This window comes from Coptis chinensis, chromosome 9, assembly GCF_015680905.1.
Source record: "Coptis chinensis isolate HL-2020 chromosome 9, ASM1568090v1, whole genome shotgun sequence".
NCBI lineage: Eukaryota > Viridiplantae > Streptophyta > Magnoliopsida > Ranunculales > Ranunculaceae > Coptis > Coptis chinensis.
In genome coordinates this window covers 65348276-65492454 of record NC_141464.1, presented here as the reverse complement: position 1 = coordinate 65492454, position 144179 = coordinate 65348276, and the positions used below count along the sequence as shown (strand labels likewise).

Genomic DNA, 144179 nt, shown 5'->3' with positions numbered 1-144179 from the left:
GCACACTTTATTCTTTGCAAAAAGACAATGGATGTTGTTAATATTGCCAACTTGTTCTTTCGAGAGATTGTCCGCTTACATGGTGTTCCTTAGTCTATTACTTATGATCGTGACTCCAAGATCCTTAGCCATTTTTGGCAGACATTGTGGAAACATCTTAATTATTCTTTAAAGTTTAGTAGTACTGCTCATCCATAGGCTGATGGCAAAACTGAAGTAGTCAACCGTACTCTTGGTAATCATATCTGTTGCATTACGGGTGATAAACCCAAACAATGGGATTTTGCCCTTTCCCAAGCTAAGTTTGCGTATAATTCTTCAAAGAGTCGGTCTACAGGCAAGTCTCCTTTTGAGATTGTGTACTCTCGTTTGCCTAACCATATACTTTGGGGCTTGTAGCTTTGCCTTATTTGCCAGATTCATATGCTGATACAAATGGGTTGATTGATAATGTACAAAAATTGTATGAAGATGTGAAAAAGAATATCGAGTCTTCTAATGCTAAGTACAAAGCAGATACAAACAAACATAGGCGTCTGAAGACTTTTGAAGAAGGTGATATGGTTATGGTTTTTCTTTGTAGAGAGCATTTTCCAGTTGGTACTTACAACAAGCTCAAGAGGAAGAAAATTGGTCCCCTACGGATTCTCAAGAAGATAAGTGACAATATGCTTATGTTGTCGACCTACCTGAAGACTTGCATATTTCTTCTACATTTAATGTCCAAGATATCTTTCCTTATCATGGAGATGAGTATGCTTCTTTACCTGAAGTGAACTCAAGGTTGAGTTCTTTTCAAGAACGGGGGAGTGATGTAGGACAGTAAACTAGTATTAGTTTCTATTTTCTTTTTAGTTCTAGAATTAGTCTTATATGTCTAAATAGAATAATTAGTTTATTTTTACTTTTTGTTTGTCTGTACTTGGGGGGGGGGGGGGGACCCTAATTTCCCCATCTTAGTGTGTGTGGTGGGGGGGGGATCCTAATTGGCTCATCTAGTGGGGGAGGGGTAATACTAGTTAACCCTATTTCTATTTCACTTAACATTGTAAACTCTATAAATACAGAACAAGTCCTGTAAACATTCAATAACAATATAATATATCGAGTTTCCTGCCCGTTATATGAACTCCAAAAAAACTCCACCATGAAAAATAATGAATTAGAAACTAATTTTTAGTGAAGATGTTCTCTTCACAATATAGATCGTTCTTAGAAAAAATCAGCACATTTGAAGATGTCTAGACGTATCAAAATTTGCTTACAATGTTATAAAATTATCTAACGTTCCATATTTTTCAAATTTCAAAACAACTTTTGACAATGTTAAATATTTTCGTTTGTCGTTTGGGTTGATTTTTTGTAGGGGGATTCTCTATTATGAGAAGACTATCTTCACCAAAAATTAGCCCTCAATTCATCTTATAAATCCACTTTTGGTGGTGTTTATATAACAACGGCTCGATCAAGTTTTAAGAGGGTAAGGGCCATAGAAGGGTTGCAATAGGTGACTCTGGTGGTAGTTGTGTGTGTGTGTATGTGTGGAAGGTGCCCCTCTTTACTCCGGTCACTATTTCAATGAGTCTTTCTTGACCCTACCGAGAGAAGTATCACTGATAAGAAATTTCCAGTCTTAAATTTGTTCTGACTTTTCTTCCTAACTTGCACATAATGGTGTTGGGGATTATATCAATACCAATCGATTCCCCCTCTACACAGATAACTTGTATTTGAACACAATTCAACTCTATACAAATTATAAATATCAACTACAACATATACTAACATGCCCAACTCGCTAAACAACTATTAACAACAGATAATAATGTAAAGCAGTAAAAGCAAACCACAACACAAAGATTTACCGTGGTTCGGCCAATGGTGCCTACTTCCACAAGAGCTAGTTCTTTATAAAGTGGGAAGGAAGATTACAATCTCTCCTTCAGCCTCTCTCACCTTTACTAGATCACTCCTCTCTCTTTCTGGGGGTTGTCTCTCCAGAAGGTTATCTCAATCTTGATTGCTTTCAAGATTGGGTTTCTCTCTTTGTTCTTTGGTTCTTCTTTGGTTAGGTTTTTCCAAAACCTTGATTTTGTTTTTATATCAAAAACACAAATTTCGCGGTTACTGTAGCGAAGCCCACGAAAAATAGATCTGAGTGCAGGTCGCGCGTCGGGCAAGACCAAGTAGGGCGCAGGGTGCACTCACTCTACTGGAAGTCCATCAAAGGCTCCGAGCGAAGTCGTCGACTCGAAAGAAGTTAAAACCTCGAGCAGTGCGCTCAATCTTTCCCATGCAAGCTGAAATTTTTTCCTCCTCATGTGATGGATAAAGCCAACAATCTCCCCCTCCCGAACAGTGAGGGGGGGCTTCCTCCATGCAATTTCCAAATCAACAGGAGGAGTGTGCTGTCATTCCGGCAATAGCACAACAAACATCAAACTTACCTTTCAGTAAGACTTTGGTCATCATATCCGACCCGTCAGTATGGATCTTCTCAATACACAAATGTTTGTCTTCGAGTACTTCTCTAATCCAATGATAATGCACGTGTATGTGCTTGGATCTAGAATGGAAACTCGGATTCTTGCTCAAATGGATGGCGCCCGACCGTCACATAACTACAAATTGTTTTCGCTTTTAGCCCTAGTTCATCGAAGAACCTCTTCATCCATAGCAACTCTTTGCAACACTCGGTGGCTGCAATATACACAAAAAACCGAGGTGGAGAGGGCAACACACTTTTGCAACTTTGATTGCCAAGAAACTGCTCCCCTACAAAAGTAACCGTGATAACCGGAGGTGGACTTCATCGAAGTCAACATCACCGCCATGTTCGCATCAGTGTAGCCTTCAAGTAAGGGCTTACTTCCACCAAAGCACAAACACAATTTGGAAGTGCCCTTGAGATATCTCAATATCCACTTAACACCTTCCCAATGCTCTTTCCCCGGATTTGACAGAAATCGGCTTACAACACCAACGGCGAAAGTAATATCCGGTCTTGTACACACCATTGCATACATTAAGCTGCCCATTGCGGATGCATAAGGAATCTTTTCCATCTGACTCTGCTCATGCTCACCCTTTGGACACATCTCTTTGGTCATGCGGAACTGGCCACCAAGCGGACAACTGACTGGCTTTGCTTGATCCATGTTGAATCTCTTCAACACCTTCTCAATGTAGCTTTCTTGAGAAAGCCACAACTTTCCACTCTTTCTATCACGAGTGATCCGCATCCCAAGTATCTGCTTTGCTTTACCCAAATCCTTCATTTCAAAGGACTTACTCAAGTCTTTCTTCAGCTTGGATATCTTGTTGATGTTTGGGCCAACTATCAACATATCATCCACATACAACAATAGCACTATGAAATCCCCATCTGGAAATCTCTGAACAAACACACAATGATCTAAGCGGACTTTTGTATCCTTGCTTTCGCCATAAAGGAGTCAAACTTTATGTACCATCGTCTCGGTGTTTTGCTTCCAACCCATACAAGCTCTTTATCAACTTGCATACTAGGTGCTCCTTGCCTTTGACCTCAAACCCCTTTTGCTGGTCCATGTAGACATCTTCTTCAAGGTCTCCATAAAGAAAAGTTGTCTTAACATCTAGCTGCTCAACCTCTAGGTTCATACTTGCGGTCATACCCAATACCACCCGGATAGAAGTCATCTTCACTATAGGAGAGAAAATCTCATCAAAGTCAATCCCTTTTCTTTGACCAAATCCCTTCACAACAAGGCGAGCTTTGTGCTTTGGGTGAGGATTGTTCTCCTCATGCTTGACTTTGTATATCCACTTATTCTTGAGAATTTTTTCATCCTTGCGGTTTCTCAACTAACTCATAAGTGTGATTCTTATGCAAAAAATCCATCTCGTCATGCATGTCCTTCAACCACTTTTCTTTGTCTGTACCTTCAAGTGCCTCTTGATAGTACATAGGTTCTCCACCATCCGAGCAAGTAGCACGTGACGTATGTGGTGGATACCCGTTCGAGCTAGTCTCCCTCACTGCCGGACCTCCTTGCCCCATCTGGCCGGTGCCTCGTGAGGATGCACTTCGCTTGCTCGGTGGTGGTTCATGCATCTCATCTGCATCTTCTATACCAATAGGTTCTATCCCATCATGAGCAATAGGATTCTCATCATGAGCTTCAAACTTATGGTTCTCTGCATTCCCAATGCCTTCTGCACATTCCACAGTAGAAACTTCTGGTTCTGAATCAACAAGATCATTGGTGAAAGCCTGTAGCTTCTCACCCTCCTTAAAGTCTGCTATAGTTTGGTCTTCTAAGAACACAACATGTCGACTTCAGATTACTTTTTTGTTAATCGGATCATAGATTTTGTAACCAAACTTTTCATCTTCATAACCCAGAAAAATGCACTGCTTGGCTTTGTCATCAAGCTTGGATCTCTCATCGCCGGAATATGCCACAAATGCCCCGCACCCAAATACCCTAGAGTATCCATAATCAACATCTCGCCGACCATACTCTCTGCGGATAATCACTATTCGTGAGGCTTTGCCGGCGATAGGTTGATCACATGCACGTACTGTATTACATTGCTTCTACCCAATAGGTTCTAGGTAGCTTAGAGTGAGACAAGATGCATCTCATCCTCTCTACAATGGTACGGTTCATTCTCTCGCTATTCCATTTCGTTGCGGTGTCTTAGGAACGGGTCGCTCATGATTTAATCCCATGACTCGGCAATACTATTCAAATGGCCCTATGTACTCACCCCCATTATCCGAAAGCGAATACATTTCAACAACTTCCGTCTCTCTTTCCACCATGCTTTGTGGAATTTTCAAACATGCCAAGTACTTCATCCTTGGTTTTGGACTATAGGCCCATATCTTTCTTGATGCATCATCAATGAATGTCAAGAAGCACTGAAGCTCCCTCGTGGGACTTTACTCTCATAGGACCACATAAGTGCGGTGCACTAGTTCAAGGGCGATTGTCTTTTCGTGAGATGGGAATCTTTGGAAAGACACCTGTGTTGCTTTCCTACCAAACAATGAGTACATGTATTTAAATGTGTACCTTTAATGTCCTGCCGCGACCTTTTGCTTAGCAAGAACTTCCATCCCTTTTATGCCCATATGACACGATCTCTTGTGCCATACCGGAGGGGAAGCTTCTTCTTCACTCAAGATTCACCGCTTTTACAAACTAGCCCTGTGTTTTGTAAAGAGAGCAAGTTTTCTTTCCCCTTTCTTTCGCTACAATGGAACCTCTGCTCAGTTTCCATACCCCATTACCAAACGAGTTTACAAAGCCATCGTCATCTAATTTTCCAGCCGAAATTAGGCTTAACCATATGTCAGGGACATGTCTTACATCCTTGAGTGTCAAAGTGTAGCCGACATTGGTTTCTACATGAATATCTCCAATGCCTATAATCTTCGAGACGCCACTATTACCCATCCTTACTTCACCATATTCACCACAGCTGTAGGTAGTGAAGAATCCCCTGTGCGGTGTGACGTGATAGGATGCTCCTGTATCTATCACCTACTCTGTATCCTGACATGAGGTACTAAGATAGCACACACCACAATCTGACACAATTTCCACTAGGTCGTCGACTAGTGCGGTAGTATCTCTGCCTGTGTTTCCGTTCCTCGCACCATGTCTTCATGTACGGTTATTCTTCTCATCCCTCTTGAGTGTTCTCGCGACTCATATCCGAAATGGCCTTTGGTGGCACAATAGTAACATTGCCTCTGCTTGGGAGTTCTTACTTCACCCCTAGATTTACTACGTCATCACCTCTAGAACGAGATGGTTTTTGTTTCTACCTCTCCCGTTTCTCGGAAAAAGATCTCGAGTGAGGGAGCCGCTTTGCACTCCCTTCTAGTCTCCTCATTCAACAAAGACATGGTAGCCATCTCCATGGTAACAATTCCATCCTTGGCTGCTCCGTGTAGAGAAACTGCTAATGTCTCCCAACTTTCGGGTAGAGAGCCTAATAGAAACAAAGTCTCAACTTCGTCTCCCAAATTGATATTCATCAAATGCATCTGATTGATGATATTTTGTACTTCATTAAGATGCTCAGACATTGAAGAACCTTCTTGGTACTTCGTGTCTACAAACTTCTTAACGACCGACACTTTGTTTCCACCAGACTTCCTCTCATAAAGGTCTTCGAGTTTCTTCCATAGACTAAAGGCTGTAGTCTCTTGAGACACATGGTGAAAGACACTGTCGTCAATCCACTGTCGAATGTATCAAATCGCTTTTCAATTGCTTTTTCCACTCAAACCTCATCGGGCCTTTTTTACGGTTTTACTCCCTCATTCTCAATGGGAAGTGTCAAGTCCTTGCAAGATAGCAAGTCTTCCATCTTGCTTTCCGGATGGTGTAGTTCTTCCTATTTAGACTCATCATGCGAAAGTGTTCACTTAATGGTCCATCTCTACAAGTTATTTAACCTCAAATCTTCTCTCCGGTGAATTTACAAACACCTCGACCAAGATTAGGATAACACCCTAGGCTATTCTAACCAAGGCTCTGATACCACTTATTGGGGATTATATCAATACCAATCGATTCCCCTTCTACACAGATAACTTGTATTTGAACACAATTCAACTCCAGACAAATTATAAATATCAACTACAACCTATACTAACATGCCCAACTCGCTAAACAACTATTAACAACAGATAATAATGTAAAGCAGTAAAAGCAAACCATAACACAAAGATTTACCGTGGTTCGGCCAATGGTGCCTACTTCCACAAGAGCTAATTCTTTATAAAGTGGGAAGGAAGATTACAATCTCTCATTTCAGTCTCTCACCTTACTAGATCACTCCTCTCTCTTTACAGGATTGTCTCCGTAAAGGTTATCTCTCAATCTTGATTGCTTTTCAAGATTGGGTTTCTCTCTTTGTTCTTTGGTTCTTCTTCGGTTTAGGTTTTTCCAAAACCTTTGATTTTGTTTTTATATCAAAAACACAAATTTAGCGATTCTTGTAAGCGAAGCCTGAGAAAAAATAGACTCGAGCGCCAGATCGCTTTTCGGGCAAGACCAAAGTAAGTAGCGAGGGGCGCTTCACTCTTGGAAGTCCATCAAAGGCCCGAAAGCGGGTAAGCCCTCCGAAAGTTAAAGCCAAATCTGAGCGCAGGTGCGCTCAAGCTTTCCCATGCAAGCTGAAATTCTTTCCTCCTCATGTGAGGGATAAAGCCAACAAATGGCTCCTACAAGTTATATCTATAACACTTAGCAAACCATTATCACTGGCCGGTATTTCTTTGCAAACCAGAAATCTCAATGGGTGTCTTTGGTTTGTTATTCTTGGCCTTTTCTTCTACACTGCTACTACTCTTCAATCTCAGCACTGCCCAATACCGTGTTGCTAAGTTATGTTTAGGAGGAAATTACACAACTAACAGCACATATGAAGCTAATCTCAGCATCCTACTTACTTCTATGTCCAATAATAGCACTAATCCAAATAATGCAAGATTTTTTACCAGCACTGTGGGAAGTAATTCAGATGGAATTTATGGGCTTTTCCAATGCAGAGGTGATTGTACCTCTGAATCCTGCAAGAAGTGTGCGAAAACCGCAACTGAAGAGGTCACAAGTCGATGCCCGTTCAAAAAAGAAACAGTTCTTTATTACGATGAGTGTTTGCTGCACTACTCCGACAAGCCTTTTGTATCTAATCTGCATCTTGATCCGACGGTTCATATGGTTAATGATGCATGTATTACCGCCAACGTGAATCAGTTCACTCGGACACTGAGCGCGTTGATGGAAGGCATAGTGGCACGAGCTGTTTTTAATTCATCCAATTTGTTTGCGGTTGGTGAAACTTATTTCACAAGCTCTGTGAATATATACGGACTTGTTCAGTGCACTCAAGATTTAAGTCCGTATGATTGCCGTAGATGCCTATATAGTTCTATTTTTCAGCTTTCATGTTGTGATACGAGACAAGGTGGAAGAGTTGTTAATCCAAGTTGTATCATAAGGTTTGAGATTTACAATTTCTTTGGACCGGAAGCAATCATTTCTGCTCCAGCTCCTCCTCAAATAACAGCACCACCAAACACGAACACAACCAACCGTAAGCGATCAAACTTATATTAAGCGAATTTTCATGCAACGAAATTTAATTTGCTAACTTGATTTTCTGAGATAGGGCTTTGGTGAAAGCCTGCTGGGCAGCTAGCTTTATTGATGCAAGGTTTAATAAAATAATATTCATTTGGTCATAGCAAACGGGTTTAATATAAGCTTGCTTATCTTGTGAAGTGTTAAGTTGTGCACTCTAAAGTCTAATTCCTTTTGATTGAAATTGATGTTTATCTTATGTTATCTGAGCTGAAAATTTTAGAGTTTTACCAATAGGTGCAGTGTCTTGCTTTGTGTATGTAAAGAGGACTGCACATAAGTTTGTGAGTTAGTAAAATGCTCTGTCTTACCAAGTTGTGTAGGACCTCATTCAGTTAGTCCAATAAATAATTTGAATAGAAGAAAACCGCATGGAGAGGGAGACTGAAAGAGATTAAGCAATTAAGGTGATTATATATATTGATTTATGAATTTTTTTCCCCTTCTATGTCAACAGCTCGGCAAACGAATTCATCCAAAAGAGTTGTGATTATAGTAGTTTCTACAGTAACTACAGTGATACTAATAGCCACTGTCGCCATTTCTTACAGCTTACGCAGGAGGAAAATTGATGGAGGTCAGAATCTTTACACAATTACACACATCTTCTGTTCTATAAAGTATGTTGGTGCATTAACAGATCGAACACACAATTTCCCCTTCATATGTAATGTTTTAGAGCTTAGGTGTGCGGCACTAGGGGTGAATCTAGAGTCTAAGTTGAGCCTAAATGCGCATTTGACTGCATACTTTTAATAATATATATCCAAAAAGACAACATGGATAAGCCTCTGTATAAATAAACAAAGAGCTTCTCTTCCAATTATCAAGAGCTTTATATATACTATAAACCAATATCACTTCTCTTCCAATTATCCTCAACAAAAAACATTGATATAGATTGGTATTTTGCTGCATTTATAAAGACGTCACTCAAATGAGGAATGGTGTGGATGAAATCAGCAATGTGGAATCCCTGCAATTCAATTTTGGCACAATAAGAGAAGCGACGGACAACTTCTCTGATGCTAACAAACTTGGACAAGGCGGCTTTGGCTCTGTCTACAAGGTTTTGATTATATACTTTTTTGCTAATTATTAGAATTGAATTGGATATACAACTTTTTCTATTGGATTATCTACTTGTTTAAGGTCTGTCTCTTTACTTGGGAAATTGTGACAGTTAAAGTTTACACAGGGTAGGCTTTTGGATGGGAGAGAGATAGCTGTGAAGAGACTCTCAAGAAACTCTGACCAAGGTGTAACAGAATTTAAAAATGAGGCTCTATTAGTTGTCAAACTCCAACATCGGAATCTTGTAAAGCTTTTAGGTTTCTGCCTGGAAGAGGATGAAAAACTTCTCATATACGAATTTGTGCCAAATGCAAGCCTCGACCATTTTATTTTTGGTTTGGCTCGAAACTTCCTCATAAACTATTTCAGCTTATCTTCTTTAGGTGCTAAACACAGTGATGATGTAGTTCAAGAAATAGTGCTTTACTCTACCTTAGTTTACAAGTAATTTGCTTTACAGATCCAATCAAATGTACATATCTGGATTGGGAAAGACGCTACCAAATCATTGGAGGGATTGCTCGAGGTCTTCTTTATCTTCACGAGGATTCACGTCATAGGATTGTTCATCGTGATCTCAAAGCTGGGAATATTTTGTTAGATGCAAAAATGATTCCTAAAATTGCAGATTTTGGCATGGCAAGGCTTTTTGTTATGGACCAAACTGAAGACAGTACCAACAGAATTGTCGGAACATAGTATGTGTGAGAACTTGCTTTCTCTGCTTCTTACCAATACTAATAATTGAAAAGAGGGTGAATATATTCTCTACAGCGGAATTCATCAATCTGATTAATATCTCAAACAGTGGATATATGGCTCCGGAGTATGCAATGCATGGGCAGTTCTCAGTGAAGTCAGATGTCTTCAGTTTTGGTGTATTGATTCTAGAGATTATAAGTGGCCAAAAGAACAACTGTTTCTTTCAATCAGAACATGCTGAGAACCTTCTAAGTTATGTAAGTACGACTATGTACTTCATTTCTGTCTATATGAAATCTTCATTTTTATTTCCTGGTTTAGTCCTTACAATGGTGCGTACTCTATTCTAGGGATCTTCAATTCCTTGGAAGCATTTGCTTTCGTAGATTCATGTATTATAAATGAATTGTTGCAGGCATGGAAACACAGGGAGGGAGGCACAGCTCTAAAGTTAATAGAACCAGCACTGAAGGAACAATATTCAAGAACTGACGCGATGAGATGCATACACATTGGGTTGCTGTGTGTTCAAGAAGATATTGCGTTGCGTCCCACAATGGCAGCAGTTGTTTCCATGCTTAATAGCAACTCTGTCACCCTCCCATTACCTTCAACGCCCGCCTTTTTTGTTAACAGTCGCGAGCCGTTGAGTACAGGGGATAATGCAGGACATACAGATCAACCACTCCAACCTTTCTTGCCTGACCAGTCAATTAATGAAGTATCAGTTACCGAAATATACCCTCGATAGTCAATAACGCTTGAAAGATTAAGGGTATTGCTGTGTCTCAATAATGTGTTACGGATTGTAGGATGTAGGATATTTGCATCAAAGTAAGACATGACGAAATGTTGAGATAAACATAAACAAGAAAGGACATCTTAAGTACTCATTTTTGTGTACTTCAGTCAGGATATTCTGTTGACTGCATATTTGCAATTGGCTGCAGTTTTCTTACTCTCGTCGATGATATGTGGATGCGACCACCGACCACAGTAGATGATTAATTTTGAACATAAAAATACTAGCAGGAACGAAATCCTGTTTCAGTTGTCAACATATTGATATGCAGACCTTGGGAATGGTCATAAAATTGCACAGCAAAATTCTGTTGCGCTCATAAGCTGACCTCGCGACTAAATGTGCAGATGACATTTGCGTATTTGTGCCACTTTCTAACAAGGATATGGAATTATGGATATTATTGTTCTTTTGTTTCGGTTTTACAATTTTTTACATTAACTTTCCAAGCCAGCTTTCCTAATGGCATCTCTAAACGTATCATAATCTAGATGTCCCCAAACATAAGTGCACATTGCACATGGACAACATATGTGAAGTTTTCATGCTCAAGATAGCCTGCAGGCCGGTCGACTCTTGCTGAATTTTTGTTTCCTTTATAATCTGTTTCACAACATTCATTTTTTCAACAAATAATAATTCAAGAAATTCAATGTCCTTGCATATTTTGTAAGAATTGGAAGTCTTAGCTTTGCAATACAACCCAAGTAATGTGTCTTGGATACAACCTGCTAGTGATGTTGTGAAAATCAACACAGACGGCTGCTCTCTTGGCAATCTGGGTAATGACGGCACAAGAATTATGCGCAGGAATAGTGCAAATGAAATCATATGAGTTCTTGCACAAAAACTTGTGGTTGTGAGTAACTATGAAGCTGAGTGCTTAGTCATTATTCTGGCAGCAGAGGTGGCAGCAAAACAGGGACGGAGAAGATGCAAATCTTATACAGCGTAAATGCGTGATAGCATTATTCTTATTAACAGAACATAGTGTGTGACATATTGACATTCCACTCTCTTCTTATTAATGAAAATGACGCACGAACCTCTGCAGGGATTAAGAGAAGTGAGACACTGGAATAGAATAAGAGAATAGTTTAAGGTTAACTGTGAGACCAAAAGATTCACCCACATCCTTCTTTTCTGCATCACTAGGCAATTCCCAATCAAACCAATATAGGAGGCTAGCAAGAATAGATTTAACAGATGTAAGGGCAAATGATATTCCTGGACTAATCTCTCTCCTCCCCTCTCCCCGTTTTAGCAGGAATATTATAGCCTTCTAGGTCGACACTTGCTGTAGTCTCCCTGGGACAGGATAAAATAACAGGAGGATGCAACCTTCGAGCCTCTTTGATGACACAATTTAAGTAGCTCATTTGATTGATAACATTTTCATCCACTTTTGACTTTGTTCAACCAACACGGTGTACCTCTTCTTGTAAGTTTTTCATCATATTAGGATGATTGATAAGTTCTGCCATCGCCGATTCCACAGCAGTTTATTTTGTATTAGTACCAGCAACAAACATGTCCTGCAAAAAGTAATAACAGTGTTTATCCGCAGAGCCTTGGTATAAGTTCTCAATATAATGATGCCTATATGCTCATACTTGACAATTAGTACCAAACAAAAATGTCATGACTAACAAGCTAGAAAAGAAAAAAACCAAAAGTTTCACCAAACTCAAGGGGTTCTTAATAGACAATCGAGTTAATAGTAAAGCCACCAGTCATGTTAATTCTTTAACATCACTAAGTTAATACTAGGCATGCTCAATCTGTTTTTTGATATTTCAGTTCATGTGTTTATAGGGAAACAATCAGAGCTGCTGATTACTTGGCAAGCTTAGCTAGTATATAGAAACTAAATCCTTTATTGGTGCTTACCAAATCAATTCAAAATCCTAATAATATCTTACTGTGTAAATCCTGAGCATGATACTTCTAGGATACTCTACGTAGCTCTTCAAATCATTTGGTCTTTTGGTTTTGTGGGTCTGTAGAGTACAGAGCTGAAATATGGGTCTTAGGCGAATTCCCAGCCAGAACATCCCGTCTTAGCACCCTTATCATGAGATATGTTCTGTTCGTAAAATGAGCATGTCTGCCATCATTCTTGGTGCCGGCATTGTTTCAATATTCCGTTTAACCTTAGTATCTGTTATCTTACTTCTTCCACAAGTTAGCAATGCAGGCAATAATGGTAGCTTAGCATCAGCCCTCTGGTAGCCTCAGGTGCACCTCCACAAATTGCAACTTCAACGGGACTGTTTTTACCCTTCTTGCGAGTGTTGAGTTTTATTGGAGGACAGCTGAAGCTGCTGTGCCAGGGTAGTTTCTAACACCACCAGGCAAGTCTGGGAACTTGCAGATAATCTTTCCAGTCTTAGGGTCGAATAGGATTGAACGATAGTTAGCCATAATGAAGAGGTTTCCACCTTTGGAAAGGTGTACAGAGGGTAGAGATTGTTCTCTGACCCTGGAATACGGTCATTGGTCTCTACTAGAAGTGGTAGCTCATAAGCCTTGTGGTTATATTCTCCCTCAGCTGGAATAAATTCATAATGTGGGATGTTGCAACCCCCCACCACAATGAAACTACCATCAGGTAGAATTTGCTGTGTAGCTAGAATACTGGTACGGACAAAAGAAAAACGAGGACATATTATCCATACAAAAATAAGGACATACTAACAAAAACACATAATCATCTCCTCCACATTATATTATTATAAACATTTGGATTCAGTTCAGTAAATCTTGATTTCTCCTACAGTACTATATACTATTAAATTATCGTGCTAGGAAGAGATGATATAAATCAGTTACCTTACACATCTTCAATTTTATAATGATGGAATCTAGTAATGTTTATAAGCCGAAGAGACACCGGAAAGACCATATTTAAATCACAAAACAAAAAAAGTGCAGGGGTAACTCATCATTCTAAAAACTTACCATCCTATGTCAGTAAGTGTTCTTGGATATTTCTTCCAGTCACACGTCTCCACCAGCTTGCACAAGTGTACCATCGACATTGAGCCCATGTGTCGGTTTCAACCTGTAACAAAGCCTGTTAGCGACCCATTATAATTGGAAATCAAGAGAATCACAGCTAAAGACGTTATATGTGAATGTGAGTTTGCACTGACATGCATTATACTGTGCGCAGAATAATGCACCACCAGTTTGTGATAAAGATATAAAAGGAGGCCAAAAGGATCATACAAACAGACCTTAAGGGGTCTACCAGCAGCAGTCTCTATATTGTACTTTCCAGAATGAGCCCAGCATTTTACGGTGTCCTTCAGCTTATGGAAATTGGGATGGGCCAAGAACAGTCGAATCGAACATTACGATTTGTTAGTTATTAGGAAGAACAATAAAGTGCATGTCCGAAATGCCAGCATTTTTGCTTACAAGTTCCCATGCACCCTTATAGTTAGACTCAAAATCATTTGTTCCCTTAGTTTGAGCCAAATTATCTTAGTACGTCTGTTGATTGAATCCAGTTCTTCTGATGGATCACTTTGTTCTGACTGATCATATTCTGTTAACTTACTATCTTAGTTATTCCAACATTTCCATTCACCTCACTTAAGTTCCAATAGTTTTTGAATTCTCATTTGCAACATAAAGGTTTATAAAAATATCAAAAGAAGCAACCCTTATAAGCAGGTTGATAAGATGCAAGTCAGCAACATTCAAAGAGGCATAAGGAAATCCAGTTCTTCCCACATTCAGTAATAAACGGTAACGAATTTGTAGTGTAGCATAGAAGCAATTAAATCAATTTGCAAAAGCAAACAGGGAAAACAAAGAAACATTACATCGATCATATCACTAACAAAAATAAATATGAAACTGACAAAATGGAAAACTTGCTAGATGAAAACATACAAGGAAGAATAACATCACTCAATTTCTCGAGGCATTTTCAATTTCAAACGATAATACTTTTTTGACTGTGAATCTCCACAAGCCGCTTCGCTTCCTCAACCTTCGACTCTTTCAGCAACCCATCAACCACAACCTGCAGTATGCACGCGGAAACATGGCAATTAGAGCCAATACTCTCTTCACAAAGCTTAAGAGCAAGACCAAAATCCCCTTTCTCACAAACACAGGGAATGAATGCCTCAAAAGTGAACCAATCCAGGACAATATCACTCTTCAACATATTATCATATACACTTTTAGCTTCATCCAGATTCCCATTATTGCAATACCATTTTATCAAAACATTATATGTAATAAGATTAGGTTTCTTTCCGTTATTTCCAAGCTGTTCAACTAATTCAACTGCCTCCGATATTTTCCCCACATTAACAAAACCCTGCAACTTAGCATTATGACTATATCTGGAACAATACCGCTCTCTTCCATCCTAGCCCAAATCCTCTCACCCTCCTCAAACTTACCATCCCTATAAAACCCATTCAGCAGTGTATTAAAAGTAGTCAAACTCCGCTCCACCCCATTCTTCTCCATCTCCTCCAACATCAAAAGAGCATTTTCCCAATTCCCTAATTCAATTAAAGCTTGAATAACTATATTATAAGAACGAAAATCCAGCTCTATCAACAACTTCAAACTTCAAAGGCAGTTCTCTAAACAACTTTTCAGTTAACTCAAACTTCTTATATACAACTCGGTGCTTAATAGTATACCAGTTTATAATATGGGAGTGTATAAGTGGGCCTATAGTATCCTAAAAGAAGCTGAAGGAATCTTAAGAAATTTTTTGTGGACGGGGAATCCAGCCACCAAAAAGCTTGTTATTGTCTCTTGGGAAAAGGTTTGTAAACCGCGTGAGGAAGGGGGCCTAGGAATCAGAAGATTGAAGGAACTGAATTTAGCTTTATTGATGAAATTGGCCTAGCACATTTTGTTTAAGAATGATGAGTATGCTAACTTCATGAGAAAGAAATTCTGCACTAGAGATGGGGATCTTATTAACAACTAAGCCAAGTCCACGATCTGGTCTAAATGGGCTTTCCCGGAAGTTACTAGTAGAGCTCAATGGCTTCTAGGCACTGGAGACAAAGTAGATTTTTGGAGAGATGTTTGGATAGGTAGCCAATCACTGCAGCAAAGACTTTACTTGCAAGCTAGGCACCTAAAGGGATGTAGAGCAAAAGTGAGTCATCTCATTTATATTGGTACTTGGTCGATATCCCCACTGTTTCAACACGTACTGCAGCTGGCTGGATTTAATGTGGATGAACTTCCAGCGCTTATGGGGAAGACCATAGTGCATGGAAGCCATATGATGCATGAGCATGGAAGAAGATTAGGATGGTTTCTTATTTGGATTCCAATTAGATTTAGTAGTTGTTTTATTATATAAAGGCATCTAGGCCTTCATTGTTAGATGACTATTATTGAATATTATTCTTTCTTCATGTTTGAAGGTTTACCCTAAATTTAGGTGTTTCTTTCATTAAATTTAATTGATATTTATCGATTGTTGAAGCTTCTGCCAATAAGATACATCAAGTTCGGTATCAGAGCCATTAAAATCTTGGCAAATTTTTTTCATGGAGATTCGAAGAAGAGATCGTCCTAGTTCATTGCACGCTAGAGTTGATCGACTAGAAGAATAGCTTGAAGAAGTCATGACCGAGATAAATAAGATGCTTTGGCTCAAGCATCGAAAACAGGTTGTTGTCAAAGACAGTGGTAAAGAGAAAGATTGTTTGCGGTGTTACGATCTACACTCCTATGAATCAAAGACCGATTCCAACCTATGGGTTGATGGTTTTCACCATCCCCAAAAACACCATCACCACCCTGTTCTTGGAGATTATCGACGACAAAATCAAGAAATCCACACCCACCATCGTGATCAGCACAAGTACGTGCCACAACAAGTATGTACTCTCTACTGTCCTGCAACTGTTCATAGAGAACACCATGTGCGCTGTCCTACCAGACCAGTAGGAGTTCCATACCATCATACAGCAGCACATGAAGATGTCATGAGCAGCAACACCAAAGATGTCCGTCAAGGACTTGTTCATCCAATTCAAGTAACCAATGCCCCACTATCCCAATGTGTTACTACTTTTGGAAACGATCATCAATATGAGATTGCAAGAGAACTTAAAAAACCAGAAAAAGGGAGTGAAGAAAAGGAGGAAAAGAAGTTAGTTTTAGACGTTAACGATGTAGCATCTATTGCTTCCTCAACTGGTCTCTGTTATACTTATTCTTCTCTTCCACAATCCAGTTGTTACAGCACACCACTTCTCACTCCCATAGCTTTAGAATTGGATAACACCCATGATCTAAAATTGCCAATTTCAGATCAAGATGCTTCTGTAGGAGAGGAGAAAACCTTAGTCAATGATCACCTAGTTCCAGTAATCCAGCGTGAAACCATCGCAGAAAAAGATACGTGGAGTACACAAATAGAGTTACAAGTGTTGCGCAAATTGTTAAGGAAGAAATAGAACATAACCAAAATCAAAAGCAACAAACACAGAATTTCGATAGAGATGGAACCTTAACAGGTTATGTGAATCTATACACCAATCTTCATGACTGTAATTTGTGTGACTTTGTGGGAAGGATTACTAATGTAGATTGAAGTGGCGGAAGCAACAATTAATCAAAATCTACACTTTATAGAACCCTAAAAGTCTCGCCTTTTATTGAATCTCACTTAATAATTCATAAACACAAAACACAACTAACTCAAAACCTAAATACAGGCCCTTATTTATACTAATCCTAAAAACAATAGACCAATAGTAACATGCCACGTGGACAACAACTAAAATAGAAGAACTAAACTAGTGGGCTCACGACCCATGGGCTTGACCACCGAACCTTGAAAGAAACGAATTTATGTTCTACATCATTCTCTCCAGTTTGAAAAGAACTCGTCTCGAGTTTGTATACGCAATTGGCGAATGAAATTCACTGTAGCTGATGCCCATCACTCTCCCGCTGTCAAACGAATTCGACCTCGAATTTTGCCCAGATAATTACTCACAAGAAGAAGAATGCACCATAATGTTTGCAAGTTTGCAAAATCACCATATGCAAAGCGATGCAAGAAGAAAGATGTAAAACCACCAATATGATTTCTCTGCTCTATGGGAATACTACCACATCCCAAAACAGAAAATACGCAAACCTCCAATTGCAACTTTAGATGCACAAAACTAAAGAGCTTTGTATATTAAATATCAAAACCCTCCCAAACCGGATCAACATACTCAACAAAATTAGACTCATTTTCATACTTATCAAAGATTGGTGGAGCGCCAAATAGGAGAGCTTCAACACCTGCCGGTAGCCGAGCGGCGCCATCATTGAGGGGTACACCCTCACGTTCCCCATTGAGGGGAGGATCCCTATTGGTTTTATCTTTTCTATCAACTCTGTTCTCTTTATCGTTTTCTGGATCTGTAGCCGTCAGAAGAAGGATTGAACCGTCAACCTGAGACGCATCACCAATACTAGCCACCGAACCATTATTATGTGGTGGTGGAGGTGGTTGTTGCACCTCTCTTTGGACTGGAAACTTTGCTTCGATCAGGTTCTGGAACATTGGTGTCATGTTTTCCATACTTTCTTCTAAACGAGACATACGAGTATCCATAGATGGAGGACAATTTCAAGTTACTTTGTGATTCACCATAATAACAATAAAAATTTGATTTTTTTTTTTTTCAAAGGAATAAATCTCAGTGAACAGTACCGTAACAGTGTTCGATGAATAGTGCTTCGTAAACAGTACCTCGATGAACAGTACCCACAGTTTATGCACAATCTCCCAAAAATCAACCGCTCCGATACCAAATAATGTAAATTGAAATAGCGGAAGTAACACCTAATCAAAATCTACACTTTATAGAACCCTAAAAGTCTCGCCTTTTATTGAATCTCACTCAATAATTCATAAACACAAAATACAACTAACTCAAAACCTAAATACAAGCCCTTATTTATTCTAATCCTAAAAACAATAGACCAATAGTAACACGCCACGTGGACAACAACTAAAATAGAATAACTAAACTAGTGGGCTCACGACCCATGGGCTTGACCACCGAACTTTGAAAGAAACGAACTCATGTTGCACATCAATTACAGCAAAAAAGGACAACTTCAAAGGTATAGATTTTATTTTGTTTCACTCTATTAGATATGGAAAAGCTCTCGACCTTTCCCAGATCCGGACCATGTTGCCTTACGATCCCAGCATCATCAATATTGAGTCTGTTAGTGATGTTTGCGTTCTGGGTGGAATTGATTTTATTCACAAACGTTTAACACATGGCAGTGGAAGTTTAGTGGTCATTAATGAGGTTGAATCTATGGTTAGAAGTGTTACTGTAGCAGGTATCCAATTCAGTTCTCATGGTAATGCTGCTTATCATCGTCTGCTACTTGACTCATCCCCCTTGTTCACCTCCTTTCGATTGATTAACAGTAGCATGCCTGCAAGGAACAAAGTGCTTAGTAACTTGCTCAAGGTCTACAAGTCGGAGTCGCTAAAGCAAGAGGTTGCTTATGCCCATCCATTCTCCTTTGTGGCCACTACAGCATGGAATTATTGGCTTTATTGCAGCGACATAGTAAACTGTACTCCCACTAAATCACACATGCGACATGTTGTGAGGGATCGAGAACAAAGCATCTATGTTGATCCTTATTTTCTGGATCATGAGGACTTTCCTTCAACGTCGATCAAATTCTTTCTTAAACCGCGGTTTTCTGCTGGATGGAATTTCCAAAATGGGGCACCAGTAGCTATCTGGTCCTTGGTTCTTTTCGTGAGTCATTACAAAGCCAAAATTCGCAGACGAATTTTCTTGAATCGAAGGAGGGTGATGGTGAAGTACGTGACTTATGCTAAAATTTGGAGCATGTTCATGGAATCAAACTCGAGGATGAGTTTCTTTCAAGACGAGGAGTATGATGCATGAGCATGGAAGAAGATTACTTAATTAGTCTTTTATTAATTAGCAATAGCTATTTAGTAGTTTCTATTTTCGTTGGTTTCCTAATTCAATTAGGAATATGATTTAGGATGGTTTTCTATTTGGATTCCAATAAGATTTAGTAGTTGTTTTTTTATATAAAGGCATCTAGGCCTTAATTGTTAGATGGTTATTATTGAATATTATTCTTTCTTCATGTTTGAAGCTTTAAACCCTAGATTTAGGTGTTTCTTTCATTAAATTTAATTGATATTTATCGATTGTTGAAGCTTCCGCCAACAAGATACATCACCATATCTCAAAGGGGAATTTTCAGTTAAATTTGCTTTTGAGGTCATCAAGAGAAAAGGTAAGGTGATGTGGTGGAGCAAGATAGCATGGAATAAGAGTGTACATCCTAAAGTTTTTGGTACAACCTGGAAACTTCTCAAAGGTTGTGCCGCTACTGATGAGAATTTACAAAAGAGGCATTCCACTTGTGTCAAAGTGCTACAATGGGTATAGAACAGCTGAATCGCTCTCCCATGTGATGTGGGACTGTACAGATGCAAAGTCATTGTGGGAATGGACAGCTAGGCAGTTTGGTCTTCATAGCAACTTCAACAACATGTCAGAAGCAATTTCAGCAAGGAGAGGTAAAAGTCCACTTATCAAGCGATTATGGGGGGCTGCACTCATGGCTGGTATGGTGGTGTTATGGAAACGGTGAAACACTCTGATATTTTAAGGTAAGACTATTACTTTAAATTAATGCAAAAATCAATTGAGGAGCCATATTCAGAACTTCTTTGTTCTATCTACCGGTCACATGGATAGAGGTGGTACCGACACTCAAGTCTTGAGGAGATGGGGCTTACCAGATAAGTTGCGCTGAGCTCCACAGATTAAGGACTGCAAGTGGTATCCCCCAGAAAATGATGTTATTAAGCTTAACGTTGATGGGGCTTCATTAGGCAATCCATGACATTCTGGCTATGGGGTGGTGCTTATATTGTAGATATGAATTTGGTGGTGTGGTGTACAGAAACATTGGACTTCAGACAAACTATATTGCAGAGTGTTTGGCTATTTTAGAAGGTGTGGAATATGGTTTGCAGAGAGGTTGGAAGCATCTGTGGGTAGAATCTGACTCGGCAGCTGCTATACATGCCTTCAGTGGGTTGCAGATTCCATGGTGGATGCAACAAAGGTGGGAAATATGCAAGAAAAATCTAAGCTACTGTAATTAGTTAACTCCAACTTAGAAGGAATCTAACTTCACAGCAGACCAGGTGGCTAAACATTCAGTGAGTTTACAAAGTAATGAGCGCATAGTCTTTCTTGACAAACCCCCATGGATCACCGAATGGGAGGTCCCTGAGCAAGTATATTATAGATTTGAGAAGCTGATTATGAGTCTGCTGGTGGTAGTGTCCTATAAACACTACATGTACTTTCTTCCCTCCCCTTCTCCCCCATTCTTTTTTCATTAATACAAAATTTGCTTAAATTACTGATAAAAAAAAAAAAAAAAAAAATCTTAGATACAACACTAGCATTTAATAACGCATTATACGTTCACATTTCAACTCAGGCAATTCATAAAACAGTTTAAAAGCATGATGAAACATACCCGCTTTCGGCTTTCCCATATAAAGAAATGAGTCCCATAGCAAAACCTTCTTTAGTAATATCATCAACCTTATTCTTCTGATGTTCTAAAACTTCGACGAACAATAGTTTTTCATATACTATGGTAAGGTTTGGAGGGGTTGATGGTTTTTGATAGGTGTTGAAATTGTTGAGGTGTTGTTGGTAAAGGGACGGCAGAGACGATATTTTGAGGTTTGTCCTAAAAACAGTGAAGTTTGAACAGGATTTAGGAGGGTTGCTGATTTTTGCGATATGTTGATCAATAACATTTTGGTTAAGGTTGTGCCACTGCCACATATGCTGTTTTATTATTTAGACACACAAATCCATTAATGAAGCATAAAAAAAAAAATTATTTATTTCACGGTGGTTATGATTTGGTAATATCAAGGAATCGCTGATTAATTTATTTTTTTTCCGTGCCCCTGTAATAGGAATGAGAATGCAATGACTCTTTTTGATATAGAACGAACATAATGTTTGACAATTGACATTTTTTTGGAGGAAGTAGACTACTTAGTCTGAGTCCAATGGCTCTCTATCCCTTTAAAAGTAGTGTTAAAAAGTCGATATAAAGTAAATTTTAAAGTCAATAAAGTTGGTAAAAATAGCCTAAAAATAAATTTAAAATCGATAATAAAGTAAAATTTAAAGTCAACATATTTTCTTTCTATCTCTATTTTACTCTCTATATATAGAGTAAAATATGTTGACTTTAAATTTTTACTTTATTGATTTTAAATTTCTATTTTAAATTTTACTTTATTGACTTTTTAATTTCTACTTTTGACTTTAACACTACTTTTAAAGGGATAGAGAGCCATTGGACTCAGCCTTAAAATTAGGATGGAATACTCAAAATAACTTTGCCGCGGAAATTCCTTTTTACTTCCTTGTGCAAGAATTGAATATGATTCCAACACGTGCGACTCTTTCTCCTTGTTCACCATACCCAGCCCTCTCTCAGTAATTCTAATAAACCTACTTCCCTCTCCTTGAATTCCACATGATCTTTTATAATGTTCCAAACAATTAAATATTTCGACTCCGGTCACTATTTCACCAAGTCCTTCTCGACCCTACCAAGAGAAATATCACCGATAAGAAATTTTGAGGTCTTTGACTTTGTTGGAATTTTCTTCCTACCAACTACAAACACCAAAATATCATTCTAATGGGGATACTAGAAGGTCCTAAATATGGTTGGACCCAGTCAAATTTGTGGCCTTCCATAATTATGTTCCAGGAGACGGACGGTAGAGTTTTTGTCGTCTGTATGTTAAATTTCGATGGATGACACACTTTCTGTTATCTATGTTTTTACTTTCAACTTAAGTTACGAAAATAATAGACGGATGACACACTTTCTGCCGTCCGTATCAATTTGGCAATTCAACTTTGAAATCTCCATTGGAACTATTTTTCGGTTTTCACATGCCAAATTTGATTTGCCTAGCTAAACCTGCTAAAAAAGCTTAGGTGGCACCTTTTAGCAGCTCTATTTAGTAGTTCTCCATTGGACTGGCTCTAAGAACATTCTCAATGCAAGTCACTATGAGGGGAAGTATGGACTTGTCACCCTTATGAAGCCAAAAACTCTTGCCCAACGTAAGGGTGACAATGAGGGTAGTTTTGTAACTCAGTGACAATGAGAGTATCACTTACTACGAAGATAGCTGCTGAGTTATGAACTTTGGACAAAACTTTTTATTCCGTCTTGCGTCTATTTTCGATTTTTTTTTCCCGGATGGGATGAAACTCCAGCAAGTTTTTTTTTTTTTTTTTTTTGGATGGGATGTTTCATTTCGTCCGACATTATTTTTTTCGATATTTTTTCATTTTTTATATTCGATCCGTCTGAAGTTTTTAAGTCACATTTACATTGGACAACCCCTCGTGGAAATATTGGAAATGCTCTAAGGGTGTGTTTGTTTAGTGGCAAACTTCTAGTGGAAAAATATTAGATTTGTCAGTATTTTCCCACTAGAGTTTTGCCAGGCTAATTTGTAGTGGGAAAATTTTAGTTTGCCAGTGTTTGTTTGCAAAAAATTTTAGTGGGAAAATATGGGATTTGCCAGTTTTGCCAGTGTTTGTTTACATGGTTTTTTTTCCCATGGCAAATAATTTTTCAACTTTTTGGAAATATATATTTTTTTGTTTTCAAACTCAATAGTCTAAAAAAAAGCTAAAACTAAAATACAAAATAAAGATAATTAAAAACAATACAACTCAACATTAATAGTAATAGTGTCTTTGAAACAACCATAAAATAAAGTCAAAATGCAATACTCCTTAACGACCATTGTTATCCAAACACATATAAAATGTCATTGTGCCTTGGATAAATTTTATTTCTATACTTTCCCATACTTGGATCACGTGCTATGGCTTGATCCCAAACCTCGTTGCTAGCTATGATCTTCTGTTCTTCATAACTCCATTCAAACCCCTGTTGCATTGTTACACTAGCAATACCGCGTGCTATCCATCGTAAGGTCTTCACTCGCTGAGTTACATGACTAATAGTCAAGTCGATACCAAATGTAAATGTGTTTTGGAGTATTTCTCTTGCACGCTCTTTTGATATTGGAAGAAATCCGTTCTCATTTTTATGACCTAGAAGTAGCTCGTTATGGAATATACCGATAAGAACATTGTCCATCTCAGTTGTCCATCGCATTGCCATATATAATTAATAAGCATACAAATTTAGTTAATATACTTAAAACAATGACAAGTTAAGAAAGTGCATTAGGATAATGAGTAAAACAAACTTGGTCCAAATGTCGTTACAACCACATAAACATAAATTTAATTAAAAGACTCCACAGACATATCATATTAGTACAACTACAAGACAAATAGTAATTTGATCATTACAGCAATTAAAATAACTAAAAACACCATGACCAAGTAGCGGATGTAGACCCAATCGTCGCGTTGCTCTGCTACATGACCTCTCATATTTTCTATGTGAGGTGCATATGGAATTTCTATGTGAGGTGCATGCGGAACATGAGAAGCTAGCAGTTGGGGAGGTTGTGAATTTGTCAAATTGGTCTCTTCGATGGGTGCATATGGAACTTCTATGTGAGGTGTACGTGGAACGTGAGAAGCTAGCACTTGGGGAGGTCATGGAATAATGGATTCAAGACCTCTTTGCTGAAGGTGAGTGATCAATCTATGTCAAACTTCTTTCACGGATTTACATCCATAGTAATCTGCGTTACTATGACCATTCACTTGGGCTTTACAGTCATCCCAATTTTGTGTACACTGTGATTCTTTTCGCCGAGTACTTTAACACACAGGTTTTCCCATTCCCGTCATCATATTAGAAAATGGCTATAGAACATACAATTATTTTTATGACATACAAAATGGCCATAAAACATACAATTAATTTTACAACATACAAAATGGCCATAGAAAACAATTATATATATATATATATATATATATATATATATATATATATATATATATATATATATATATATTTTTTTGTTTTGTTTATTATTGTGAAACATGGTCTTAGATGACGTTGTATGTAAATATACCTATTTTGCTTCATCCCCTGTTTACGTATAGATGCAACTTAGAATTTTTGTGATTTAGACTTTAGTATACCTTTTCGGTTCCAAGATAAGCGGGGCCATTTTATGGTGGTGTGGAACTCAATCAAAAAAATTGATTTAACTATTGAACTTCTACAAGAAGACTACTATTGCTTCATAGAGATCCTTAAACCATGAGATCTCACTTCTTTTTTACTTGATAGGAACTTTTTCTCATTTTTCCTTTTATCTACTCGAGAGGTTTTTTATGTCCGCTTCTGCTTAGATCTATTTGTCTTACTTGTACATAGCTAGTCACTAAATTGAGCTAATCATGTGGTTGTACCTGTAAAATTTTGTATTAAGACGTAAGAGTCGTCAAATAATAACGGATGTTGAATTAGATCACCCTAACTCTAAACCCACCAACTCTGACAACAACACAGAAGCTAACACCACCACTTGCACACACCACACACACACCGCACACACACACGCAGCAGCACCACCGCAAACACACACACACACACTGCAACACACACACGCACACAGCAGCACCACCTGCAACACACCATGCACACACTGCAACACACACGCACACAGCAGCACCACCTGCAACACACCACACTTGCACACCCGCACACACACACACACAAAGAGGCACACGGAGGCAACACACAACACACCTCACACACACACGTAACCTCCTCCACCATACCTCCACTAGCACACACAAACAAGTTCATAATGTGACCACCACTCTGCCAAATTCACGTGAAATAAAGTAGTTGTTGAAAACAATAACTAGAAACAAAGTCCAAAAATGTAAAGCCGCATAATAAGAGAAAGTGCCAAAACAGATGTCATATATAATCATACCACTAACAGTAAGGAGAATTAAATCCAATAATCCAACACTTGTACCTCAATACAAAATATCCAGCTAAACTCACACTTGGCCTTACAAATCAAATAGATGCATGTAGGACATAAATAAAAACTTATTAAAGTTGCAACTTGCCAACATAAAACCTTAGAAACATCTTCTGCTCAAAGACCTGCTTGGTATAGCTTCCTAAACAACCAAGCAACCTTGATATCCTCTTCAAGGCCCAAAAAAACCTCCATTAGTGGCAAATCAACTGCCAGCAAGTCAAGTGACCTTAGGTAAAGTTCCGGATTCATATCCGGAAGAGAATGCAAAGCATCCTTCAACAATTCTATTGGCTTTGGGGCAACTACTACTGGTACAGGTTCTGGTGGTTTCAAGGCCTTGGCTAATTCAACTACCGCATCAGTGAACACCTTAAACGAAGGGGGTTCGGGTATATCCTCAAAGAACCGAGACTTCCTAGATTTCTTGGCAGTAGGTGTAGTGGTATTCTGAGCACTCTTAGTTTGAGAAGTAGTAGCACCATTAGCTTCGCTCTCAGCAACTTCGGGTGCATCACCCCCACCTCCTTGGGTTTCCTTAATATTATCTAAACAAGTTATAGAAACAAAAAGTTAATTTCATAACAAGTTAGATGCACAAAAATCAACTCTATTTACTTCAAAATTAGCTAACCTCCCGAATCTGTTTCTATATCATCGAACCCAGTATTACCCCCTTCTCCAGTTGCATGGTCATTCCCAAAAAGAATACAACATTCATCGTAGAAGGGAAACATCTTCTGCTTAAGACTACTTGCCCCAGGATGAGCCTATATCCCACAATATATCAATCAATATGACACCCCATAAAGAAAATATATATAGACTATTTTATTACCTGTATATAACTCTCCCATGCATTATCATCCGCATCAATTCTCTTGGTCTCTTTGTTGAAAGCTAAACCAAACCCACTAGCATCGACTGCATGTTTGGCAACTACCCAAGCAGCCTTCATTGTTTTCAACCTTGATCTTACACTGTCAGATACAAGATTCATGCCAAGTTGTGAATTGATTTCATCAGCAGTACGCTTCAAGCTTTCTTTCCTCCACCCATTATCAGCCCTCCTGCCCCCATTAGCTAACTCCTCTAACAATACCTCTACCAAAATGGTTTCCATGTTGGGAAACCATCTAATTTGGGATGATCTCTTCCGTTTTCTATTGTCAACATCATTCAAAGGAGTACTCACACCACCTACCATACCTAGTTTGAAGCAATGAACCAACGATGAAAATAGCAAACAAACATATCAAATAGCAAACAAACATAACCAATAAACAATATTACATATCAATAAAAGTACAAAGCCGTAGAAGAAGGCCGAGACAATAAAATATTATAAGTAGTTAAACCATTATCCAACAAAACAAGAACACCATAATAAAGCCATAATGTATATTACAAAAACACCCTACTAAAATCATTATGTTTATTACACAATCTTATAATGCAATTACTCCACATCGTTATCTTCCCACATTGCAATTGACAACTCATCCCTAAAATTAGTCCACCCAGTGGCTGGTTGCATATCAATATTCATATTTGGAGCATTAAGAGTGTTGTCATCCTCTTCCTCCTCATCACTGAGCTCTTCATCACTCAAAGTACTACTAGGATCTTTTTTCTACAAAAAATTGTGCAATGCACAACATGCAAGGATTACCTTTGTGTGTGTCGTGGGGTCGTGGAAAGCTGGATGCCTTAGATAAGCAAATCGCTTCTTCAAGATACCGATTGTCCTTTCAACAACAGTTCGCAAGGACTAATGGCGAAAGTTATATTGTTCTTTATGATTTTCAGGTTGAACTTCACCTATCTCTCTAAGATGATACCGCGACACCACGGTAAGGAGTGAGAAACCCGGCACTAAAGTTTAACCCAAGCATCCGCAAGATAGTACTTATCATTTGGAATAGTAAGTTTATGCCCTGGACGAGACACTGCACTCCTCAATAACCTTCCATCGTGGCAGGATCCCTCCCACCCTGCAAGCACGTATGTGAATCTCATGTCAAATGTGCAAGCTACCAACACATTTTGGGTGACTTGACCTTTCCTATTACGATACCTAGCCTGTTGCGCCAATGACAAATTAATTTGAAAGTGTGTACCATCAACCGCACCCACCGCATCCTAACATAAAAAAAACTTGATTAAGATTGACTAAACTACCAAACCTTGTAATCAAAATGATCATAACAAATTTTCCAAAAGTTGACTCACCTTAAAATAGCAATGCCAATGATGCGTGTTGGAACACTCACGAGGAGAGTTCTCAGCGGTAGCATTTGTTACTAACTCTCTGAATAGACGAAGGATTGCAGCCAACACAACATGGAAATAGCGGTGCACTGTTTCTCCCGAACGGAAGAATTGAAATGTTTCATTCTAATTGCGCATATCATGCCCAACTGTGTTGAGAAATAGGGCCACTTGCTCTTCCACCGTAACATGTCTTCTATCGGCTAGGCCATGACCACGTAAACGATTGCACAATCGACAAAACACTGACCGTCTCATCCTCAACTGCTCATGGCAGAATCGGTCAGTGGTTGTATACATCCTACGCAAAACAATTCTCCGTACTTGATCACAATTCGTACGAGGAGCTATAGTAAGAGTTGGTGGAGCCCTACGCCTAGGCCTATACCTCCCCATATACCTTCTCCTATACCACCATGTCATCATCATATGGGCACCCATAATTATAATTAGAAATGCCACTAACCTACGCTCACGTTCGGTCATCATTCTACAATACCTCAAAAAAAAAAAAAAATTAATAAGGTATACAAATTATTAATTGTGTGTCCAATATCCACATATACAAAATCATATATCAACGTTCTTAAAATTATATAGATTTCACAATATGATCTATGAAAATATTTGACATGATTATTAACAATTAAAGACATATTAATTTCAGTACACTTAGCACCTCCACTAACACACACAAACAAGTTCAAAATAATTTCAAAAGAGACAGAAGTAACGAGTTCATAACAAACACAGTCCCAAAACACAAGAGACAGAGTTCATAAGTTCATAACACAGTACCATCAACTGCACCCAAGATAGTAATATCTAAAATAAATTAGCACTCCCAAATACAAACAAGTTTTATTTTCAAAACATGACCACCCCAAGATAGACCAAAGCCTCACAACCCTGCTTGGTCAAGTGTCCCATCTTTCTTCATTATTTTTAACTTTGATCGGACATTGTCAGATACAAGAGTCATATTTAGTCGTCGATTTATTTCATTAGCAATTCGCTTCAAGCTCGCTGTCGTCCACCCATTAATGGCAATATAAGAATTCCTTCTCCCACTAGAAGCCTCCTCCAACAACACCTCAATCAAAATCGCTTCCATATTGGCATTCCATGTAACTCGGGAATTACCACTCACTGGATTAACACCACCACTTGCCATACCTAGTTTTAAACAAATAATAAAAAAAATAATCGACTTCCAAAGAAAATAATCGACTTTCAATGTTTCATAATTACTACAATTTATTATTGGGGAGTTTCCAAAAGAGAGCTAGATGCAAATCAAAGTCCATGTCTATCTGATAATTGAACATTTTTCAAATCAAACAGTGCCCATAACCAAAACAGATGTAAATACAAATACCCAAGTTCATAATTTTATTGAGCCTTAAAATTGAATAAAAACCAACAAAAGATGAATTTAATAACACATTAACACACGTCTTTTTTTCAAAAATGTGGGTCAATGTTCACCCTCATAAACATGTGCTAGTCATGAGAAATGGTTTAAACAACAAAAACATGAAAGAAAAGGAAAGTTTGAATCATTGTTCATCCAATTTTTTTCTAAAATCCAAACATTCACTCATTTTTTCTTCTTTCATTCATTAAATAAGAAATGAAAAATAGGTTACAGCTCATTAAATGTTCACTCATTTTCTTAAATTTCTAACGAGGTTGATTCTAAGCAAATATTACTTTTCATTTCGATAGCTTGATTCCATGAGGGCTTGAACATCTAGCAAAAAAAATATTTCCATTATTGTTGTAGCCAAACCGGTAACAATGTTGTCGATTGAGACATGGTTTTATGTCATGTTTAATGAAAATATAGTTTTATTAGACCTTTTAAGAAGTTGATATGAACCGTCCAAATCAAAATGAGTTGGCTCTAAGTTGAATTAAAAATGTGAAGTTGTTTGTGGTCATAGACACACCAACATTTGAACACCGTTATACAAGATGATGTCTAACAGAGAATTGTAAAAGTTTGGGTGTAGTGAGGCATTGAGGCTTTACAGAACACGACACTAAAAAGCAACATAATTAAAACGTGAATTGGGTGTAGTGAGGCATTGAGGCTTTACAGAACACGACACTAAAAAGCAACAGAATTAAAACGTGAATTAAAAAGCAACAGAATTATAAAAAGCAAGATTTATAAATATAGTTCTAAAGATTTGTACCTGACACACAATTTCTTCAATTTCTTCAACCTTCTTCAATTTCTGTGTTTGTAACTAGCAAACAAAAAAAAACGTGAGAGGACAGAAAATAAAGAGAGAGGCAGGAGATATAGAGAGATGAAGAGAGAAGTGAGAGAGGAGAGCAGATGAAGAGAGAGAGATGAGAGGAGAGCAGATGAAGAGAGAGGAGATGAGAGCGAGAGATTACCTGTTGAGATCTAGGGCTTGAGAGAACGAGTTCGGCTGTGAAAGAGAGAGAGAAAAGAGGTGGCAAATTATTATTGCCCTAGTGGGAAAATAATGGGTGGCAAAAGAGTTTAGGGGGGGAGCTGGATTCTATTTTCCCACTTCTAGTGGGAAAATATCATTTGCCGGCAAATACCAAACAGTGTTTGCCACTACCCTTAAATGCAGCCAAACACTGGCAAATGGTGCATCTAGTGGGAAAATTTTATTTGCCACCCCCATTTACCACTAAACAAACACAGCCTAAAGGTGTGTTTGTTAACTGACAAACTTATAATGGGAAAATATAAGATTTGCCAGTGTTTTCCAACTATAGATTTGCCAGACAAATCTTTAGTGGAAATTTTTTAGTTTGCCAGTGTTTGTTTGCAAAAATTTATAGTGGAAAAATATAAGATTTGTCAGTTTTGCCAGTGTTTGTTTACATGGTTTTTCTCCAATGAGAAATGATATTTCAACTTTTTGGAGATATTTTTTTTGGTTTTCAAACTCAATGAAGTATAACAAAAAATAAAATTAAATGCAAATTAAAGACAATACAACTCAACTTTTTAATAGTATCCACAAGATGTCTTCTCAAATAACCATAAAATAAAGTGAAAGTGCAATGAACCATAACACCTATTATTATCCAAACACATATAAAATGTCATTGTGCCTTGGAAAAATTCTATTTTTGTACTTTCTCATACTCGGATTCTGTGATATTGCTTGATCCCAAACATCGTTTCTAGCTATGATCTTATATTCTTCAGAACTCCATTCAAACCACTTGCATAGTGTAACACCCCAGAAATCTCTGTTCATTAACCGGCCGGTCTAACTAACAGAAATATTCAGAGTCTCAATAATACAATCCAAAAACGTTCCAAAAGAGAAATAAATCAATAAGCAAATCAACATTTAAAACCTCTGAGTTGAAAACTTGTCTTAAAGAAATTTATTACATCCATGCTCTCATTAACAAATAATGAAATCTATTAAGTCTTGAATAACACCGGACACCAAAATAAATCTTTCAAACTAAACTAAAGAACTCGAGACCCCGATCTTGCCGAAACTCTAAGAACGCGCTCCATGGGCTAAACCTTGCTCACCTGTCAAATTGGTAAACAGGGGCGTAAATCAACACGCCTAGCAAGTAATCTCTAACAAGAACTATCATCCAAATCTAGTCAAGGAATACTACGATTTAACTGTAAGCTCACGATATTAACGTGTCACCTCATTGGTATGTGATTAAATCTTATTCATGACATTTTATTAATTATACTTTGTAGGAAAATAACATTTACGCCCCTGACTGTACATATGGTATGGTAATTGTAGTCATTCCATCAATTCCAAACCCCATATTCCCCTGGTCAAGTAATACGACGGACTTTTCCTTAATTGCCATTTTATGCAACTATATATATATACTTACGCATAAAGATATAACGTCACGCACACCTTGTGTCAATATTCGTTCAAATCTTATGACGATTAAAAGAAAAGAATTCAGTTTATACAAACATGCTCTCTGACATCTCAAATATCTTATACAGAGCAATACTCAAGCATGATATAAGGCAAATATTTAATAAAGAATGATAATTTCCTATGCAAACAAGGCATTCAGTAACATTAGATCATTCAATTAATGGCATATGAATACTAGCAACTTCCATACTCACGACAACAATTTCGACTTAACGCATTGGACGCTATGAATTTATAATCGCAAAAATACCAATGTAAGCATAATAAATTAGAAATCAAGCACATGATATGCATTATGATATCTAATAGCATTCTAGGACTAGAGAAAGAGATAGATGCAAGCTAGAGAAACTTGCCTGATCGTCGACGGTCGGAAACTCGTCAGACACTAGAAGCTAAAGCTTGCGTCCCTACTCTTGAGCAACCTCCTGTTCTTTTATTGTTTTGTTTTATCTCTACCCTAAACTCTAGGATTAACATTATCTTATCTCTTGAAGATTAACTTTTATCTTATCTCTTGAAGAGTTTTACAAAGTTGGAGACTAGCAGTTCACTGACTTTGTATTTCCTTTTGGCTCTAAACTATCACTTGGGCTTGGGCCTTAAAAGAATAGTAAAGACATACAATATTACACAAAAGAAAACAGGTTGTTACATTCTTCCCCTCTAAGAAGAAATTTCGCCCCGAAATTTAACATACCTTGTTTAGAAAAGATGAGAATATTTTTCTCGAACATCCGTCTTGAGCTCCCAAGAAGCTTCCCTCTCGTCATGATGATTCCATTGTACTTTGACCATAGGTATGGTTATACTGCGAAGAACATGTTCCTTTCTATCCAAAATACGCACAGGTTTTTCTTCATAAGTAGCATCTTGCTGTAAATCAAGGCCCTCAACGTCGATCACACTAGCTGGTTCCTCATCTCTTAGGTGTTTCCTTAGCATTGACACATGGAAAACGTTGTGTACCTGCCAAGCTACTTGGTAACTCCAATCTGTAGGCAACAGCTCCAATCTTGTCAAGTACTTTGAAAGGTCCGACATATCTAGTTGCCAACTTGCCTTTCTTTCCGAATTGTCTCACTCCTTTCATAGGAGACACTTTTAGTAACACAAGGTCGTCTTTCTGGAACTCTAAGGGTCTTCGTCTCTTATCGTAGCTTTTTTACGCCTACTTTGTGCAGTCCGTATCCTGTCCCTAATAACTGCTACCTTTTCAGTGGTGTCACACACTACATCTGGTCCAAGCAAAGCACTATATCCAACTTCAGCCAAACAAACTGGTGACCTACACGGTCTACCATATAATGCCTCATATGGTGCCATTCCTATACTGGTCTGGTAACTATTATTATAAGCAAACTCAATTAGTGGTAAGTGTTCCTCCTAGCCCCTTTTAAAATCAAGAAGGCAAGCCCTTAGCATATCCTCTAATATTTGGTTAACTATTTCTGTCTGTCCATCGGTTTGGGGGTGAAACGCGGTGCTGAAATCAAGTTGAGTACCCATAGCCTTCTGAAAACTACCCCAAAATCTAGATGTGAATAGACTGTCTCTATCCGACACTATAGAAACTGGAATTCCATGTAACCTCACTATTTCTTTAATGTATAACTTAGATAAGTCATCCACACTATGTGTCTTCTTCATAGCTAGGAAGTGTGCAGACTTAGTCAATCGATCTACAATGACCCATACAGAATCATTTCCACGAGGTGATCTCGGTAAGCCTTCTATGAAATCCATAGTGATGTGTTCCCACTTCCATTCAGCCACTGGTAATGGTTGTAAACTCCCAGCAGGTTTCTGATGTTCCGCCTTGACTTGTTGGCAAGTCAAACACTTTGATACATAGTCTGCGATGTCGTACTTCATTCTTTTCTACCATAAGTGTCATTTCAAATCCTTATACGTCTTTGTACTCCCTGGATGAACAGTGTACCGGGTGCGATGCGCTTCATCAAAGATGGATTTCTTCAATGCAATCACATTAGGCACTACTATTCGACCCCTAAGTCGCAAAACACCATCTAGGCTAACAGTCCAATCTGTCACGACGTCTTTAGTCATTTCAGCCTTTCTGGTCATAACAAAGTCATCCGTTTCTTGTGCTTAAAAAATCCTGCTTATAAGATTAGGCCGAACAGTCATATGACTAATGAATACCCCTTGTCCCCCACTATCTTGATGTATGTCAAATTCAGACATGATTTCCAGCATTCTATACTCCGAAATAGCCAATAATGCCATCAACCCCCTCGGTTTTCTACTCAAGGCATCTGCAACCACATTAGCTTTCCCCGAGTGGTACTGAAGAGAAAAGTCATAATCCTTTATCAACTCCATCCACCGTCTCTGTCTCATATTTAGGTCTCTCTGAGAAAATAAATACTTTAAGCTTTTGTGATCCGAATAGAGTTCAAACCTCTCACCATATAAGTAATGCCTCCATATTTTTAATGCAAATACAACTGCCGCCAACTCTAAATCATGAGTGGGGTAGTTCAGTTCATGCACTCTCAACTGTCGTGAAGCATAAGCAACTACTCTTTCCCGTTGCATTAGTACACAACCCAATCCAAGCAACGATGCATCAGTAAATATTACGAACATAACTCCACTCTCTGGCAATATCAAAACTGGTGCAGAAGTTAGCTTAGCTTTCAATTCTCGAAAAGCTTGCTCACACTTCTCATCCCATATATAAGGTACACCTTTTCTAGTTAAATTGGTTAACGGAGATGCTATATGCGAGAAACCTATAATAAATTGGCGATAATAACCTGCTAGACCCAAAAAGCTATGAATCTCTGTAACTGAAGTAGGTTGCTTCCAATTGAGCACCGACTCGACCTTAGAGGGATCAACAAAAATGCCCTCACTCGTTATCACATGCCCTAAGAAATTAACTTTTCTTAGCCAAAAGTCACACTTTTCAAACTTAGCATATAACTGATGCTCTTGCAAGGTCTGCAGTATGATCCTCAAATGTTCAGCATGCTCTTCTCGACTACTCGAGTATATCAATATGTCATCAATAAATCTCTGTTCATTAGCCGGCCGGTCTAACTAACAGAAATATCCAGAGTCTCAATAATACAATCCAAAAACGTTCCAAAAGAGAAATAAATCAATAAACAAATCAACACTTAAAACCTCTTAGTTGAAAACTTGTCTCAAAGAAATTTATTACATCCATGCTCTCATTAACAAATAATAAAATCTATTAAGTCTTGAATAACACCGGACACCAAAATAAATCTTTCAAACTAAACTAAAGAACTCGAGACCCAGATCTTGCCGAAACTCTAAGAACGCGCTCCATGGGCTAAACCTTGCTCACCTGTAAAATTGGTAAATAAGGGCGTAAATCAACGCGCCCAGCAAGTAATCTCTAACAAGAACTATCTGTAAGCTCACGATACTAACGTGTCACTTCATTGGTATGTGATTAAATCTTATTCATGACATTTTATTAATTATACTTTGTAGGAAAATAACATCTACGCCCCTGACTGTACATATGGTATGGTAATTGTAGTCATTCCATCAATTCCAAACCCCATATTCCCCTGGTCAAGTAATACGACGGACTTTTCCTTCATTGCCATTTTATGCAACTATATATATATACTTACGCATAAAGATATAACGTCAGGCACACCTTGTGTCAATATTCGTTCAAATCTTGTGACGATTAAAAGAAAAGAATTCAATTTATACAAACATGCTCTCTGACATCTTAAATATCTTATACAGAGCAATACTCAAACATGATATAAGGCAAATATTTAATAAAGAATGATAATTTCCTATGCAAACAAGGCATTCAGTAACATTAGATCATTCAATTAATGGCATATGAATACTAGCAACTTCCATACTCACGACAACAATTTCAACTTAACGCATTGGACGCTATAAATTTATAATCGCAAAAATACCAAAGTAAGCATAATAAATTAGAAATCAAGCACATGATATTCATTATGATATCTAATAGCATTCTAGGACTAGAGAAAGAGATAGATGCAAGCTAGAGAAACTTGCCTTATCGTCGATGGTCGGAAACTCGTCAGACACTAGAAGTTAAAGCTTGGGTCCCTACTCTTGAGCAACCTCCTGTTCTTTTATTGTTTTGTTTTATCTCTACCCTAAACTCTAGGATTAACATTATCTTATCTCTTGAAGATTAACTTTATCTTATCTCTTGAAGAGTTTTACAAAGTTTGGAGACTAGCAGTTCACCGACTTTGTATTTCCTTTTGGCTCTAAACTATCACTTGGGCTTGGGCCCTAAAAGAATAGTAAAGACATACAATATTACACAAAAGAAAACAGGTTGTTACATATAGCAATAGCGCGTGCTATCCATCGTAAGGTCTTCATTCGTTGAGTTACATGACTAATAGTCAAGTCGATACCAAATGTAAATATGTTTTGGAGTGACCTAGAAGAAGGTGGGATTACTCCACATTTTTGTTGTTTATTTATACGGTTATACCATATTTTCAAAAGTGTCAACTACAACTGCAAAAGGGACTTTGTCACCTTTATAAGGTTCATTTAATAAAGCCTACTTCCCTCTCCATGAATTTCACACGATCTAATCCTGTCTTTACTCCGGTCACTACTCACTACTTTTCAAAGTCTTTCTTGACTCTACCAACAGTACCAAGAGAAGTATCATCGGAAATTTCAAGGTCTTGACTTTGTTGTGATTTTTATTCCTAGAACAGAATATTTTACAGATTTCGATAGAGTACCTCCACTACAAGAAAACATCAATTTTCTACTTTACATTGTTTGATCATTAACATTTTCCTGTCACTATTTCACTAAGTCTTTCTTGACGCTACCAAGAGAAATATCACTGATAAGAAATTTCGAGGTCTTAACTTTGTTGTGACTTTTCTTCCTAACTATCAACATTATGGCTCATACAAAATACAAGTATATCTATAACCCCCACAAACCATTATCACTGGTACATCTTTGCAACACCAGAAATCTCAATGGATTTCTTTGGTTTGTTATTCCTTGCCTTTTCTTCTACACTGGTACTACACTTGAATCTCAGTACTGCCCAAAATTATCTTACTGAGTTCTGTTTAGGAGGAAATTACACAACAAACAGCACATTTCAAAATGATCTCAGCATCCTACTTTCATCTATATCCAATAATAGCACTCTTACAAATAATACAAAATATTTTAACAACACCGTGAGAAGTAATTCAGATGGAGTTTATGGGATTTTCCAATGCAGACTTGATTATGCCTGGGTAGACTGCAAGAAGTGTGCGAAAAATGCAACTGAACTGGTCACAACTCGGTGCCCGATGAAGAAAGAATCAATTATTTTTTACGACGAGTGTTGGCTGCATTACTCCGACAAGCCTTTAACTATGCAGGATCAACCCACTAACTATTATTATAACGTAAATAATATAAGCCTCTCGGTTCAGTTCAGGCTGGCACGTGACGTGTTGATGGGAGAACTAGTGCCTCGAGCTGTTTCTAATTCAAATTTGTTTGCGGTTGGTGTATATGAGAATATATACGGACTTATATTAAGCGAATTTTCATGCAACGGAATTTAATTTGGTAACTTGATTTTCTGAGATGGGGATTTGGTGCAAGCCTGCAATGCAGCTAGCTTTATTGATGCAAGGTTGGATAAAAAAAAAATCATTTAGTCATAGCAAACGGGTTGCTCAGTCTTATGGATAAACTTGCTTATCATGTGAAGTGATCCCTCGTGATGCTTAAGTTGTTGCACTTGTCACCAAAAAGTTAAAAAAACAATTGTTTTCAGAGTGCACTCTAGAAGTGAAGAATTGTTTTCAGAGTGCACTCTTTGCTCTAAAATTTAATTCCTTTTGATTGAAAGTGATGTTTATCTTATGTTATCTGAGCTGAAAATTTTAGAGTTTTAATCTATAAAGTGTCTCGCTTTGTGTATGTAAAGAGGACTGCACTTAAGTTTGAGTTAGTAAAATGCTCTGTCTTACCAAGTTGTGTAGGACCTCCTTCAGTTAGTCCAGTAAATAATTTGAATAGAAGAAAACCGCATGCATGGAGAGGGAGACTGCAAGAGATTAAGCAATTAAGGTAATTATATATATTGATGTATGAATTTTTTTCCCTTCTATATCAACAGCTCGGCAAACGAATTCATCCAAAAGAGTTGTGATTATAGTAGTTTCTACAGTAACTGCAGTGATACTAACAGCCACCGTCGCCATTTCTTACGGCTTACGCAGGAGGAAAATTGATGGAGGTCAGAATCTTTACACAATTACACACATCTTCTGTTCTATAAAGTATGTTGGTGCATTAACAGATTACAGATCCAATACACAATTTCCCCTTCATATGTAATGTTTTAGAGCTGCGCAGTTAAAGGCGCATTAACTAGATAGACACTGGGCCTAGGCAACAGTATGTGGGCACTCTTAGGCGCGCGGCACTAGGGATGAATCTAGAGTCTAGGTTGAGCCTAAATGCGCATTTGACTGCATACTTTTAATAATATATATCCAAAGAGACAATATGGATAAGCCTCTGTATAAATAAATAAAGTTTCTTATCAAGAGCTTTATATATACTATAAACCAATATCACTTCTCTTCCAATTATTCTCAACAAAAAACATTGGAGCGATCATTTGATATAGATTGGTATTTTGCTGCATTTATAAAGACGTCACTCAAATGAGTAAAGATGTGGATGAAATCAGCAATGTAGAATCCCTGCAATTCAACTTTGGCACAATAAGAGCAGCGATAGACAACTTCTCTGATGCTAACAAACTTGGACAAGGCGGCTTTGGCTGTCTTCAAGGTTTTGATTATATACTTTTTTGCTAATTATTAGAATTGAATTGGATATACAACTTTTTTTATTGGATTATCTACTTGTTTAAGGTCTGTCTCTTTACTTGGGAAATTGTGACAGTTAAAGTTTCCACAGGGTAGGCTTTTGGATGGGAGAGAGAGAGCTGTGAAGAGACTCTGTCCAAGGTGTAACAGAATTTAAGAATGAGGCTCTATTAGTTGTCAAACTCCAACATCGGAATCTTGTAAAGCTTTTAGGTTTCTGCTTGGAAGAGGATGAAAAACTTCTCATATACGAATTTGTGCCAAATGCAAGCCTCGACCATTTTATTTTTGGTTTGGCTCGAAACTTCCTCATAAACTATTTCAGCTTATCTTCTTTAGGTGCTAAACACAGTGATGATGTAGTTCAAGAAGTAGTGCTTTACTCTACCTTAGTTTACAAGTAATTTGCTTTACAGATCCAATCAAACGTACATATCTGGATTGGGAAAGATGCTACCAGATCATTGGAGGGATTGCTCGAGGTCTTCTTTATCTTCACGAGGATTCACGTCATAGGATTGTTCATCGTGATCTCAAAGCTGGGAATATTTTGTTAGATGCAAAAATGATTCCTAAAATTGCAGATTTTGGCATGGCAAGGCTTTTTGTTATGGACCAAACTGAAGACAGTACCAACAGAATTGTCGGAACATAGTATGTGTGAGAATTTGCTTTTAATAGTACTTTCATCGAATATTATCAGCTTCTTACCAATAATAACAGTTGAAAAGAGGGTGAATATATTCTCTACAGCGGAACTCATCAATCTGATTAATATCTCAAGCAGTGGATATATGGCTCCGGAGTATGCAATGCATGGGCAGTTCTCAGTGAAGTCAGATGTCTTCAGTTTTGGTGTATTGATTCTAGAGATTACAAGTGGCCAAAAGAACAACTGTTTCTTTCAATCAGAACATGCTGATCGAGAACCTTCTAAGTTATGTAAGTACGACTATGTACTTCATTTGTCTATATGAAATCTTCGTTTTTATTTCCTGGTTTAGTCCTTACAATGGTGCGTACTGTATTCTAGGGATCTTCAATTCCTTGAAAGCATTTGCTTTCCTAGATTCATGTATTATAAATGAATTGTTGCAGGCATGGAAACACAGGGAGGGAGGCACAGCTCTAAAGTTAATAGAACCAGCACTGAAGGAACAATATTCAAGAACTGACGTGATGAGATGCATACATATTGGGTTGCTGTGTGTTCAAGAAGATATTGCGTTGCGTCCCACAATGGCAACAGTTGTTTCCATGCTTAATAGCTACTTTGTCACCCTCCCATTACCTTCAACGCCCGCCTTTTTTGTTAACAGTCACGAGCCGTTGAGTACAGGGGATAATGTAGGACATACAGATCAACAATACCAACCATTCTTGCCTGACCAGTCAATTAATGAAGTATCAGTTACCGAAATATACCCTCGATAATGCTTGAAAGATGAACGGTACGGTATTGTCGTTGTAGATGTTGTATTTACTGGACAAGGACCTGATGATCTGTAGTGTGGAACGGAGGGTACTTACACAACCCCCTTTATTTTATTTTCGTTCTTTGGACAGCTGTCGTGTGGAAAAAGAACGGTTAAAAAGTAAAGTTTGAAAGCACGTGTCTGACAGCTGTTTGTTTTGAATTTAGGTTTCGAAAAATGTGTGGAAACTGTTGGGCTGGATTCGTGGGCCCAAAATTATGGCGATTTGTGGGCGAGTAATGATTTAGGTATTTGGGAACATGAAACGTTTTTGTAGTCTCTCGAGGTTTTGGCAGCTGAAGGGTTTTGACTTGTTAAGCTGTTTTTCTTTCTCATTTCTCCATCTAGGAAAAGAAGAAAAAAAGAAAAAAAAACAAAGAGAAAGAAAAGAGAAAGAAAGAAAAAAAAAACTTTTCTCATCTTCGGTATCAGGTGCGTCTTTTGATCTTGCAAACTTTGATCTTTTGTTTATTCTAGAACTTGTAATGTCTGCTACCAGTGATAGCTTGAATGGTGAGGTTGAAATTGATGAATGGAGAGAGAGAACAGTAAGTGATGAAGAGGTTGATGATAGGGTTTGTAGTGGTGCTGAGGCTTCGTCGTCTTCATCGTTGGAGACGAGGGCTGAGGATGCGAGGAGGCCTAGGTCGGAAGATTGTTATGCTTCTCTGAGGGAGGAGTTTGGTTGGGTGAAGGCCGACCTGGCCATGTACGACCTAAGGGGGGAGAGGAATTTGTTTAATAATGACTACGTTCCTTGGGGTGGAGGAGTAGTTGTTTGCTATGGACAGTTGAAGGCTGGGATGAGGTTGCTTCTATCCCGTCTTACTGTGGAGGTGCTTAATTATTTGGGAAAAGCCCCTTCTCAGTTCGTAGGAAACAGTTGGAGGTCTTCCATGTGTTGGATCTATTGAATGATAGGGGTTATAACATCTGTTTAACAGATGTGTTGGAGCACTTTGTTGTGAGGAGGTCGGGTTCTATGAATTTCAGTTTTCAGGTCGGTAAGGGGAAATCTCATGTTATCGTGGGGGTGAGTAAGGAGGAATAGAGTCGTAGGCCGTTCTTGGTTGTGGGTAGATATTGTCCTCCTCGTTTGGAGTTGGCAAATCGTGTTGTTTAGTTTGCTGGTAGGTCGTTGGTTTTAGGTCATAATGTGTGTATGGTATACTGTGATTTGGACATTCTGACTTATCTATTTTGTTTTTGTAGAGGTTTCCATTCGTGGTCGTACCAAGACCGGTGCTATTGAAAGGTTCGCTTGTTTGAGCTGGGAGGAGAAATGAGTTTTGCTGCGGGAGGTTGCTCATTACTTTAAGAGGCGTGGAGGAGAGAAAATTAACCGTAAGAAGTTGGAGCAAAAGAAGAGGGCTCGCAAGGCTATGGTTGTTCTCTCGGATTCTACCATGGAGAGGGAGAGTCAAAGAAAACACCTATTTCTGGAGTGAAAAGGGCTGGAGGGACTGGTGATAGCCATTCTGGGGTAGCTAGGATGGGTGGCAGGGCTGTTGAAAGCCGTTCTACATCCAGACGCTCTGAGGTGGGTGATGTGGATCATTTGGCATCCCAACGTTCTGAGCTGGGGGATGGAGGACGCTCTACATCCAACCGCTTCTCCGCTGGTGATGCGGATCGTTCTGCATCCAACCGCTTCTCCTCTGGTGATGCAGATCATTCTGTATCCACCTGTTCTGAATCAGGTGCTAGAAGTGCTGGTGGTCTTGCTATTGATAATGCTGGTGGAAGTGCTGGTGGAGATGTTGATGCTCCCACTTCATTCCGGAGGCTTATTCTGAAGAGGCGCTCCGAAGTGGTTGAGTCGGAGGGGGCTAAGAGGTCTCAAACTGAGTCTGAGGAACGACCTAGTACTATGGAAGGTCGTACTTCTTCAGGTTGGGTACCTTTGAAGAAAATGAACCTGATTGATTTGGCTGCTGATGCTGGGGTGGCTGAAGCCCGTGGTAAGAAGAAGGTTGGTGATGGTGAGCCTGCTGCTTAACAGTGCAAGGGGTCAGGTAGTGTGGCCCCAAGTGACAAGAGTGGAGATGACGTTCTGAGCAGGCTCATCATGTATGAGGAGCCTGTTAGTGGGTTGAGGAAGTTTGTGAAGAATGGGGATTGTAGCTTCAAGTCCACATTGGTTGCTGGAGGGTTGCTGGAGAGTATTGTTCTTGATGGAGATAGGCGTAAGCTGAATGGTAAGAGTATGGAGGTGAACCTGAAGGAGATGGATCGGTCACTGTGCTTTGTGAGTGTTCTTCCATTCTGAGTTTGTTTTCTTTGGGCTTTGTCAATATTGATCTGATCTAATCTTAATTTGTTATCTGTCAGGTTCTGGCCATGTACAGAAAGTTGAAGGAGATGGCATGTATCTCCGATCTATACAAGAAGGAGTTGGATGCCAACAAGGAGGCTTATGGCAAGCTGGTGGCCGAGCAACAGGTGGAGAGGGCTGAGGTCGCAGGGTTGAGGACTTAGGTGCAAGAGCTGGGTGGGAAAGTGGCTCTGTTGCAACCCTTTCTTGACTCTGCAAAGCTGAAGGTTCAATAGTGGGTTTCCTAGTGCAAGAAGGCACGGGCCGTTGCTGAACGAGCTGAGACTGAATATAACAACCTGGTTAATTTGGTGGAGGGTGGTGATACTTACGTTCTGGTAGATGATTTTATGGAGCTAGATCATAAGTATGAGCTCCTCAAGATGTCAGTTGAACGTGGGGCTGCAACAGTGTCTGCTGAAGATACTAGTGCAGATGCTAGTAGACAATCTGACCTGCCATCCGACCTAGGTACTACTCCAGCTACCTCTCCTTGTGATGTTGTCGAAGATTTGTTGATTGTTGGTGATGATCCGGCTAGTAGTTCTGGTGCTGTACAGGGCAGCGAGCTGGATCCTTTGAACGTTGAGCAAGTTTCTCATGTTGTTTGAGCTTCTCTGGTTTGATTTTTATTGGTTGTTCCTTTGAACAATGTTACCACTGCTCTGGTTTTGATTATGATACAATATACTTTTGCTGATAGAGATATTTGAGGTCGTTTTCTCAGGATAACTTGGGGGCTTCAAGTACTTAACCAAATTTGTTATTTAAGTAGAAATATATAAATTACTTACTTGTTGAGATTGTGATCGAGGTTTGCATGCATGTGATTGCTTTTGTTGTCTTTGTTTGTTGTTTGACGATCTGTGTTGTATAGTGGTAGCATTGATGAACTACTTAACTTGGGTAGGTCGTCTGATTGTAACAGGTCATAGAGCTTTTGTGTACGACCTGGTAGATTTGCGTAGTTGACACCTAGGCCTTGCCATGTTTAGGTGTGTGTAAATTGTTCCTTTTGGGGGAACCTACTATAATTAGCCTTTGAATGGCCATTATAGTTGAGTCTAACTTAAACCATTTTGAGGTCGTAAGTTGACTTGGGGTCTTTTTCTGGGTCCCTTGGATTGTATTTGTATGATAATTGCGTAGAATTTACAGTTGAATCATGCTTAACCCTGGCCATGCGTTGGTGTTAAGTTGATTTAGGGTCCTTTTGGGGGACCCTGGTTTGTAGTTGTTTGATAATTAGCCTTTGAGCGGCAATTACAGTTGAATCATACTTAACCTTGGAATTAAGTTGATTTAGGGTCCTTTTGGGGGACCTTGGTTTGATTTGATTGATATTTAACCACTGCGTGGTTATTGTATTTGAGTCGTTCTTGGCTCCTTCTTTGATGTACGACCTAACATTGTGATGTCCTAGGTCGGTTTACGTAGTGCAAGGTGCATAGTACTCATGTAATGCAAAAAATGACATCTGTGCTCGTAATGTTGAGGAAACTTTATTCATATCGACCTATATATCTGGAGAAAAACTTATTGATAAAATCGTTTTAGGAGAGATGTATTCCAAGGTCAGGGAAGAATGTCATCGAGATGAGTTTTGATCCAGTATGCTTCGTTTCCAACAACTCTGTCAACTATGTATGGTCCCTCCCAAGTTGGGTCGAGTTTGGCTGGTGCTAAAGTCTTTTTGAGGACTAGGTTGCCAGCTTGGAAGGATCTTGGGATGACCTTCTTGTTGTATGATCGTTGGATTGCCTGGTGGTACCGAGCTAGGGATATTGTCGCTGTTTCTCTTCTAGGAGATCGACTTCTTTGGCCAAGATGTTGTCATTATTGTCTCTTGATTTGACGATGTCTGAGCGTGTGGTTGTGATTGTGAGCTCTGATGGTATTATTGCTTCTGTTATGAAGCAAAGTGTGAAAGGAGATTCGTTGGTACTAACTCTAGCTGTTGTTCTGTATGCCCATAGAATGTTCTCGAGCTGCTCTGGCCACTGGCTTTTCTTGCTCTCCAATTTCTTTTGGAGATTTTCTTTGATTGCTTTGTTTGTGGCTTCTGGCTGGCCATTGCTTTGTGCATATCTAGGTGTAGAAAATGCTTGAGTGATGTGCCATTTTGTAGAAAAAGCCTTAACTTGTGTACCCGACAAATTGGGTTCCATTGTCCATGACAAGGGTGTTGGGTAGACCAAATCTTGTGATGATATTGGTCTATATGAAGTTGATGATGTTGACTTCCTTGACTTGGACTAGTGGGATTGCTTCAGCCCACTTGGTAAAGTAATCTGTGGTTGCTAAGACGTATTTGAGACATGTTTTCTTTTGTGGGATGAAATGTCCCATGATGTCTAGCCCCATATGTGGAAAGGCCATGGGCTTGCAATATTGATCAATTCCCTTGCTGGACTTAGGTGGTTGTGGCCAAATGTTTGACATTGGATGCATTTAAGAACGTACCTTTTTGCCTCAATATGCATGCGGGGCCTGACCAATAATACCCTTGGGCTATTGCTTTATGTACCAGAGATCTTGCTCCTGCATAGTTGCCGCATTCACCTTTGTGGATTTCGTCGAAAATGAGCTGGCCTTCACGTGGAGTTATGCACCTTAGGTGGGGCCCTCTTGTGGATTTGCGGAATAAACGTCCGTTGATTACTGTGTATCTTGGGGATCTGAATTGTATTGCACAAGCATTCTTTGCCTCAGTCGGCAGCTCACCCTGTGAAATGTATTTCAGGAATGGGCCTATCCAAGATTGAGTGATTTCTTCGGATGAGGGCTGAAAGTCGGTGAGGCTGTTTATGATTCTATCGGTGAAACGATTCCAAGCCTCTGAAAATGATTCATGAGGATTCTGTCGAAAGAAATGAATCTTGGAAAGCATTTCATCGGTCTTTAGTGGTGGGTAAAAATGTTCCATAAATAGTTGAACAAGTTTGGCCCACGAGTCCACATAATTAAGGCCGGAAGATTTAACCAAGACGCCTTTATCGACTAAAGTGAAAAGAAACACCCTCAGTTTAATTTGTTCAGCACCAACCGTAGGATGGTGGAATGTAGTAAGGACTTGGTCAATCATACACATGTGCTGATAAGACTTTTCATGGTCTAACCCATGAAAAACGGGTAACAAATTAAATATATTTGGGGGGATTCAGAAATCCCTCATGGATCCGATAGAGCGATGCAAGATTTTGGGCTATCGTTCAAGGCTTTGTAAAAGTCATAGAAGAGACTCTCTTTCTTGACCATTATTTCAAGGTGTGGTGTGTGGTATATTAGCTAGAGGTGTAGTGAGTGGTATACTAGAAAGGCGTGTTTGTTGACGTTCCGTTGATTGATTATATTAGGCATTTTTCTTTGGCGACCTTAATCTCATGCAAGGCTAAGACCAATCTTAACTAAACACGACAACACTCCAAACAATCGATATGCTAGTATGAACCTCTAACGGAGATGCGAGGTGTGGAAGAAAGAAGTACTTGAATGCCTCCTTGCTTAAGCTTATGAATAGCGTCTTGTATCTGGCGTGCTTTCGGTGTGTATAACGAAGTTAGAAACATTGAATAACTTGAAGTAATGGAAGTTTGAACTAACTTTGGAAATCGGCGGTTGAGTGAGTAGGCGAGTTGCTTTCGAGAATCAGCCTAGGTAGAGGCGGGTAGCTTTAGGTCCAACTTCGAGCTCCAGCGACCCAGTGGTGGCTTTGAGTTTGCCTTGGCAAGGTGCGGTCGCTTCGGGGAAAACTCAAGTTCCAGGCGCTGGGGGCTTCGAGTTTTGCCTTAGTAGTAGGCTGGTCGCTTAATTAAAACTCAAGTTCAAAGCTTTAGGCACAAAGTGGGTTCGAAGTTTTGCCTTTAGTAGATGCTGGTCGGTGCTTAATTAAAACTCAAGTTCAGGTGCTTAGCTGGGGCGGCGTTGAGTTTTGCCTTAGTAGAGGCGTGGGTGGACTCAGGTGTATTCTGCTTGAGAAAAATTCAGTTCTGAAACAAACAACCATAGTTAGAATCAAACAAGGGTGGGTGGGTTATGGGGACTAACAATTCTAAAGAAAACAATACTAACGGGAACTAAGATGGCAGCGGCGCTATTTGATAAAACGTAAAAATAAATAGTTTTACCTACGAATAAGTAACGAGATGAAACTTAAACGCAAGTAAAACTAAAACTAGACTTGAGTGTGTTATTTATCAACGATTTCTACTCTCGATTCTATCGAAATAAAGTTGGAGTAAAAGATTCGTTCCACTCCTAGTTATTTAGTATTCAATGTTTTCTACGACTATCGGTCTATCCAAAGTTAATGAGAGTTTTACGAAATTTTATACTACGATGCAAATTAAACTAACAAGATATGATAATTCAACTATGAAATGCTAAATTGATACTATGATAAGGAATTAGGGGGGATTGATTCCGCCTTAACTCGACTTAATTTACTAATGAAGAATCGTCGTAATCCGAATTGAACTGCTTTCGCATAACAATTGGTTCTTTCTAATCCTTAGTTCTTCATGGTAATCTCTACCAACTAACATCTAGTATGTGAAACAGTCAAACCCATTCTCATGGTGAACTAATCGTTTTCTAGAATGGAATGGAAAATCACGACTATTCTATGCTAACACAAATCAAGCTTCATCAAGACTTCTTCAACCCCCTCTAATGGAGGTTTAGCCTAGAATCATTATGCTATCATTTCCAATTGAATTTAAACAAGACATGATCGTGATGTAAAGGTTATAACTTTGCTTATTTCAACTCGAATGGAAATCTAAAATTGCTAGATTTAATTGAAACTAACAATGATAATAACTAAATCTATGAATTGAACTATAAAGATTTAATGAAAATGAAACTAGGTTATCAAGAACTAATTAACTTTATTAATCTAATGAAGAAATAACAATTGATTCAAATACTAAATTAAAAACAAAGTAAATAAAAACTAATTAATTAATGGAGACTAAATCTAGATCTAAAAATTATTCTCAAATGGCTACTTGCTACCTAAACTAATTGATTGCTTAAGAGTTAAGTCTTGTGTGTTGAAATGGAGGAGACAAGATTCACATTTTCGTGCATGGGCTGAGGAGCCATGTTTTGGGCCGGAAAATCGAGCCCAAAACCCAATCTCTTCAGTCCACAGAGCCCTTTTCAGCTGGATTTGACTTTAGCAGACTTGTCGTCTACTTTTGCTCCTCTGATTGGGTCAAGGCTTGAACCATTGGAAAGCTGATTCCAAGACGGTCGTTTTGACATAAGGTAGGCCCAATTCCGAGGTCTGAGTCCAAAGATACAGTCTTTGGAAGTTCTGCTGACCTTTATGCGTTGTTTCTACCTGCGATGACTTTGACTTTTAAGCTTTGACCGGGCTTTACAAAGGCTTTTTCTCCTTGAATCTTGGCCTTTAATCACATAACTTCTTAGCAACCAACCCTTGCTCCTTTATCTCGCCAAAGTGACACATTTCTGCACATGATTGACTTCAATGCCTGAAATACATAAAAGCACGTAATTAGCATTAACTCTTATTTATTACTCGCATAATTGGTCTAAAAGTATTATTGTTAAGGGGTTAAAACTACAGTTTTGGGCTCTTATCAAATCACCCCTAAACAGCATTTTGCTTGTCCTCAAGCAAATATGAGAAATTAGAATAAGTGACCAAAAATGGAGTTCTAACTACTCTCGTTCGCTGAGTGCGATTGCATTAACCATATGCAACAAGGCCTTAAACCACTAGAAATTCCCTAGTGGACAAGTTATAGCCTCGTGAAAATTTTCCAGTGAAGGTTCTCACAAACTTCATCTATACTACAACGACTAAAAAATAAAACTATTATTTCCTTATTTATGCTCCCAATTATCTATATATCTCACTAGCAATGAATAAAGAATAATCAAGTCGAAACCTAGGCTAATATATACATAACAATCAATCATCTACGAATAAGCATATATATATATATATATATATATATATATATAATGAGTAATACTATGAAGTGCACTAGCAGGTCCGTTTCTAAAAACTCGGAATAGCGTCCTTAAGTAGGTCCTCACATAAATGTCAAGACAAAAATACTCTTATTTTTCCGCTCAAGTTTCGCTACTCCAGTGTGCAGTGGGCACACTCTACCTTACAATCTCAATGACACACAAAGAAGTCGGAGTCGATCAAACACATCTGCTACTTACTATCACACTAACCTATTCCTAATTGAGCTAGAGGTTTTTATTAGGTGTTGTGGGGATTAGGAGATGGTTTAAGAAGGAAGGAAAGGGATATTCAAAACGGACAAGTCTGAGATAATAGAGTCTTCATATTATGTAACTAGAGAAAACCTTGTTCTTTACTTTTGTTTCTACACTTTGTTTCCATCTTTAGCCATATATATATATTTTTCTTTTTCTTTGGCTTTTGACTCCTTTGATTCTATTTTTTTTGGAGTTCTAACTCTTTATTTTATTTTATTTATTTATTTATTTATATATTTATTTATTTGGATGGAAACTTTCTTTTTTTATCTGAAGCGACTAACAAATTCTTGATTTCAAAGGTCTTTCTCTTTTTTCTATTCTTCATCTCTATTCTCAGACTCATTCAAAGAATGGGTAGCCTTATATTATTTATTTTGTTTTGTTTTTGTAGCAGGGTAAAGGATTTGCGGTTTATGAAAGGCTAAAGAAAGGCTCAGAGGGGCGACTAGCGAAAATAATTCATAGGTTTGAATTTCTGGCTATATCGATCCAAAGAGGGCCTAAATTCTCACTTAGGATATGGTATAATGATTAAGCAAGTGGACGTGTGATTTCTTTATCCTGATTTTACTTCTCCCTTGTGTCATTTCTCAAATGTTTCACTCATATAAGGCTTTAGGCTATATTCTCACAGGATTTGTAGAACAAGTACTCTAGCCTAGATTTCAGAAACTTATTGCCAAACAATCATAGATACTCATGTAATATACTTATAGATAGATGAAAAGATGATTACCTACATATTAACCTAAGTTTCTAAAAATTATTCTAATGCAAAAGCTACGTGAGACTTCTTGATTATTCAGAGCATAGAGAAAGAAAACAATACCAATATTCCTAAGTGTATAGCATAACTTTTTATTTATATTTTTGAAATTTTTGAATTTTTACTAGAAAACAAGTGCATATTATACATATCTATATCATAACAGATGTCTTAATTACACGTGTTTCTATGCCCCCCAAACAAGAATCATGCTTTGTCCTCAAAGTATTTAAATAAAAAGGGTAGATAAATACCATGGAAACGTGTGAAATTCTGAAACATCTGCAAAACAAAGTTAAACATACTAATATAGAAAATAAAAACTGATGCAACTCTATAGGAGTTCCACCCGTTATTGGGTTAATAAAAATTAAATTGCTTGGGACATAAGCAGACCTACTGAAACTAAAAAACTTAACTTAACTCCCACGTTTAATCGTCATCCTCATCGTCTATAAAGAAATGAAGTTCCTTCACATTCTGCCATGCCATGATGATTTGCCAGGCTTCACGCCATTTATCATCTACTATAGCTAATCTATCAAGCGCCACTTGGTCGGATGGGGTACGGTGTAAGGAGCAACCTGATGAGGTTGTATCCTCCACCCTGGCCAATTTATTGCACGGAAAGATCGAATAATACAATTGGTGGGTCTCACAATGTCGACCCCAACCCAATCCGTGAAGCTCGCACAAAAAATAGGGAAGAAACATAGCATAATACGGCAAATTAAAACAGGCATAAGAAGGTACTTATGCCTCTTGCTATGGGCTCGGACTAAACTAAACATTAGGGTCTGGGGAATATCATAGAGTGTACGTCCCCCAGCTAAAACAAGGAAAATATCACAAGTTTAGGTCATTCACAGAAGAATAATGCCATTCCCCTCTAATATTTAGCATGATCCAAAACATAGCAGTGCCCACGTTCATAGACAGGCTACCAAGGGCGACGTTATAATCCCCTTGGTCCTCTATCCTAAAGATTCCTACCCCGTAATGCTCATGCAAATCCTCATAGTTATATATGTACATATTATCTACCAAATAGCCCATGAGTCTTGTATTTCAGCGGGCATAGCAAGTCCAAGAACAAAGGCTAGCAAGAACCTGGAAATTTCCATCGGTTCATCCCCGATGGTGATTGAGAACACTTGTTCTCCATCTGGTCTATCAAAGAACTTACAATTATCATAAAAATAAGATGTAAGTGCGGGAGAATAAAGTTTATCAGGTTTTACCATTAGCGGTTCCCAGCCTACGTGTATGATAACCTCGCGAAACCAAGCACCATAAGCGTCACTTTAGAACAAGTCTTCAAAAGACTGTTCCGGTATGATACGAAGGGATCATCACAACACTACTCTCCAGAACAGCTGCAAATGATCCTGGAACAACCCACAAAAAATTGGAATTTTTCGTGCCTACGGATGTCAGAGCGCAGGGGGCGCTCAAGCTATGCCTGGGTAGGGCGCGGGATGCGCCTTGGTGAATTTCAAGTTCCAGGCACTTAGGTGTAGGGTGCGCTCATTTTTTGCTTGTGATGGGCGCGGGTCGCACTCAGGTGAATTTTGAGTTCCAGGCACTTAGGCGCAAGGCGCTAACTTTTTGCCTGGGATGGGCGCTGGTGGTCTTCAGTGAATTTTGAATTCAGGGCACTTAAGCAGGGCGCTCACTTTTTACTGGGAATGGGCGAGGTCGCTTCAGGTGATTTTCGAGTTACAAGTGGGCAAGCGCAGGTGGCGCTCAATTGAGGCGCAGGCGCGCTCCGTGCAGCTGAAGTCCTAAAGTGAAGAAGAAAAAAGGGAAACTTGGGAGTGAAAGGTGAGAGATGAAAGGTGAGAGATGAAAGTGGGATGTAGTGTGGGTTGTGAGTGTAGAATGAAGGAAGTTTATATAGGTTGTGAGCTTCCATAACGAATCGGAAAGTTGCCAAAAAGTTTTAAGGCAATTGCCGGAAACAAAATATTTCCGAAACCGAAAACGGAAACAACCCATATTCTTGATTCTAAAACAAACCTAATATCTTTTAGATTGAATTTAGAATAGTAACTTCTAAACTCTTTTAGATTTCATCCTACCACCATATCTACTCATAGTCTGCCAATATCGGCAATATTCCTAACAATCACTCCAAAACAACTTCTAACATTGAGGATTATATAAAAATCATGCTAGAATAAATAATACTATCCCCAAACAACTCGGGAAGGTGAGATTACAATAAAATCAACGCACAATTTGAATAGAACCAAATTATATTAAAATTGAAATTCAAATACAATTAACTACCGAATACAAATCTAACTACTGAATTAAAAAAAAACTTAACATCCGAACTAATAAAAACAAATAAAACAAACAACATCAGCTCATAATATCCCTAAACCACGCGCTGCTGGTTGAAGATGGAGCATGAGATGAGGATGGGCCCTGAGCTCCCAATGGGCCTGAGCCATCCGTCCTTCGGTGACGACGCTCGTGCCTCACAGACGCCTCCTCCTCAGAAGAACCCCCGTGAGGTGGGAAGCGTTCAAGCATATCTTCTCGGAACTTGCGCTGTGCTTCCATCTCGGCCTTCATCTCTTCCCAATGCTCATCCTCGCGGTAGGCACGAGTCTCATAGTTACGATGTATGACAGTCTGGCAAGTCCGGAGGCCTTCACAAATTGTATTAAGAGAACGCAGGCCACGATGAAGCACCGACATGTGTTCTGCATCAGACGTACACCTTTTAAAGGCATCGGCATCAAGACATGTCGTATCCTCCTCATTATCATCCGAGTCAGTCTCTTCCCCTACCCCCTCTCCAGACAACCTCCAAACCTTCTGAACATAATCCCTATATGCTATGACATTCGTATGCAACTTAATCATAGTATGCTTAGTTTTCAGAGTTGCTTTCAAAGTCATCATGATTTTTGTTATCAAAATGGGGAGAGGTTCAATACTCTTCCCAACTCCCCTAATCATATTAATAAAAAACTCGAGAATACAGAATTCATACTTCTGCTCCTGGAGTATCCATAGAACGTGAAGGCAGTTCAGACTGATGTCACTGACCTTCTCCTTCCTGATGACATTCCTACCAATCCACTGAGCTACAGCCAGTTGGTTGGTTCGCAGAGACGACTAGCGAATACAATGCGAGCTCGCATTGTAGTTCCATTCCAAAACCGTCACGTTCATCAAAGGCTCGATCCCAGTAATTAGGATTCCTGCAATGTGGTGTTGAGATGGCATCTAGGCGGAATGCCTAAAATCTCAGCCAGCAACCTCGTAGATACTTCTCTCCTCGTCCCGACCACCTTAACAAAAATTCTATTTCTATCCAACTCTCTTGTCCTATAAAATTGTCAGACCAAATCTTCGTAGTAAAAATTGTTCATTGAATACCACAAATGTCTCCAATCTCTCCTAACCATCTCGTCACTATAAAACGGCGCGAAGCGGTCGGCCGTAAAAACTTGTTTTGGCAAAATTCTCCGTCTTTGCGCCATTGGAGTTTTGATAGGATTTGTGGGTTTGAATGAGACGAGTTTTGAAACAAACTCACTAAAAGTAATGGGAGGAGGCGCGGTGGTGGCGGTGGCAGTTCGAATTCTTGGATTTTTGGATGTTTTCGGTGGTTGAAATTGTTGGAGATGGTGGTGGTAGAGGTTTGGAGAAGATTTGAATTTGTTTTAAATTGTTGGCGTGGGTGTATTTATTTTTTTTTTAATATTTTTTTGTTAGGGTTTAAAGCTTTGTTAATGGCAGAGGTGAAGGAAATTGTGATTCTATTTTTGATTTGGAGGAAGGAGACGCACGTGCCGCGCACGTGCGTGCGAGATTAGGCCCAAGCCCAATTCGATTTTTCGAAATGTGTTGATTTTTCGCGCAACTTCAAATTAAAATTGCCGCTTCGTTACCGGTCCAATTTGTGTGAATGAGATATGGAAATGATCAGGAGAGAATTTCCAATCCAATGATCCATAAAACACTCTATTCTAACCGTCGGTGACATATAAGAAAATGGAAAACGCGTCAAAGTGCGTGCGTGACTTAAGTTATGCGAATGAATGAAATCTAAATTCATAGATAATGTCAACCCGAATCGAAATACAATTAAACGGTCTAAGTAACACAATTGGAAAGTTGAGCAATCAAAGACGGAAAAACGAATACCCCACCCCCAAACAAATTTTATACAACAGAGTTTAGAAATTTGTTATAACGTGGGTCTTTTAAAGTCAGATTTCCGAGACTTCCTAGATTACTATTTTTATGGTTTTGATATTTTTTACTTTTTATGAATAAAATTTAATATAAGAAAAACAATAAAGCAATAAATGCATAATTCACACCATAGAGAAACATGACTCAAAAACCGAGAAAACATGCACGAGTGGAATACGTGAACTATATTAACCGTTGACTTAAGATCCGGTACTTACAGCCACACACTCTATAGGGAGGGTCCGGTTACCTGAATGGTGCACTTACCAATATATGGAATTGTAAGGAAGTACACCAAACAACAAAATGAGCCGTTTATAGTCAGATACTCGAGACTTTAACAAATAACTGGATATATATATATATCCTGTAGTTTTCCATATATCAACCTAAAGAGTTGTGGGTCTTTCCATAAATAAATAACATGGAATGCACCCCTAAACAGAATCAAGCACAAAGATTTTCTACGACGCAACTTATTGAAATGAAAGCGAAGTATGATAGATCTAGAACGTAACCGAGCATGCACTTTCTTCTTCATCTTCGAACGAGAGGGTGTCCAAGTGAATGATCATGAGAAAATGGATGTTTGTGGAAGATATGTTGGATATGGATAAGTTTTAAAAGTAAGGAATGGAAAAAATGAGAATGTGGATTTAGCACAAAACTCATTCATAGTGTAGGTGAGAACTGTCTCAATTATGAAATTGAAGGTGTCAAGTGCCTTTTCCTTGGGAATTATTTTTGTATTAAGAGGATTTAGAAAATTATTAAGCACAGAAGAAGCAAGAGGGTCAAGCGCAAACTCCAGGTTCCTTTGAAAAGGTGGAAGGTGGGAAAAATGGGTGATAGAAGATGAATGAGTGTCAGCTAGAGCTCTCAGGTCTAGATCATTAGAAGCCTTGAGATATGCAAGACATTTCTCGATAGGTGTGTCAAAAGAATTACTGGGATAGAGGGTGAAAAATTCATCTTCCATCATAGTGTCAAGGGATGAAGGAATGTTGGCAGGGTTGGACTCACGAGTTGGCAAGGAAGAGTTGCAAAATAGACGAAAGAAATCTTCCTCGACTTCCAGGGAGTTCTCGTCAAAGTTGGAACTTCCAAAGGAAAGGAATTTGTGCATTTGATCATCCGGAAACGTGGTTTTGAAATAATCATGAGCTAAGTTCTCGATCATGCTAACCTCTCCATCGATATTCGTGTTAGGAAACTGTTTCCTCATTTTAAAAACATTAACCTCAACAGAAAGATGGCCAAAGGACAAGGACAAGGACATCGAACCATCGCGATAGTTTATAAGCGCGTTGGCAGTTGCCAAGAAAGGGCGCCCTAAAATGATCGGAACAGAGTCGTTAATGACTTCTGTATCGAGGATAACAAAATCCGCAGGATAGTAGAAATCCTGAACCTTAACCAATACATTTTCAACTACACCCTTAGGATACTTGATAGACCTATTAGCTAATTGCAACGTCATTGTTGTAGGTTGCATCTCCTGTAGACCTATTTATTTATATAAATAATAAGGGAGTAAGTTAACACTCGCCCCCAGGTCTAATAAAGTAGTGGTCGTGTGAGTATCCCCTAAGGTGCATTGTACAGTAGGACGACCAAGGTCCTTGTACTTAATGATTCCATTATGTTCTAATAAAGTTGGAAACTGTTCAGTTAGAAAGGCGTCTTTAGGAATATTTGTCTTACGCCTAGTAGTGCACAACTTTTTAAGAAACTTAGCATGGTGAGGCAACTTTTTAATTGCTTCGAGAAAGGGTAGGTTTATCGTTAGATTTTTGAAAACTTCCCTAATCTCGTCATAGTTTGTATCCTTGTTTAACATAGCTAATCTCTGAGGAAATGGTGGTTTCTCTCTATATTTAGCATATGGATCAACATGATGTTTAACTTTGCTTTTCTATTTCTTAGGCTGTGGTTTAACTGGTACCTCTACAGGGGTAGGATCTCCAGTTATCATTTCGGTATCTATTTCAATATCCGGTGTAGGAACTACTTGTGGTGTAACTATAGGCATAGTTACATTGTTATCAACCACTCTGCCTGAACGGAGAGTGGTGATGGAATTTAGTTCACCTACGTTTTCATTGTCCTTACTAGTATTACCGTTTACCTCAAAGGCTGTGTTTGTTGTTTTAGGATTAGGTATCGCTTGACTTGGAAACACACCTTTAGGTTGTACTTTCTCTTGTACTAACTACTGTAAGGAAAGTTGGATGGCTTGTAAAATCTGTTGTTGTGTTTGCATAAAGGCATCAAAACGATCTGGTTGTGGAGGAGTGTTAGCTATAGGTTGTGTGACAGGAACTATGTCACGTTGATTATTAATGGGTGGATTTTGAGAGTTATTATTTACCGGAACGATACCTCTATTAGCATTATAATTATTATTATTATAATTATTATAATTACCCTGACCTTGTCCTTGCCTTAGTGGTAATTAGTTATAATTGTTTGTTGGCCTAACATTTGGGTTAAGGTTGTTGATTATTTCGCCAACCGAAGTTAGGGTTTTGTCGCCAAGCTGCGTTAGGTTCGCTATTAATGGAACAAATATTATCTTGTTGTGATTGTTGTTGTTCATAGGCGAGAGGACAATAGGAGTCGGGATGCTCTGGACTCAAACAAAAATTACATGGATTAGAGTTGGCATTCATGACGGGGATAGACTTTTGTTGAACAGAAATAGCCTCTACCTTTTTAGTTAGAGATTCGATTAGAGTTTTAAGCGCAGGATCGGATTTCATCTCAAACATACCGGCGGCCTTAACCGTTGTAGAAGAACTAGCGGAACGGGAGATATCGTCACTACCCCAAATATTATTACGCTTAGTTTGATCTTCTAAAAATTTGTAAGTCTCTGAGGCTCCCTTATTGAGGAAACTACCCCCATTCATTATGTCAAGCACCTCTTTGTGGTGGTGCAACAGTCCCTTGAAAAAGGCACGAACTAACGTGTCTTTCGCGAGGTTATGGTGTGGACACTCTATAAGAAGATCGGTGAAACAATTCCAAGCCTCTGAAAATGATTCATGGAGATTCTGTCGAAAGAAATGAATCTTGGAAAGCATTTCATCGGTCTTTAGTGGTGGGTAAAAATGTTCCATAAATAGTTGAACAAGTTTGGCCCATGAGTCCACGAAATTAGAGGGCGCGTTAACCAAGACCAAGCCTTATCGGCTAAAGTGAAAAGAAACACCCTCAGTTTAATTTGTTCAGCACCAACCATAGGATGGTGGAATGTAGTAAGGACTTGGTCAATCCTACGCATGTGCTGATAAGGCTTTTCATGGTCTAACCCATGAAAAATGGGTAACAAATTAAATATATTTGGGGGGATTCGAAAATCCCCCACTGGGTCTGATAGAACGATGCAAGATTTTGGGCTATCGTTCAAGGCTTTGTAAAAGTCATAGAGAAGAGACTCTCTTTCTTCAGCCATTATTTCAGGTGTGGTGTGTAGTATATTAGCTAGAGGTGTAGTGAGTGGTATACTAGAAAGGCGTGTTTGTTGACGTTGCCGGTTGATTACGTTAGGCGTTTTTCTTCGGCCTGACCTTAATCTCATGCAAGGCTAAGACCAATCTTAACTAAACACGACAACACTCCAAACAATCCTGATATGCTAGTATGAACCTCTAACAGGAGATGCGAGGTGTGGAAGAAAGAAGTACCTAAATGCCTTCTTGCTTCGCTTCTGAATAATTTCTTGTATACACGTGCTCAATGTGTATAACGAGTTAGAAACACTGAATAACTTGAAGTAATGGAAGTTTGAACTAACCTGTGGGAATCGGGTGATTCAAAGTAGAGGGCGCAGGTCACGCTCAGAATCAGCCTAGGTAGGGCACGGGTAGCGCTCAGGTCCAACTTGAGCTCCAGGCGCTTTAGCGCATGGGGTGCTTGAGTTTTGCTTTGGTAAGGCGCGGGTCGCGCTCAAGGAAAACTCAAGTTCCAGGCGCTTCAGCGTGGGGGGCACTCGAGTTTTGCCTTAGTAGGGCGCGGGTTGCGCTCAGGTAAAACTCAAGTTCCAGGCGCTTAGGCGCGGGGAGCGCTCTAGTTTTGCATTAGTAAGGCGCGGGTCTCGCTCTGTGTATTCATGCGAGGAAAAATTCAGTTCTGAAACAAACAACCACAGTTAGAATCAAACAAGGGTGGGTGAGTTATGGGACTTTGGAGGACTAACAATTCTAAAGAAAACAATACTAATGGGAACTAAGATGGCAGCGACGCCATTTGATAAAACGTAAAAATGAATAGTTTTACCTACAAATAAGTAACGAGATGAAACTCAAACGCAAGTAAAACTAAAACTAGACTTGAGTGTGTTATTTATCAAAGATTTTTACTCTCGATTCTATCGAAATAAAGTTGGAGTAAAAGATTCGTTCCACTCCTAGTTCTTTAGTATTCAATATTTTCTACGACTATCGGTCTATCTAAAGTTAATAAGAGTTTTACGAAATTTATACTACGATGCAAATTAAACTAACAAGATATGATAATTCAACTAAGAAATGCTAAATTGATACTATGATAAGGAATTAGGAGGGATTGATTTCGCCTTAACTCGATTTAATTTACTAACGAGAAAATCGTCATAATCCGAATTGAACTGCTTTCGCATAACAATTGGTTCTTCCTAATCTCTAGTTATTCATGTTAATCTCTACCAATTAACATCTAGCATGTGAAACAATCAAATCCATTCTCATGGTGAACTAATCGTTTTCTAGAATAGAATGGAAAATCACGACTATTCTACGCTAACACAAATCAAGCTTCATCAAGGCTTCTTCAACCCCCTCTAATGGAGGTTTAGCCTAGAATCATTATGCTATTATTTCCAATTTAATTTAAACAAGACATGATGTAAAGATTATAACTTTGCTTATTTCAACTCAAATGGAAATCTAAAATTGCTAGATTTAATTGAAACTAACAATGATAATAACTAAATCTATGAATTGAACTATAAAGATTTAATGAAAAGGATACTAGGTTATCAAGAACTAATTAACTTTATTAATCTAATGAAAAAATAACAATTGATTCAAATACTAAATTAAAAACAAGGTAAATGAAAACTAATTAATTAATGGAGACTAAATCTAAATCTAAAAACTATTCTCTAATGGCTACTTGCTACCTAAACTAATTGATTGCTTAAGAGTTAAGTCTTGTGTGTTGAAATGGAGGAGACAAGATCCATATTTTCGTGCATGGGCTGAGGAGCCATGTTTTGGGCCGGAAAATCGAACCCAAAACCTAATCTCCTTAGTCTACAGAGCTCTTTTCAGTTGGATTTGACTTCAGAAGACTTTTTGTCCACTTCTGCTCCTTTTATTTGGTCAAGACTTTGACCATTGGAAAGCTGATTCCAAGGCGGTCGTTTTGACATAAGGTAGGCCCAATTCCGAGGTCTGAGCCCAAAGATACGGTCTTTGGAAGTTCTATTGACCTTTGTGTGTTGTTTCTGCCCGCGATGACTTTGACTTTTCAGCTTTGATCAGGCTTTACAAAGGTTTTTTCTCCTTGAATTTTGACCTTTAATCACAGAACTTCTTAGCAACCAACCGTTGCTCCTTTATCTCGCCAAAGTGACACATTTCTGCACATAATTGACTTCAATGCCTGAAATACATAAAAGTACATAATCAGCATTAACTCTTATTTATTACTCGCATAATTGATCTAAAAGTATTATTGTTAAGGGGTTAAAACTACAATTTTAGGCTCTTATCAATTGGCTTTTAAACTCTTTCGTGTTCGCAAAAAAGAATTGAGCTGATTGCAAAGTATGTTGTTGCAAGGTAAAGCCCCAGTGTTTCTCCTTCCTCTGGTTTGGACAGGACGGGCGGCATTGATAAGTAAGCTTTCAGGTCGGTGAAGGCTTTGTGGCACTCGTCTGTCCATGTGAATGTTGCGCCTTTTTTGAGTATTTGTAGGAATGGTCTGCATTTGTCAGATGCTCGTGAGATGAATCTGTTGAGTGATGAAACCATGCCTGATAACTTGTGAATTTGTTGCTTTGTAGTTGGTGCTGGCATCTCAAGGAGAGCTCGTATTTGTTCTGGATTTGCTTCAATGCGCCTTTGTGAAATGAGGTAACCTAAGAATTTTCCCGAGGCTACTCCGAATACACATTTTGCTGAGTTGAGCTTCATCTTGTTTTGGCGAAGTCGTTCAAAGGCTTATTGTAGGTGGGATATGTGATCGCCCACTTTTTCTCTTTTGACCACCATGTCATCTATGTAGACCTCTATAGTGTCTCCTAGCAAGTCTTTGAACATTTTGGCAATCAGTCTTTGGTAGGTCGCACTGGCGTTCTTTAAGCCGAACAATAACACGTTGTAACAGAACATTCCTTGCTCGGTTACGAATGATGTCTTTTCTTGGTCTTCTTCTGCAAGCGATATTTGGTTGTATCCACTGTATGCATCCATAAATGATAACATCTCGTGGCCGCACGTTTGATATACCAGTATGTCGATCCTTGGTAGGGGGAAGTTGTCCTTTGGGCAGTGCTTGTTGACGTTAGTGAAGTCTATGCAAAGTCATACCTGACCATTCTTCTTTGGAACGACCACAATGTTGGCTAGCCAGGTCGGGTATTCGACTTCTCTGATAAATCCAATATTTTGAGATTTTATATCTCTTCATTGATGGCTTTTTGAAATTTGAGTGCAAGTTTCCTAGGTCATTGTTTGACAGGCTTGACAGTTGGATCTACATTTAACTTGTGGCAAGCGACCTGAGGGTCGATTCCTGACATATCGATATACGACCAAGCAAAAACATCTTTATTGAGAGATAGAACTTTGACAAGTTGCTCCTTGAGCTTGAGGTCTAAATCAGCACCTACATAAACAAACTTTGGGTCATCTTCTGAGCCCAGATTGACTTTTTCTCCTAGTTCTATTTGAGTTTGTTTCTCTTTGAGCTTGTCTGCTGCAGTTACTATAGGGCTGGATGTTTGAGGATCTTGTTTCCTTGGGACGTCCTTGTCTTCGATGACCTGAGGCTTGGGTGAGGTCGTTGTGCTGACATGATTGCACCGGTGAGCTTCTAGTTAGTTGCTTCTGAGCTCCATGATGCCTCGGGGACCAGGAAATCGCAAGACCTGGTATAGGGTTGATGGAATTGCTTGGATCTTGTGAATCTATTGGTGTCCTAGAATGGCTAGGACGACTTGACATCCATCACACTGAATCGTGTTGAGGTTTTGACCATGTCTTCCTTTTCTCCAATGGAGACTGACAGGATGACATCTCCAATGGCATCTATGTGATCTCCGTTGAACCCATAGAGCGGTGCATTTGATTCTATCATCACCGAGTCTGGCAGGTGCATGTCCTTGTAAGTTTGATAGAAAAGTATGTCACACGAGCTGCCTGGATCGATGAGGACTCTTTTGACTGTCCACCCATTGATTTTGACGTGCACTACCAGGGCATCATTGTGGGGTAGGCACACCTTGTCTAGATCCTCTTCAATGAATGAAATTGTTGTTGTTGTTTTAGGGTTGGTGGGATTGATCACCTCAGCTTTGTGTGAGAGATGGTAGATTTCTTGAAGCGCTCCTACTCTTCTGCACTTCTCCCGACCTGAGGTTTCGTCGTTTGATGTGTTTGTAATCATGTTGATTACTTTCTCCTCATCGTGGTCGGAGGAGTGCTGTCTCTTGTTATGCCTCGACCGACCTGGAGATTTAGATCGTCGGGTCTTCGCTTCTTGCTTTGTTGTTCAAGTGTGTCGTTCTTTGTCGCGGTTCTTGCTTCTGTGGTGTTTGGCATCCAGCTTGTGCCTTAGGTCGCTTTATGGTAGGAACTCTTTCAAATTTGCCTTCCTCCACTAAGTCTTGGAGGTACTGTTTGAGGCTCCAATAATCATTGGTGTCATGGTGGTGGAGCTTGTGGAAATGGCAGTATGGACATTCTGGTATGGCGATCACCTTGTTGATGTTGGGTTTGAAGTATGGTGTTGTATATATCTTCTTCAGGATCTGACTCGGCATCCTGGAGAAGTTGGAGAATTTCCTCTTTGAGTACGAAGGCCTACTGGAGCTGGATCTCTTGTTGTTGTTGTTGTTATTATTGTTGTTGTTGTTACCTGAGTATTGATTGCTTTCTTTGGATCCTCGCTTGTCGCTTACTGCGAAGACTTCCACTACACCATAATAGGATATTTGCAACACACACCTTTTTTGCTTTGCAACGGTTATTTACCGTTAGCAAATTACCAACATTAAATAAGCATTAGCAATGTTGTAAAGCGTTGGTTTATTTGGGTGAATTTCAGAAATTAATTGCCAATGCTTAAAAATCGTTCCGTAAGTGTTACAAATTAAAATTTCGCGAAAGAGGGAAACAAAAAAAATCGCACTCTATTATTTCGGTCTAAGTATAAAACATAATTTTCTTTTCTATCTCTCTCTCTCTCTCACCGGATTACAAGATCCCTAAAATTGAAAAATAGATCTCACACTCCTCAAATTTTAACTTCTCTCCTTTCAAATCTTTGAACATTACAAAACTAATGTTAGGTGGTTCTTCTTTGGAAACCAAAGGAACAAAGTAACCGTGTCATTTTTTATCCTTTGTCTTTAAATTTGTTTTTTGCACTATGTTAAATTTCCAACGTTAGTTTAATTGAATTAATTGGGATATTTTTTTATTTTTTGGGGATGCTACACCATTACTAGCTGTTGTAGCTAGTGGTGGTGTTGATAATGGAGTTGAGTCGTCGTTTGAGAGTTAGGGTGGTGGTTTTGGTTCGGTTTAGAAATTGGTCGACAAAAAAAATGTATTGTTGTGATGAATGGTTTTGAGGAAGCTTTTAGCCTATTTGATAAGGATGGAGATGGTATCTCTTGATCTCGTTTTTTTTTTATGATGTCATCTTTAAATTATCGTAATTGAAACCCTAGAAACTTGTTTTTTGTTTGGATGTTTGATTTCACCGTTCAAAATGTGTTTAGTTAAGTAATGAATGTTGATTGATGGTTAGATCTAGTGGAAAATGTTTGAAAATGACCAGAGCTTTCTGATCTCAGGGGATCATTGCTTTGACATATCTGTTTTGGTGTATGTTTGTGTACAAGTGTTGTTTTGGTAGATTATGTATTAGATTATCTCATCTAATGTGGTGATGTATTATTCATTTTTCTTCTTTGATATGAAGTTGAATCTAGATCATATGCTTTTGGTTGTTTATGAGGTTTCTCGTTATGAACATACAGGTAGATTCATGTTTGTGAACTATGTGTTGATCCGCTTACTTGTTGGCAGATTCGGATCCATTGTCGTGTTTATGTTATTATACATATGATTTTTACAAGTAATATGGATGTTTCTATCTTGGTACAAGTGTACTTTTTGATTCATGTTTGTGAAGAGGAAATGAAGTTATATAAAAAACTGCTGCTGATTGGCTAATGATGCTTAATAGTTGTTTCTATGTTTCTTTTTTTCTTTTTTATGTATTTATTTTAAAAAAAAAATATATCAAGGATTCAAGGTCTGAAATTATTTTTCTACAAACTATAGTTTCATTAGACATAAATGTTTCTAGATTTCGGCATGGTAAATTTCATTTTTTTTTCCGGATGGTGCTAATAATCATCATATAATCAAAAGCATCCGAGTAGCCTTTTATGATCATTATATGTGAAACATTTGAAAAGATGATTAATTCAAGTCATGTTATTAAATTGTTAAATTTAATGTTCCTTCTAGCATGAGCCCTCATTTTGTCAAACAAGATCACATTTGAGTTGAGCTCGGATAAAAAATGTAAAAGGGCCAAAATAAACTTAACTCGGACCGCCAATATAATAAACAAGATGCTAGCTGAAAGTTAGGCAATTGGTTATTCCAACTATAGTTTAGCCCCCTGAAAAGATGTATCTGCTTTGGATGTTTTTTTTCCCTTTTTTTCCGCTTGTTTACCGTCATGTTTTTGTTTCCCTCTTAGATATTGTATTTTCATCATGTAAGGTGTAAAGTTTTGCTATTATGTCATTACTAATTTTCAATCTTGTGCAGGCTGCATTACCACCAAAGAGTCAAGTAATTTGTCATGAGATCTTTGGGACAAAATCCAACCTGAAGCCGAGCTCCAAGACATGATCAACGAGGTTGATGCCGATCGTAATGGAACTATCGATTTCGAGTTCTTGAATTTGATGGCACATAAAATGAAGGTGAAGGTGACCAAGAAATCTCATTTCCATTTGTTTACTTAATTTTGGGATGATAACCCCCCCCCCACTCCGTGATATGAAATAGTTTCTCTCTTGGTGGTCTAAAATTCAAATTACCAAGTTGGAAGACATTGAAGTAGTTAAATTTTCTTTCCAATTATAGTTGCATTGTCATGTGTTATATATCACCTTAGGGTATAAACTGTTTGGGAGAGGTGCGTGTTTGCCTTGTGGAAGTCCGGCCTCATGTGATGAAAACATAATTGCAGGTGTTATCTTTGGCATTCACATTAAACGCTTAGATAAAGTATAATCACGTGAAAAATTATTTAAACAAACTCAATATAGCTAGTGCAAGGAAGCTTGAGTTGAATTTGTCATGCTTAGATGAAAAACAGTTCCAGTTGCTTTATTGTTATAGTCAATTTCATGATATTAGTCTTTGTTTTCTTCGTCTCTCCTTTCATTATTTTTCAAACAAAAAGGGAAAAATCTAAATTCTTACCTTTTTTGCTCTTGAAGGACACTGATTCTGAGGAGGAACTAAAAGAAGCTTTCAAGGTCTTTGACAAGGATCAAAATGGTTTCATCTCAGCTGCAGAGGTAACAGATCCTTCTTCTTGCTTGACACCTATTTTTGCAAACATAACTTGTTAGAGGTAGGAGGAGTGTAGGACTAGAAGAACATTAGTTACATAAATGACACTCTACAAGAATGATATGTAAATAAGGTTATGTCACTGTACATATATTTTGGAGATGGAACTGATTGAATTAGAAGAGTATAGGGGGTTGGGTTAACCAACCCTTCAATACAATCAATAGCCTTCTGATTAGGGTTATAGATTTCTATAGGAGATGCATAATTTGTAGCCTTAGGACTATAGTAGAACATTTATTACATAAATGACACTTAATAAGGAAGATGCATAAATAAAGTTATGTCATTATACCTTAATTTTGGAGAGTGGACTTATTGGATTAGTAGAGGATAGGGTACTTTTTTTTTGGGTTAATTAACCCTTTACATAATCAAGAGCCTTCCGATTGGGGTTATAGATATTATATTGAGTGTTTGTCTTTCTTTCGTGGTGAGAATTTCCTCACTTAAATTTTTTGTCATCGTACCAAAGTATCCCCGATATAGTAAGCCCCTTCTTTCATTTTTTCTCATGTATATACTAAGTTTAAATTTGTCAATATATATTTGTTACTTATGGGGCACTAGTTATATATATGAGTGTTATTATTGTTTATAATGAGTTGGTGTAATGTATATATGGTGACCCAAGTTTTTTTTTGTTTTTTATGATGTGAGTGAGTGCAAGTGTGCACATCGCGATGGCTATGGCAAAGTGCAAAAGCTTTTTCCGTGAGGCTAAAGTGACTATTGGACCATGGATAGATAATGGTTTTATTATGATTTTGATATGGAACCTTTGTCGGATAAAGACTTGAAAAAGATTAAGAAAGAGATGGTAATTTTATATTCATTTCTATTTTATTTTTATTTTTTATATAGAAGTTGATGCCTTTTTTCCTTAAACCTACAGGTACATTAGTTGAAACTTTTCAAATTCAATCGGAATTTATTGGACTAAGTCCTAGCTCCATCGAGGAGATTGATCGTGAGCTAAGGCTGGGTGATTGGCCTAAGGTGAAGTAGAATTGTACTAATGTGCTTAAATGAACATATTCTATAACGTTCTCTTAAATGAACATATTCTATAACGTGTTTGACATTGTGTCTTAACGAAACGAGTTGTTAGTTTTCCTTTCTTTATATATTGATTTTCAGCTATATTATTGTTTTGTTGAGATCAGTTTCTTATTACATGATTGGGTATTTGTTGAAACCATTTATTTTCCTGATTTTGAAATTCTATCTTGCTATTGCCAAATGCCAAAGCATTAGTGTTCAGTACTTCATATTTCATACCAGAATATAAGTTATGCTTGGAAGAAACTAACTATATTGTTGTTCTTCAACAATTTACCAAATGAATCAACTTTGGTATCGACAGAATTACATAGTCGGATTGATTTTTAGGTGAAATGACTGTCCATTACCGAGGAGCAATAGCTCCAAACTGGAATCAATAAAATGAAAGTGATTGTACTCATAATGAGATATGGTTTATACCTATGGGCAGCTATTTGAAAATACTTGAGCTGGTTGGATTGTAAAGGCATTTGCTGACATTGAGTTGTGGGTTACGTTTAACTAATAAATTTTGTAGCATTATAAAATTCCAATTTGACTACTATAGCCAAGACTACATTAGCATGTCAGGGATTTTCCTAGTTACTGATAACTCTCCTGTTACTTTGATTCATAGGAAGGCCAGTGAAAACCTAAATCAAAATGTCTAGTGAAATTCCTCGATGATTGCGTATAGTGGGTACTGCTGCTGCTATTGGCTTAGGTGGATTTTTTGCCTTGTCTCTAGCTTCGTTTGCAACAATTAAAATGTTACAAGGTGTTTCTGATGCTAAACGGGTACAACTGCTATATAGTGTCCAATGTTCCAATCTTAGGACTTGTGTAAAAAGTAAATTCTAATGCTTATTTTGATTATACTAATGCGTTTTTTATTTTGCAGTACTAACTTTACTTTTTGAGGGGTTTCTACTGCACTTTCTTAAACTAGTGTAATGCGCTCGGTTTTATTTTGGAGTATTGGAAGTTTGGATCCTCTCGGTGAAGATGTGAGCACACTCAGTCTTATCTACTATTAGTTCCATGGTAATTATTTGTAGTAGAGGTTAGTAGCGTAAATTTCATATATATGAATAAGTTTTGATTTTGATCAATCTAGAACTAGTTAAGTGTTCAAATACTTGAAAATACTATAGTTAAACAAACACATCTATTAAATTTGGAATATTTTGGATACCACTACTAGTAGGTGAAAGTACTAAAAGTCGACAATTTCTGCCCAAATATCCACCGATAGTGCATAGTGTAAAAACTATTGAAGTGATGCGTTAAAAACGACTATGTGCAATTACTAAATGTATATCCTTGTGCTTAAGACACTGTTGTCTTCAAGGAAAAGAACTTCGGTTGATGAACCAATCTAGGCGATTGGGCCCGGAGTTTGTTGTTGCTTTTCTTTTAAGCATGCAAGCTATCATTGTTTCTCATCCAATATCAAGATTGTTTCTCAAAGCATTTCTCATTATCTTTTTAATATGAAATAAAATAAAGTTACTATACTCATTATATATGAATAAGTGGTGACTTGGTGTGTGCGTGTCTATACCTCTGTTGATAAAATGATATAAATTCTTTCTTTTGGACTTGGGTTGCCTATCCTTTCTAGTAGACATTTTTTGTTCATTATTTCAGATGCATAGTCTCATGCTTAGGTGGCGTGCATTTATGTTCATTATCATGAATAATTGAAGCATAATCTTAAATTTTGAAATTGACCGGTAGTATGTTATCTATATATATTACATACCAGTCAAGAGGTTCTTAATTTTGAAGTGTGATGTCTGTGACAAGAGGTTCTTAATTTTACCACTTTCTGCAAGTGCTTAATTTTGCCCCAAATAGAATATAGACGGGAGCAGAATAGGCGAAACCCAACTCCACAACCATTGAGGTAAGAGAAAGAATGTTGTACATATAAATTTGATGATTTTCTTATTCAATTTGGGCTTAATCTACCCGTTATTGATTTCTACTTCTTGCACTTGTGGATTGGAGTCCATCCTTGTCAGGTGCAACGAAGATAGTAAATCCCACTGGGGTATAGTTTCCACTCAAAGCGAAGGCAATTTGTGCTGTTGTGTTTCTTCCTAGGATCAAAGTAAATACTGAATCTCCATTTGGGTTTTGATGCAGAGGTGAGAATCCCTAGTCCGTCTTTATTGTTAAGCTCAATCCACTATACCTTAGATTATCAGTATTTAGCTTTTGAATTGGTCTTAATCCTCTTATTGTCCGCTTCATGATCTTTTCTTGGTCGACTATTTTATCTTAATGCTAGGACCTCTTTTGGAGCATTTGTGGAAGTAAATGGGCGTAGGGTTTTCAACAACGCAAGCTGTTATCTCTTGTTTAGGATCATGGTACGAAAACTTTTTTTATGGTGATAGTGAGATAGTCTAACAATAAGTTTGTGAAGTTTAGAAAATCGCTCAGAGTTGTGAATGTATATGGTTGGATTAGTTTTGTACTTTATCAGTTTTTTTCCCATATATTATGGTTTCTTTGTAAAATGGTATGATAATGTATTTAATAAGTTAAATTTAGCTTAAATAAGAATTTATGATTTCTGTATATGGTGTAAGAGGGCATTTTTTGTAGGTTTAGATGGTTGCTACAAAATATGAGAAATTTTTTTATCAAATGAGTTCATAACCGTTACAAACGACTTTTAAATTAATTTTTTTTAAATTAACTAACAATTTTGCAACGGTTAAGAACCGTTGGTAATATTTTTAACAAATTACTAATGCTCAAAAAGCGTTTGTGAAATCAAAAAACCGTTGCAAAGGTTTTAAATTTGTGTACAAAATAGTTATAAAAAGCGTTACAAATCATTATTGCAACGGTTAATAAGCGTTGGAAATTTTTGTTTGCAACGGTTACTAAGCGTTGGAAATTTTTGTTTGCAACGGTTAATAACTGTTGGAAATTTCTGTTTGCAACGCTTATTTACCGTTGCAAAAAATTTCAACACTTTACCCATGCCATATTTGCAACGCTTAAAAAGCGTTGCGAAAATTATTAACAACGGTTTTTTGCCGTTGCAAATAGCCTGTTATGGTGTAGTGTTCTTTTCCTTTGCGCTGGGCCATCCATTCTTCGTATTTTATGTACTTGTCGACTCTGTGATACAGGTCGTCAAGGGTCTCTGGCTTGTTGTGCATGAGGGACCCTGCAAGGTCGGAGTCGTCTAATAGGGCATTCGTGAACGCAGAAGTTGCAAAGCTGTCATTGAGTCCTGATTCTAGCGAGAGAAGGTCTTTCTTAAAACGTCCTAGGAACGCACATATTGTCTCGCCATGCGCTTGTTTTAGCTGGAACAGCGAGTCTAGGTCAGCTTGTTTCTTCCAATTGTGGACAAACTCTGCCGCGAATGTTTCGGCCAGCTTGTCGAAGTTGCTGATGAAATTAGGAGGGAGTATGTAGAACCAATCTATGGCTCCGTCCTTCAGGCTGGTTGGAAAGAGTTTGCACTTAAGGTAGTCGTATTCTGGAGCGCTGTAGAGTACGAGAGTTTGGCTGAAACGAGCTACGTGCTGGCCTGGACACGAGCTACTGTCGTACAGTGGGAACGTTGGTTGGTTGAACTCTGAAGGTGGTTGCTTGTGACTAATTTTTGTTGTGAATGGTGACGCCTTGTACGTCTGGAGTATTTTTTGGGCGATCTGGACTGCACTATCTTTGTCATTCGCCTTCTCCAATCTTTGCGCGAAGTCTTCCAGCCTTTGATTGGTGGTGTTGGTGAGCGCTGTAACGGCGTTGTTCTCCATTGTGTCTGGAGTGCCGTTGTTGGTGTTGGAGGTGGTGTGCTCGCGCATTGTCTTGTTCTCTTGTTGAAGTGCTACGAATGACTCCTGTAGCATCTTCATCTGATCTGCTAATGCTTGTAATTGTGCTTCCATGGTGGCTTGTTTATGACCAGCTTCGTGGGCTTGAGAAAATGTATTTTCTCAAGAGAACGAACCGGCAGGCGGTGCTAATGTAGATGTTGTATTTACTGGACAACGACTTGATGATCTGTGTGGTAGGGAATGACTACACTCTTCTTTGGATAAGAGTTGCCTACGTATCAAGTTTCTTGGGGTAAACTTGAATCAAGTCTTACGTAGTTCATCTCTCTCTATTTATAGATGTTTGAGCTGACATTCCATATTTGTTTTGGGACTGTTATAAAGTGTAGATCTACCTTGCGTGCTATCTTGATGATTCACCATTACTCTACTGTTACAAAGTTAATGTCTCTTTGATTGTGGCGTTGATTGAGTTCCAAGATTGCGCTAGTTGATTTGCTTCCATAAATAGTTGTAACTAATGTTGTGGCCGACCTGGGTGTTGGGTCGTGGGTACGGTCTAATGGGACGAGCTATAAGAGGACGACCTGGTATGTGGACACGTGTACTGTAGTGTAGAACGGAGGGTACTTACACGGACCAATGACCCCAGTAGATGATTAATTTTGAACATAAACTAATACTACCAGGAATGGTCATAAAACTGCACAGCAAAATTCTGTTGCGCTCATAAGTTGACCTCGCGAGTCGCGACTAAATGTGCAGATGACATTTGGGTGTATGTGCCACTTTCTAACAAGGATACGGAATTATGGATATTCTTGTTGTTTTGTTTCGGTTTTGCAATTTATGATATTAACTTCCAAGTCAGCTTCCCTAATGGCATCTCTAAACGTATCATAATCTAGATGTCCCCAAACATAAGTGCACATTGCACATTTGCACATAAACAAGTAGGGGTGTCTCTTTTTGCCGAATTTCTGATTTTTCCGAAATCCGACCCGAAATTGGTCTGGCTCTGGGTGTAGTTTTCATGGGCCGATTTTCCGATTTCCGAAAATTCCAAAAAAAAATTGGATCGGATTTGGATATAATTCTAAAATCCGATCCGATCCGAAATTTCCGATATTATTGCCAATTTATTCCGAAAATATATACTTCTCTCACTATCCACTTGATTAGATCTCGACCGTTCATTCATTTTTTAGTTTTTTACTTCCAAAAACAAAACAAAAACATAACCTAGCCGCTACTTCCCCACTTGAATTGGACCACTCTACTGTTATTACACCGTTTGCCATAACAACAATGATATGAAAAAAAATGTCATTGAGTCATACAATGACTTCCAGACCAATCCAAAAGCCAAATTCCAATAGATAGAATATTATGTAAAGCTATTTAGAGTCCAAGACCATAATCCATTATTTATGCAGACACTTCACGCTTCAATTTCCACACACGAAAAAAGATTGAAACATTACAAATACCCAGACCTCAACAGAATGCAATGCTTGCTATTGGTGGTCGGGGGTTTTTTTTTTCTCGTTTTTTCTTGGATCATTTGTTTGAATGAAAATGGGTTTTCTCAGTAAACAAGTGCGTATTGTTGTTGGTACATTGGTGTTGTGGACATAGTTTTCTCTCCCTACAATGAACATTGGCGTATGATATTCCAAAAATAATTGAAAGTAAAGAGATCTTTAAAAATTTACCAAGTATTTCGAAATTTCCGAGTTATTCCGAAATTTCCGAAAGTTTTGAAATTGGAAATATATTTTGAATCCGAAAAAAAATTGGATCGGATTTGGCTAGCATATTAGGTTCCGAAAAAAATTTGGAAAAATTCCGAAGGAGATTAATCCGATCCGATCCGATCCGAAGTCACCCCTATAAACAACATATGCGGAGTTTTCATGCTCAAGATAGCCTACAGGCCGGTCTTCATTGTCTGTGACGCTTGCTGAATTTTTGTTTCCTTTATAATCTGTTTCACAACATTCATTTTTTCAACAAATAATAATTCAAGAAATTCAATGTTCTTGCATATTTTGTAAGAATTGGAAGTCTTAGCTTTGCAATACTACCAAAGTAACCTATCATAACATGGCTATATGGCTATATGAAGAATGACCCTATTGAACTCTCTTTACTGTACAAATTCCTGATGCAGATGCAGTGGGGCTGACCGTATCCAGCAAGTGTCTTGGATACAACCTGCTAGTGATGTTGTGAAAATCAACACAGACGGCTGCTCTCTTGGCAATCTGGGTAATGGCGGCACAAGAATTATGCGCAGGAATAATGCAAATGAAATCATATGAGTTCTTGCACAAAAACTTGTGGTTGTGACTAACTATGAAGCTGAGTGCTTAGTCATTATTCTGGCAGCAGAGGTGGCAGCAAAACAGGGACGGAGAAGATGCAAATCTTATACAGCGTAAATGTGTGATAGCATTATTCTTATTAACAGAACATAGTGTGTGACATATTGACATTCCACTCTCTTCTTATTAATGAAAATGACGCAAGAACCTCTGCAGGGATTAAGAGAAGTGAGACACTGGAATAGAATAGTTTAAGGTTAACTGTGAGACCAAAAGATTCAGTCATATCCACATCCTTCTTTTCTGCACCACTAGGCAATTCCCAATCAAACCAGTATAGGAGGCTAGCAAGAATAGATTTAACAGATGTAAGGGCAAATGATATTCCTGGACTATCTCTCTCCTCCCCCCTCCCACACCCCCACCCCCCACCCCCCCACCCCCCCGTTTTAGCAGGAATGTTATAGCCTTCTAGGTCGACACTTGCTGTAGTCTCCCTGGGACAGGATAAAATAACAGGAGGATGTAACCTTCGAGCATCTTTGATGACACAATTTAAGTAGCTCATTTGATTGATATCATTTTCATCCACTTTTGACTTTGTTCAACCTACACAGCATACCTCTTCTTGTAAGTTTTTCATCATAATAGGATGATTGATAAGTTTTGCCATTTCCGATTCCGCAGCAGTTTATATTGTATTAGTACCAGCAACAAACATGTCCTGCAAAAAGTAAAAACAGTGTTTATCCGCAGAGCCTTGGTATAAGTTCTCAATATAAATGATGCCCATATGCTCGATCATACTTGACAAATAGTGCCAAACAAACATATCATGACTAACAAGCTAGAAAAGAAAAAAACCAAAAGTTTTACCAAACGCAAGGTAATAGCCACCAGCCATGTTAATTCTTTAACATCACTATGTTAATACTAGGCATGCTCAATCTGTTCTTTGATATTTCAGTTCATGTGTTTATAGGGAAACAATCAGAGCTGCTGATTACTTAGCAAGCTTAGCTAGTATATAGAAACTAAATCCTTTATTGGTGCTAACCAAATCAATTCAAAATCGTAATAGTATCTTACTGTGCAAATCCTGAGCATGATACTTCTAGGATACTCTACATAGCTCTTCAAATCATTTGGTCTTTTGGTTTTGTGGGTCTGTAGAGTACAGAGCTGAAATATGGGTCTTAGGCGAATTCCCAGCCAGAATATCCCGTCTTAGCACCCTTATCATGAGATATGTTCTGTTCGTAAAATGAGCATGTCTGCCATCATTCTTGGTGTCGGCATTGTTTCAATATTCCATTTAACCTCAGTATCTGTTATCTTAATTCTTCCACAAGTTAGCCATGCAGGCAATAATGGTAGCTTAGCTTCAGCTCTCTGGTATGCCTCCTCAGGTGCACCTCCACAAATTGCAACTTCAACGGGACTGTTTTTACCCTTCTTGCAAGTGTTGAGTTTTATTGGCAGGACAGCTGAAGCTGCTGTGCCAGGGTAGTTTCTAACACAACCAGGCAAGTCAGGGAACTTGCAGATAGTCTTTCCAGTCTTAGGGTCAAATAGGATTGAACGATAGTTAGTCATAATGAAGAGGTTTACACCTATGGAAAGGTGTACAGAGAAGAAGGCATTGTTGTTTTGAGGTCTGTCCTAAAAACAGTGTGAAGTTTGAACAGGATTTAGGAGGGTTGCTGATTTTTGCGATAGATCAATAACATTTTGGTTAAGGTTGTGCCACTGCCACATATGCTGTTTTGGTATTTAGACACACTAATCCATTAATGAAGCATCAAAAAAAGGATTATACCGGTCTGGCGTTTTTATCTTTCATTGTAAGGTTATTTCTCACTGTGGTTATAATTTGGGAATATCAAGGAATCGCTGATTATTATTATTTTTTTCCGTGCCCCGTAATATTTCACCGACGTTTTTTTTCGAGGAAGGTCAACGACGAGAAACCATCAATTTTCTATCTTATTTGATCATTGACATTTTGTTGGAGGAGTAGGCTACTTAAAATTTGGATGGAATAGTCAAAACAAATTTGCCGCGGAAATAATTGAATATGATTCCAACACGTACGACTCTTTCTCCTTCTTCACCATACCCAGCCCTCTCTTTCTCCCTCCCTATCTCCGTAATTCTAATAAACCACACGATCTTATAATGTTCTTCCCTATCTCCATCCCTCTCCTTGAATTCCACACGATCTTATAATGTTCAAAGCAAATATGACCGATAAGAAATTCGAGTTTTTGACTTTGTTGGAATTTTCTTCCTAAAGAAAAATACTTTTCTTCCTAACCATCCACATCCTACAAAATACAAGTTATACCTATAACCCACAACAAACCATTATCACTGGTGCATCTTTGCAAACCATAAGTCTCAATGGGTCTCTTTGGTTTGTTATTCTTTGCCTTTTCTTCTACACTGCTACTGCACAGCACTGCCCAAACCTATGTTACTGTATTTTGTTTAGGAGGAAATTACACAACAAACAGCACATTTCAAGCTGATCTCAGCATCCTACTTTCATCTATGTCCAATAATAATAGCACTAGTCGAAATAATACAAGATTTTTTACCCACACCGTGAAAAGAAATTCAGATGGAGTTTATGGGCTTTTCCAATGCAGAGGTGATTATACCTCTGAAGACTGCAAGAAGTGTGCCAAAACTGCAACTGAAGAGGTCACAATTCGGTGCCCATTCAAGAAAGATTCAGTTCTGTTTTACGAGGAGTGTTTGCTGCACTACTCCGACAAGAATTTTATATCTTTTATGCAGCTTGATCCGACTATTGATTTTGGTAATGGAACGGATATTAGCGAAGTGGATCAGTTTACTCCAAGATTGAACGAGTTGATGGAAGGACTAGTGGCTCAAGCTGTTTCTAATTCTTCAAGTTTGTTTGCGGTTGGTGAACATAATTTCACAAGCTCTAAGAATTTATTTGGACTTGCTCAGTGCACTCAAGATATAAGTCCGACTGCTTGTAGTAGATGTCTAAGCACATCTGTTTCTGAGCTTCGTAGATGTTGTGATACGAGACAAGGTGGAAGAGTTATTAAATCAAGCTGTATCACAAGGTTTGAGATTTACAATTTCTTTGGACCCGAAGGAATCATTTCTGCTATAGCTCCTCCTCAAATAACAGCACCACCAAATTACGGTAAGCCATCAAACTTATATTAAGCGAATTTTAACGCAATGAAATTTAATTTGCTGACTTGATTTTCTGAGATAGGGCTTTGGTGCAAGCCTGCAATGCAGCTAGCTTTATTGATGCAAGGTTGGATAAAAAAAATTTCATTTAGTCATAGCAAACGGGTTGTTAAGTCTTATGGATAAACTTGTTTATCATGTGAAGTGATCCCTCGTGATGCTTAAGTTGTTGCACTTGTCACCAAAAAGTAAAAAAAATTTATTTTCAGAGTGCACTCTAGAAGTGTAATATAACAGAAACATGTTTACTCTTTGTTCTAAAATTTAATTCCTTTTGATTGAAATTCATGTTTATCTTATGTTATCTGAGCTGAAAATTTTAGAGTTTTACCAATAGGTGCAGTCTCTTGTTTTGTGTATGTAAAGAGGACTGCACTTAAGTTTGTGAGTTAGTAAAATGCTCTGTCTTACCAAGTTGTGCAGGACCTCATTCAGGTAGTACAGTAAATACTTTGATTAGAAGAAAATGCATGGAGAGGGAGACCGAAAGAGATTAAGCCATTAAGGAAATTATATTGATTTATGAAATTTTTTCTCTTCTATATCAACAGCTGGGCAAACGAATTCATCCAAAAGAGTTGTGATTATAGTAGTTTCTACAGTAACTGCAGTGATACTAACAGCCACTGCCATCGCCACCATTTCTTACAGCTTACGCAGGAGGAAAATCGATGGAGGTCAGAATCTTTGCACAATTACACACATCTTCTGCTCTATAAACTATGTTGATGCATTAACAGATCAAATACACAATTTCATCTTCATATGTAATGTTTTAGAGCTATGCCATTAAAGGCGCATTAACTAGCTAGACGCTGGGCCTAGCCGCCTAGGCTGTATGTAGGCACTCTTAGGCGCTGCGGATGAGTCTAGGTTGAGCCTAAATGCGCATTTGACTGCATAGTTTTAATAAAATATATCCAAAAAGACAACATGGATAATCGGGATAAGCCTCTGTATAAATAAATAAATAAAAAATCTTATCGAGGGCTTTATATATACTATTCCAATAACACTTCTCTTCCAATTATTCTCAACAAAAACCATTGGAGCAATCATTTGATATAGATTGATATTTTGCTGCATTTATAAAGATGTCGCTCAAATGAGGAAAGACGTGGATGAAATCAGCAATGTGGAATCCCTCCAATTCAACTTTGGCACAATAAGAGTAGCGACGAACAACTTTTCTGATGCTAGCAAACTTGGACAAGGCGGCTTTGGCTCTGTCTACAAGGTTTTGATTATATACTTTTTTGCTAATTATCAGAATGGAATTCGATATATCACTTTTTCTATTAGATTATCTACTTGTTTAAGGTATGTCTCTTTACTTGAAAATTGTGACGGAAAAAAGTTTCCACAGGGTAGGCTTTTGGATGGGAGAGAGATAGCTGTGAAGAGACTCTCAAGAAACTCTGTCCAAGGTGTAACAGAATTTAAGAATGAGGCTCTATTAGTTGTCAAACTCCAACATCGGAATCTTGTAAAGCTTTTGGGTTTCTGCTTGGAAGAGGATGAAAAGCTTCTCATATACGAATTTGTGCCAAATGCAAGCCTCGATCATTTTATTTTTGGTTTGGCTCGAAACTTCCTCATAACTATTTCAGCTTATCTTCTTTAGGTGCTAAACACAGTGACGATATAGTTCAAGAAGTAGTGCTTTACCCTACCTTAGTTTAAGAGTAATTTGCTTTACAGATCCAATCAAACGTACATATCTGGATTGGGAAAGACGCTACCAAATCATTGGAGGGATTGCTCGAGGTCTTCTTTATCTTCACGAGGATTCACGTCATAGGATTGTTCATCGTGATCTCAAAGCTGGGAATATTTTGTTAGATGCAAAAATGAATCCTAAAATTGCAGATTTTGGAATGGCGAGGCTTTTTGTTATGGACCAAACTGAAGACAGTACCAACAGAATTGTCGGAACATAGTATGTGTGAGAACTTGCTTTCTAATATTACTTTCAACGAATATTATTCAGCATCTTACCAATAATAATATTTGCAAAGAGGGTGAATATATTCTCTACGGGTGGAACTCATCAATCTGATATATATCTCAAACAGTGGATATATGGCTCCGGAGTATGCAATGCATGGGCAGTTCTCAGTGAAGTCAGATGTCTTCAGTTTTGGTGTATTGATTCTAGAGATTATAAGTGGCCAAAAGAACAAGTGTTTCTTTCAATCAGAACATGCTGAGAACCTTCTAAGTTACGTAAGTACGACTATGTACTTCATTTCTGTCTATATGAAATCTTCATTTTTGTTTCCTGGTTCAGTCCTTACAATGGTGCGTACTGTATTCTAGGGATCTTCAATTCCTTGAAAGCATTTGCTTTCCTAGATTTATGTATTATAAATGAATTGTTGCAGGCATGGAAACACAGGGAGGGAGGCACAACTCTAAAGTTAATAGAACCAGCATTGAAGGAACAATATTCAAGAACTGACGCGATGAGATGCATACACATTGGATTGCTGTGCGTTCAAGAAGATGTTGCGTTGCGTCCCACAATGGCAACAGTTGTTTCCATGCTTAATAGCTACTCTGTCACCCTCCCAATACCTTCAACGCCCGCCTTTTTTGTTAACAGTCGCGAGCCGTTAAGTACAGGGAATAATGGAGGACATACAGATCAACCACTCCAACCTTTCTTGCCTGACCAGTCAATTAATGAAGTATCAGTTACCGAAATATACCCTCGATAGTCAATAACGCTTGAAAGATTAAGGGTATTGCTGTGTCTCAATAATGTGTTACGGATTGTAGGATGTAGGATATTTGCGTCAAAGTGAGACATGATGAAATGTTGAGATAAACATAAACAAGAAATGACATCTTAAGTATTCATTTTTGTGTATTTCAGTCAGGATATTCTGTTGACATCATCATATTTGCAATTGGCTGCAGTTTTCTTACTCTCGTCGATGATACGTGGATGCGGACCACCGATCACAGTAGATTATTAATTTTGAACATAAACTAATATTAGCAGGAACTAAATCCTGTTTCAGTTGTCAATATATTAACTAGCCATTTGGCCCGGCCTATGGCCGGACTTGTTACATAGATAGCTAATGACTCAAAAACCTAAAGTCTACTTGAATAAATAATATATGTATATTAATAGCTAATGATTCATTGCATACTTTGTTTGAAGGGTTTATGTTTTTTTATTTTTTTTTAAAGAGATTGCAAGCTCTCAAACCTTGATCTAGTAAGTGTAATGTATACATTTTTTCTGGCTGACAAATCGGTGTCAATTTCAAATCTAAATGAATATCATGATATAGGTGACAATGAATGTTTATTTGTACACCATATTGCACCATTTGCAATATTGAAGTATTGAGACAAATAATAGTTATCACAACAAAAATATAATTTTTTTAGATTCCCAAGTCAATTTGATCAGTCAAGTTACCTGCTTTGGAGATTGACATTTGCTCCATCAATTCCTTGTACTTAGGACTATTTCAGGAAACTGTTATACATGACAGCTGAATTCTATGATCTTTCGAAGTAGATGCAACTTTAAGCTTAAACTCCACTTTAGAGTCTTCAAACCCAAAACCCGACAAACATACATCTCTATGCTTACTAGCTGGTTCCATAAATTCATAGCTGCAGACATTAATCCAAAGTTTGGTTTAGGGATTTACTCAGAAACCTCAGAGGAATGTACTCACTGCTATAAAGCCTCCTAGTGTCAGGCTTGTTCAATCAGATGTAGTAGCAGCTGCCTTTGCTGCCTCAACTGCATTCATGAGAAGTAATAAGCAAGGAAGCTTGATTGATTAGGAGTTGCTCATCAAAATCCTCAGCAACCTAGAAATGATAGAAAAAATGGTTACAAATTGTGGACCAGTAGCCAACCTACAGAGTGTACAGATGCCCAAGTACATCGTCATTGAACATTGAACTTGTGAGTCACACAACCAGGTCTACCACCTGGTTATATCAACAGGGTAGAACCTAATATACCCATCATTTGTACGACCTACATCGGGACTCTTCCATCTTGTGACGCTCATGCAGTATGCACCGCATTCACCTGGAATTGCTCAAATAACCACACCTGTAGTTAAACACCCGGCCAGTTAATAAGAGAGTATTTATGTTAACAATTCATGCAAAAAAAAAAAAAAGTTGCACTATATAAATAGGTTTTGGGGGTTACTTAGGAGCATAACTCCTCTATAAACAAAAAATGATATCCGTGCTACGCATTTCAGTAATAGAAGCGAGTGCTTGCTGAGGTACTAAATAGATAACAATAGAAAGTGTGAGGTGTTCTGATAGAGCATGTGTAAGACAACATAAGAGATTATATAATAGATGAGAAACGTCACTGCAAGTTGGAGTTAAATGTAAAAGTCTGGATGACTGAACACATGTACATTATGAGCTTCATCTTCTTGTTGTTGCCTGTCAGAAGTTTGTAACACATGAAAGGAGAATGTGATCATATATCTAAAAACAACAAAAAGGCCATATTATCTATTCAGAACATAAATCGATAACAACACTGTCCATATGTAAGAGTTGTGAACATAGATAGTAACCTCTGAGAGACATCATTAACCCTTTTCGCATTCAAGAACTTGTTGTTCATCTGTCATTTGCTGTCTTTTATTTTGATGACCGAGATGATCACACACTCTGAGCAAGGAAAGTTGTTCTTCAGACATGTATTCGCGTTGTTTTTTCTTTTGCCGTTGATTCTCCAATTGAATGTGCATTGTGTTGTTGCTGTCATTAACTATACTAAGTGTTGTCCATGAAAATCAAGAGATCGCATCTAATTAGATGTGTAAGTACAGATAAAACGAAAAAAGATGAAATTGAACATCGAGAAGTCGAGAACAGTTGACGGAGTATGAACAACTTTATACAGGCAAACTAAAATATGCATACCTCATGGACAAAGGTTCGATCATAGCATGCATTGCATGAGGTGTAATCCAGCGGGCATCGACAAACTGCTTGATCTCATCCTGATCATTATGTGAGGTGGAACTTACCTCCATAGATACTCGATTGGAGCCTTTGTACAAATACTTAACACACTTGATGGTTGAGCATACTTCGACATTTCTGTGATAATCATATTTCCTCAGGAGCCAAGGATTCGCATTCAAGCTAGGGATAGTTTTTCGTTAGTCATTCGCCGTCTTCTCTCTCATTGATGAAGACGATCTTGCTCTCTAACTATGGAAAGTTCTTCCTCAATAATGTTTTGGCGCCAGTTTCGTTGTCAATCTCGACGAACACAGAATGCATTGTCGCTCACATTCTCCACCACGATGGAGTCTTGCTGGGATGTCCATGTTGGACGCCCTAGAATTATATCGTGGCTAGAGAATGTGTCTAACCCAAAACAGTAAATATAAACAATGCTAAAATTACAATCAAACAAATTATCAAAGAAATAAGTAAAATAATGGAGTTGAATAGTGTTCTTGCTGCTCATGCCAACTACGGGTGCAAGAATCATAAACATAGAAACACTGAGAAAAGCACATAAATAAATTTTAAAACTGAACATACTGAACAAAATTCATCAATGTAAGTATAGCAACAAACAATGTTTCCATACATAATTAATAGTCTGTCACAGTATTGCAGATTTTGTTGCATCAGTAAGAAGTATTATGTATGATGAATTCAATAAAAATAGACCAATCCAAAGAGATATATTTCACTTGGGGTAGGTTGCACAGATGCACTAACACAGATTTGAAATGAAAGGCTCCATCACTATCCGTTGCCCCATGTGGTAATGTGGCGTAAACGTCTATCGTGCACTACAATAAAGCTAAGGCATTGATTGAGTAGCAACTGTGGGCATAACGTTAAACTTTTATAAACATACAAACCAAGAGGAAGATCAAATGCATGCCTATTTTGGAAATGAAACTGCGGGATTCCAGTCTACAACATTCCTAATATCAATTGATAAGATTTTAGTCATAGTCATCTATCACTCTATTCCAAATGATTAGTAATATTGATAACGCCTGAACCATTTGATATAATATTCTTGTATACGTAACTCATAGAGTTGGGAACAGGTAACCCGTAACATCTATCGGATTTTCGGAAATGAACAAAGGAGCAGTTGAAAGGTACCATCTTCTAATTAAACACAGACACACGGTCGGACTCAATTTACACCATTTGTTAGTGAATTGGGTGATAACCTTGCCTGTTAAACTGAAAAATAAAAAAATAAAAAATAAAAAATTGACATTGAGAGTTTCTTTCCGCAATCAAATCCACCAAGCTTCTACAATCAAATTTGCCAATTAGCCTTTCCATATAACCAAGTTAACAAACTGCTGACACTGACAATTTGTTTAGTAACCCATCAAACTTAGTTTCCCACCCAAATTCCAACAGACCTTGTTTGATAAATTGGTCATAAGAGAATGAGACAATAACTTTGATAGTTTATTTGAAAATATTGGCAATTAGAACATATTAATTTGATAGAGATAGAGACCGAAGCCTTCAGCAGAGAGAGAAAGAGGGGAGAGGAGATATTCCCATCTTGACTAACCCTCCTTTTGTACTATTAAAAAAAAATCAATCTCGACATATGCATCAGTGAAATGCTTATCCACATTACTTAATTTCCAACGATTGGTAAATGTGAACTCAGTCCAAACTGTTATAAATCACTTCTATATAGGTGTTCTAATTCTAGTCTTCTAAAATCTTTCTAAGAACCCGCAACTGACTTAGAAGTTTAACTTGTTCAATTCCATTCAATTACACAACAGTCATCTTGTAACAAACACATTCAATTAAGTCATACCATTAAATCAACAATCAAACACACCCAACATTCAAATAAATAAATAAACAAAAATAAAAATAAAACAATCTGACTAACCGGTGTTTTGCCCAATCGAGATTCAAGGTCCACTTCAAAAAACCACATGCTTCAACGGGTTCCTCTGCATTGGCAGTCCTTTCGCTACATTTTACGCCACATGTCAACAATTTTTTCTTCCCAAAAAAACCAAAACTAAAACAAAAACAGTAAAACTCAAACAACACCCTTCATCTTCATCCTTTTCAATAAACATCAATCATAACCAGATTAGTAAAAGTAAATTTAAAGTATTAAAAAAAAAATTAAACCTGGTGTTCACAGTGACAGTGACGGACACGATTCTAGATAGCCTTCTCTACTAAACTTTCTTCTTAAAGCATTACCATCATCTCCACCACTCTACCAATTCCAACAGCAATAACAAAATAGGACGAAGAAGGAGACTGTGCAGAGAGAGAGAGAGGAATAATCGAGAAGCATAGAGATAATATTTTTAGAGAGTGAGTAGAGAGAAAGGGTTGGCGAGCTTGAAGCTTGAGAAGAGAGCAAAATGGGGAGACCGAGAGAGAGAGAGAGAGAGAGAGGAAAAACCGAGAGTTTAGCGATTGAAATGACGATTTTGCTCCTGTGACGTACGTGAATCTACTATTCATCGACCCCGTATTTTTCTATAGTGGTTGCAAAGTAAAGGGAAATCAAAGTGGGTCTTCTCAACTATTTTTTTGGCGTAACAAAAGATTGAAGGTATATGTAAGTAGCCAACCTATAAAACTTTTGAGATTTAATTATTTCACTGCCATGCTATATGTGCTTCCATGCACCTGCTTCCCATGAATAATTCAAAGGGTTAGATAGACTTACCCCATTTGTAAGATCCAACGGTCCAGATTTCTTCATCCAAAAAAAAAATCATCTCAGAGCCGTTGGATCTTGCAATTGGGGGGGTATCACTAATATTTTTGAAAATGGGGGTGGGGGGGGGGGGATAACACTAATTGCAACTATTAATGGGGGGGGTAAGTCTAACTAACCCTAATTCAAAAACAAAGTCACTAGTTAAAGTGAACTTGTTTAAGTTGTAAATAACTTGTTGGATGGATTTACGTGTGCATTTTTAACTTGGCATCTACCAAGGGATTTAGGATTCTAGTCATATTTATGTATGAAGGAGACATGTACCACTATAAAAAATCTGCCTGCAGTCTATCCTATGTTCTCACTCTATATAGTTAATAAAGGCAGATGCGCTAGGTAGGCGCAAGCCTAAGCGAGAATAGACACTCAAATGTGTTATAGGCACAATCATCCAACTGATCTATGTTCTATTCTCATGTAATCTATACAAACTAATTCCTTCACAATAGAACTAAAATCCTAATTCAAGTTTGATCATAAATAATTAAATATATATACAAAAGTAACATAACAGTAAGACAAAAAACAACTTGAGGGTATATATTACATGCTTGCCACTCAAAATTATAACAATACGTCAACTGTAAAAACAAAAACAAAAAGTTGTTCCATCTTACCTGTTCATAAATGATGATTGTTCCAAAAACGTCTGTTTCAAAAAGGTCATATTATAAGACATCATCTGCTTAGAAATCCAAGATATACAATTTAGAGTGAATCTATGTGCCTCTTATAATAGGCACTGCAAGAAATCATATTAATAGAATAATCTATCAAACCAAAACGATGAACTTTTATTCCTTCTCATGGTATATTGTGAGGTTACCCATCCTAACAACGACACACCAAATTAAAATAGAAAGAAAGTCACAACACTGCTTTACCGATAGCATAACCTTTAGCGACTAATCTATTGGTTATTAATAAAAGCACAAACAAAAAAAAAATTGTAAAAAAAAAAACACAAAGTTAAAACTTGAATTGATCTCACCTCCACTACGAATATTTTTTCTTAGCTTTTTTAAGATTGTCATCTCTATGTCTTTCAGTTGTATTCACTTGTGAATCTGTCTCTCACTAACCATACATTGTGCTAAAAAAAGGGTATATGTTGGTGAGAAACAAAAAAAAGATATATATCGAAAAAGGGAGTATAACCTACAATTCTTGTTGTTAGGTTAACAATGAAAATTTGGGTGCAAAACGTTGACCAAAGCAACACAACTCTTTGGATTCCATCAATTCATTTTCTTAAAGGGTTTTTTCAGCTAATCTGCTAACGTAGTTGTGATATTTGGATCAAGCCATTTCCCCACGCAGTTTAGGTCATATCAATTGCACCCAACTTTAAAATACTAATATCATTTATAATTACACCCAAGGCATCCTTGCACAATCGTAATTTATCTAACTCATATAAATCTACCAACGGAAATGAAAAAAATAAATTATAGATACCTGATTCGTAAAGATTGCGTGAGATGAGAAGATCATCGTTAACTTTTAATATTCTGAGAATTACCACCCATCAAGATCTCAATTACGTTGGCAATTATGAAATAGCTAATTAGATTAATTTTTGCAACCAAAGAAAAGATAAAGTACATGTAACCCAAAATGGGGCAAACTTTTATATATATTTTTTCCACATAATTAAGCAAGCAATCAGTTGGACCTCCATCTTTCTTCCATCTTGGATATCCATTGGTTTCACTGGAGAAGAAAGATAAAAACACAATATCTATTGGGCACAAAAACTAGTTCAAATTGGCAAAAAAAAAAAACCATCTTTCAGTAAAGAAAAGCTAATAAGAAAATTGCCAAATTTCTAATGAATCAAAAAGTAAGGTGGCAAATAGCATACTTTGAGGCCTGCTAAAATCATTTGAACCCCATTGATGACATATTAGCGATTTTGACGCTACCCCTCTTCATTTTTTTAGTGTTGTATGATGATGCTTAGTCATTTATCACTGGAATCACAAAGAATTCTATAAGAAAAAACCAAGTAGCATATGAGATGCCAACGATATGAAACTTTTACAGTGACTGAGGTATCATATAGGTCGTCAAAAGGTTCCATGGTCAAACATTCAAGTACACAACACACACAAGAAAATTGAACAAAGCAATGTATGAATACCATGTAAACTCCTAAACCAATCAAGAGGAACCAATGTATCTCTCAAGATTCAGTTCCTATAAACGACTAATGACTACACGCAGAATTTTTCAACTTCAGTCTTTAATTTCAAGAATAATCAACTAATCTATTTTTGAAATCATGACATGCTCGACCGATACTTGTACCTCACAGTACCAAATTCCACAGCTTCCTTAACCCATTATCATTTCTTGTAACTTTCCAATTTCTAAACTTTACCAAATCAATGACTTGCAAATTATTTATTAAAAACAAAACAAAAAACAACCCAGATGCTTAGCAAGCAATCTGAAACACGAATTTAAAAGTATACACATCATTAGAGTTGTCTATTTCAAACACAAATTAAAAGTATACACGTGTTTAGCTCAATGCAAGATAGACAAACACAAAAATAAAATTCTTAATGAAATTTTAAAATTGGTTTAGGTGAATGTATCATGTATGTGAAGTAAGAATAATGAATACCTGGAATTAGAAGTGAAGAAAATTAACAAATGAAAAGTTAACTAACGTAGCTGTTAGAATTCATACCAATATCTCAAATTAACGCTTGGATTGCTCAGGCAATAGACGAAATGCTCGACTGGATTGGATTTGTGATTAAGGATGCAAAAAATTTCCTCGACAACGTATAATCCATTTCGCCACTTTAATGCCATGGCAACATGAAGTCATGCATTCATGAAAATTTTCAGGGATTTACAATGTCAAAATTGAAGGTTATGGGAAAAAAAAAATGCTGACTTGATTGAACTTCCTAGAACGATGATTCTGTCATTATGATTGGGGGTCTCCTTTTTCTGTTTAGAAGAAGAAAATTTTTGATTGAATCGATTTCAAAACCCCAAAAACACAAAATGAAAAAAGAAAAAAAAAAACTTACAAATCATTGGACTGGCAAATTGTGAAAATAAATTTTGTTGATTATATTCCTTTGGTGACATCCCGAACTATAGTATTCTATCAGTAACGGGATCCATTACAAAACAGCGAGTAGTTGATACTGTAAAGCAAGCATCAATGCAAATGAAGAAAATGATATCGTATATATAAATTCCTCATAAACCAAATTAATGTCAGGTCACTATAACTTATGATAAACCGAAATAAAAGTTTGTAAATATGAGTCAGGGCCGGGAACACAAATTTTTTTGAAAGGATGTCAAAAGAAGATTCGTAAAATGTGTTGACTTAAAAAATAGTGGCACTAAGATAGTTTCATACATGAAGCACCTAAGAATAGAATTCACGGCATGTCACACTATTTCCATTATTGCTCCTGGTATTAATATCCCACCCATAGCTCCTATAAGGTAACAATAAAAGGTATTGCAAAGGATTATAGTAGCTCGTTGTTTCAGGTACTGGGATTAACTGTCCATGCATGCCTTAAACAACGATCTCCCTTCCATTAGTCAATTCTTCATAAGCTTCTCTCCAACCACACTATCACAGCAACTTGAGGATGCACTTGGAATAGAGTACTTCCGTTGATGAGGGGATTGTTCCTTGATAAGCAGTCTACAGTTCTACACTGTTCTATGTCATCGCGCTATCCAATTTGTCTTAGCACTGCAACAAAACAGTTAACATCCAACGCACGCACGCCTAATTTTCTAAACAATCTCCAAATGTAGTCCACCATTCTCGGCCATACGATGCTCTAATTCGTGCTCAGTGTAGTATAAACATCTGCATAAATCTAGGCATTACTTTGCATAAATCTAGGTAATCCTGCATTATTCGTTGTCACCCTCCGCAAATATGGCATGGTAATCTTCCGGTTCCTTAGCATCAAGGAACCTTTTTAATCCCTTCTCTGCACATTCATGAAGACGTTCTAACCAAAACTCAGCCTCACCTTGAAGGTACTCAAAGAACTGCCTCTTTGTAGGTTCATCTTCAGGTAGGTAATATCCATAGGCATAGGTCCACTGGAGCACGCGCCTGCATTCAATTATTTGTGCCCAGGCTTCTGTTATGAACTTGACCTGTCCTTCTGATTCATGTTGTCCATCACGTATATTGTTAATGAGCACAGTTTCTGCTTGATGTAAATCTGCAACCGCTTTTGTCCTTGATTTATTGTTAGCTTCCCATCTTTCATAATTGTGAGTATATTTCTCTATAATACTTTTAGCCATCTCCCTTCTTTTCTCTTCTTCGTCGTACTCCCCCTCCTGCTTTGCTTTCTCATAACGATTACATGCATAGTTACCACCTGTTTTCGCACCATGAGATTCCCACGAACCAAGACACAACCAGCAAAACTCATTTTTGCAGGAGGTGTGCAGGTCATATGCATGCAACCATCGTTTTTCTGAATAGGGCGTCTGCATTTTGGACAGGGCTTTGAATTAGCTAAGATCCAGGTAACGTTCTCAGATTCCGCATTGTTCTTCAAAATCCACTTAGCCACAGTATCACATTCCACTGGACGATGCATTTCCTCAAGAAAATTCCAGCAAAAGTTGTGTTTGCAATTGCAGGAAACATCACAATTCCCACCCACAAACTCCACCACAAGAGCTGGGCACCACTTAATTCTTTTTCTAACTTCAACATATGATCGAAGCAGGAAACGCAGGTACTTCCTCTGCTCTTCATCAGAAACTAATTTATTCACCAACTCCTCACCCACAGCAGCAACACACTTAATCTCAGGGCATCTCATTGTTAAACATCCAGGGCCATCATTAATTGAAGTAGTAATGTATCCCTTCCAGCACAACTAACAAAACAAATGACCACACGCAACACTAACCATATCTCTACGAAGAAAGTCATCAAAACAAATTCTACAATTAACTTTCTTACCTACAGGCGAATAATAAACAACCAGTTTTTCCATTAACCCGACCTTCTTGCGCACCTTCTCTTCATCCGCAAACCAGTCATTGTTTACACTATCAACATCCCAATTGTACTGGCACAACAATATAGTAGCTGATGTTTTTCTTATATTAAGAACAAACGATAATTCTGTAACATCTTGTTCTTGGAGTTCTCTAATATCAGCTTCACATAAAGCTGTGTGGTTCTGCCCACAATCTTCGTTGTTACCATAGTCCTCCTCCTCACTAACATATCCCCCTATGTCATTATTGTTATCGTCTTCCTCACAAGGATATTCCCCTTCGTCATCACTTCCTCTTGCAGAAACCATTTCCTCGTCTTCGTTACTGAATTCTTCTTCGTCTGTAACCATGAGATAATCAACACTTGTATATATGCGGAGGCCTTTTTAGGTTATGTTTATTTATTTATTTTTTTTTCTGGTGAAGGGTTTTGTTTTTTTTATCTTTGAATCATTGGAAAAGCTGAGGTGTTCATCTCTGAGAAAAAAGGGGGGCTGACGTAGTTTTCTGGGAGCATTCTCAACTACTCAGCATTCATGGTCTTTGATATGCAGACCTTGGAAATGGTCATAAAATTTCACAGCAAAATTCTGTTGCGCTCATAAGCTGACCTCGCGGCTAAATGTGCAGATGACATTTGCGTATTTGTGCCACTTTATGGAATTATGGATATTATTGTTGTTTTGTTTCGGTTTTACAATTTTTGATATTAACTTTCCAAGCCAGCTTTCCTAATAGGATCTCTAAATGTATCATAATCTAGATGTCCCCAAACATAAGTGCACATTGCACATGAACAACATATATGAAGTTTTCATGCTCAAGAGTCAAGATAGCCTACACGCCGGTCTTCATTGTGTGTGACGCTTGCTGAATTTTTGTTTCCTTTATAATCTGTTTCACAACATTCATTTTTTCAACAAATAATATTTCAAGAAATTCAATGTTCTTGCATATTTTGTAAGAATTGGAAGTCTTAGCTTTGCAATACAACCAAAGTAATCTATCATAACATGGCTATATGAAGAATGACCCTATTGAACTCTCTTTACTGCACAAATTTCCATTGCAGATACAGCGGGGCTGACTGTATCAAGCAAGTGTCTTGGATCCCACCTGCTAGTGATGTTGTGAAAATCAATACAGACGGCTCCTCTCTTGGCAAGTTGGCAATCTGGGTAATGACGGCACAGAAATTATGTGCAGGAATAGTGCAAATGTAATCATATGAGTTCTTGCACAAAGACTTGGGGTAGTGACTAGCTATGAAGCTGAGTGCTTAGTCATTGTTCTCGCAGCAGAGGTGCAGTGGCAGCAAAACTGGGATGGAGCGTCATAGCATTATTCTTATTAACAGAACATAGTATGTGACATATTGACATTCCACTCTCTTCTTAACCTCTGCAGGGATTAAGAGAAGTGAGACACTGGAATAGAATAAGAGAATAGTTTAAGGTTTACTGTGAGACCAAAAGAATCAGTCATATCCACATCCTTCTTTTCTGCACCACTAGGCAATTCCCAATCAAACCAGTATAGGAGGCTAGCAAGAATAGATTTAACAGATGTAAGGGCAAATGATATTCCTGGACTAATCTCTCTCCTCCCCCCTCCCCGTTTTAGCAGGAATATTATAGCCTTCTAGGTCGACACTTGCTGTAGTCTCCCTGGGACAGGATAAAATAACAGGAGGATGTAACCTTCGAGCCTCTTTGATGACACAATTTAAGTAGCTCATTTGATTGATATCATTTTCATCCACTTTTGACTTTGTTCAACCTACACAGCGTACCTCTTCTTGTAAGTTTTTCATCCTATTAGGATGATTGATAAGTTCTGCCATCACCGATTCCGCAGCAGTTTATATTGTATTAGTACCAGCAACAAACATGTCCTGCAAAAAGTAAAAACAGTGTTTATCCCCAGAGCCTTGGTATATGTTCTCAATATAAATGATGCCTATATATATGCTCGATCATACTTGACAAATAGAGCCAAACAAACATATCATGACTAACAAGCTAGAAAAGAAAAAAACCAAAAGTTTCACCAAACGCAAGGTAATAGCCACCAGCCATGTTAATTCTTTAACATCACTATGTTAATACTAGGCATGCTCAATCTGTTTTTTGATATTTCAGTTCATGTGTTTATAGGTTAGCTAGTATATAGAAACTAAATCCTTTATTGGTGCTAACCAAATCAATTCAAAATCCTAATAATATCTTACTGTGTAAATCCTGAGCATGATACTTCTAGGATACTCTACATAGCTCTTCAAATCATTTGGTCTTTTGGTTTTGTGGGTCTGTAGAGTACAGAGCTGAAATATGGGTCTTAGGCGAATTCCCAGCCTGAACATCCCGTCTTAGCACCCTTATCATGAGACATGTTCTGTTCGTAAAATGAGCATGTCTGCCATCATTCTTGGTGCCGGCATTGTTTCAATATTCCGTTTAACCTTAGTATCTGTTATCTTACTTCTTCCACATGTTAGCAATGCAGGCAATAATGGTAGCTTAGCTTCAGCCCTCTGGTAACCTCCTTAGGCGCACCTCCACAAATTGCAACTTCAACGGGACTGTTTTTACCCTTCTTGCGAGTGTTGAGTTTTATTGGCAGGACAGCTGAAGCTGCTGTGCCAGGGTAGTTTCTAACACCACCAGGCAAGTCTGGGAACTTGCAGATAGTCTTTCCAGTCTTAGGGTCGAATAGGATTGAACGATAGTTAGCCATAATGAAGAGGTTTCCACCTATGGAAAGGTGTACAGAAGGTAGAGATTGTTCTCTGACCCTGGAATACGGTCATTGGTCTCTACTAGAAGGGGTAGCTCATAAGCCTTGTGGTTATATTCTCCCTCAGCTGGAATAAAATCATAATGTGGCATGTTGCGAGCCCCCACCACAATGAAACTACCATCAGGTAGAATTTTCTGTGTAGCTAGAATACTGGTACAGACAAAAGAAAAACGAGGACATACTATCCATACTAAAATAAGGACATACTAACAAAAACGCATAATCATCTCCTCCACAGTAAACCTTGATTTCTCCTACAGTACTATATACTATTAAATTATCATGCTAAGAAGAGATGATATAAATCAGTTACCCTATGCATCTTCAATTTTATAATGATGGAATCTAGTAATGTTTATAAGCCGAAGAGACACCGGACAGACCATACTTAAATCACAAAACAAAAAAAGTGCAGGGGTAATTCATCATTCTAAAAACTTGCCATCCTATGTCAGTAAGTGTTCTTGAATATTTCTTCCAGTCACATGACTCCACCAGCTTGCACAAGTGTACCATCGACATTGAGCCCACCAGACGAGCACCATGTGTCGGTTTCAACCTGTAAAAAAGCCTGTTAGCAACCCATTATAATTGGAAAACAAGAGAATCACAGATAAAGACGTTATATATGTGAATGTGAGTTTGCACTGACATGCATTATACTGTGCACGGAATAATGCACCACCAGTTTGTGATAAAGATATAAAAGGAGGCCAAAAGGATCATACAAACAGACCTTAAGGGGTCTACCAGCAGCAGTCTCTATATCGTACTTTCCAGAATGAGCCCAGCATTTTATGGTGTCCTTCAGCTTACGGCAATTTTCTCTGGGCATTGGAAGTTAGGATGGGCCAAGAACAGTCAAATTGAACATTACGATTTGTTAGTTATTAGGAAGAACAATAAAGTGCGTGTCCGAAATGCCAGCATTTTCTCTTACAAGTTCCCATGCACCCTTATAGTTAGACTCAAAATCATTTGTTCCCTTAGTTTGAGCCAAATGATATCTTAGTACGTCTGTTGATTGAATCCAGTTCTTCTGATGGATCACTTTGTTCTGACTGATCATATTCTGTTAACTTACTATCTAAGTTTTTCCAACATTTTCATTCACCTCACTTAAGTTCCAATAGTTTTTGAATTCTCATTTGCGACATAAAGGTTTATAAAAATATCAAAAGAAGCAACCCTTATAAGCAGGTTGATAAGATGCAAGCCAGCAACATTCAAAGAGGTATAAGGAAATCCAATTCTTCCCACATTCAGTAATAAACGGTAACGAATTGGTAGTGTAGCAAAGAAGCAATTACATCAATTTGCAAAAGCAAACACGGAATACAAAGAAACATTACATCGATCATATCACTAACAAAAATAAATATGAAACTGACAAAATGGAAAACTTGCAAGCTGAAAACATACAAGGAAGAATAAACATCACTCAATTTCTTGAGGCATTTTCAATTTCGAACGATAACACTTTTTCGACCTTCGCTTCCTCAACCTTCGACTCTTTCACCAACCCATCAACCACAACCTGCACCATGCCCGCGGAAACATGGCAATTAGAGCCAATACTCTTTTCACAAAGCTTAAGAGCAAGACCAAACTCCCCTTTCTCACAAACACAGGGAATGAGTGCCTCAAAAGTGAACCAATCCGGGACAATATCACTCTTCAACATATTATCATATACGCTTTTAGCTTCATCCAGATTCCCATTATTGCCATACCATTTTATCAAAACATTATATGTAAAAAGATTAGGTTTCTCTACGTTATTCCCAAGCTGTTCAACTAATTCAACTGCCTCCGATATCTCCCCACATTAACCAAACCCTGCAACTTAGCATTATAACTTATTATATCCGGAACAATCCCACTCTCTCCCATCCTAGCCCAAATCCTCAAACTTACCATCCCTATAAAACCCATTCAGCAGTGTCTTAAAAGTAATCAAACTCGGCTCCACCCCATCCAACATAGAATGAGCATTCTCCCATTTCCCCATTTCAATAAAAGCTTGAATAAAACAAGAATTGGTAGAAAATCTCATAGGTGAAGCAAATCAAACCTATTTTTAAATACAGAATATAACTAAACAAAACTAGAGTGGTTAGGAATACCGCAGATATCCTACAGAAAATTGAAAACGTCGAAGTGAGCTGTGGCTTATAAATAGGAAGATGAGGAGATAACGGGCGAAGGATATTCTTTCTTTTTGTAATTAGATCATTACCAGAAGGAAAATCCGACAACTTCTTCAAAGAGAGTTCTCTAAACAACTTCTGAGTCTCATCAAACTTGTTAGACACAACACTAGCATTTAAAAGTGCATTATACGTCTTAACAGTAGTACGTTCAGGCAATTCATCAAACATACCCGGTTTCCCATATAAAGAAATAAGTCTCATAGCAAAACCTTGTTTAGTAATATCATCAAACTTGTTCTGATGATGTTCCAACACTTGTTGTTGTTGACGACCAATAGTTTTTTCATATACTAAATGTGGAGAACGAAACCAACCTATTTCGTTTTCGACAAGGGTGGTAAGGTTTTTTTGTTTGGAAAGTTTGTTAATTTCTTCGGGTTTTTCTTCTTGTTTGGGTGTTTGGGTTTTTGTGAGAATTTGAGGTGTTGCTGTTATTATTGGGGTGTTTTTGGCAAAGACACGGCTGAGACGAGAAATGGAAGTAAACATTGTTGTTTTGAGGTTTGGTCTAAAACCAGTGTCAAGTTTGAAGAGGGGTTTTCCCTTTTGAGAATTTGCGTTAATTTAATCTAATCAAATGTGAATCTCCTTGTTGTGAAGATGTTGTAGAAACTAAGCAGTCGTCGATTTTTAACGTGGCAGAGTCTGAACATACAATTTCAAAATATAGACGTTAGCCTTTTCTATTTCTTCCTTTGCAATCTATATCAATCTTACTGTTTGAGGGATGAACTCTGTAAGTAGATGCTGAGTTGGGTCTTATGATTATTGTTCTTTTCCTTCATATTTAATACAAACAACAATCTTCAATTTCTATATATTTTATGTTTTTTCCTATGTTGAATTTGTATGCTACACTGACTTTCAGTATTTATTTATTTATTTAACATTAATATAGTGTTTCAAAACAAAAACGATGTTTGTGCTCCACCAGAGTACACGATTAACATGTATTTAGTGTTTAAAATGTGAATAGTCTTAAAAAAGCGTAATTTGTTGTAATTTTGCAACTCATTCTCTTTATGAATTTCAATCTCTTTGCGTATGTATGTAACTATATTTTTATTCTGATTAAACACAAGCACTCAGTGAACTTTTTTTTAAATTTCATAGATTGATGTAGTTTTATTACAAATGCAAATTCATGTTATGTATTTTCTTTTTACAGCCACTATTTCTTCTTCAACTTATGGCCCCATTAATTCAACTGTGGAAATATTTCACACAATCTTCAAGTGTTTCTCTTCAAAGGCTCACCCTTACATTCAAAGAAATTTCAATGGTAATCTCAGCACTATTGTTTATGTAGTTTGCTCTTTGACCATGATTAAACCAATAATTTCCCTTTCATATATAAGACAAACAAGTGTTCTTTTGGTGCTTCTCTTTAGAATTGGCCGGATAGAAGTTTCTCTCATATCCCTTTGTTCTTTGTGGCCTCACTAGAATCAATCTTTTCACACTAATCCATATTTATTACAAAATATCTTTGGGGTGTATTAGTGTATAGCTGAGTTGGTAGAGCATTGGGCTTAGCCTAATGCTCGCAGGTTCAAGTCCTGCCATACTCAAATAACTAAGGATAAATGTTTTTATGCAAACCTCATATTCATTGTTATTCTATTTATTTTACTTTACTTTCGTGAGAAATGCCTTTTCTTCTTTGTTCACGCTCTGTTTGATCTATGACAATCTAATATACTGACCGCTTATCTAAGAATATTTCCTCATTTGCAGGCATGAATTGTTGGTCAGACGTAGGCGGAGAGTGCCTACTGCTTAGGCAATAGAAATTACTAGATTCTTTTAGTATGCAGCATATAGGTAATGACAAATCCAGCCCCAATTTTCTCTTCCTTTTTTCTTTTTGGTTGTAATTTAAGTTGATAAGTAGGCTCAATTACTATTATTAAAAAAAATAAAGAACTAAGACTTAATAGATAGCAACTAATTATTCAATGGAGTAAAGAACCAATTTTCCTGCTAGCTACTCATTAAACAAGAAATTTCACTACTAAAAAAAAGGGTTGTTGTGTCGGTTTTTGGTGTGTCGGGTATGTGGGAAACCGACACAACAAACTTTTTGTGTCGGTTTGAGGTTTAATTTGTTTGCCTCAGGATCAGGTTTGTTGTGTCACTTCATCAAAAAGAGACACTACAAGTTTTTCAATTGTGTCAGTTCTACTAAAACCTGTTGTGTCGCTTAGGTTAAAATTTTGAGTATAATGCTTTCTACCCAGATGGAGACTCCAGATGATGTGGTACCCATGAAACGAATGGTATGTACTACAGAAGAACAATTCGAGGCTAATCCTGATAAGTTTATAGAGTTGCTTGAAGACGCAGAGACACCTCTGTACGAAGGCAGCCCGAAGTTTAGAAAGCTATCAGCAGTGGTTACATTATTTAATCTAAAAGCAAAAGTTCGACACAAGTTTTACGAATTTGTTGAATGTGCTACGGGAGATGTTTCCTTTGAAGGATAATGTGTTGTCTTCAAACATGCGTGAAGTTAGGAAGACATTGTCAGTTTATGGTATGAAATACCAGAAAATACATGCGTGTCCTAACGATTGTATACTTTACAGAGGTGATGATTTCAAGAACCTAACTGAGTGCCCTACTTGTGGAGTGTCAGGATACAAGGAAAACAAAAGTAAGATAAACCAGTGTAGTAGTGTACCGGCAAAAGTTATGTGGTATTTTCCACCAATTGCAAGATTTGAAAGAATGTTTAAGTCTAAGGAGACAACAAAGTCACTAACATGGCATGCTAATGAAAGAGTAATCGATGATAAATTGCATCACCCAGCTGACTCTAAAGCATGGAAGGAGGTCGATAATAGGTGGCTAGAGTTTGCAAGTGAGTCAAGAAACCTTTGTTTAGCACTTTTAGCTGATGGGGTCAACCCATTCAACTCTCTTAGCAGTAGATATAGTTTGTGGCCGGTAATGTTAGTCACATACAACCTCCCACCTTGGTTGTATGTGAAGGTGGATAAAATAAATCATATATTACGAATCTCTGATATTCGTAATTAAATTGGATAATTTAATATTCGTAATAGGAAATAGATGATTTGTAGAAGGTAATTTCCTATTACGAATCAAACACTTTTAGTGTTCAAATTCTTATTTATTTTATCAAATATAAAAAATTGCTAAAAAATAGGTAATTTGTAGAAACTAATTCCCTATTATAAATCATACAATTTTAGTGTCTATGATAAAGCACCAACTTATTTCGAATATATCCTTAACACGGCCTCAAAACATAGTTAAAAACAATTATACAAAAAATAACATCACAAAATATATAATAGAAAATGAAAAAAAAAATGGCAAAGCAATAATGACAAATGTTTTAAAATATGTATAATACTGAATGAAACTAACGTCAAAAAACAATTAATGGGGAACTGAAAATTGGATGCAAATGTATCGAACTAACCTCAAATAATATTTAACGGGAAATCAGAAACTGGCTACAAATACAAACATTAAACTAATCTTAAAAAGTAATTAATAGAAAATCGGAATATGGATACAACTGCATTAAACTAACCTCAAAGAATAATTAACAGAAAATCAAAACTTAGATGCAAATACATCAAACTAACATCAAAAAATAATTGTCAGAAAATTGAAAACTGGATGCAAATGCATTGAGCTAACCCTCAAAGATTAAATTAACGGGAAATTGGAAACTGGATGCAACTGCATTTAACTAATCTCAAAGAAAAATTAATTATAAATTGGAAACAAAATGCAAATGCGTGAAACTAATCTTAGAAAATAATTAACTGAAAATTGGAAACCGGATGCAACTGCACTGAACTAATCTTAAAAAATACACTGGATGCAAAACCTCAAGAAGTAATTAACGGGAAATCGGAAACTGGTTACAAATTCATTAAACTAACCTCAAACAATAATTTGCATTTCTTGAATTTGGATTAATACAATAATTAACTGGATGCAAATGCATTGAACTGACCTCGAAGAACAATTAATAGGAAATTGGAAATTGGATGCAAATGTATTGAACTAACCGAAAAAAATAATTAACGAAAAATCAGAAATTTGATGCAACTGCATTGAACTGATCTCAAAAAATAAATAACGAAAATTGGAAATTGGATGCAGCTGCATTGAACTAACATCAAAATATAAATAACGGAAAATCAGAAACTGGATACAAATGCATTGAACTAAGGCTATGTTTGATAGGAGTCGTGGCAAATGCAAATTTTGTCACCGTTTGCCACTAGCAAATTTGCTATGTGGCAATTGCAAATAATTTGTGGCAAATGATATTTACCACAGTATCATCAAATTTGCCACTGTTTGATGATACTGTAGTAAATATCATTTGTCTTGATTTGCAACCATTTGCTGCTGTTTGATTGTCCAAATTTGCTGCGGCAAATATTTCATTTTTTTCATTTTTTGTGCGTTTAAAATATTTAAGATTTAAAAATTATAGTCACTCTCCTGACTTCACCAAATTCAAATCTCATGTGTTGTAAATGAGTTGAACTTTCGAGTTGAGGGTGCTATGGTTACATGGATGCACGGGAAGAGAAGTTTTCCTGTTTGAGAAATTATTAACTGAGAGTCTAGAGGAATTTCTGCATCTTGAAGCAAAACAGATAAAGAGCTGGCATTATTTCCAATCATAAGTAGATCAAACAAATAAATAGAATAACAAATCAAACAGATAAAGAGCTGGCATTATTTGCTAGAGTCTAATTCCACTTGCAAATTCCCTGAGGATCACAAGAACTTGGGACCTGTGAGCACTCTCCAAGAGCAACAAGAGCACTTAGCGATGAGTAACTGTGTTGATCTTTCATAAATTGTGCTTTGTATCACGGTATTAGCCACTACTAGTGATATCCTACTTACATAATGAAAGAGAGCCAGTATGCAATCTTCAAATGAAAAGATATATTACCACATCCAAACAAATACATTACTTAGTCATTCACATAAACTTAGATACCCACGTACACAAATTTTAAAGGCAATCCCACAGGTAGGACGCAGAATGGCAATAAGCAATAGTCTGCCTTATGTAGATGATAACACTACACCATAGCACCACTCACCAACAGCAGCAACATAGCAGCACTTGCCATCCAGTAGCGGTAGCGAATAAAGAAAGATAGCAAAGAAGACATCATTACTTGCCATCTAACAAAGAAGCAAGCAAAGAACATCACAAAGAAGAATAACACAACAACACTTGCCAAGAAAAGAAAGAACATCACCCACACCACTGCACCACCCGCACCACACCACTGCAACACCCACCCACATCACACAACTCACACACTCACCACACTCACACACAGTCAGCACACTCACACTCTAAATGGTGAAGAAAATAGAACGCCATAACTAAGGACTGATCATTAGGGAACTAGTGTTGTTAGACATTTATAATAAAAGCAAAATAAACAATTTATACATGCATGTCAGACTATTATAAATCAACCGTAAGTATAAGAACTGGTGCTTTACAAAAAAAATCAAAAGAAATGCCTTAAACCACTTCTGAGAGCATTCAACAAGCAATAGTCAGCCCCCTTCCTGAGTTTGAGAAACGTTTCCAATCCGCTAGTCCTATCATTGCTGCTCCTTCATCTATTTTGTGGAAGCGTAGTTTTCTGTTGAAAATGAAATATACAAATCTGTCGTAAGGAAGGTAATTAGTGATAATATTTTGTAGTCCCCACACACAACCTTTAAGAATATAAATAAAAAAGACAAATTTTTTTTTTTGGCAAAGTAACACGTTAAAATGGATTGATAAGGTTGAGTACCTGATTAGCCATAGTTGCAAAAATCCAAAATAACTGCCTTAAACCATACAAGCGCATTACATGTACCATAATAGCAAAAATCCAAAAGAAGTGTCTTAAGCCACTGGAAGGTTGTCCAAAAGGCACTCCTTCCTAAGATCTTCATCATCAAAACTCAAAAAGATTTCACCCATGTTTGGGCTATTTCCAAGGAAGGTCATTCCAAGCTTAAATTTTTCTTTAGACAACTCGAGACCTTTCAAGGCATCATGAACTTTTTGCATCATGCTAGGAGGTCGCTTCAAATTGTCTGCCATTGCCTTAGTAGCTTCTGCAAGATGTTCAAATGTCTTAGCTATCTTCTCGTCGTTCACATCTATGCGAGGTTTTTTTTCTTTTGCCCATTCAAATTTTGACGCGGTGATTCTTCTTCCACATTCACCCCTGAGCCTTGGGTAGCATCTCCGGTATTGTCAACATATTCATTTACATTAACGGTCATTATCATCAGTTTCATCTATTAAATTAAACACACAACATAGTTATGAGCTTAGTAGTATCTTATCGCATAAAGAAAAACCACAAATAAAAAACATTTCGCTTAACATACCATCCAATATGGGTATAGCATAAGGATCATGCGCATTAAAGCTTCCACTTCCATTTGCAGAATCATTTCCACATATGAAGTCAAGCATCTCATAGTGTTGAAGCCACTTGGTTTTATAACTTGCTGTGGCTGGGTGAGCCTACAATGATAATGTGGCTCACTATAAGTCCTCTAGGAAGCTAGCTTTCCTTCAATGACAAATATATTAAAGCAAAATATATACAAAATGGCTAAATCAAGATCATTTACCTGAATATACCTCTCACATACATCGGCATCAGCCTGAATGGACTTAGTTTGATGGTTAAAAGAGAAGCCACTCTGGGCTAGCAACTGTGTAGGCACCCCTTAATGACCTTAGCCTAGAGCGCACATTATCCCATTCCACTTTTTAAGAACAAGAATTGGTTAGCACACTTGCAACTTGAACTAGAGTTTCTTTCTTGGAAATGTTAGAATTCTGAGAACCCTTCCCTAGAACAGTAATGATGTCAAACAAAGTTCCGACAAGGACCTTGTCCATTCCATCGTTCCAACGTATTTGACGCTTCTCCTAAACAACTTCTGGAATTGGCAGAGGCGGGGGTGGAGGACATGGTGCTTGGCTTCTAGCATTGTTACGTGACATTGTTCTGAATATAATAAACCAAAAGAGAATAATATAATAGTGGTAGGACTTGAAACCAAAACAAGGTTTAGATATTCATACACAAATCTAAACAAAGAGTCACTAATATAAGGAAGGCTATAAGGAACCATATTGTCATATAGAATAACAAAATTCATAAGCCAGAATAATACAAGTATCCCAGAGTGCCTACTGCTTAGGCAATAGAAATTACTAGATTCTTTTAGTATGCAGCATATAGGTAATGACAAATCCAGCCCCAATTTTCTCTTCCTTTTTTCTTTTTGGTTGTAATTTAAGTTGATAAGTAGGCTCAATTACTATTATTAAAAAAAAAAGAACTAAGACTTAATAGATAGCAACTAATTATTCAATGAAGTAAAGAACTAATTTTCCTGCTAGTTACTCATTAAACAAGAAATTTTACTACTAAAAAAAGGGTTGTTGTGTCGGTTTTTGGTGTGTCGGGTATGTGGGAAACCAACACAGCAAACTTTTTGTGTTGATTTGAGGTTTAGTTTGTTTGCCTCAGGATCAGGTTTGTTGTGCCACTTCATCAAAAAGAGACACTACAAGTTTTTCAATTGTGTCAGTTATACTAAAACCTGTTGTGTCACTTAGGTTAAAACTTTGAGTATAATGTTTTCTGTACTTCATCAGACCGACACATCAAAATTCATCAAAATTTCGGGCTTCAGTGAAAAATTTCAAGTATCCCAAATTAATTCCGCACTTCACAATTAAAGAAACCCAAAAAGAACAAATTCTCTCTCCACCGTTTCTTTCACCCAAAAAAAAAAAAAAAAACTCAAGCTTTCATCTCCCTCTCCTCGCATTTCTTCCTGCTACTCCTTCATTCTATTTTTTTCGTCTTCAACATCTCTCAAGCTCTTCTCCAAAAAATCAAGCTTTCATCTTCCAGACTCTCGACCTTGCTGTTAAAGTACGTGTGTGTGTGTGTGTGTGTGTGTGTATTTTTTTTTTTTTTTTTAAGTGGAATTTTTTATTGATAATGATAACGAATTTTACAAATAATTATGACAAGCATGCAACAAGCTGTGCCGCCAGTCCTTTATGAATAGCAAATCCTATTAATCTAAAAACAAACCCGTTAGAACCAGCTGTCACTAGCTCGTTTAGATGTAACAATTTCTAGTTTAATTAATTCTAACAAAAACAATGAGAGTAAAGTTGTGAAATTATGCTACGACGGTGATTTAACTAATTTAGATGTTATGATTTAAACTACGGCAATTCAATACTAAGATGTAAATATCGGAAGGAATTAGGGGGATTTGACTCCACCTTGAATTCAGCTTAATAAACTAGCATAGATTTGTTATAATCCTAATCTTTATGTTTTCACATAAAGATTGGGTCTTTCTAATCCCTAATTATTCATGGCAATCTCTACCAACTAATAATTAGCATGTGAGGCAATTTAAACCCATTCTCATGGTGAATTAACTACCTTCTAGAGTGGAATAGATTATTACAACTACTTCTACACTAATACAATCAAGTTTTCATCAAAGCTTCCTCAAACCCCTTTAATGGAGCTTTTAGCTTTGATTTATCAAACTATCATTAATAAATGAATAAGAAGAAGACATCCTTGAAGAAATGTCAAATTACTTTATTAATCTAATGAAAAAGAGTCTAATGATTCAAAACTGTATTAAAACTAAGTACTGACTAATTAATTAAATCTAATCTATATTATGAATCTAATCTAGGAAAGATTAAGAGTTTGGCCTTAGTCCTCTTTATATATAAGAGGCTAGGTCTACAAATTCGTGCATGGGCTTTGAAGCCATGTTTTGGGCCATGAAATACAACCCAAAACTTGGTTATTTCGGTCCAAAAAGGGTTTCTATGCTGAAAATTACTGCAACAGCCTTTTCGTCCACTTCTGCTCCTCTAATTGGGTCAAGGCTTAGACCATTAGAAATCTCTTCCCGAGCCGGTCGTTTTGATATTTGGTAGGCCCAATTTCGAGGTCTGAGTCCAAAGATACGGCTTTCGGAAGTTCTGCTGACTTTTATGTGCTATTTCTGCCCTCGTTGACTTTGACTTTTCAACTTTGACCGGGCTTTAAAAAGGTTTTTTTTCCTTGAATCTTGGCATTTAATCATAGAATTCCTTAGCAACCAACCTTTGCTCCTTTATCTCGCACAAAGGACACATTTCTTCATATAATTGACTCCAATGCCTAAAATATATAAAAGCATGTAAACAACACTAACTCTTATTTATTAATCACATAATTGGTCTAAAAACAATATTGTTAAGGAGTTAAAACTACAGTTGTGGTCTCTTATCAAACCACCCCCAAACAGCATTTTGCTTGTCCTCAAGCAAATATGAGAAATTGAAATAAGTGACAAAAAATGGAGTTCTAACTAATCTCGTTTCGCCGAGTGCGATTGCATTGACCATATGCAACAATGCCTTAAACCACTAGGAATTCCCTAGTGGACGAGTTATAGCCTCGTGAGAGTTTTCTAGTGAAGGTAATCATAAACTTCATTTATACTACAACGACTAAGAAATATAACTACTGTTTCCTTATTTATTCTCAGATATCTATACATCTCACTAGCAATGAATACAGAATAATCAAGTCGAAACCTAAGCTAATATGTGCATAATAATAATCAATCATCTACGGATAAACATATATATATAATGAACTGTGCTATGTAATGCACTAACAGGTCCGTTTATGAAACTTTGGAATAGCGTCCTTAAGTAGGTCCTCACATAAATGTCAAGACAAAAACCACTCTGATTTTTCCACTCAAGTTTCGCTCACTCCAGTGTGCAGTGGGCACACTTTACCTTACAATCTCAACGACACACAAGGAAGCTAAAGTCGATCAAACATATCTGCCACTTACTATCACACTAACCTATTCCTAATTGAGCTAGAGGTCTTTATTAGGTGTTGTGGGGATTAGGAGATGGTTTAAGAAGGAAAAAAATAGATATTCAAAAAGAACCAGTTTGAGATAATAGAGTCTTCATATTATGTAACTAGAGAAAACCTTGTTCTTTACTTTGCTTCTACACTTTGTTTCCATCCCTAACCATTTTTTTTTTCTTTTTCTTTTGACTTTTGACTCCTTTGATTATGTTTTTGGAGTTCTATTTTTTATTTTTTTTTTTATTTTTTTTTTTTCATTTTTTTTTTCTTTGGATGAAAACTTTCTTTTCTTATTTGAAGGAACTAACAAATTCTTGGTTTCACAGGTCTTTCTCTTTTCTATTCTTCATTTCATCTCTATTCTCAGACTCATTCAAAAATGGGTAGGCTGATTTTTATTTTTATTTTGTTTTGAATAAAAATGGTAAAGGATTTGCAGTTTATGAAAGGCTAGAGAAAGGCTCAGAGGGGCGACTAACGGAAAATAATTTCATAAGGTTTGAATTTTTGGCTATATCGATCCAAAAAGGGCCTAAATTCTCGCTTAGGATATAGTATAGTGATCAAGCAAGTGGACGTGTAATTTCTTTATTTCGAATTTACTTTCCCTTGTGTCATTTCTCAAATATTTCACTCATAAGGCTTTTAGGCTATATTCTCACAGGATTTGTAGAATAAGTATACTAGCCTAGATTTCAGAAACTTACTACCAATACAAACATAGATGCTTATGTAATATATTTATAGAAAGATGCAAAGATTATTACCTACATATTAACCTAAGTTTCTAAAAACTATTCTAATATAAGAGCTAATGTGAAATATCTAGACTATTATCATCATAGAAAAAGAAACAATACCAGTATTCCTAAGTGTATAACATAAACTTTTTATTTATATTTTTTTAATTTTTGAATTTTTTATTAGAAAACAAGTGTGTATTGTACATATCTATATCCTAACAGGTGTCTTAAATTACGCGTGTTTATATGCCACCCCTAAACAAAAGCATGCTTTGTCCTCAAAGTATAGAAATAAGAAGGGTAGGATAATACCATGGAAACGCTTGAAATTTTGGAATATCTGCAAAACAAAGTTAAAACATACTAATATAGATAAATAAAAACAGACGCAACTCTATATGAGTTCCACCCATTATGGGAATAATAAAAATCAAATTGCTTGGGACATAAGCAGACACTAACAAAAAGTAAAACTTATCTCCTATCCAGCATTAAGGCGTTGTCAACCTCTTCTATAAAGAAGTGAGGTTCCTTCACATCCTGCCACGCCATGATGATTTGCCAGGCCTCACGCCATTTATCATCTACAATCACTAACCTGTTAAGCGCCACTTGGTCGGATGGGGTGTAAGGGGCAACCCAATTAGGTTGTAGCCTCCACCCCGGCCAAGTCATTGCACGGAAAGAGCGTATAAAGCAGTTGGTGGGTCTCACAATGTCAACCCCAACCCAATCCGTGAAACGGGTACAAAACTCCCGAAAAAAACATAGCATGATTCGACAAACTAAGACAGGCATAAGATACTTATGCCTCATACTCTGGGCTCATGCTAAACTAGACATTAATGTCTTGGGAAAGTTATATAGCAGACGTCCATCAACTAGAGCAAGGAAAACATCGCAAGTGGCGTTATTCGTAAAAGAAAAACGCCATTCCTCTAATATGTTTAGCATGATAAATAACATCACCATGCCCACGTTAAGGGACAAGCTACCAAGGGCTACGTTATATTTCCCTTGGTCTTCTACACGGAAAATTTCGGCCCCATAAGTCTCATGCAAAAACTCATAGTTGTAGGCAGAGAAATTATCAACTAAATAGCCCCATGAGTCTTGAATCTCAACAGGCATAGGAAGCTTAACAGCAAAAGCCAACAAGAACTTGGTTATGTCCATTGTTTCATCATCAATGGTGATGGAGAACACGTGTTCTCCATCCATCCGATAAAAGAATTTACAATGTTCATAAAAATACGCTGTAAGTGCAGGATAGTAAAATTCATCATAACTTACCATTAGAGACTGCCATCCTGCTTGTATGATCACTTCGCAAAACCAAGATCCGTACGTGTCACTTGAGAACAAATCTTTGAAAGACTGCTCCGGTATGAGTGTATGAGACTTCATATCAAACAACACACTCTAGAGCTGCTGGAAACAACCTCGGAAGAACCCACAAATAAAAATCAGAAGTGGAAGTGTTGCAAGGCCAAGGTGTGAGGCGCGCTCGAGAATTGGCTGTGATGGGTGCGGGGCACGCTCTAGTCTTACTCAACTTCCAGGCACTTGAGGGCGTGGCGCGCTCTTGTCTTACTCAACTTCCAGGCACTTGAGGGCGTGGCACGCTCCGTGTACTTTGAGTGCTTTGACTTGAAAAGTGAAAAATAAAAGTGAGAGATAACAATGAGAGGTGCAAAGTGAGAGGTGTGGTGTGGAGTGTAGAGTGAACCAAGGATTTATAGAGGTTTAGTTTCTTAATCTAGTTCCACAAGTTGCCCAGATTGTTAAGGCAACTTGATGGAAATAAAATATTTCTAAAACCAAAACAGAAACAGACCAGATTCATTATTCCAAAAACAAACCTAATAGCTTAATGATTTGAATTTAAAATAGCAACCTTCCCATTCCATTCCTTGAAGTTACACTACTACGACACTAGCTAATCTTAGCTATACCAAATAAGCAACATGCTCCCATAATCATATTCTCACAATCTTACAACAATAACTTTCAAAGCGGTGGATAGAGTTAAAAAAAACAATGTTGAACAATTAATGCTAACCCCAAACAAATCGGGAAGGTGGGATTCATGAAAAACAATAGCATGCTTGGACAAAAATTTAATTAAACTTAACTAACAACCAAATATTCGAAAACAATTTCATAATCCAAAATTAACTACTTAACTAAACAACTAAAAATAAAATTCTATGAAAAACAGAGAAATTTCCTAAACACAATACAACTAAATTACTAGCCACGAGATGAGGATGGTCCAGAGTCATCAGTCCTGCGTCGACGACACTCATGCCTCTAAGAATTGTCAGAAGTAGAACTCTGATAAGGTGGCAAGCATTGTAGAACTTCTACTTGGAACTTCCGCTGACCCTCTAGATATGCGTTCATGGATTCCTCACGCTCCTTATCATGCTGGACTAGGGTCTCCATGGTAGCCTGGAGCTCCCGATTACTAGCACTGAGCTACTCAAAATTATGATGGATGTTAACCTGCCTAGTCCATAGATCCTCACAAATGGTATTAAGAGAATGCAGGCCACGATGAAGCAATGCCATGCGTTCTACCTCAGAAGTAGCCTTCACTACAACAAATATGACATATGACATCGCTAATTTTACATCACTTTCAGCGAAGTGATGTCATAAGAAAACTATGACATCACTTTTCTTAGCATGTGATATAATAATTATCACAAATTTTTTTTAACACCACTTATTTCAGAAGCTGATGTAGTAGAGTTGTACAACATCATTTTAATTAATGATGTCGAGATAGTGATGTAGTAACACGTTTTTACGTCACTCACTGTGTCACTTATAAAGTGAAGTAATATCTATGTATTCAACATCACTTTAAAAGTGTTGTCACTCACCGTGTCACTTATAAAGTGATGTAATATCTATATATTCAACATCACTTTAAAAGTGAATTTGCCAAGTTTTCGAAATCACTTATAATGTGACTTTCAGAAGTATTATTATTAATATACCTCTTAATTAAGTTAATTAGTTAGAAAAAGACCATCTAAAAAATTAGTTTAAATAGAAATGAAACAGGGTGCACGCTGGTTTGCTAGACTAGCAGCCCTTAAATGAAAAATAAAAAATAAAAAACCGCAACCAATACCCAAAAGGCTTAAACCCCATAAGCAAGGTTCGACCCATAAACACTACACCATAACAGGATATTTACAATACGCACCATTTTTTCTTTGTAATAGTTTTTTAACGTTGGTAAGTTGCATACGCTATATAAGCGTTAGGAATGTTGTCAAGTGTTGCTTTAATTCAGATGAATTTCAAGAATTAATTTCTAACGCTTTCAAACTAGACCAAACTGTGTGATAAGTGTTAGAAATCATAAAAACCAAAACAGAGCTTGAAATTTCGTGCTCGTATAATTTCGTCGAAATAGAAAACACAACATTCTCTTCTCCTTTCTCTCTCACTACTGCTGCCCACTCTTTCCCTCTCGGGTTTTATTCTCTTCTCTCTCACTGCCACTCTCTATCCCAATTTCTCCCTCATTCATGCGAACTATGGTGACCATCCTCTCTCGTCTATTTATAGGTTTTGTCTTCGATTTGTTTTTTTCTCACTTTCGGTCTATGTTTTCAGGATCTGTTCGTCGGTGTCGCTGCTCGATTTATAGGGTTTCGTTTTCTTCCCCTTTTGTGGATATAGGTATATTTGTATTTTGTTAAGTTTATTTTATTAAATCTGGGTAGCTTTTGTATTGTTTGCTCGGATTCTTTTCAATCTCAAATTTGTGATTGTCTATGTATGCTTGATTCCTTAAAATTCTGATCTTGATATGTTAATCAGTGAATTTCTTAATGTTGGGCATCACTAAAGTTTGGATTTTTTTTTTTGACTCTCACATTTGTTTTCCAAATGCTCTCATCGCAAACTTGTGTGATTTAACAAGACCTAATAAGTTTTCAAACTTCTCTCTTCAAGACAAGATGGTGTTGAAAAATGATGTGGATCTTCTTAACCCACCAGCTGAGCATGAAAAGAGGAAGCATAAGCTCAAACGTCTTGTTCAATCCCCCAACTCCTTTTTCATGGATGTCAAGTGCCAGGGTTGCTTAAATATAACTACTGTCTGCAGCCATTCTCAAACTGTTGTGGTCTGTGGGAACTGCCAGACTGTGTTGTGTCAGCCAACAGGTGGTCATGCTAGATTTACTGAGGGATACTCATTCAGGAGAAAGGGGGATTAAAGCATCTCCACTTCTTTTATGTTGCTTGGGTTGACATGGGTTAGCTTTGTGATGGAATGTTTTTGGTTCAGATAAATATAGATTTGGTAGGAGTGATGCTACTTTATCATTTCTATCTATGTATCTTCGTATGTTGAATTATGTTTTAGCTCTCTGGAGTACATTTTTGCTTCGGTAATGTCTGGATTATTTTGAGTTTGTTTTCTAAGTTCATTACTTAAAAAAAAAAGTTCAAATTTTTGGTTTCTGTAGGACCAGGAGCAAGGTGCGGTGATCTTAGAGTCAGTTCTTAAACATTGTTTGATTTCTTTTACTTCCTTAAAGGCGTGTTTATTTATTTTATTTTTTGTCTCTACTAATTAGTGGTAGAAATTAGGGATGTTTAATTACCTTTACTCTTCACCATGACCTAACCAAGCGTAGAGGGAGATTCTGCACCTCTTTGTTTTGGGGTTCGTTATTTTTACTTATTTTGTTATTATTTGTTTTTCCTTGTAGAATAACAGATATTGTAATTATTATAGCTTGATGGGTGCTTCTTACTGTAGGCAATAATTGTTTGGTGAATGTGGTGTGTCGAAAATTGGGGTTGAACTTCCTTTGTCATTCAATTACTATATTATGAAGATGTTCTGTCTGTTTATTTTTCTTTTATAAAATTTGCATTGATTTTCTAGTACAATATTTCATACTACGGAGCAAGAAAAAAAATAAAAAAATAACAACAACAGAGTGATTTGTTAGGCTGTGATAGGTTCTTGGATTAAATTGATTGCATCAAGTCAGGCTGTGATAGGTTCTTAGTTGGGTGATTGTGGTTCTTTTTGGCTCATTTCGGTACTGCAGATTAGATTTTGTTGGTATATAACGTTTATTACAATTTTTTGTATATAGTGTAATATTTGTAATTGGAGATGATATTTGTGTAATGAATGTGATTTTAAGATACATTTCATTTTTATTTGATGATAAATGACCAGGAAAATAGTATTATATCAGGATGATATTGGAAATTTGTTTTTTTTATTATTATATTTTATTATTATTTTGATAAATTGGACATCACTTTTAAAGTGATTTATAGAATTATTTCACATCACTTTACAAATAATTTGGAATCTGAATGAAACGTCACTTTCTAAGTGATGTTAATTGGCCTTATTGATTTCACTTAAAAAGTGATGTTAAACGTTATAACATCACTTATGGATATCGATTAAAAAGTGATGGAAAGTTATAACATCACTTGTGGACATCAATTAAAAAGTGATGTTAAACGTTATAACATCACTTATGGATATCGATTAAAAAGTGATGCAAAGTTATAACATCACTTGTGGACATCAATTAAAAAGTGATGTAAAGTAACATCACTTGTGGACATCGTTTAAAAAGTGATGTGGAAAACCCTAACTTTTCACGTCGCCACCATTCACATCACTCTCAAAACTGATGTCTTATACTTTTGACATCACTTTTTAAGTGATGGAAAATGCCATTTATGTTGTAGTGCTTTTCCAAGGCATCGACCTCAAAACATGTCGTATCTTCCTCATCATCATCTGAATCAACAACCCTATCCTCAGGCAACCGCCACGTCTTCTGAATACATTCTGAATAAATTTTTGCATTTGAATGCAACTTCAACATAATCCGATTAGTTTTCGGAACAGCTCCAAAATGCAGCATGATCTTAGTAATCAAGATAGGGAAGGGTGCAGTATGGCTTCCAACGCCTCTAATCATATTTAACACAAAGTCGAGAATGCAAAAATCATACCTCTTTTCCTACAATACCCAGAGAACGTGCAGACAATTCAAACTGATGTCACTGACTTTCGAGGTGCCAATGATGTTCTTACCAACCCACTGAGCTACAGCTAGCTGGTTGGTTCTCAGAGACGACTGTTGAACACAATGCAATCTCGCATTGTACTCTCCTTCCAATACAATCTCTTTCATCAATGCCTCGATCCCACCCCACTGCGATTCCTATATTGTGATTACGAGGTTGTGTCTTGTATCAACGTCCATAATCCTAGACAACATACCCATACACACTTCTCTCATCGTCCCATTCACCTTCACAAAAATCTTCCTACCCTCAATTTCCCTCTTCTTGTAAAAATTCAAAACCAAATCTGGATGGCAAAAATCATTCTTCGTATTCCACAACTTCTTTCATCTCCTACGCATCATCTTATCACCATAAAAGGGGGAAAATTGGTCGAAGGTGAAAACTTGTTCGGGAAGGATTTTGTGATTTTTAGCATCCATTGAGGTTTTTGAATTCGAAAATGGGGTTAGGGTAAGGTGGGGGGAGAGGTAATGAAACAAAGAATTGAAATTTGGTTTGAGTGGAGTGGGTGCACGATTTTTTTTTTTTTTTTGTTTTTGGTTTTGTTTCACTAGAACTGATGGAGGCGTGAAGTGAAGAAGATGAACGCAAAGGATTTTTGGCTGTTTTGGAAACTCACGTGTGAGGCACGTGACTGCGAAGTTTTGGGCCCAAGCCCAAACAAATTCGAAAAATGGCCATTATGTCCTTATGCGCACAAACTTAAAACTGAAATTCTCGATTCGTTAACGGTCCGATTTTTGTGAATGAGCTATTAAAATAATCAGCAAAGAGAGTACAATCCAATTGTAATACCCGTATTTAAAAATATGTATTTATCTATTTATTAATTTAATTATTTAGTTTTAAAATTGGTTGGACTGGATTTGGGATACGCGGGCCTGATTTCTGGGCCCGAGTCTGTATTGGGCTTGGGTTTCAAACCCAAGTATATAATCACATTGTTATAGAGAATAGGGTTCTTAGAGAATAAAAAATAATAATAAAAATGGAGGCAGCTCGTTTGCTAGAGCGTTGGAGCGCGACGATTCGGACTGGGAGGGATTGTGCGAGCTAGCTTGGGATTGGTTCTCGCGTGGTTTTATCCTATATTTCTTGTTCACGATACAGGTGAGTAGTTTAGGTTTCTTTTTTTTTCTCGTCTATAGTATATAGTGTCTATATAGAGATAACAATTTTACTAGAGTACAAGGTTTCGGTTTAAGTTTTCTGCTCTTCATCGTCTGTGATCATTCCGCTGGTTATTGTTAAAACCGGTTAGATTATTAAGCTGTTGAAGCCCTTCATTAAACTGTTGGAACGGTTCAAGCTTTGGAGTTTCGTTAATGGCGGCCAAGGCTAGGACCAAGATATCGCCAGTACCATTTTTATGTAACTGGAAATGTTGTTTTTGTTGTGTTGTGGACGGATGATGGGTTGTTTGATGTCGGGGGTTGTATGTGGGATGCTGGTTATTGGTGTTTGGGTGGGCGATTGGAACTGGCGGTGGCCAAACCGGTGGTTGGGCTGTTTTTTTGGTTTAATTGGAGTGTGGGGCTTTTACCTAGACTAGTGTATAGTTGATTGTAGTGTGTGGGGCTGTCGAAGGAAGGTTGTCAAAGCTCGGAGAGAAGCCATTAAGGGCGGCGGGAAGTATTTCAGATATGGATTTAGGAAGAGTTTTGATTTTATGATTTTCGGTTTTTGCTTTTGTTAAAGGTGTTGGGTTTTTCAAATTTAGTCAAACCGATGTGTTGAAGTTGGAGGAGGAGAACCCGGTGGTGGTGGTGTGGTGGAATTTGGAGGAGGAAAGATGATCGGTTGGGCTTGGGCCTGGGTCGATTTCTCTTGGGCTTGGGTTGTTTGGTTGGGCCGGATTCTTTTCTTTTAATTTTGGTTGGGCCTTTTCCAATTAGTTTGTTTTTGATGAGGCCAGTTCTAATTTTTGTATTCATGGGCCGGTTTTCTTTTATTTTGTGGGCTGGGTCATTTTGGTTTTAAGTGGATCTGTTCCCTTTAGATATTTCCAGTTGGGCTAAATCTATTGTTGGGCCGGTTTCGGATTTGGCTTTTATGTTGGATCCGGCTAACATTATTTGAATCTTTGGTTGAGTCATAGGCTTGGCTAGTTGGGTCCGAACCATGACCTTAACCGTTTCTTTATTCATGAGCCCATGAGCCATGCACCTTTGCCCTTAGCCATGAACCATGGCTATGACCCTGGAACCTGTCGAACATGGAAACGACAGTTTGACTTTGACAATGATGTGTTGACTTTGACCATTGACCGTTGACTTTGACCTTTGACTGTTGACCATTGACTGTTGACTTTGACCTTTGACCATTGACTGTGGAATGTTGATCTTTTCCAGTGTTTCACATATTTAAGAATATGGACAAATGTAGTAATAAAATATTGTCGATATTGTATAACCTTGTTTGTCATTATCTAATTAAGTTTTGACGTGAGTAGTGCAATATAATATTGGCACGTAACTAGAGGGGAATTCTGATAATAAGAATTTGATATAAATGCTTTTATGAGTATTAAATTATATACGGACTTAGATTTATGGACTTTAGTATTGGGATTTGATTGTGGACTGTGGATTGTTTAATTGTGCTACGTTTTATGTTGTAAATTGTATGGACAAATCAAATGCTAAAATGCTGTGGAAGCTTGTATAAATTTGGTTGTCGTTATCTAAAAATAATTTGACGTTGATATTGTGTATATTTTGACACGTGACGAGATAAAAACTTTAGGAGATATAACATTCCTAAAACGCTATAAAAATGTATGCGATACGTTTGAAGCAATTGTGACGTTATATAATATGTTGGGATATATATATTAAATGCAATAGTTTTGGAGAAATAAATATATAAACGCTCCATTATTTTATATGTGAGATGCTACTATGAGGTAGTATAGTATGTGTGAATATTTTCCCACGGGATTATGGCTTAGTGCAATAATATATTGGCACGTGAAAGAATGAAAATGGTTATGAGATATATTGAGATATTTCTAAATATTGTGGCTTAGTGCAATAAGGTATTTGACTTGCACGTGATATAGTGGAATTTTTTTATGAGTCATAAATGTATGACATTCGAATAAATTACGTAACGAAAATCCTAAAACCTAGCTACCACAACTCATGTGATTTGCCTTGTATGGGCGTGTGCAATTTGATTGGCCCTTCTGGCGTTTCAGTGAATCTGAATGGCCTTCGGGCGTAAGTAATGTGATTGGCCCTTCTGGCGTTTTAGTAAAGCTGAATGGCCCTTTTGGTGTAGCCGAATAGTGGCTTGATTATTCCGTTCGCAAAATAGAATGACACGCGCGATATTTTATGCCGAATAGTGGCAGTACTTACATATATGGCTTTCGTGTGAGGGTTACCTAGTGTGCGGCATCCCGCTCAGGGTAGTTACACACGGAGTGGTACATTATGTAAGGGGAGGCATGTGGATGTACATGTTCGGCGTTGGGAAGCGATTGTGGTAGCCAGGGAAACTAGATAAGACATAGATACGACGTGATTTTAGGGACACGCAAAGAATGCCTTAATTAATATAATTATGGTAATGTGTTGGTTAATGATGTATCTTTAGATAGATGATTGTATATGGTTTTGAAGAAGTGTGGGTCAAACTAATTACTTGGGCAGAGACGACCCACTCTGTAATTGAGCATGAAATGCGGTACGGATATAATATGCATGGTTGGTTATTTGTTTAGTTAGAATCTAAGGCGCCTCGATGGAGGAACTACATGCCTTATTTATTATAGGTATAGTTTGTTGTGTGGTTAGTGGGAAGTTAAGGCGCCTCAGTGGAGGAACTATCTGCCTTAGTTATTGAATTTAAGGATGTTGTATTAGTCGTGGAAAGTTAAGGCACCTTGGTGGAGGAACTAACTGCCGTATGGATTGTGTATATATTTGGTATAAGTATATCTTGTATTTTAGAGCTACTCACACCAGCATTTTTATAATGCTGACTTGATTTGCATGTTTGCTTATCGGGTGTATTCATTAAATGAACATAGTTGATAAGTCTTGACAGGTTTAGTGTTGAAGAAGATTGGTTGCTGCTTGTGGTTTGCGTAAGTGGGAAGGTCCCATCGTTCTATTTCTGCTGAGTTGATGAAATAAATCTAACTTTCTCTGGGTAATGTTTTCCTGCTTTGTAGGTTGTATCCCTAGTATATTGTTAGGAAATACCATATGAGCAAGGAATTAAATTTCGTTTTCGGTCATTGTTTCGGTGACCACAAAAAACGAAAATATAGAAATTTTTGAAATTTTTTTGCGAAAAGTAAGAGAAAATATGGGAATACATCAACCAATATTAAAAATATGGGTAACAACTATTCTTTCAAATTTAAATGTCTAAACACCAAAAATGACCAAAATAAGCAACTCTCTCAAAATTAACAATCCTCTCACATAGACATGTATGCTATATCTCAATAATCACATGTCTCCCATAAAAATTAAAAAAAAAAAAAAATGGCACTACACCCTAATAGCTATATTTCTCCTCAAAAGGCCAAAAACACAATAGTTGTATTCCTCTCAAAAGGCCAACACGACGAATGAACGATTAACACCGGTGAGAATGATCAATTTGGATGTCGGGCAAGACAAGAGGCATGACAAGAATCTTGTGTGGCAAACATGAAATCAGCTTCACAAGTAAAAGGAGTAAGACCAACCCGACCTTGAGTTTCCATATTGTCACCACCATCAAATGTTGCACCATCAGCACCTTCACTAGAAAAGTTACTTGAACTATCATCATCCAAAATTTTATAAGCTTGTATTTGAGTATGTGAAGGTGGAACATTAAGGTCCTCAATGTCTTCAACATTATAATGACCTTGGATTTCTTCACAAGTAGGCAATAGTTGTAAGTAGGGATAGTATTGTTATTTCCTTTTGTTAATCATGTAATTACCTTATTTCCCTTCTAGGGTTCCTCTTATATTTGAATAAATAGAAAGTGATGTGAAGAAACTCACACACTTGATTTTTCTCCTAAATTAGCTTCTACATGGTATCAAAGCCAAATTAATAGCTCCACAACCTCGCTTTCTCTGGTTTTTTTATATTAGACACATCGTCAGTAGCTTTTTGATTTGATTCACGCCGCCACCGCTTTCGCTGGTTTCATAATGTTGTTCTGATCGCAACCTAAGCTTCTGCACTTTCTTTTTTGTTTGTTTCTTGTTTTCCAGTCCCGAGATGTGATAGATGTTAATCTGATTCTCAGATCTATTTATTATTGTTGAGGTAATTTAATTTTTTGAGATGGCTACTGATGATGTGTCTAATATCTTGACTATTTCTTCGATTGGAACGCGTGAAGATGTCCAGTCCTTCCACTCTGTTCATGATAATCCGAATCTCAAAATTACCTCACAGCTACTAGATGGCTTGAACTATGTTCGATAGGCACAGTCTGTAAAACTATTTGTTGGAGATCGTGGAAACATAGGCTTTCTTCTACCTGGGCACAGAGAAAGCACTTATAGAAACTGATTCGAAGTATGCTAAGTGGTTCTCAGATGATTCTATGGTGCGGACTTGGTTGATTAATTCAATACAACCAACAATTTTTGCTGGCTATTTATTTATAAACACTGCACATCTTATTTGGGAATCTCTTCGTAAGGTATACTCTCAGAGATAGAATAATGCAAGGAGTTTCCAACTTTCTAATGAGATTAGGAATTTCAAACAGGGTACCCAATCTTTGGGGGAGTACTATGCGAGACTTCGATCTGGTTGGAAAGAATTATCTCATTATGATAGCTTCATCGAATGGCCAACTTGTGCACCGAGTGAAACAGTTACATCTCCACCTACTACAGCAGAGATTTATGCAAAGATAGTGGAGAAGAATAGAGTATTTTAGTTTCTTACTGGACTCAATCCTGAGTTTGAGTATGTTGTTGTTCATCTACTGGACAAGTTTCTGTTCCCAACTCTTGAGAAAGCACACGCCTATTGTCTCTCTGATCAGAGTCGTCGAGCGCCTATGCCTCATACTCCTGGTCTTCTATCCGAGACTTATGCTATGGCAGTTTGTTATGTTTATCCATCACCACCGTTAGTTTCTTCACAAACTTTCCAGGCACCACTACCGGGTCTTTTGCCACTGCCAGCAACTTCTGGTAGTTCTCGTCCTCCACAAGAGAAGTGTGATCACTGTGGCAGATTTGGGCATGTAAAGGCAACATGTTATAAGTTACACGGTCATCCTAGTTCTCAACAACACTCATCATCTCAGTCATCAGAACACCTATCTGCTGACTCTAATACACTAGGGTCTTATGCTTCTAGTGTTCTTTCTCCAGAAGAGATCAGCAGGTTCCGACAGGTTCTTTCTCTGTCTTCTCAACCGGGGGTTTCTCATGCAGGTAACTTTGCATCTACCAATAGTGCTTCTACATCCCAAACTTCACCCTGGATTGTTGATTCTAGTGCCACTGATAATATGACTGGTATGTCCTCTCTTTTTCGGACTTATGCATCTACTTGTTGGAAACAGACAGTTTGTCTTGCCAATGGGGCTGAGACTCCTATATATTGCAGGGAAGGGTTGTATCTCTATTACTGATTCTCTTTTGTTACCTAATGTTCTTCATGTCCTAAAGTTGACAACCAATCTTATTTTTGTTAGTACGTACACTCATTAGAGATATAAACTGCAGTGTAACCTTTTATCCATCTTACTGTGTTTTTCAGGATTTGGTGTCGCAGAAGATGATTGGTAGTGGACGTGAAGATGGTGGCTTATATGTGCTGGATAGACCTGTTTCTTCTGTCTCTCCTTATGCCCTCCAGTTAGAGTCTTCGTCTCGTACTGAAAATGTCAAGCAGGTGTTACGTTGGCATCACCGCTTAGGTCATATTTCTTTTGAGTATCTACGTTATTTGTTTCCAATTTTTTTTTTCAAAGTGTCCATGTCAAGTCTATCTTGTGAGGCATGTGAACTGGCTAAACATCATTGTAGCCCTTATCTGTTAAGCAATAATAAAACTTCGTATTTGTTTGATATTGTGCACTTGGATGTTTGTGGTCCTGCCTCGGTCAATTCGATTTTAGGATTTCGTTATTTTTTGTTATTTATTGACGACTTCTCTAGGTGTACTTGGGTTTATTTAATGAAATCCAAGGATGATGTCTCCTCTATTTTTCAGACTTTTACAGCAATGGTTCGTACTTAGTTTGGTACAACAGTTAAAGTCTTTCGTTCCGATCAGGGTGGAGGGTGGAGAATTTATGTCTCATTGTCTTCAAAAATTCTGTGATGCCAATGGTATTTTGCATCAAACCTCTAACACTAAGACTCCACAGCAAAATGGCAAGTCAAAAAGGAAAAATCGTCATATTCTTGATCTTGCTCGTGCTGTGTATATTGGTATGAATGTTTCTGGTCTGATGTTGTCCTTACATCAGTGTACCTCATTAACCGATCTCCCTCTTGAGCTCTCGGTTTTCGCACCCCGTATTCTATTATTCATCCTGATCGTCCTGCTTTTCAGGTTCCACCTCGTGTCTATAGGTGTGTCTGTTTCGTCCAAGTCATAGGATCTATCTCTAAACTAGATCCTCGTGCCTTGAAATGTGTGTTATTGGGTTACTCTCATACTCAGAAGGGCTATCGGTGTTATCACCCCTCATCACGTCGATGTTTCACCTCCATGGATGTTACCTTCTTCGAACACACTCCGTTCTTTTCAGGCGATGTTCTATCTCAGGGGGAGTGTTTTCCCAGTTCATCCTTTTCCTACCATGGATTTCTCTGTGTCCTATTTCCTTACCACTTCCACTGAGTGTTTAGCCAAAGCCTTAGCTGGTCTCTCCTCTAGTTTCACCTTTGCTTCCACCTCCTTTACATGTCTATACTAGACGATACCCAGGGCGCCAACCTCTTCCCTCAAACTGCCGAGCACCTTCTGCCTCTCCAGGTTCACCACTTGCACTGATTTACCTTTACCAGGTATTGAGCTCTAGCTCTCCTACTCCTACTATACCAATTCATATTTATGTTGATTTACCAGTTAGTGATAGAATTGATACTCCACCTATTGTTGTTTGGAAAGAGAAGCGCAGTGCAGGGTTGCCTGCTAGATAGATATTGTAATACAGTGGATTATTCTGTCACTAATTATACTTCAGATCATCGTTTGTCTCCTAGTTACAGAACTTTTCTAGCATCTCTCTCCTTGGTTGACATACCACGTACAGTGGCAGAGGCGTTGGCCCAACCTCATTGGAAGGCTACAATGTTATGGAGGAATTACATGCCTTGGAGGTTAATCATACTTGGGCATTGGTTTCTCTTCCGCCTGGGCGTAGCACAGTTGGGTGTAAATGGGGTTTCACGCATAGTGAAACAAAATCCAGATGGAACAATTAGTAGGTACAAAGCTCGGTTGGTTGCTAAGGGGGTATGCCTAGATTCATGGGGTTGATTATCAAGAGACATTTGCTCCTGTGGACAAGATGAATACGATCCGAGTTATCTTTTCTCTTGATGCATCCAAGTCCTGGCCCCTTTTTCAAATGGATGTGAAAAATGTCTTTCTTAATTGGACTTTACAAGAAGAGGTTTATATGTCTCCACCACCTGGTTTTCATTCTTCTTCGATCTTCTGCTTCAGGGTTAGTGTGTCGGTTAAAGAAGCCTATATATGGGCTTAAGCAATCTCCTTGTACTTGGGCTGATACATTTGCTGCAGCGATGACTACATATGGATATGTTCAGAGTCAAGCTGGCCACACCCTATTTCTTCGACATTCTGGTACATAACTTGTTGTGTTGCTTGTTTATGTGGACGACATTGTTATTACCGGCGATGATGTTCAGGGTATTAGTGACCTGAAATCCTATCTCATTACCCGCTTTCAGGTGAAAGACCTTGGTCCCTTGCATTACTTCCTCGGGATTGAGGTTGCATGATCTAGTTCTGGTATTTTTATCTCACAGAGAAAGTATATTCTTGATATTCTCTCTGCTTCAGGGCAACTTGCTTGTCGTCTTGCTGAGGCACCTCTTGAACATAACCATCACCTAGCCGACTTCGATGGGGAGTTGTTGGAAGATATTGGTCAGTATCAGGGGCTTCTTGGGAAGCTCCTTTATCTTTCTCTTACTCGTCCTGATATTACATATGCGGTTAGTGCTCTCAGTTAGTTTATGCACAAGACGCGTCTGCTTCCTCATCTTCAGGCAGCTATTCGTGTGCTCCGTTATCTCAAGGGTTGTCCTGGACGTGGCATCTTGTTTCGAGATAATGCTCATTCTCAGGTTGAGGCGTGGACTGATCGATGTTGACTATGCAGGTTGTAGATCTGACCATCAATCTACTTCTGGGTATTATACCACTATTGGTGGCAATTTGGTTACATGGCAAAGTAAGAAACAAGATGTTGTTTCTAGGTCTAGTGCCGAATCAGAGTATCAAGCAATGGCCCAAGGTATGTGTGAGCTAATATGGCCCAAGCGTCTTCTACGAGATTTCCATCTACATGTCTCTTTTCCTATGATGCTTTACTGTGACAACCAGTCTGCTCTTAGAATTTTAGCTAATCCTGTGCAACATGATCGTACCAGACATATTGAGGTTGATCGGTACTTTCTACGTGAGCTTGGTTCAATTGGAGGATCAATATCCCAGCCGCAATTAATTTGCTTTCCTGTGCAATTGGAGGTCTTGGCAGTGTTCGAGGTTATGGTGAGGGTGCCATGGGTTCTAGAATATCGTGTCTTATTGGGAACATTGTACTAACATTCCATTTGGTATGTAATGGTTTTCCTTACATTTCAACAGAACATGAATAATTCTTAATCCCAAATGTATGAGATTTTATAGCATAAAAAACCATATCATTTTGTCATTTGTCAAAAAAACCGTATGTTCTTTCTAAATAACTAAATGCCAATTCGTTATTCAATTAGATCATAAAACAAATGGCTACAGTGTTCCAACATTTGGAAGATGATTTCTGAATCAAGGGTCTAAAGAGAAAGAGTGGAATCACCGTCCTTTGGGATGAATGACTATGTTTTTAATCTATGACTTCAGCTGTGGGACTGTTGTTCGTCAGTTCACATACAAAACAACTCAGTTTCCTGACTCGCAGCTAGGATTCAATTTCAGGGGGTATAAATCGAGGGTCCCGAATGCGCCACAATATGAGAGACAGAGCCCATTAGAAATTAATTAGGATATTAATTAGAAACTTAACTGTGGGCAATAAACGGCAGCAACACTTCGTGTACTATGCTTAGCTTATCCTTTCGCTCTCTCTTTCCCTCCCAAATAGTGTGCGCCTCCTTTCTCTCTTTCATCGTCCGCAATTGGAGAGATTCTACAATCGGTTTATACATCACAACTAGAAACAATAGAAATTAAAAATGAAGTAATGGAATCCCCATTCTTTTTTTTTTTGGGTTCTTTGAGATCAAGTGAGCTCCACAAAATCTTAACCAGGTATCATTCTTCTTCGTTCTCCACCTTATGTGTTTTTCCATTCCAATAATTCTACTATAGTTATGACTTATGAACGACTAATTATTTTACTTGGTCCAATCCTCTATAGTTGATGTATGAGTAGGCTTCTCCTTTCGATTTTGGTTGATAAGAGCAATTCGAAGGTAACAGTTTGGGTAACCTTATTCCTTATTGCTTTATCAAATTTTAATTTTGAACTTTGTAGCTTAAATTGCACGTTGGTCGCAAGATGTGAGTTTTGTTTGATCGAGGGTTTAAGTGCAAAAGCAATTTGTTATGTGAGGTTTGTCTTTCTGTTGTTACATATCCAAGAGCTTACTTTCATTTTTTGTTTGTGGCCTTAGTCTAAATCAATGTGACTTATCTTTGTTGTCGCCTTACTATATTATGTTATACTAATATAGTTCAAATCACACTTATATGTTTACTTGAATGCAAGTTCTGTCCATGGGCTGATGGGCACATAACTATGGGCATATAATGCAATTCGTAACATTTCAAACTATGTTTAAAGAAAATCACAAACTAAGGCATCGAAATAAAAAATAAAGAAAATGAATATCTACTTAACAAAACAGGCCTGTTTCCTGACTCGCGGCTGGGATTCGATTTTAGGGGGTATAAATCGAGGGCCACCATTCTGCCACGTGGATTAGGAATTAATTAAAGGTCTTAATTGTGAAACCCCTTCGTAGTGCAAACCCTAGGTTCTCACTTTCGCTACTTTTCCCCAGCTGGTTGGATTAGATATTAATTACCAGTCTTAATTATGGAATCCGAACAAAGAGAAAAGTTTCCCTTGGGATTCCATCCAAGGGTAAGGGTGGATAAATCAAAGGTCAGGACGCACTATAGTGAGTACATAATTTGGGGTTTTTTTTTCATTGAAGATTTACTTTGGGGTTTATTTACATTTTTTGAAATAGGTTTGCAATTTGTAACCATGTTTATCACTTTATCTATATCAGAATAAGATAACGTTATCTTTAAGCAGTTGTGTTGAAAATTTTAACTTTGATCTGCATTGTATGGAATTATATAAAAAAATATATGTTTCCCAATCTTTCTTAATTCTTTTTTTGTTGTGATTTTCAAATTGAGTTCTGCTGGCTTTATGCTTATATATATAGAGTTGCTGAGTTTGAATGGAGGGATTTAGTTGAATAGGTGGTAAATAAAGTCATTCATAGAAAATTCTGTTGGTTTGGTTTCTCATTCGCCCACCTTCTCCTAAGCTTAATGGCATCCATCTGTAAGCCTAGCTACTTAAAGATCCAAGCTCTATATAGTATATATTCTGACTTTCTAAGAATATAGTTTCCTTAAACTCCATCTTTTCTTTGTTGTGATGCTGCCTTAGCTGTTCATTCGAACTGTGTATGTATTTTGAGAAGGCCAAACTGACTTAAGATTCCATTTATATTCTTCAAATTTGCACACAATTTGATAAAACTAAAAACTCTTTCTATGATCCACAAATACATAGAAACAGTTATTATGCTTTACACGATTTGTAGATCAAACCGCTTGACCAAGTAACTTATATTTAGTTGCATTTGTTCCTGATCCTCGATAACCGCTTGACTGCTACTTAGTGCATATATTGTTTTCATCTAACAATCTAAAATTATGCATTTATTGCGTATGTTTAGGAGTCGCCTGTTTTGATTTTGGTGGTCGCTGGTTCTGACATTGGTACTTTGGCATACTATTATCAAATATATTCACTAGACTGTTACACCTCTTGCATTGCCATTAGCGATGGAGGTATTGGAATTGGCATTGGAAGTAGTGTTGGTGTTGGGGCTGGTACTGCCGTTGCTACCTGAAAATCTACTTCCTCTTTGAAATTGATTTATAGAGTAATCTATACAGATACTGCTAGCACAATCTTAATAGTAAAACTATGAGTTAGTGAGTGAGATCAAGTGTAATTTGTGCTCAGCGCAATCTGTAATTTGTGATGTGTGTTTTTTTTTTTGCTTCGATGAGATTTGAATGTATCTGTAACGTGGAGATGTATGTATGTTAGTTGCACTGTATAAGTTCTGTATTAGGGTTTCTGGGATGTTTGTATATTTATAGTTTTCTTCTTATTCGAGGATTGGTTACTTGACTTAACTGACATTGGTCAAGATGGTTAAGTAGGTGGTTCTACGAATCAGTATATCTTTTAGTAGTTGAATTTACGACTGAGGTATGAGATTTTATATTTGGTTTGGATGTATTCTTATTAAATTTTTAGGTTATGATAGGTTTATATTTATGAAATGTCGAATATACCAAGGAGACTTTGTCAAATTTTTACTAGAAAAGTCACGTATCTTAGGTATGTAATTGCATGAGATTTGGGGCGTTTCAAAGTGATCTCATTATACTAATATTGCATATACATTCCTGTTGAATTGAAATATTCTCCAACTACCTATGTCGATCACTTTGTTCTCTTTTAGCTTTTGATACATTCCCCTCCTAAAAAAGAAATTCGTAAATCCATGTTGTTCCTTGGACTCTGTAATAAACTTAATTTCTTATTGCATAATCGTGTGTGTTAAGATTTATACCAATTTAGTCAATATTTTTGTTTGGCTTTCAGTTATGTCATTGAGGTAGACATTGATTACACTTGAGGTATTATACCTTTCTGTAATCCCTTTAAAATTTATACGCGCTTAACAGGTTGTACCTTCATTTTAGGCAACTTAGGTGAATATGATTTCATTGCCAATTGTAGAACTTTGAAGTCACATCTCTTTCATTTGGGTCAACTGCACGTCTGCACCAATGTAATATCCTTTCCACACTATTAACGCTCTAGTGCCTTTCTTTTAACTTTGCTCTTTGTTTATCTTAACCTTGCACTTTGTTTCTTCATCTCTGTTTTTAGACTGTAATAGTTTTACATTGTAGGTTTTTTATATGCTTTTCTTTATTTCATTTAGTTACATCTGATTGTGTAACTTCTTTAGTCAATCCCAAGTGGACCCAACAATCATTCCACACTAATTCTAAAAGCAATCTAAGTTCTATGTACTTAATTTTAGTTCTTTGTCCTCCCAACTGAGAAACCGTTGTTTGTTTGTAATTGTGTGTTTTCGCTATTTTTGTTTACGTGCTGTGTTTGTTGTTTCTATTACTATTCTTTTCCATTTGTATGGTACTTTATAATTCTTTCACCGGCGAATGGAGTTTGTATTGCAGGCTCTATAAACAATAAGGAGGTGCTACAAAGGTACACCTTATTCGGGTATTTTATTTTATTTTCATGTTGTGTTTTAAAATGGAGGTGCAAATACATAAAAAAGGTCGTAATGCCTAGGAAAAACGTACACTTATAGCAATATGGCAAAGCCACTCGACCAAATTGCAAATGTGCACTAATTTTATGTTCATCAAAATAACATTATTGATGCCAAGATACCAATCTATGTATACTTGGCATGACTATTTATAAGCATTTCATCGCTCTTTTAGTGAAGACTATCTTAGCTAAGCGCATTACACACGCAATGATTAGATGAAAGTTGTGTAGGTTAACAGGGATGTTTATTCCATTTTTGCATAGTAAGAATCATATATGGTCTTTAATAGGATTTTTTTTTGCATATTGTTTGGTTTTTGTTATTCTTGCTTCTTGCTAAGGTTTAGACACGTTGTATTGCATGGCAAATATTTTTTTTTCCCATTTTTTTCTTTCTAATAATTCATGGAAATGAGGCATATTATAGGTTGTTCTTTGGGGCATAGTGTATTGCTTAAAAATTCTTGAACTACTGTGAAATGTTACACGATTTGTAGATCAAACCGCTTGACCAAGTAACTTATATTTTGTTGCATTTGTTCCCGATCCTTGATAGCTATGCTGCTAGCAATATAGGCACAGTTAATAAATTGATATATGCTACACCTTTGATTGCTACTTAGTGCATATATTGTTTTCATCTAACAGTCTAAAATGATGCATTTATTGCGTTGTCGTCTGTTTTGATTTTGGTGGTCGTTGGTTCTGACTTCGGTACTTTAATTTGGCATACTATTATCAAATATATTCACTAGACTGTTACACCTCTCACATTGCCGTTGGCGATGAAGGTATTGGAATTGGCATTGGATGTAGTGTTGGTGTTAGGGCTGGTACTGCCGTTGCTACCTGAAAATCTGCTTCCTCTTTGAAATTGATTTATAGAGTAAAAGTATGATTGCCAATGTGAGAAAAAGTGTAATCTATACAGATACTGCTAGCACTTAATAGTAAAAATGTGAGTTAGTGAGTGAGATCCAGTGTAATTTGTGCTCAACGCAATCTCTATTTTGTGATTATTTTTTTGGTAAGATTTGAATGTATCTGTAGTCTATGAAAAGTTGTCAAGCAATTAAATTGTTACATGCTACTGTATTTTACCATCACACAGACCAACCGTTGGAACAATGGAGAGTATCTACACTTCTCCAGTACCAGCAACTAGCAACCACTGATGATATTCACTGTAGATGTTGGGGCCTTCTGCACAAATTCATCACTATACAATATTTAGCTAGATTTTACCATGTAGACATAAATGAACATAACTTACAAGTACATAGCATCAAAGAATTACTTGGAAAATCACCAAGAGTTACTGATTAAGATGCAAAAAGTAACGAAACTAAAGAAGATAATGGTCTTTTACATATTGCTATAAAACATAGTACTTTGTGAAGAGTACACAGTTCTCAATGATGTTCAAGTATTTGCTGATTCAATTTTTTTAATTACTTCTAATAGTTAATTACTATCGTGTTCGGAGGAAGAGGTGTAGCTCTTGGATGTTGTTGCAAAGTTGAAGTCTATCCATAGGCAAGTAAGTGTAAAAGCTAAGAAAAAAAAATTTTAAAAATTTCTTCCTTTGCCTAATTATTGTACTTTGAGATTGTTAGGAGGCTACAATATATTATAACTTCATGAAATCCGTGCCGAAGGCATGGGCATTAACTAGTCAACTTAACAAAACAGGGCTGTTTCCTAACTCGCGGCTGGGATTCGTTTTGAGGGGTATAAATCGAGGGTCAGGATCGAAGACATGTGTGGGAACAAAATTAGAAAAGAATTAATGAGTAATTAATTAGCCCGAATTCTTTTCCAATAAACCATTCGGTTCTTTATCTTCTGAAACAGCGCTAATACTTATTAGTTGTTTGTGTTTCCCTGTCTTACCACCCATTCATCTCAGCATTTTCTTCTTTGTTCTCATTTTAAATTGGTATGGATAGGTCATCGCATCTTGCTACACTTTGAAGCTATTGACTCTGCATTTTACGCTTGGGTAAGTGGGATTCCTATTGGATATAGGTCTGTACCTTGCATCTAAGAGAAACATTAGTTACTAATTGATAAACGAAAAAATGTTATTTCTACCTACAAATCAATGATGAAATTCAAACGCAAGTAAAACTAAACTTTATACGAAGACAGTGTTTATCAAAGATTTCTACTCGATCTCAAATCTATCGAAATAGAGTGGAGTAAAAGATTTGTTCCACTCCTAGTTCTTTAGCATTCAAAGTTTTCTACGGCTATGAGTCTATCCAAAGTTAATGAGAGTTTTACGAAGGGAATTATACTACGATGTCAATTCAAATACTAAACAAGATACGAATAACGAAAATGATGCAAATGCTAATTTGATACTAGATAAAGAATTAGGGGGGATTGATTCCACCTTAACTCGACTTAATTTACTAACGAAGAATCGTCGTAATCCGAATTGAACTACTTTCGCATAACAATTGGTTCTTCCTAATCCCTAGTTGTTCATGGTAATCTCTACCAACTAACATCTAGCATGTGAAACAATCAAACCCATTCTCATGGTGAACTAATCGTTTTCTAGAATGGAATGGAAATTACGACTACTCTACGCTAACAGAAATCAAGCTTCACCAAGGCTTCTTCAACCCCCTCTAATGGAGGTTTAGCCTAGAATCATTATGCTATCATTTCCAATTGAAATTAAACTAGACATCATATAAAGATTCTAACTTTACTAATTTAACTAATCAATAATTCAAATCTAAATTAACAACTAAGAAATGAAATTGATTCTAATGAATTTAATAATTGAACTAGATTATGATTAACTAATTATGAAATAAAGACAACTAATTTAAGAATTTAACAATACTAAACTTAAACAAGACTTTAATCAATAACTAAATTCGAATGAAATTGAATACTTTATTATAAACTAATATTTGATTCTAAAAAAAACAATCTATTCGTTCTAATACTAATTAATTGAAAGGGAAAACTAGATCTAAAACAATAATTGAAAACTAATTAATGGAATAAAACTCAAAACTAGATTTAAAAATCTCTAATGGCTACCTTCTACCCTCAGCTAATTGATGCTTAAGAGCTAAGTCTTGTGTGTGGAAATGAAGGAGACCAGATCCACATTTTCGTGCATGGGCTGAAAAGCCATGTTTTGGGCCGAAAAATCGAGCCTAAAACCCAATCTCTTCAGTCCACAGGACCCTTTTCAACTAGATCTAACTTCAGTAGGATTTTTGTCCACTTTTGCTTCTCTGATTGGCTCAAGGTTTAAACAATTGGAAAGCTCTTTCCGAGCCGGTCGTTTTGACATAAGGTAAGCCCAATTCCGAGGCCTGAGTCCAAAGATACGGTCTTTGGAAGTTCTGCTGACTTTTGTGTGTTGTTTTTGCCCGCGTTGACTTTGAATTTTCAGCTTTTGACCGGGCTTTACAAAGGTTTTTTCTCCTTGAATCTTGGCATTTAATCATAGAACTTCTTAGCAACCAACCCTTGCTCCTTTATCTCGTCAAAGTAGCACATTTCTGCACATAATTGACTTCAATGCCTGAAATGCATAAAAGCACGTAATCAGCATTAACTCTTATTTATTACTCGCATAATTAGTCTAAAAGTATTATTGTTAAGGGGTTAAAACTACAATTTTGGGCTCTTATCAAACCACCCCCAAACAGCATTTTGCTTGTCCTTAAGCAAATATGAGAAATTAGCATAAGTGACCAAAAATGGAGTTCTAACTAATCTCATTTCGCCGAGTGCGATTGCATTGCCCATATGCAACAAGGCCTTAAACCACTAGGAATTCCCTAGTGGACGAGTTATAGCCTTGTGAGAGTTTTTCAGTGAAGGTACTCACAAACTTCATCTATACTACAATGACTAAGAAATAAAACTATTGCTTCCTTATTTATGCTCCCAATTATCTATATATCTCACTAGCAATGAATAAAGAATAATCAAGTTGAAACCTAAGCTAATATATGCATAATAATCAATCATCTATGAATAAACATATATACAATGAGTAATACTATGAAATGCACTAGCAGGTCCGTTTCTGAAAACTCGGAATAACGTCCTTAAGTAGGTCCTCATATAAATGTCAAGACAAAAACCACTCTGATTTTTCCACTCAAGTTTCGCTACTCCAGTGTGCAGTGGGAACACTTTACCTTACAATCTCAATGACACACAAGGAAGCCGGGGTCAATCAAACACAACTGCCACTTACTATCACACTAATCTATTCCTAATTGAGCTAGAGGTCTTTATTAGGTGTTGCGGGGATTAGGAGATGGTTTAAGAAGGAAGGAAATGGATATTCAAAATGGACAAGTCTGAGATAATAGAGTCTTCATATTATGTAACTAGAGAAAACCTTGTTCTTTACTTTTGCTTCTACACTTTGTTTCCATCATTAGCCATATTTTTTTATTTTTCTTTGGCTTTTGACTCCTTTGATTCTATTTTTGGAGTTCTAACTCTTTATTTTCTTTTATTTATTTATTTATTTATTTTTATTTGGATGGAAACTTTCTTTTCTTATCTGAAGCAACTAACTAATTCTTGATTTCAAAGGTCTTTCTCTTTCCTATTCTTCATCTCTATTCTTAGACTCATTCAAAGAATGGGTAGGCTGATTTTTTTTTTCTTTGTTTTGTAATAGGGTAAAGGATTTGCGGTTTATGAAAGGCTAAAGAAAGGCTCAGAGGGGCGACTAGCGAAAAATAATTCATAGGTTTGAATTTCTGGCTATATCGATCCAAAGAGGGCCTAAATTCTCGCTTAGGATATAGTATAGTGATCAAGCAAGTGGATGTGTGATTTCTTTATCCGGATTTTACTTCTCTCTTGTGTCATTTCTCAAATGTTTCACTCATATAAGGCTTTAGGCTATATTCTCACAGGATTTGTAGAATAAGTATTCTAGCCTAGATTTCAGAAACTTACTGCCAACAATCATAGATACTCATGTAACATATTTATAGATAGATGCAAGGATTATTACCTACATATTAACCTAAGTTTCTAAAAACTATTGTAATGCAAAAGATACGTGAGATTTCTAGATTATCAAGGCCCTAGAGAAGGAAATCAATACCAATATTCCTAAGTGTACAGCATAAACTTTTTATTAATATTTTTAAAATTTTGGATTTTTTTAACTAGAAAACAAGTGCATACTGTACATATCTATATCTTAACAGATTCTTTAATTACACGTGTTTCTATCCCCAAACAAGAAGCATGCTTTGCCCTCAAAGTATTTAAATAAAAAGGGTAGAGAAATACCATGGAAACGCGTGAAATTCTGGAACATCTGCAAAACAAGGTTAAAACATACTAATATAGAAAATAAAAAGTGATGCAACTCGATATGAGTTCCACCCGTTAACAAGAAAAAAAATTGTTTGGGACATAAGTAGACCCTAACTGAAATAAAAACTTACCTCCTCTCCCGCTTAATCGTCATCCTCATTCTCTTCAATAAAGAAATGAGGTTCCTTCGCATCCTGCCACACCATGGAAATTTGCCAGGCTTCACGCCACTTATCGTCTACTATAGCTAACTTATCAAGCGCCACTTGGTCGGATGGGGTGTAAGGTGCAACATGATGAGGTTGTATCTTCCACCCTTGCCAAGTCATTGCACGAAACGATCGAATAATACAATTGGTGGGTCTCACAATGTTGACCCCAACCTAATCCATGAAATGGGCACAAAAAATAGGGAAGAAACATAGCATAATACGGCAAATTAAAATAGGCATAAGAAGGTACTTATGCCTCTTGCTATGGGCTCGGGCTAAACTAGACATTAGGGTCTGGGGAATATCGTAGAGTGTACGTCCCCCAACTAAAGCAAGGAAAATATCACAAGTTTTGTCATTCACAGAAGAATAATGCCATTCCCCTCTAATGTTTAGTTTGATCCAAAACATAACAGTGCCTACGTTCATAGACAGGCTACCAAGACGACGTTATAATCCCCTTAGTCCTCTATCCTAAAGATTCCTGCCCCCTCATGCAAATCCTCATAGTTATACATGTACATATTATCTTGTATTTTAGCGGGCATAACAAGTCCAAGAACAAAGGCTAGCAAGAACCTGGAAATTTCCATTGGTTCATCCTCAATGGTGATGGAGAACACTTGTTCTCTATCTGGTCTATCAAAGAACTTACAATTATCATAAAAATAAGATGTAAGTGCGGGAGAATAAAGTTCATCAGGACTTACCAAGAGCGGCTCCCAGCCTGCTAGAATGATCACTTCGCGAAACCACGCACCATAGGTGTCACTTTGGAACAAGTCTTCAAAAGACTGTTCCGATATGATACGAGGGGATGTCATCACCAAACTACTCGCTGGAACAGCTGCAAACGATCCTGGAACAACCCACAAAAAATTGGAATTTTTCGTGTCTACGGAGGTTAGGGCGCGGGGTGCGCTCAACCTATGACTGGGTAGGGCGCGGGGTGCACCTTAGTGATTTTCAAGTTCCAAGCACTTGGGCGCAGGGCATGCTCACTTTTTGCTCAGGATGGCGGGCGCTTCGGGATGAAAAATTGGAATTCGGTGTTTTGGAAGTCAGTCGGCTCACTGGCTTGGTAGGCGCGGTCGCTCTCATGAAATTGACCGATAGTGCCTAGGGCGCAGTGGCACTCCATTATCAGCCGCGAGCCCGGCTCAAGTTCTTTGAAATCTTGGAAGTGAGAAGGAAAAAGAAGGGAAAGTTGGGAGTGAAAGGTGAGAGATGAATGTTAGGTGCAGTGTGGATTGTGAGTGTAGAATAAAGGAAGTTTATATAGGTTTTAAGTTGCTAAAACGAATCGGGAAGTTGCCAAAAAGCTTTAAGGCAATTGTCGGAAACAAAAAAATTTCCAAAACTGAAAACGGAAACAACCCATATTCTTGATTCTAAAACAACCCTAATATCTTTTAGATTTAATTTAGAATAGTAACTCCTAAACTCTTTTAGATTTCATCCTATCACAATATCTAATCATAGCTATGCCTATATCAGCAATATTCTCAACCATCACTCCAAAATAACTTATAAAATGGAGGATCATATAACAAATCATGCTAGAGTAAATAATATCACCCCCAAACAATTCGGGAAGGTGGGATTAACAATAAAAACAATGAACAATTTGAAAAGAACCATATTATATTAAAAATGAAATTCAAACAACATTTTAACTACCAATTTCACATTTTAACTTCGGAATTCAAAGTTTAACATCCGAACTAATAAAAAGAAATACATAAAACATAAAAGGAACAATAAAAACAACATCTAATCCATAAGAGCCCTAAACCACTCGATGCTGGTAGTGGAAGGCACCTGAGAAGGAGATGGCTCCTGAGCTCGTGATGGGCCAGAGCCATCCATCCTGCGGCGACGATGCTCGTGCCTCACAGAAACCTCCTCAGAAGAAGAACCCCCCTAGGGTGGGAAGCGTGCAAGCATATTGTCTCAGAACTTGCGCTGAGCTTCCATCTCGACCTTCATTTGTTCCCAACGCTCATCCTCGCGCTGGGCACGAGTCTCGAAGTTATGATGCATGGTAGCCTGCCGAGTCCAGAGATCTTCGCAAATAGTATTAAGAGAACGCATGCCACGATAAAGCACCGACATGCGTTCTGCATCCGACCTACACCTCTCCAAGGCATCGGCATCAAGACATGTCGTGTCCTCGTCATCCTCCAAGTCATCCTCTTCAACTACCCTCTCTTTAGGTAACCTCCAAACTTTTTGGATACACTATGTATAAATAGTAGGATTTTTGTGCTCTTTCAGCCAAATCCTATCAAACGTCGGAGTCGCTCTCAAGGTCATCATGATCTTCGTTATCAAAATAGGGAGAGGTGCAATACTCTTTCCAACTCCCCTAATCATGTTATTTCAAAAACTCGAATCACGAATTCATACTTACGCTCTGGAGTATCCATAGAACGTAAAGGCAGTTCAGACTGATGTCGCTGACCTTCTCCTTCCCTATGACATTCCTACCAATCCACTAAGCTACAGCCAGCTGGTTGGTTATCAGAGACGACTGGTGAACACAATGCGAGCTCGCATTGTAGTTCCCTTCCAAAATAGTCGAACTCATCAAAGGCTCGATCCCAGTAAATTGGAATTCCTGTAATGTGGCATTGAGATGGGGCTAGGCGGAATGCCTAAAATCTCAGCTAACAACCCAGTAGATACTTCTCTCCTCCTCCCGACCACCTTAACAAAAATTCTATTTCCATCCAACTCCTTCGTCCTATAAAACTGTCGGACCAAATCTTTGTGGTAAAAATCGTCTGTCGAGTACCACAAACCACTCCAATCTCTCCTAACCATCTCGTCACCGTAAAACGGCGCGAAGTGGTCGGCAGTAAACGCGTGCTCCGGCAAAATCCTCCGTCTTTGAGCCATTGAGATTTTGGAACGATTTGGGGGTTTAAATGGAACGTGGGGATGGAGTTTGAGACTCCCTCACTAACAAAACAATGGTGGTGGCGCGGTGGTGGCGCGGCAGCTCTAAATTCTTGGATTTCTGGTGGTTTTCGGTGGTGGAAATTGTTATGGGTGGTGGTGGGAATGGTTTAGAGAAGATTTGAGGTGGGCTTGTATTGTGGGCGTGAGTATAGTTAGGTTTCTTTTTTTTTTATTATTATTTGGTTAAGTTTTTAAGCTTTGTTAATGGTGGAATGAAACAACTCGCGACTGTTGGTTTAAAGATGGAGGCACACGTGTGTGGCACGTGCGCTCGAGATTAGGCCTAAGCCCAATTTGATTTTTCGATTTTTTGTCAATTTTTCTCGCAACTTCAAACTAAAATTGTCGCTTCGTTACCGGTCCGATTTTTGCGAATGAGCTATGGAAATGATCAGGAGAGAATTTCCAATCCAATGATCCATAAAACACTCTATTCCGACCGTGGGTGACATATAAGAAGATAGAAAATGCCTCGAAGTGCGTGCATGATGTAAGTTATGCGAACAAATGAAATCTAAATTCATAGATAATGTCAATCCGAATCAAAATACGATTAAACAGCCTAAGCAACACAAATGGAAAGTTGAACAATCCAATATGGAAATGAACACCTCACCCCCAAACAAATTTTAGACAACAGCATTTAGAAAATTTGTTTTTAAAAGTTGGTCTTTTAAAGTCAGATTCCCGAGACTTCCTAAATTACTATGTTTGTGATTTTAACAATTTTTTTTTTAATGAATAAGATTTAATATAAGAAAAACAAGAAAGCAATAAATGCATAATTCACACCATAGAGGAACATGACTCAAAATTCGAGAAAACATGCAAGAGTGGAAAACGTGAATTATGTTAACCGTGGACTTAGGATCCGGTACTTACAGCCACACACTCCATAGGGAGGGCCCAGTTACTTGAATGGTGCACTTACCAATATTTGAAAATGAAAGGAAGTACACCAACGAAAAGGTCAGTCCTCATAGATAGGGTCCTGTAAAAGGACTTCCTCTACATCAGGGGACAAAAGCTCGTGGAAATGTTTCAACCGTTGGCCATTGACTTGGAAGGTATTGTTGTCCTTGGGATTTACCAAGGTTATTGCCCCATGAGGGGTGACTTCAGTAACCAGAAAAGGACCAGACCAGCGGGTTTTTAATTTCCTTGGAAAAATATGTAGACGGGAGTTGTAAAGTAAGACCTTTTGACCTACCACAAACTCTTTGCGCAAGATTTGCTTATCATGAACACGTTTCATGTTAGCATTGTAATCCTTCGTGAGATCATAAGAATCGCTATGGATTTCTTCAAGCTCATTCAATTGCAACTTGCGCTTGACACCCGCCTCATCAAAATTGAAGTTAAGGCTTTTTATAGCCCACATAGCACAGTCTTCCAATTCAACGAGCAAATGATAAGATTTTCCAAATACAAGTCTAAAGGGAGACATACCTATAGGAGTTTTGAAAGCAGTCCTATATGCCCATAAGGCATCAGATAGACGCTTTGACCAGTCTTTCCTATCAGGATTTACAGTTGTTTCTAAAATCTTTTTGATTTCCCTATTAGAAACTTCTACTTGTCCGCTAGTTTGTAGATGATACGAAGTTGCTACCTTATGTGTAACTCCATACTTTTTCACGAGTGATGCAACAACTCTATTGCAAAAATGTATTCCACCATCACTAATGATGGCTTTGGGAATGCCAAAGCGACAGAAAATATACTCTTTGACAAAAAACACAACTGTCTTATAGTCATTGCTACGACAAGCCATGGCCTCTATCCATTTAGACACGTAGTCCACGACAACTAGAATATAAATAAAACCATGGGAAACTGGAAAGGGACCCATGAAATAAATGCCCCATACGTCAAAAATTTCTACCACTATGATTGGATTTAATGGCATCATATTACGCTTTGTGATTTGCCCAAGTTGTTGGCAACGAACACACGTCTTGCAATGCACTTGGGCATCTTTAAAGAGACTAGGCCAATAAAACCCACATTGAAGAATTTTAGCAGCTGTTTTCATACCACTAAAATGGCCACCACACTCTTTGTCATGGCAGAATGAGAGAACCTCATTATATTCCCTTTGGGAATACAATGAATGCCGCTAATAATTTGATCCGCACAATACTTGAAAAGGTAGGGCTCATCCGGTAGTATAGCTTAACTCGCCAAGAACTTCTTACGTTCATTTCTTGACCAATCATAAAGAATAACATCGACGATAAATAATTCACAATGTCGGCGATACCATGGTGCTGAAAAAATAGCATCTGAGATGCTCATCGGGGAAAAGAGTCCGATATGGACTCGTAATCACTATCATCGCCGTTTGTAAGTCTAGATAATTGGTCGGCAACTACGTTTTCAACCCCTTTTGTCCTTTTATTTCTAATGTGAACTCTTGCGGGGAGAAGAATCCATCGGATTAATCTGCTTAGCATCCTTCTTTCGAGAAGGTACCTAAAGGGTGCATGGTCCGTGTAAACTAGAGTCTTAGAACCAACCAAATATGGGTGAAACTTATCTAAAGCATAAACGACAGACTAAAATTTTTTTTTTTAGTAGTTGTATAATTCCTTTGAGCATCGTTTAGAGTTTTACTAGCATAATAAATAGCGTGGACTTATTATCTAGTTTACGGCCCCAAGACGACACCAACCTGTATAATCACTAGCATCACACATGAGTTCGAAGGTTTAGACCAATCGAGACTCAGTATAATGGGTGCGAAGAAGTTAAAGGCAGACTTTTAAAGTTTCAAAAGCCTGTTTACAGTTAAAGTTAAAATAAAAAATGACATCCTTTAAAAGCAGATTAGTTAATGGCCTAGCTATTTTCGAAAAATCTTTGATAAAGCACCTATAAAAACCTGCATGGCCTAGAAAGGTTCTAATATCACGGACAGTCCGTGGTATAGGTAGAGTCGCTATCTTATCTAGTTTGGCCTTATCTACTTCGATGCCATCACTAGATACAATGTGACCTAGTACTATGTTATTTCTACCTACGAATCCCCGGCAGCTAGATTACTTACGAATCCCCGGCAGCGGCACCATTTGATAACCCGTAAAAATTAAACTAGATTACTCTAACTTAATTCTTATTGTATCAATCATTTTTTTTCCTACTCTCACATATATATTCATTCAATATATAGAGTACGGAGTTGTTCCACTTTTAATCTATCTAGACTTAATACGAATTCAATTAATCAAACACAAAGAATAATGGTGAGAGTAATGTGTGATGTGAAATTTCTATTCTACGATTATACTATAGATTCAAATAACTCTAAATTAACTAAACTAATAAAAATATAGATGAATCAAATATGGAGAAAACTAGAGAGAGATTGAAATCTACTTTTTAAATTCTTAACATGTTAGCATAGATTTGTATAGAAAACCCTAGTCTAGATATTCTCACACAAGATTAAAATATGAAGACTAGACCTTTAATGATCCCTAATTACTTTATACTATCTCTAGTCATAAAATAATTAGCATGAGAGAAAGCTTGTTCCCATTCTCATGGCAAACTCACTATTCTCTATTTTAGGTTAAACTTTTCTTATCTCTAAGTCAAGAAAAACATAAACTTAAAATCCTAAACAACAAATCTATACTAACAAATCAAGTCCTCTCAAAGCTTCATTCAACTCCCTCTAATGGAAGTTTAGCATTGATTCATGGCACTATCATGAACAAAATAATGAAAAGAATACATAATAGAAAGAGAAGCAATTAAATTGAATAATAATTAAGCTTTTATTAAATGGTTCTAATGGAGGCTACAAAGCTAAATCTAATTAAAACAAGGTAATAGAACTAATTACTTGAATTCTAAAACTAAGTGTGATTCTAAATAATAATCTACTTTGTTCTAAAACTAATTAATTGAATGTAAAAAAACTAGATCTAAAACAAGTTATTCGAACTAATTAATGGAGTCTAACCTCCTTTTCTAATCTAGATCTAGGTTATCTTAAGAGTTAAGTCTTCTCCATACAAATGGAGGAGACCAGATCCACTTTTTCGTGCATAGGCTGAGGAGCCATATTTTGGGCCGAAAAATCGAGCCCAAAACCCAATTTCTTCAGTCCACAAAGGCTTTTTCAATTAGATTTGACTTCCATGGACTTTTCTCCCACTTTTGCTCCTCTGATTGGGTCAAGGCTTAGACCATTGCAAAGCTCTTTCCGAGACGGTCATTTTGACATAAGGTAGGCCCGATTCCGAGGTCTGAGTCCAAAGATACGGCCTTCGGAAGTCCTGCTAACTTTTGTGCGCTGTTTCTACCCGCGTTGACTTTGACTTTTCAGCTTTGACCGGGCTTTAAAAAGACTTTTTCTCCTTGAATCTTGGCCTTTAATCACAGAACTTTTTAGTAACCAACCCTTGCTCCTTTATCTCGCAAAAAGGACGCATTTCTACACATTTTCGACTCCAATGCCTGAAATACACAAAAGTACGATAACAGTACTAACTCTTACTTATTAATCACATAATTGGTCTAAAGCAATATTGTTAAAGGGGTTAAAACTACAGTTTTGGGCTCTTATCAAACCACCCCCAAACAGCATTTTGCTTGTCCTCAAGTAACTATGAGAAATTAGAATAAGTGACCAAAAATGGAGTTCTAATTAATCTCGTTTCGCCGAGTGCGATTGCAATGACCATATGCAACAAAGCCTTAACCCACTAGGAGTTCCCTAGTGGACGAGTTATAGCCTCGTGAGAGTTTTTCAATGAAGGTACTCACAAACTTCATCTATACTGCAATTACTAAGAAATAAAACTATTGTTTCCTTATTTATATCTCAAATCATTCCAAAACTTAAACTAATATATGCATAATAATCAAATCATCTTAAGATAAACAACTATACAATGAACTATGATATGAAATGCAATGGCAGGTCCGTTTCTGAAACTTTTGGGTAGCGTGCCTAAGTAGGTTCTCACAAGGAATGTGTCAAAACACATAACACTCTGATTTTTCCACTCAAGTTTGCTAACTCCAGTGTGCAGTGAGCACACGTTTCCTCACAATCTTAATGGCAATCCAAGAAAGCCGAGGTCAATCAAACACATCTACCACTTACTATCACACCAACCTATTCCTAATTGAGTTAGAGGTCTTTATTAGGTGATACAGGGCATAGGTATTGGTTAAAGAATGAAGGAAATGGATATTCAAAAAGACAAGTCTAAGAAAATAGGGTCTTCATATTATGTAACTAGAGAAAACCTTGTTCTTTTGCTTCTACACTTTGTTTCCATCCTTAGCCTTTTTATTTTGGCTTTTTGACTATTTTTATTCTATTTTTGGAGTTTTTATTTTATTTCTATTTTTCTTTTTCTTTTATTTTTCTTTTCTTTGGATGGAAACTTCTTTTCTTTTCTGAAGCAACTAACTAATTTTTGTTTACACAGGTTTTTCTCTTTTCTTTTATTCACTCATCCTATTTCTCATACTTATCCAGATAGGCAGGCTGATTTTATTTTTTATTTTGTTTTATTGAGTAAAAGATTTGTGGTTTGTGAACAAGCTAATAAAAGGCTCAGTGGGGCGACTAGCGGATAATAAATTTCATATAGGTGTGAATTTCTGGCTATATCAATCCAAAGAGGGCCTAAATTCTCGCTTAGGATATGGTGTGGTGATCAAGCAAGTGGATGTGTGATTTCTCTACTCGAAATTGACTTCTCCCTTGTGTCATCACTCAGATATTTCACTCTTATGAGACTTTTAGGCTAGATGCTCATAGGATATGTATTAAGTACTCTAACCTAGATCTCAGAAAAATACTGCCAAGTACAATCAAAGATGCTCATGCAAGATGTTCGTGAAAAGATACAATGACTATTACTTATGTATTAATCTATGTTTCAAAAATTAAATCCTAATTCAAGTACTGCGTGAGATTTCTAGACTAATATCATCATGGAGAAGGGAACAATACCATTATCACTAAGTGCCTAATATAAACAATATTTATGATTTTTAATAATTTTTATATAAAGAAAAGTTCGTAATTTACATCCTAAAGGTGCCTAATTTTTGCAAATGTTTCTATCCCACCCCCAAACAATCGAATGCTTTGTCCTCAAAGTGTTAAGAGATTAGGAAAGAATTTACCATAGAAACATGGCAAAAATTGGCAGTACCTGTAACATAAATATTGTAAAAATGATATGATAACGTGAAGCACAATTAAACTGTTATGTACGAACTAACACAAACTCTACTAGAGTAAACATGACAAGTAAAGGGTGGTAAAAATATTTGAAATGAAATACCAAAATACGCCACCCCCAAACAAAATTGGAAAACACTTTTTAGGTTTGAAATTTTTTGTTTAGCCTATACCCTAGAAAGTTGGTATTGTACAAAAACTTGGGTCTGTTAAAGTCAGATTCCCTAGACTTAATGTGATCGCTATGTATTAACATGCAGTTTCCCATATATCAATAATCTAAATAACTGTGGATCTTTCCATAAATGGTTAACACATAATGCACCATCAAACATAATTAAGCACCAAGATTTTCTATAGCATGGCTTAGTAGAATGGGAGTGAATTCTGATGGATCTAGAACCTAATCGAGCATAAAGTTTCTTCTTTTTCTTTGAACGAAAAGATGTCCAAGTGAATGATTGTGAGAAAATGAATGTTTGTGGAAGATACTTGGAATGTAGATAAGTGTTAAAAGAAAAGGGTGGGAAGAATGATTGGATTCTGTGAGGGATTAGCTCAGGTAGTTGGTGGTAGGGTGGTGCTCTAAGAAGTGCTTGAGAGGGTGGATCATCACAGGCTCTTAGAAACTCATCGAATTCCTCATCTAGGTTGTTCGCATCCATATAATTATGGTATTCATCTCCATCTTTGAGGAATTCATCTGTCTCATCTATTGTGAGGTTTACTCCATCTCTTGTAGTGTCGGAAGGCAGGGTGGACAATTCTTTCTCTAGTTCAGTTATCTTTAAGGTGTCAAAATTGTGATATTTGTTTTCTTCCATAATAGGGGTATCTACTAGTGTAGGGACGAGATCGTCGAAAGCACCAATGTGATATACCAAACTCTCAATAGACTTAACTTCACCTTCTACAGAAAAACCTAGATGTCTCTGCTTTTGTCTAAACATGTTAACTTCCATAGAAAGATTTCCAAAAGAAAGAGTCATTGAGCCATCCCGGCAATTGATTTGGGCATTGGCAGTTGCCAAGAAAGGAAGCCCTAAGATGATGGGAATAGAATCATGAGCAACTTCTGTGTCAAGAATAACAAAGTCGGCTGGATAGTAAAAATCTTGCACTTTAACGAGAATGTTTTCAACTACACCATTGGGATACTTAATAGAACGATCGGCTAACTGCAAAGTCATTTTGGTTGGTTGAAGTTTTGTTAGACCCAATTGTTTATATAAATAAAAAGAGAGTAACTTAACACTCGCTCCCAAATCTAATAAAGCAGTTGTTATGAAGGTATCACCTAAGGTGCATTGTACAATAGGACGACCAGGGTCCTTGTACTTAACAATTCCGTTATGTTCAGATAAAGAGGGATATTATTCAGTTAAGAATGCTTCATGGGGTATGTTGGTTTTCCTCTTCTTGGTGCACAACTCTTTTAGAAACTTAGCGTGTCTAGGTAGACTTTTTATAGCATCTAGAAAAGGTAGGTTTATAGTCAGATTTTTAAACACTTCCCTAATCTCATCAAAATTTTCGTCCTTTTTAGACATAACTAGTCTATGGGGATATGGTGGTTTATCTATATATTTTGCAATATTATTAGTCTTTGCTTTATCTCTAGCCGTTTTCCATCTAGGTGTCCATATTAGAACCTCTACAGGTGTAGGGTTTTCAATTTCTATTATTGGGTCTTGTAAGGTTTTCCCTTTTGGTTGTGGTTTAACTGGTACTTCTACAGTTGTAGGGTCTTCAATTTCAATTACAATATTTGGTATGGTTTTATTTTCAGCTTTTGTTTGCGGGTGGTCTTTAGGCATAGTTACTTTGTTATCAACTACTTTCCCTGAACGAAGGGTAGTGACTGCTTGTAGGTCCCCTTGGTTTATATTACCATTACAGTGAATACTGTTTATTTCAATGGTGGTGTTTGTTGACTTAGGATTAGGCACTGCTTGACCTGGAAACACGCCTGTTTGGTTATCATTTTGGTTAGGAGACATGTCAATAACCTTTTGGCACAAAGACTGCATCATTTGCATCGTTTGTTTCATCATATTAGAGTTTTGATCATGCTGATCTTTCATCAAGTTGGAGTTTTGTTGCATAATTTGATTTTGTTTCTCTAACAAGGTCACTACTATTTCATTTGTAGATGGTTGAACTGGAATTAAGGCTTGTTGAGCATTCATGTCTTGATGTTGATAGTTCAGGGTCATGGGTACTAAACCTCTATTCTGGTCACCTAAGTTTCCTTGTCCTTGAGGTTGAGTTAACTGGTGGAAGTTTGATGGTTGTGGTGGTGGTTGTGCATAGACAAAGGACAATAGAAGTCGAATGCTCAAGACTAAAACAAACATTACAACGAGTAGATTTAATGTTCATGACTGGAGTGGATTGTTTTTGAACAGAGATGGCATCTACCTTTTTAGTGAGGGCATCGATAAGAGTTTTAAGCTCGGAATCAAGTTTAACCTCAAAAGAAGAAAGAGTGGAGCGGGAAGAGTTGTTACCTCCCCAATTGTTGTTCCTCTTGGATTGATCTTCTAAGAATGTATAAGCCTCCAAGGCTCCTTTACTAAGAAAACTAACCCCAGTCATGATATCTAGAACCTCCTTATGATGATGTAAAAGCCCCTTGAAAAAGGCACGAACAAGCGTGTCCTTCGCAAGATTATGATGCGGGCATTCAATGAGAAGATCAGTGATGGAATGTAGTGAGAAGTTGGTCTATCCTACGCATATGCTGGTAAGGCTTCTCGTTGTCTAAACCATGAAAAACTGGTAACAAGTTAAATATATTAGGGGGAATTCGAAAATCCCCCACTAGGTCTGCAAGAACGATGCACGACTTAGGGCCATCGTTTAGGGCTTTATAAAAATCAGAGAGAGGAGTCTCTTGTTCTTTAGCCATTAATGCAGGTGTAGTGTGTGAAATTCTAGATTGGCGTGTGGTATTTATGTCTATGAAAAACAAGCCTGATTATACTAGAATTAAAACTCCTCTGACAGAAGTGGCGAGGAGTGGAAGAAGGAGTACCTGAATGCCTCCTTGCTACGCGTTTGAATAGCGTCTTGTATACACAATCTCAGTGTTTGTATGATGTTAGAAACACTCAATAACTTGAAGAAATGAAAATTTGGACTGACCTGTGAAAATCGGGCTGCTCCAGAAGAGGGCGCAGGTCGCGCTCAGAAATGGCCTTGGTAGGGCACGGGTCGCGCTCCTGATTAACTCAAGTTCCAGGTGGTTGAGCGCGGGGCGCACTTGGAAATAGGCTACCTAAGGCACGGGTCGCGCTCGTTCTTGACACAATGTCCAGGCGATTGAGCACGGGGCGCACTTGGAAATAGGCTATCTAGGGCACGGGGCGCGCTCGTGCTTGACACAATGTCCAGGCGGTTGAGCACGGGGCGCGTTGGAAATAGGCTATCTAGGGGGCGGAGCGCGCTCCAAAAAATTTGAAATTTTTACAGTAGTTTGCTAAGACGTCTATCAAGTTGCCAGTAAAATTTCATATCAATCGGAGCTATGAAAGTCCTTCTACTGCCTTTCAAAGTTTGTGAAACAGTTTTCAAAAACAATACAAACAACTGAAAGGTTAACCAATCAAAACAGAGATAAAAATCTCCAAAATTTTACTGGAGACTCCTGACAGATCATGGCTATTTCTATAAAACTTTTAGAGCAATTGGAGTTTTACAAACCCTCCTAACCGGCTGTTGTTCCAGAAATTAAGTATTTGCAAAACTGCAGAAACACACTGGAAACACTCCACTAGTTAGGAGGTCAAAACAAATCAAAAACTCGTCAAATTTTACTGAAAACTCCTGACTTAGGATAGATACTCCTGTAAAAAGTTTAGAATTTTTGGAAATGCCTAATTAACCTTACTCGTCTATTTTTCAAGAACTTACAGTTTGAAAACTGAAATATAGCACTGTAAAAATCGTATTTGTTCACAAGGTAAAACAATTAGGAAAAATCTTACAAAATTACAGTAAATCAATAACACCTTAAGGATTACGCCTGTAAATTTTCAGAATTTTTCGAAATTTACAAATACCTTTACTGCAGTGTTTTTCTCTATGAATCCGCAGCCCCTATGCCTAAAATAGTGAACAGTTCCGAAAATTCAAGAAATAAGAATGAAAAATTAAAAGGGTGGGTGGGTAGAGAATGGGGGATTTCCCCTTGAATTATTTATTTCCTACAATTTTGGGTTAAAACTACAGTTTGGTATCGGAGCATTTGGTTAGCATAGACTTAGGTGAGTCTAAGTGATTCTCAGATCGTGGTTTATGGATAGTGTTTAGGAAGTATTATTTTCAAAACTATTTCCACTAGTCGTTTTATTTTTACAAAGAAAAGAAAAGAGATACAGAAATAAAGAGAGTCAATATTTTTCTTGATTTGTTTGTATGTGTAATGTGTATATTTGTATTAGTTACTTTTGTGGGGTGCATATGAAATGCTTTTCATTTTTCTTATCATATGAGGAGTGGTTATATGTGTAATATGTTAATTATTAACGGATTTGATCAAAATGATGTGTACTGCTATAATGTTGTTTTATGGTTAGTGTTCATTTTCACATGGATTATGGAGTAAGTGCAATAACCTGTTTGTGACTTTGTATTTGAGGGTTATGTTATTATTCAAGAAACAAGGAGATAGTTTAATCTATATTGAATGTGCTGCATTAACTGATGATTTTGTCACATACTAAGTAAGGAACTAATTGCCTCTGTGTTGGAGGAACTATCTCGCCTCACTCGTACACTTTAATGGACGAATAATGTTTTAAAGTATAAGAGATTAATTTGTTAGATGTGATTAGTTAGAAATAGAAAGAAAAAGAAATTAAAATATATGTGTATTCGTTTTGAGATGTGTATACTTGCGTATACACGCTTTCTTATATTATTGTATATAGATGAACTATTACCGCTCGTATGTGATGATAATATTATTTCACCAATAAGACATGCATGTGTAAGTTGTTTTCTTAATGCTGTGTTATTAATGATTAATTAAAATAGTCGTGATAATTGGTAGTCATAAACCATAATTGGATTAATTGTTCTTAATTAATATATTGAACTTTGTTCATGGCGATATAAATTGTTGTTGCTGATATATTAGAAGTGGGTTTATATTATCCTAAAAATTTTAAAATTCATGTTATACGGTAGCAAGTCTTATTTTAATTGTCATTGTATATGGAGATTAATTTTTGAATCTTTTCACCGTTTAAAATAATAGGTAAGAATAATAATAGCAATGAACGTCGAGTATTTCTTCTTAATTGTTTTGTTTCAGTCTATATGATTTTGATATATGAATATGAAAAATTATTGTTTTTTTGAATACGCGTTATATTTGATCTAGTTGCATTCCTGAATTAGGATTCGATGGTTGTTTTCATGTTTATGATTTATATAGTTTTAAATAATTCATTTTCGCTTGCTTAAATAAGAGTAGTATATGTTTGATTGTTTATCTTCCTCTCATGTTGATGAATTATAATTGCATAAGCTTGAGTTAGAGTTCCTTAATAGTTTGTTTAACAATGCAAAGAAATAATATTTGTAGATACAATAAAATAATGGAATAAAAGGGTTTCTGATAGCATGACTAAAGTAAATATAAAGTTTATTGTTTAAGGTTGTTACTATCATGTGACATTTCAATAAATTTCACATGCATAATAGTTAGTGTAATTCATCCGTTCTCTATGACTTTTGCCGATTATTGATTTTATTCTTGTGTGACTAAAATGTGTTAGTG

General features: G+C 37.4%; 3 protein-coding genes, 4 long non-coding RNA genes and 6 pseudogenes across 15 annotated transcripts; 8 read left to right on the top strand and 5 right to left on the bottom strand.

Annotated features, from left to right (window-relative positions):
* Nucleotides 1-7148: 7148 nt before the first annotated feature.
* Nucleotides 7149-10884, top strand: LOC147477403 (cysteine-rich receptor-like protein kinase 10). 3 transcript variants are annotated; one of them, XM_086582093.1, is made up of 7 exons: nt 7150-8103; nt 8608-8727; nt 9077-9219; nt 9349-9559; nt 9685-9922; nt 10033-10258; nt 10342-10884. In XM_086582093.1, exons 1-7 carry the CDS (start codon nt 7302-7304, stop codon nt 10675-10677), a joined length of 2076 nt encoding a protein of 691 aa, XP_086438219.1. In that variant the 5' UTR covers nt 7150-7301; the 3' UTR covers nt 10678-10884. The 3 variants fall into 3 exon arrangements, with proteins under 3 accessions (XP_086438222.1, XP_086438219.1, XP_086438221.1); XM_086582095.1 differs by having other exon boundaries at nt 7153-8103; nt 10033-10183; XM_086582096.1 differs by lacking the exon at nt 8608-8727 and having other exon boundaries at nt 7149-8103.
* Nucleotides 10885-11670: 786 nt separating this feature from the next.
* Nucleotides 11671-21831, bottom strand: LOC147477402 (uncharacterized). 3 transcript variants are annotated; one of them, XR_015207476.1, is made up of 5 exons: nt 21301-21831; nt 13968-14764; nt 13690-13792; nt 11861-12263; nt 11671-11776 (listed from the first exon to the last, which is right to left on the bottom strand). It is a non-coding gene; the product is annotated as an uncharacterized LOC147477402 (long non-coding RNA). The 3 variants fall into 3 exon arrangements; XR_015207474.1 differs by having other exon boundaries at nt 11671-12263; XR_015207475.1 differs by having other exon boundaries at nt 11671-12263; nt 13968-19185; nt 21301-21825.
* Nucleotides 21832-25760: 3929 nt separating this feature from the next.
* LOC147477401 (uncharacterized) lies at nt 25761-30771 on the bottom strand (annotated as a pseudogene). Its single transcript, XR_015209806.1, has 9 exons — nt 30491-30771; nt 30283-30324; nt 28043-28571; nt 27698-27952; nt 27279-27443; nt 27191-27227; nt 26649-27019; nt 26445-26580; nt 25761-26358 (listed from the first exon to the last, which is right to left on the bottom strand). The product of XR_015209806.1 is annotated as an uncharacterized LOC147477401 (transcript).
* Nucleotides 30772-36838: 6067 nt separating this feature from the next.
* LOC147477400 (cysteine-rich receptor-like protein kinase 10) lies at nt 36839-43489 on the top strand (annotated as a pseudogene). The gene is made up of 8 exons (XR_015209805.1): nt 36839-37611; nt 38174-38293; nt 38716-38856; nt 38986-39185; nt 39311-39548; nt 39682-39836; nt 39993-42617; nt 42701-43489. The product of XR_015209805.1 is annotated as a cysteine-rich receptor-like protein kinase 10 (transcript).
* Nucleotides 43490-62567: 19078 nt separating this feature from the next.
* Nucleotides 62568-65145, top strand: LOC147477399 (calmodulin-1-like; annotated as a pseudogene).
* Nucleotides 65146-65522: 377 nt separating this feature from the next.
* Nucleotides 65523-66810, top strand: LOC147477398 (uncharacterized). Its single transcript, XR_015207478.1, has 4 exons — nt 65523-65634; nt 65710-65813; nt 66496-66656; nt 66760-66810. It is a non-coding gene; the product is annotated as an uncharacterized LOC147477398 (long non-coding RNA).
* An 876-nt stretch (nt 66811-67686) lies between these two features.
* Nucleotides 67687-68386, top strand: LOC147477397 (uncharacterized). Its single transcript, XR_015207477.1, has 3 exons — nt 67687-67767; nt 67872-68011; nt 68155-68386. It is a non-coding gene; the product is annotated as an uncharacterized LOC147477397 (long non-coding RNA).
* Nucleotides 68387-74173: 5787 nt separating this feature from the next.
* LOC147477396 (cysteine-rich receptor-like protein kinase 10) lies at nt 74174-78118 on the top strand. Its single transcript, XM_086582097.1, has 7 exons — nt 74174-75181; nt 75786-75911; nt 76329-76471; nt 76601-76811; nt 76936-77173; nt 77310-77460; nt 77619-78118. Exons 1-7 carry the CDS (start codon nt 74398-74400, stop codon nt 77952-77954), a joined length of 1989 nt encoding a protein of 662 aa, XP_086438223.1. The 5' UTR covers nt 74174-74397; the 3' UTR covers nt 77955-78118.
* An 8151-nt stretch (nt 78119-86269) lies between these two features.
* Nucleotides 86270-88526, bottom strand: LOC147477395 (putative E3 ubiquitin-protein ligase ARI8 pseudogene; annotated as a pseudogene).
* Nucleotides 88527-89931: 1405 nt separating this feature from the next.
* Nucleotides 89932-93960, bottom strand: LOC147477393 (aldehyde oxidase GLOX1-like; annotated as a pseudogene). Its single transcript, XR_015209804.1, has 3 exons — nt 91563-93960; nt 91312-91397; nt 89932-90976 (listed from the first exon to the last, which is right to left on the bottom strand). The product of XR_015209804.1 is annotated as an aldehyde oxidase GLOX1-like (transcript).
* On the bottom strand, nt 92268-93528 carry LOC147477394 (small ribosomal subunit protein mL103 (rPPR7)-like). Its single transcript, XM_086586003.1, has 3 exons — nt 93066-93528; nt 92744-92848; nt 92268-92632 (listed from the first exon to the last, which is right to left on the bottom strand). Exons 1-3 carry the CDS (start codon nt 93526-93528, stop codon nt 92268-92270), a joined length of 933 nt encoding a protein of 310 aa, XP_086442129.1.
* A 173-nt stretch (nt 93961-94133) lies between the features above and the next one.
* LOC147477392 (uncharacterized) lies at nt 94134-94838 on the top strand. The gene is made up of 2 exons (XR_015208706.1): nt 94134-94321; nt 94777-94838. It is a non-coding gene; the product is annotated as an uncharacterized LOC147477392 (long non-coding RNA).
* Nucleotides 94839-107650: 12812 nt separating this feature from the next.
* LOC147477391 (small ribosomal subunit protein eS27y pseudogene) lies at nt 107651-108210 on the top strand (annotated as a pseudogene). The gene has a single exon (XR_015207994.1). The product of XR_015207994.1 is annotated as a small ribosomal subunit protein eS27y pseudogene (transcript).
* The last annotated feature ends 35969 nt before the right edge of the window (nt 108211-144179 follow it).

What these genes read in the sequence shown, in the direction of transcription:
- LOC147477394 (XM_086586003.1), bottom strand. Translation starts at nt 93,528, where the DNA reads ATGTTTACTTCCATTTCTCGTCTCAGCCGTGTCTTTGCCAAAAACACC. An exon ending in GTTGTCGGATTTTCCTTCTG is followed by an intron (nt 92,849 to 93,065) that starts GTAATGATCTAA and finishes GTTTTATTCAAG; the next exon opens with CTTTTATTGAAATGGGGAAA. An exon ending in GAATGGGTTTTATAGGGATG is followed by an intron (nt 92,633 to 92,743) that starts GTAAGTTTGAGG and finishes TATCGGAGGCAG; the next exon opens with TTGAATTAGTTGAACAGCTT.
- LOC147477396 (XM_086582097.1), top strand. Translation starts at nt 74,398, where the DNA reads ATGGGTCTCTTTGGTTTGTTATTCTTTGCCTTTTCTTCTACACTGCTA. An exon ending in AACAGCACCACCAAATTACG is followed by an intron (nt 75,182 to 75,785) that starts GTAAGCCATCAA and finishes CTATATCAACAG; the next exon opens with CTGGGCAAACGAATTCATCC. An exon ending in CCTCGATCATTTTATTTTTG is followed by an intron (nt 76,812 to 76,935) that starts GTTTGGCTCGAA and finishes TTTGCTTTACAG; the next exon opens with ATCCAATCAAACGTACATAT.
- LOC147477403 (XM_086582093.1), top strand. Translation starts at nt 7,302, where the DNA reads ATGGGTGTCTTTGGTTTGTTATTCTTGGCCTTTTCTTCTACACTGCTA. An exon ending in AAACACGAACACAACCAACC is followed by an intron (nt 8,104 to 8,607) that starts GTAAGCGATCAA and finishes CTATGTCAACAG; the next exon opens with CTCGGCAAACGAATTCATCC. An exon ending in CTGGTTTAGTCCTTACAATG is followed by an intron (nt 10,259 to 10,341) that starts GTGCGTACTCTA and finishes GAATTGTTGCAG; the next exon opens with GCATGGAAACACAGGGAGGG.